Here is a 144,179-nt window from a genome sequence, read left to right as displayed (position 1 = left end):
GTGGGCTGACATTCGACACACTCGATCCTTGTGAATCCACCTTTAAGGGGAGGTCTCCCCTAAGTCTCTGGACGGTTGTGGGGCCGAGCGGCGACCGTCAAAGCATTCAGTTTCGCTCCAGTAGTAGGCCTTTATTGACTAAATTGTAACATGACGACCTATGTGATTTCGGCAGACCTTTTGAACCCTTAAGTTTGAGTTAGTGGGCTGACGTTCGACACACTTAATCGTTGCGAATCCACCTTTCAGATGAGGTCTCTTCCAAGCCTCACGGAGGTCGTGCGGTAGAAAGGCGAGTGTCAAAGCATTCCGTTTCGCTCCAGTAGTAGGCGTTTATAGACTAAATTGTAACATGACGACCTATGTGATTTCGGCAGAACCTTTGAACCCTTAGGTTTGAGCTAGTGGGCTGACATTCGACATACTCGATTGTTGTGAATCCACCTTTCAGGGGAGGCTTCTTCCAAGCCTCTTGGAGGTCGTTGGGCCGAGCGGCGTGCGTCGAAGCATTCCGTTTCGCTCCAGTCGTAGGCTATTATTGACTAAATTATAACGTGACGACCTATGTGATTTCGGCAGAACTTTTGAACCCTTAAGTTTGAGCTAGTGGGCTGACGTTCGACACACTCAATCGTTGTAAATCAACCTTTCAGGGTCGGTCTCCCCCAAGTCTCTGGACGGTTGTGGGGCTGAGCGGCGACCGTCAAAGCATTCAGTTTCGCTCCAGTCGTAGGCCTTTATTGACTAAATTGTAACGTGACGACCTAAGTGATTTCAGCTAAACTTTTGAACCCTTAAGTTTGAGCTAGTGAGCTGACGTTCCAAACACTCGAACGTTGTGAATCCACCTTTCAGGGTCGGTCTCCCCCAAGTCTCAGGATGGGTGTGGGGCCGAGCGGCGACCGTCAACGCATTCAGTTTCACTCTAGTAGTATGCGTTGAATGATTAAATTGTAACATGACGACGTATGTAATTTTCGCGGGACCTTTGGGTGCCTAATCTCAATCTAGTGGTCTGAAACTTGGCACAAACCATTATTTGGAATCCAGCTTTCAGGGGAGGTCTACCCGAAGTCTCTGGACGGTCGTGCGGCCGAAAGGCGAGTGTCAAAGCATTCCGTTTGAGTGTGTCGAACGTCTGCCCACTAGCTCAAACTTAAGGGTTCAAAGGTTTTGCCGAAATCACATAGGTCGTCATATTACAATTTAGTCAATAAAGGCCTACTACTGGAGCGAAACGGAATGCTTTGAAACACGCCGCTCGGCCCAACGACCCCCAAGAGGCTTGGGAGAGATCTCCCCTGAAAGGTGGATTCACAACGATCGAGTGTGTCGAATGTCAGCCCACGAGCTCACACTTAAGGTTTCAAAAGTTCTGCAGAAATCACATAGGTTGTCACGTTACAATTTAGTCAATAAAGGCCTACTACTGGAGCGAAACTGAATGCTTTGACGGTTGCCCCTCGGCCCCACAACCGTCCAGATACTAAAGGTTGACCTCCCCTGAAAGGTGGACTCACAACGATCGAGTGTGTCGAACGTCAGCCCACTAGCTCACACTTAAGGGTTCAAAAGTTCTGCCGAAATCACATAGGTCGTCACATTACAATTTAGTCAGTAAAGGCCTACGACTGGAGCGAAACGGAATGCTTTGACGCTGGCCGCTCGGCCCCACAACCGTCCAGAGACTTGGGGGAGACCGACCCTGAAAGGTGGATTTACAATGATTGAGTGTGTTGAACGTCAGCCCACTAGCTCAAACTTAAGGGTTCAAAAGTTCTGTCGAAATCACATAGGTCGTCCAGTTATAATTTAGTCAATAAAGGCCTACTACTGGAGCGAAACGGAATGCTTTGACGCACGCCGCTCAGCCGCACGACCTCCAAGAGGCTTGGAAGAGACCTCCCATGAAAGGTGGGTTCACAACGATCGAGTGTGTCGAACGTCAGCCCACTCGCTCAAACTTAAGGGTTCAAAGGTTTTGCTGAAATCACATAGGTCGTCATGTTACAATTTAGTCAATAAAGGAGTACTACTGGAGTGAAATTGAATGCTTTGACGCTGGTCGCTCGGCCCAAAGACCTCCAAGAGCCTTGGGAGAGGCCTCCCTTGAAAGGTGGATTCACAACGATGGAGTGTGTCGAATGTCAGCCCACCAGCTCAAACTTAAGGGTTCAAAAGTTCTGCCGAAATCACATAGGTCGTCACGTTTCAATTTAGTCAATAAAGGCGTACTACTGGAGCAAAACTGAATGCTTTGATGGTCGCCGCTCGGCCCCACAACGTCCAGAGACTTGACAACCCTGAAAGGTTGATTCACAACGATCGAGTGTGTCGAATGTGAGCCCACGAGCTTAAACTTAAGGGTTCAAAAGTTCTGCCAAAATCGTATAGGTCGTCACGTTACAATTTAGTCAATAAAGGCCTACTACTGGAGCGAAACGGAATGTTTTGACGGTTGCCGCTCGGCCCCACAACAGTCCAGAGACTTGGGGGAGACCTCCACTTAAATGTGGATTCACATCGATTGAGTGTGTCGAACGACAGCCCACTAGCTCCAACATAAGGGTTCAAAACTTCTGCCGAAATCACATAGGTCGTCATGTTACAATTTAGTCAATAAAGGCCTACTACTGGAGCAAAACGGAATGCTTTGACGCTCGCATTTCGGCCGCACGACTTCTGAGAGGCTTGGAAGAGACCCCCCCTGAAAGGTGGATTCATAACAATCGAGTGTCGAACGTCAGCCCACTAGCACAAACTTAAGGGTTCAAAAGTTCTGCTGAAATCACATCGGTCGTCACGTTACAATTTAGTCAGTAAAGGCCTACTGCTGGAGCGAAACGGAATGCTTTGACGCTGGCCGCTCAGCCCAACGACCTCTAAGAGGCCTCCCCTGAAAGGTGGATTCACAACGATGGAGTGTGTCGAATGTCAGCCCACTCGCTCAAACTTAAGGGTTCAAAAGTGTTGCCGAAATCACATAGGTCGTCACGTTTCAATTTAGTCAATAAAGGCGTACTACTGGAGCGAAACTGAAAGCTTTGATGGTCGCCCCTCGGCCCCCACAACGTCCAGAGACTTGGGGGAGACCGACCCTGAAAGGTTGATTTACAACGATCGAGTGTGTCGAATGTGAGCCCAGTAGCTTAAACTTAAGGGTTCAAAAGTTCTGCCGAAATCGCAGAGGTCGTCACGTTACAATTTAGTCAATAATGGCCTACTACTGGAGCAAAACGGAATGCTTTGACGCACGCCGCTCGGCCCAACGACCTCCAAGAGGCTTGGAAGAAGCCTCCCCTGAAAGGTGGATTCACAACGATCGAGTGTGTCGAATGTCAGCCCAGTAGCTTGAACTTAAGGGTTCAAAGGTTCTGCCGAAATTACATAGGTTGTCACGTTACAAATTAGTCAGTAAAGGCCTATTACTGGAGCGAAACGGAATGCTTTGACGCTCGCCTTACGGCCGCATGACCTCGGAGAGGCTTGGAAGAGACCTCATCTGAAAGGTGGATTCAAAACGATCGAGTGTGTCGAATGTCAGCCCACTAGCTAAAACTTAAGGGTTCAAAAGTTCTGCCGAAATCAGATAGGTCGTCATGTTAAAATTTTGTCAATATAGACCGACGACTGGAGCGAAACGGAATGCTTTGACGCACGCCGCTCGGCCCAACGACCTCCAAGAGGCTTGGAAGAAGCCTCCCCTGAAAGGTGGATTCACAACGATCGAGTGTGTCGAATGTCAGCCCAGTAGCTTGAACTTAAGGGTTCAAAGGTTCTGCCGAAATTACATAGGTTGTCACGTTACAAATTAGTCAATAAAGGCCTATTACTGGAGCGAAACGGAATGCTTTGTCACACGCCTTTCGGCCGCACGACCTCCAAGAGGCTTGGAAGAGACCTCCCATGAAAGGTGGGTTCTAACCGATCGAGTGTGTCGAACGTCAACCCACTAGCTCAAACTTAAGGGTTCAAAAGTTCTGCCAAAATCACATAGGTCGTCATGTTACAATTTCGTCAATAAAGGCCTCCTACTGGAGCGAAACGGAATAGCTTTGACGGTCGGCCGCTCGGCCCCACAACCGTCCAGAGACTTGGGGGAGACCGACCCTGAAAGGTGGATTCACAATGATTGAGTGTGTCGAACGTCAGCCCACTAGCTCAAACTTAAGGGTTCAAAAGTTCTGCGAAATCACATAGGTCGTCACGTTATAATTTAGTCAATAAAGGCCTACTACTGGAGCGAAACTGAATGCTTTGACGGTTGCCCCTCGGCCCCACAGACCTCCAGAGAGCTTGGAAGAGACCTCCCCTGAAAGGTGGGTTCACAACGATCGAGTGTGTCGAACGTCAGCCCACTCGCTCAAACTTAAGGGTTCAAAGGTTCTGCCTGAAATCACATAGGTCGTCATGTTACAATTTAGTCAGTAAAGGCCTACGACTGGAGCGAAAGGGAATGCTTTGACGCTGGCCGCTCGGCCCCACAACCGTCCAGAGACTTGGGGGAGACCGACCCTGAAAGGTGGATTTACAATGATTGAGTGTGTCGAACGTCAGCCCACTAGCTCAAACTTAAGGGTTCAAAAGTTCCGTCGAAATCACATAGGTCGTCACGTTATAATTTAGTCAATAATGGCCTACTACTGGAGCGAAACGGAATGCTTTGACGCACGCTGCTCAGCCGCAAGACCTCCAAGAGGCTTGGAAGAGACCTCCCATGAAAGGTGGGTTCACAACGATCGAGTGTGTCGAACGTCAGCCCACTCGCTCAAACTTAAGGGTTCAAAGGTTTTGCTGAAATCACATAGGTCGTCATGTTACAATTTAGTCAATAAAGGCCTACTACTGGAGTGAAACTGAATGCTTTGACGGTCGCCGCTCGGCCCCACAACCATCCAGAGACTTGGGGGAGACCTCTCCTGAAAGGTGTATTCACAACAATCGAGGGTGTCGAATGTCAGCCCACGAGCTCAAAGTTAAGGGTTCAAAAGTTCTGCCGAAATCACATAGGTCGTCATGTTACAATTTAGTCAATAAAGGCCTACTACTGGAGTGAAACTGAATGCTTTGACGGTCGCCGCTCGGCCCCACAACCATGCAGAGACTTGGGGGAGACCTCTCCTGAAAGGTGTATTCACAACAATCGAGGGTGTCGAATGTCAGCCCACGAGGTCAAAGTTAAGAGTTCAAAAGTTCTGCCGAAATCACATTCGTCGTCACGTTACAATTTAGTCAATAAAGGCTTACGAATGGAGCGAAACTGAATGCTTTGACGCACGCCGCTAGGCCAAACGACCCCCAAACGACTTGGGAGAGGCATCCCCTGAAAGGTGGATTCACAACGATCGAGTGTGTCGAATGTCAGCCCACGAGCTCACACTTAAAGTTTCAAAAGTTCTGCAGAAATCACATAGGTTGTCACGTTACAATTTAGTCAATAAAGGCCTACTACTGGAGCGAAACTGAATGCTTTGACGGTTGCCCCTCGGCCCCACAACCGTCCAGAGACTACAGGTTGACCTCCCCTGAAAGGTGTACTCACAATGATCGAGTGTGTCGAACGTCAGCCCACTAGATCACACTTAAGGGTTCAAAAGTTCTGCCGAAATCACATAGGTCGTCACATTACAATTTAGTCAGTAAAGGCCTACGACTGGAGCAAAACTGAATGCTTGGACGGTTGCCCCTCGGCCCCACAACCGTCCAGAGACTTGGGGGAGACCGACCCTGAAAGGTGGATTTACCTTGATAGAGTGTGTCGAACGTCAGCCCACTAGCTCAAACTTAAGGGTTCAAAAGTTCTGTCGAAATCACATAGGTCGTCACGTTATAATTTAGTCAATAATGGCCTACTACTGGAGCGAAACGGAATGCTTTGACGCACGCCGCTCAGCCGCACAACCTCCAAGAGGCTTGGAAGAGACCTCCCATGAAAGGTGGGTTCACAACGATCGAGTGTGTCGAACGTCAGCCCACTCGCTCAAACTTAAGTGTTCAAAAGTTTTGCTGAAATCACATAGGTCGTCATGTTACAATTTAGTCAATAAAGGCGTACTACTGGAGCGAAACTGAATGCTTTGACGCTGGTCGCTCGGCCCAACGACCTCCAAGAGCCTTGGGAGAGGCCTCCCTTGAAAGGTGGATTCACAACGATGGAGTGTGTCGAATGTCAGCCCACCAGCTCAAACCTAAGGGTTCAAAAGTACTGCCGAAATCACAGAGGTCGTCACGTTTCAATTTAGTCAATAAAGGCGTACTACTGGAGCAAAACTGAATGCTTTAATGGTCGCCGCTCGGCCCCACAACGTCCACAGACTTGGGGGAGACCGACCCTGAAAGGTTGATTCACAACGATCGAGTGTGTCGAATGTGAACCCACGAGCTTAAACTTAAGGGTTCAAAAGTTCTGCCAAAATCGTATAGGTCGTCACGTTACAATTTATTCAGTAAAGGCCTACTACTGGAGCGAAACGGAATGCTTTGACGCTCGCTGCTCGGCCCAACGACCTTGAAGAGGCTTGGGATAGGCCTCCCCTGAAAGGTGGATTCAGAACGATCGAGTGTGTCGAACGTCAGTCCAGAAGCTCAAGCTTAAGGGTTCAAAAGTTCTGCCGAAATCACATAGGTCGTCATGTTACAATTTAGTCAATAAAGGCCTACTCCTGGAGCGAAACTGAATGCTTTGACGGTCGCCTTTCGGCCGCACAACCTCCGAGAGGCTTGCAAGAAACCTCATCTGAAAGGTAGATTCACAACGATTGAGTGTGTCGAACGTCAGCCCACTAGCTCAAACTTAAGGGTTCAAAAGTTCTGCTGAAATCACATTGGTCGTCACGTTACAATTTAGTCAGTAAAGGCCTACTGCTGGAGCGAAACGGAAAGCTTTGATGGTCGCCGCTCGGCCCCCACAACGTCCAGAGACTTGAGGGAGACCGACCCTGAAAGGTTGATTTACAACGATCGAGTGTGTCGAATGTGAGCCCAATAGCTTAAACTTAAGGGTTCAAAAGTTCTGCCGAAATCGCAGAGGTCGTCACGTTAAAATGTAATCAATAATGGCCTACTACTGGAGCAAAACGGAATGCTTTGACGCACGCCGCTCGGCCCAACGACCTCCAAAAGGCTTGGGAGAGGTCTCCACTGAAAGGTGGACTCACAACGATCGAGTGTGTCGAACGTCAGCTCAATAGCTCAAACTTAAGGGTACAAAGGTTCTGCCGAAATCACATAGGTCGTCACGTTACAATTTAGTCAGTAAAGGCCTACTACTGGAGCAAAACAGAATGCTTTGACGCATTCCGCTCGGCCCCACAACCGTCCAGAGACTTGGGGGAGACCGACCCTGAAAGGTGGATTCACAACGCACGACCTTGGAGAGGCTTGGAAGAGACCTCATCTGAAAGGTGGATTCAAAACGATTGAGTGTGTCGAATGTCAGCCCACGAGCTAAAAATTTAAGGGTTCAAAACTTCTGCCGAAATCAGATAGGTCGTCATGTTACAATTTTGTCAATATAGGCCGACAACTGGAGCGAAACGGAATGCTTTGACGCACACCGCTCGGCCCAACGACCGTCCAGAGACTTAGGGGAGACCTCCACTGAAAGGTGGATTCACATCGATCAAGTGTGTCAAACGTCAGTCCAGAAGCTCAAACTTAAGGGTTCAAAAGTTCTGTCGAAATCACATACGTCGTCATGTTACAATTTAGTCAATAAAGGCTTCTACTGGAGCGAAACTGAATGCTTTGACGGTCGGCGCTCGGCCCCACAACCGTCCAGAGACTTGGGGGAGACCTCCCCTGAAAGGTGGATTCACAACGATTGAGTGTGTTGAACGTCAGCCCACTAGCACAAACCTAAGGGTTCAAAAGTTCTGCCGAAATCACATAGATCGTCACGTTACAATTTATTCAGTAAAGGCCTACTACTGGAGCGAAACGGAATGCTTTGACGCTCGCTGCTCGGCCCAACGACCTTGAAGAGGCTTGGGAAAGGCCTCCCCTGAAAGGTGGATTCAGAATGATCGAGTGTGTCGAACGTCAGTCCAGAAGCTCAAGCTTAAGGGTTCAAAAGTTCTGCCGAAATCACATAGGTCGTCATGTTACAATTTAGTCAATAAAGGCCTACTCCTGGAGCGAAACTGAATGCTTTGACGGTCGCCTTTCGGCCGCACAACCTCCGAGAGGCTTGGAAGAAACCTCATCTGAAAGGTAGATTCACAACGATTGAGTGTGTTGAACGTCAGCCCACTAGCTCAAACTTAAGGGTTCAAAAGTTCTGCCGAAATCACATAGGTCGTCATGTTACAATTTAGTCAATAAAGGCCTACTACTGGAGTGAAACTGAATGCTTTGACGGTCGCCGCTCGGCCCCACAACCATCCAGAAACTTGGGGGAGACCTCTCCTGAAAGGTGTATTCACAACAATCGAGGGTGTCGAATGTCAGCCCACGAGGTCAAAGTTAAGGGTTCAAACGTTCTGCCGAAATCACATAGGTCGTCATGTTACAATTTAGTCAATAAAGGCCTACTCCTGGAGCGAAACTGAATGCTTTGACGGTCGCCTTTCGGCCGCACGACCTCCAAGAGGCTTGGAAGAAACCTCATCTGAAAGGCGGATGCACAACGATTGAGTGTATAGAACGTCAGCCCACTAGCTAAAACTTAAGGGTTCAAAAGTTCTGCCGAAATCACAAAGGTCGTCATGTTACAATTTAGTCAATAAAGGCCTACTACTGGAGTGAAACTGAATGCTTTGACGGTCGCCGCTCGGCCCCACAACCATCCAGAGACTTGGGGGAGACCTCTCCTGAAAGGTGTATTCACAACAATCGATGGTGTCGAATGTCAGCCCACGAGGTCAAAGTTAAGAGTTCAAAAGTCCTTCCGAAATCACATTCGTCGTCACGTTACAATTTAGTCAGTAAAGGCCTACGACTGGAGCGAAACGGAATGCTTTGACGCACGCCGCTAGGCCAAACGACCTCCAAGAGGCTTGGGAGAGGCCTCCCCTGAAAGGTGGATTCACAACGATGGAGTGTGTCGAATGTCAGCTCACTCGCTCAAACTTAAGGGTTCAAAAGTGTTGCCGAAATCACATACGTCGTCATGTTACAATTTAGTCAATAATGGCCGATTACTGGAGCGAAAATGAATGCTTTGACGGTCGCTGCTCGGTCCCAAAACCGTCCAGAGACTCGGGGGAGACCTCCCCTGAAAGGTAGATTCACAAGGATCGAGTGTGTTGAACGTCAGTCCAGAAGCTCAAACTTAAGGGTTGAAATGTTCTGTCGAAATCACATAGGTCGTCGTGTTACAATTTAGTCAATAAAGGCCTACTACTGGAGCAAAACTGAATGCTTGGACGGTTGCCCCTCGGCCCCACAACCGTCCAGAGACTTGGGGGAGACCGACCCTGAAAGGTGGATTTACCTTTATTGAGTGTGTCGAACGTCAGCCCACTAGCTCAAACTTAAGGGTTCAAAAGTTCTGTCGAAATCACATAGGTCGTCACGTTATAATTTAGTCAATAATGGCCTACTACTGGAGCGAAACGGAATGGTTTGACGCACGCCGCTCAGCCGCACGACCTCCAAGAGGCTTGCAAGAGACCTCCCATGAAAGGTGGGTTCACAACGATCGACTGTGTCGAACGTCAGCCCACTCGCTCAAACCTAAGGGTTCAAAAGTACTGCCGAAATCACATAGGTCGTCACGTTACAATTTAGTCAATAAAGGCCGTACTACTGGAGCAGAAACTGAATGCTTTAATGGTCGCCGCTTGGCCCCACAACGTCCAGAGACTTAGGGGAGACCGACCCTGAAAGGTTGATTCACAACGATCGAGTGTGTCGAATGTGAACCCACGAGCTTAAACTTAAGGGTTCAAAAGTTCTGCCAAAATCGTATAGGTCGTCACGTTACAATTTAGTCAATAAAGGCTACTATTGGAGCGAAACGGAATGCTTTGACGGTTGCCGCTCGGCCCCACAACAGTCCAGAGACTTGGGGGAGACCTCCACTTAAATGTGGATTCACAACGATTGAGTGTGTCGAACGTCAGCCCACGAGCTCCAACTTAAGGGTTAAAAACTTCTGCCGAAATCACATAGGTCGTCATGTTACAATTTAGTTAATAAAGACCCACTACTGGAGCGAAACGGAATGCTTTGACGCTCACATTTCGGGCGCACGACCTCCGAGAGGCTTGGAAGAGACCCCCCCTGAAAGGGGGATTCACAACAATCGCATGTCGAATGTCAGCCCACTATCTCAAACTGAAGGGTTCAAAAGTTCTGCTGAAATCACATTGGTCGTCAGGTTACAATTTAGTCAGTAACGGCCTACTGCTGGAGCGAAACGGAAAGCTTTGATGGTCGCCGCTCGGCCCCCACAACGTCCAGAGACTTGGGGGAGACCGACCCTGAAAGGTTGATTTACAACGATCGAGTGTGTCGAATGTGAGCCCAATAGCTTAAACGTAAGGGTTCAAAAGTTCTGCCAAAATCGTATAGGTCGTCACGTTACAATTTAGTCAATAAAGGCCTACTATTGGAGCGAAACGGAATGCTTTGACGGTTGCCGCTCGGCCCCACAACAGTCCAGAGACTTGGGGGAGACCTCCACTGAAAGGTGGACTCACAACAATCGAGTGTGTCGAACGTCAGCTCAATAGCTCAAACTTAAGGGTACAAAGGTTCTGCCGAAATCACATAGGTCGTCACGTTACAATTTAGTCAGTAAAGGCCTACTACTGGAGCAAAACAGAATGCTTTGACGCATTCCGCTCGGCCCCACAACCGTCCAGAGACTTGGGGGAGACCGACCCTGAAAGGTGGATTCACAACGCACGACCTTGGAGAGGCTTGGAAGAGACCTCATCTGAAAGGTGGATTCAAAACGATCGAGTGTGTCGAATGTCAGCCCACGAGCTAAAAACTTAAGGGTTCAAAAGTTCTGCCGAAATCAGATAGGTCGTCATGTTACAATTTTGTCAATATAGGCCGACGACTGGAGCGAAACGGAATGCTTTGACGCACGCCGCTCGGCCCAACGACCTCCAAGAGGCTTGGAAGAAGCCTCCCCTGAAAGGTGGATTCACAACGATCGAGTGTGTCGAACGTCACCCCACTAGCTCAAACTTAAGGGTTCAAAAGTTCTGCCGAAATCACGTAGGTCGTCATGTAACAATTTAGTCAATAATGGCTGACTACTGGAACGAAACTGAATGCTTTGACGGTCGCTGCTCGGTCCCACAACCGTCCAGAGACTTAGGGGAGACCTCCTCTGAAAGGTGGATACACAACGATCAAGTGTGTCGAACGTCAGTCCAGAAGCTCAAACTTAAGGGTTCAAAAGTTCTGTCGAAATCACATACGTCGTCATGTTACAATTTAGTCAATAAAGGCTTCTACTTGAGCGAAACTGAATGCTTTGACGGTCGGCGCTCGGCCCCACAACCGTCCAGAGACTTGGGGGAGACCTCCCCTGAAAGGTGGATTCACAACGATTGAGTGTGTCGAACGTCAGCCCACTAGCACAAACCTAAGGGTTCAAAAGTTCTGCCGAAATCACATAGATCGTCACGTTACAATTTATTCAGTAAAGGCCTACTACTGGAGCGAAACGGAATGCTTTGACGCTCGCTGCTCGGCCCAACGACCTTGAAGAGGCTTGGGAAAGGCCTCCCCTGAAAGGTGGATTCAGAACGATCGAGTGTGTCGAACGTCAGTCCAGAAGCTCAAACTTAAGGGTTCAAAAGTTCTGCCGAAATCACATAGGTCGTCATGTTACAATTTAGTCAATAAAGGCCTACTACTGGAGTGAAACTGAATGCTTTGACGGTCGCCGCTCGGCCCCACAACCATCCACAGACTTGGGGGAGACCTCTCCTGAAAGGTGTATTCACAACAATCGAGGGTGTCGAATGTCAGCCCACGAGCTCAAAGTTAAGGGTTCAAAAGTTCTGCCGAAATCACATAGGTCGTCATGTTACAATTTAGTCAATAAAGGCCTACTCCTGGAGCGAAACTGAATGCTTTGACGGTCGCCTTTCGGCCGCACGACCTCCGAGAGGCTTGGAAGAAACCTCATCTGAAAGGTGGATTCACAACGATTGAGTGTATCGAACGTCAGCCCACTAGCTAAAACTTAAGGGTTCAAAAGTTCTGCCGAAATCACAAAGGTCGTCATGTTACAATTTAGTCAAGAAAGGCCTACTACTGGAGCGAAACGGAATGCTTTGACGGTCGCCTTTCTGCTCAAACTCCGAGAGGCTTGGAAGAGACCTCATCTGAAAGCTGGATTGCCAAGGATTGTCTCTATGAATTCCTCGCCCGCGAGCCTGAAATTAAGGGACCTAAAGTCGTGCCAAAGTCATAGAGGTCGTCATGGTACAAGAACGGCATGAAAGCCTATGACTCGAGCGAAACTGAGGGCTTTGACGCTCGCCGCTCAGCCCCATGACTTCCAAGAGGCTTCAGAGAGGCCTCCCCTTAAAGGTGGATTTACAACAATCGAGTGTGTCGAACGTCAGCCCACGAGCTCAAACTTAAGGGTTCAAAAGTTCTGACGAAATCACATAGCTCGTCACGTTACAATTTAGTCAATAATGGCCTACTACTGGAGCGAAACGGAATGCTTTGACGGTCGCCTTTCTGCTCAACCTCCGAGAGGCTTGGAAGAGACCTCATCTGAAAGCTGGATTCCCAAGGATTGTCTCTGTGAATTCCTCGCCCGCGAGCCTGAAATTAAGGGACCTAAAGTCGTGCCAAAGTCATAGAGGTCGTCATGGTACAAGAACGGCATGAAAGCCTATGACTGGAGCGAAACTGAGGGCTTTGACGCTCGCCGCTCAGCCCCATGACTTCCAAGAGGCTTGAGAGAGGCCTCCCCTTAAAGGTGGATTCACAACAATCGAGTATGTCGAACGTCAGCCCACGAGCTCAAACTTAAGGGTTCAAAACTTCTGCCGAAATCACATAGGTCGTCATGTAATAATTTAGTCAATAATGGCCGACTACTGGAGTGAAACTGAATGCTTTGACGGTCGCTGCTCGGTCCCACAACCGTCCAGAGACTTGGGGGAGACCTCCCCTGAAAGGTGGATTCACAACGATCGAGTGTGTCGAACGTCAGCCCACTAGCACAAACCTAAGGGTTCAAAAGTTCTGCCGAAATCACATAGATCGTCACGTTACAATTTATTCAGTAAAGGCCGACTACTGGAGCAAAACGGAATGCTTTGACGCTCGCTGCTCGGCCCAACGACCTTGAAGAGGCTTGGGAAAGGCCTCCCCTGAAAGGTGGATTCACAAAGATCGAGTGTGTCGAAAGTCAGCCCACTAGCTCAAACTTAAGGGTTCAAATGTTCTACCGAAATCACGTAGGTCGTCATGTTACAATTTAGTCAATAATGGCCGACTACTGGAGCGAAACTGAATGTTTTGACGGTCGCTGCTCGGTCCCACAACCGTCCAGAGACTCGGAGGAGACCTCCCCTGAAAGGTAGATTCACAACGATCGAGTGTGTTGAACTTCAGTCCAGAAGCTCAAACTTAAGGGTTCAAAAGTTCTGTCGAAATCACATAGGTCGTCATGTTACAATTTAGTCAATAAAGGCCTACTACTGGAGCGAAACTGAATGCTTTGACGGTCGCCGCTCAGCCCCACAACCGTCCAGAGACTTGGGGGAGACCTCCCCTGAAAGGTGGATTCACAACGATTGAGTGTGTCGAACGTCAGCCCACTAGCACAAACCTAAGGGTTCAAAAGGTCTGCCGAAATCACATAGGTCGTCATGTTACAATTTAGTCAATAAAGGCCTACTACTGGAGTGAAACTGAATGCTTTGACGGTCGCCGCTCGGCCCCACAACCATCCAGAGACTTGGGGGAGACCTCTCCTGAAAGGTGTATTCACAACAATCGAGGGTGTCGAATGTCAGCCCACTAGCTCAAACTTAAGGGTTCAAAAGTTCTGCCGAAATCATATAGGTCGTCATGTTACAATTTAGTCAATAAAGGCCTACTACTGGAGTGAAACTGAATGCTTTGACGGTCGCCGCTCGGCCCCACAACCATCCAGAGACTTGGGGGAGACCTCTCCTGAAAAGTGTATTCACAACAATCGAGGCTGTCGAATGTCAGCCCACGAGGTCAAAGTTAAGGGTTCAAAGGTTCTGCCGAAATCACATAGGTCGTCATGTTACAATTTAGTCAATAAAGCCCTACTCCTGGAGCGAAACTAAATGCTTTGACGGTCGCCTTTCGGCCACACGACCTCCGAGAGGCTTGGAAGAAATCTCATCTGAAAGGTGGATTCACAACGATTGAGTGTATCGAACGTCAGCCCACTAGCTAAAACTTAAGGGTTCAAAAGTTCTGCCGAAATCACAAAGGTCGTCATGTTACAATTTAGTCAAGAAAGGCCTACTACTGGAGCGAAACGGAATGCTTTGACGGTCGCCGCTCAGCCCCACAACCGTCCAGAGACTTGGGGGAGACCTCCCCTGAAAGGTGGATTCACAACGATTGAGTGTGTCGAACGTCAGCCCACTAGCACAAACCTAAGGGTTCAAAAGGTCTGCCGAAATCACATAGGTCGTCATGTTACAATTTAGTCAATAAAGGCCTACTACTGGAGTGAAACTGAATGCTTTGACGGTCGCCGCTCGGCCCAATGACCTCCAAGAGGCTTGGAAGAAGCCTCCCCTGAAAGGTGGAATCACAACAATCGAGTGTGTCGAATGTCAGCCCACTAGCTCAAACTTAAGGGTTCAAAAGTTCTGACGAAATCACATAGCTCGTCACGTTACAATTTAGTAAATAATGGCCTACTACTGGAGCGAAACGGAATGCTTTGACGGTCGCCTTTCTGCTTAACCTCCGAGAGGCTTGGAAGAGACCTCATCTGAAAGCTGGATTCCCAAGGATTGTCTCTGTGAATTCCTCGCCCGCGAGCCTGAAATTAAGGGACCTAAAGTCGTGCCAAAGTCATAGAGGTCGTCATAGTACAAGAACGGCATGAAAGCCTATGACTGGAGCGAAACTGAGGGCTTTGACGCTCGCCGCTCAGCCCCATGACTTCCAAGAGGCTTGAGAGAGGCCTCCCCTTAAAGGTGGATTCACAACAATCGAGTGTGTCGAACGTCAGCCCACGAGCTCAAACTTAAGGGTTCAAAAGTTCTGACGAAATCACATAGCTCGTCACGTTACAATTTAGTCAATAATGGCCTACTACTGGAGCGAAACGGAATGCTTTGACGGTCGCCTTTCTGCTCAACCTCCGAGAGGCTTGGAAGAGACCTCATCTGAAAGCTGGATTCCCAAGGATTGTCTCTGTGAATTCCTCGCCCGCGAGCCTGAAATTAAGGGACCTAAAGTCGTGCCAAAGTCATAGAGGTCGTCATGGTACAAGAACAGCATGAAAGCCTATGACTGGAGCGAAACTGAGGGCTTTTTGTCGCTCGCCGCTCAGCCCCATGACTTCCAAGAGGCTTGAGAGAGGCCTCCTCTTAAAGGTGGATTCACAACAATCGAGTGTGTCGAACGTCAGCCCACGAGCTCAAACTTAAGGGTTCAAAACTTCTGCCGAAATCACATAGGTCGTCATGTAATAATTTAGTCAATAATGGCCGACTACTGGAGTGAAACTGAATGCTTTGACGGTCGCTGCTCGGTCCCACAACCGTCCAGAGACTTGGGGGAGACCTCCCCTGAAAGGTGGATTCACAACGATCGAGTGTGTCGAACGTCAGCCCACTAGCACAAACCTAAGGGTTCAAAAGTTCTGCCGAAATCACATAGATCGTCACGTTACAATTTATTCAGTAAAGGCCGACTACTGGAGCAAAACGGAATGCTTTGACGCTCGCTGCTCGGCCCAACGACCTTGAAGAGGCTTGGGAAAGGCCTCCCCTGAAAGGTGGATTCACAAAGATCGAGTGTGTCGAAAGTCAGCCCACTAGCTCAAACTTAAGGGTTCAAATGTTCTGCCGAAATCACGTAGGTCGTCATGTTACAATTTAGTCAATAATGGCCGACTACTGGAGCGAAACTGAATGTTTTGACGGTCGCTGCTCGGTCCCACAACCGTCCCGAGACTCGGAGGAGACCTCCCCTGAAAGGTAGATTCACAACGATCGAGTGTGTTGAACTTCAGTCCAGAAGCTAAAACTTAAGGGTTCAAAAGTTCTGTCGAAATCACATAGGTCGTCATGTAACAATTTAGTCAATAAAGGCCTACTACTGGAGCGAAACTGAATGCTTTGACGGTCGCCGCTCAGCCCCACAACCGTCCAGAGACTTGGGGGAGACCTCCCCTGAAAGGTGGATTCACAACGATTGAGTGTGTCGAACGTCAGCCCACTAGCACAAACCTAAGGGTTCAAAAGGTCTGCCAAATCACATAGGTCGTCATGTTACAATTTAGTCAATAAAGGCCTACTACTGGAGTGAAACTGAATGCTTTGACGGTCGCCGCTCGGCCCCACAACCATCCAGAGACTTGGGGGAGACCTCTCCTGAAAGGTGTATTCACAACAATCGAGGGTGTCGAATGTCAGCCCACGAGCTCAAAGTTAAGGGTTCAAAAGTTCTGCCGAAATCACATAGGTCGTCATGTTACAATTTAGTCAATAAAGGCCTCGTACTGGAGTGAAACTGAATGCTTTGACGGTCGCCGCTCGGCCCCACAACCATCCAGAGACTCGGAGGAGACCTCCCCTGAAAGGTAGATTCACAACGATCGAGTGTGTTGAACTTCAGTCCAGAAGCTCAAACTTAAGGGTTCAAAAGTTCTGTCGAAATCACATAGGTCGTCATGTTACAATTTAGTCAATAAAGGCCTACTACTGGAGTGAAACTGAATGCTTTGACGGTCGCCGCTCGGCCCCACAACCATCCAGAGACTTGGGGGAGACCTCTCCTGAAAGGTGTATTCACAACAATCGAGGGTGTCGAATGTCAGCCCACGAGCTCAAAGTTAAGGGTTCAAAAGTTCTGCCGAAATCACATAGGTCGTCATGTTACAATTTAGTCAATAAAGGCCTACTCCTGGAGCGAAACTGAATGCTTTGACGGTCGCCTTTCGTCCGAACGACCTCCGAGAGGCTTGGAAGAAACCTCATCTGAAGGGAAGATTCACAACGATTGAGGAGTGTCGAACGTCAGCCCACTAGCTCAAACTTAAGGGTTCAAAAGTTCTGCCGAAATCACATAGGTCGTCATGTTACAATTTAGTCAATAAAGGCCTAGTACTGGAGTGAAACTGAATGCTTTGACGGTCGCCGCTCGGCCCCACAACCATTCAGAGACTTGGGGGAGACCGACTCTGAAAGGTTGATTCACAACGATCGAGTGTATCGAACGTCAGCCCACTAGCTCAAACTTAAGGGTTCAAAAGTTCTGCCGAAATCACATAGGTCGTCATGTTACAATTTAGTCAATAAAGGCCCACTACTGGACCAAAACGGAATGCTTTGACGCTCGCTGCTCGGCCCAACGACCTTGAAGAGGCTTGAGAGAGGCCTCCCCTTAAAGGTGGATTCACAACAATCGAGTGTGTCGAACGTCAGCCCACGAGCTCAAACTTAAGGGTTCAAAAGGTCTGCCGAAATCACATAGCTCGTCACGTTACAATTTAGTCAATAATGGCCTACTACTGGAGCGAAACGGAATGCTTTGACGGTCGCCTTTCTGCTCAACCTCCGAGAGGCTTGGAAGAGACCTCATCTGAAAGCTGGATTCCCAAGGATTGTCTCTGTGAATTCCTCGCCCGCGAGCCTGAAATTAAGGGACCTAAAGTTGTGCCAAAGTCATAGAGGTCGTCATGGTACAAGAACGGCATGAAAGCCTATGACTGGAGCGAAACTGAGGGCTTTGACGCTCGCCGCTCAGCCCCATGACTTCCAAGAGGCTTGAGAGAGGCCTCCCCTTAAAGGTGGATTCACAACAATCGAGTGTGTCGAACGTCAGCCCACGAGCTCAAACTTAAGGGTTCAAAACTTCTGCCGAAATCACATAGGTCGTCATGTAATAATTTAGTCAATAATGGCCGACTACTGGAGCGAAACTGAATGCTTTGACGGTCGCTGCTCGGTCCCACAACCGTCCAGAGACTTGGGGGAGACCTCCCCTGAAAGGTGGATTCACAACGATCGAGTGTTTCGAACGTCAGTCCAGAAGCTCAAACTTAAGGGTTCAAAAGTTCTGTCGAAGTCACATACGTTGTCATGTTACAATTTAGTCAATAAAGGCCTACTACTGGAGGGAAACTGAATTCTTTGACGCTCGCTGCTCGGCCCAACGACCTTGAAGAGGCTTGGGAAAGGCCTCCCCTGAAAGGTGGATTCACAAAGATTGAGGGTGTCGAACGTCAGCCCACTAGCTCAAACTTAAGGGTTCAAAAGTTCTGCCGAAATCACATAGGTCGTCATGTTACAATTTAGTCAATAAAGGCCCACTACTGGAGCGAAACTGAATGCTTTGACGGTCGCCGCTCGGCCCAATGACCTCCAAAAGGCTTGGAAGAAGCCTCCCCGAAAGGTGGATTCACAACAATCGAGTGTGTCGAATGTCAGCCCACTAGCTCAAACTTAAGGGTTCAAAAGTTCTGACGAAATCACATAGCTCGTCACGTTACAATTTAGTCAATAATGGCCTACTACTGGAGCGAAATGGAATGCTTTGACGGTCGCCTTTCTGCTCAACCTCCGAGAGGCTTGGAAGAGACCTCATCTGAAAGTTGGATTCCCAAGGATTGTCTCTGTGAATAGGTCGTCATGTTACAATTTAGTCAATAAAGGCCGACTCCTGGAGCGAAACTGAATGCTTTGACGGTCGCCTTTCGGACGCACGACCTCCGAGAGGCTTGGAAGAAACCTCATCTGAAAGGTGGATTCACAACGATTGAGTGTGTCGAACGTCAGCCCACTAGCTAAAACTTAAGGGTTCAAAAGTTCTGCCGAAATCACATAGGTCGTCATGTTACAATTTAGTCAATAAAGGCCTACTACTGGAGTGAAACTGAATGCTTTGACGGTCGCCGCTCGGCCCCACAACCATCCTGAGATTTGGGGGAGACCTCTCCTGAAAGGTGTATTCACAACAATTGAGGGTGTCGAATGTCAGCCCACGAGCTCAAAGTTAAGGGTTCAAAAGTTCTGCCAAAATCACATAGGTCGTCATGTTACAATTTAGTCAATAAAGGCCTACTACTGGAGTGAAACTGAATGCTTTGACGGTCGCCGCTCGGCCCCACAACCATCCAGAGACTTGGGGGAGACCTCTCCTGAAAGGTGTATTCACAACAATCGAGGGTGTCGAATGTCAGCCCACGAGGTCACACTTAAAGTTTCAAAAGTTCTGCAGAAATCACATAGGTTGTCACGTTACAATTTAGTCAATAAAGGCCTACTACTGGAGCGAAACTGAATGCTTTGACGGTTGCCCCTCGTCCCCACAACCGTCCAGAGACTACAGGTTGACCTCCCCTGAAAGGTGTACTCACAATGATCGAGTGTGTCGAACGTCAGCCCACTAGATAACACCTAAGGGTTCAAAAGTTCTGCCGAAATCACATAGGTCGTCACATTACAATTTAGTCAGTAAAGGCCTACGACTGGAGCAAAACTGAATGCTTGGACGGTTGCCCCTCGGCCCCACAACCGTTCAGAGACTGGGGGGAGACCGACCGACCGACCCCCCGACATGAGGCCAAACTTAAGGGTTCAAAACTTCTGCCGAAATCACATAGATCGTCACTTTACAATTTATTCAGTAAAGTCCTACTACTGGAGCGAAACGGAATGCTTTGACGCTCGCTGCTCGGCCCAACAACCTTGAAGAGGCTTGGGAAAGGCCTCCCCTGAAAGGTGGATTCACAACGATCGAGTGTGTCGAACGTCAGCCCACTAGCTCAAACTTAAGGGTTCAAAAGTTCTGCCGAAATCACGTAGGTCGTCATGTTACAATTTAGTCAATAATGGCCGACTACTGGAGCGAAACTGAATGTTTTGACGGTCGCTGCTCGGTCCCACAACCGTCCCGAGACTCGGAGGAGACCTCCCCTGAAAGGTAGATTCACAACGATCGAGTGTGTTGAACTTCAGTCCAAAAGCTAAAACTTAAGGGTTCAAAAGTTCTGTCGAAATCACATAGGTCGTCATGTAACAATTTAGTCAATAAAGGCCTACTACTGCAGCGAAACTGAATGCTTTGACGGTCGCCGCTCAGCCCCACAACCGTCCAGAGACTTGGGGGAGACCTCCCCTGAAAGGTGGATTCACAACGATTGAGTGTGTCGAACGTCAGCCCACTAGCACAAACCTAAGGGTTCAAAAGGTCTGCCAAATCACATAGGTCGTCATGTTACAATTTAGTCAATAAAGGCCTACTACTGGAGCGAAACTGAATGCTTTGACGGTTGCCGCTCGGCCCAATGACCTCCAAGAGGCTTGGAAGAAGCCTCCCCTGAAAGGTGGATTCACAACAATCGAGTGTGTCGAATGTCAGCCCACTAGCTCAAACTTAAGGGTTCAAAAGTTCTGACGAAATCACATAGCTCGTCACGTTACAATTTAGTCAATAATGGCCTACTACTGGAGCGAAACGGAATGCTTTGACGGTCGCCTTTCTGCTCAACCTCCGAGAGGCTTGGAAGAGACCTCATCTGAAAGCTGGATTCCCAAGGATTGTCTCTGTGAATTCCTCGCCCGCGAGCCTGAAATTAAGGGACCTAAAGTCGTGCCAAAGTCATAGAGGTCGTCATAATACAAGAACGGCATGAAAGCCTATGACTGGAGCGAAACTGAGGGCTTTGACGCCCCATGACTTCCAAGAGGCTTGAGAGAGGCCTCCCCTTAAAGGTGGATTCACAACAATCGAGTGTGTCGAACGTCAGCCCACGAGCTCAAACTTAAGGGTTCAAAAGTTCTGCCGAAATCACATAGCTCGTCACGTTACAATTTAGTCAATAATGGCCTACTACTGGAGCGAAACGGAATGCTTTGACGGTCGCCTTTCTGCTCAACCTCCGAGAGGCTTGGAAGAGACCTCATCTGAAAGCTGGATTCCCAAGGATTGTCTCTGTGAATTCCTCGCCCGCGAGCCTGAAATTAAGGGACCTAAAGTTGTGCCAAAGTCATAGAGGTCGTCATGGTACAAGAACGGCATGAAAGCCTATGACTGGAGCGAAACTGAGGGCTTTGACGCTCGCCGCTCAGCCCCATGACTTCCAAGAGGCTTGAGAGAGGCCTCCCCTTAAAGGTGGATTCACAACAATCGAGTGTGTCGAACGTCAGCCCACGAGCTCAAACTTAAGGGTTCAAAACTTCTGCCGAAATCACATAGGTCGTCATGTAATAATTTAGTCAATAATGGCCGACTACTGGAGCGAAACTGAATGCTTTGACGGTCGCTGCTCGGTCCCACAACCGTCCAGAGACTTGGGGGAGACCTCCCCTGAAAGGTGGATTCACAACGATCGAGTGTTTCGAACGTCAGTCCAGAAGCTCAAACTTAAGGGTTCAAAAGTTCTGTCGAAATCACATACGTTGTCATGTTACAATTTAGTCAATAAAGGCCTACTACTGGAGGGAAACTGAATTCTTTGACGCTCGCTGCTCGGCCCAACGACCTTGAAGAGGCTTGGGAAAGGCCTCCCCTGAAAGGTGGATTCACAAAGATTGAGGGTGTCGAACGTCAGCCCACTAGCTCAAACTTAAGGGTTCAAAAGTTCTGCCGAAATCACATAGGTCGTCATGTTACAATTTAGTCAATAAAGGCCTACTCCTGGAGCGAAACTGAATGCTTTGACGGTCGCCTTTCGGCCGCACGACCTCCGAGATGCTTGGAAGAAACCTCATCTGAAAGGTGGATTCACAACGATTGAGTGTATCGAACGTCAGCCCACTAGCTAAAACTTAAGGCTTCAAAAGTTCTGCCGAAATCACAAAGGTCGTCATGTTACAATTTAGTCAAGAAAGGCCTACTACTGGAGCGAAACGGAATGCTTTGACGGTCGCCTTTCTGCTCAAACTCCGAGAGGCTTGGAAGAGACCTCATCTGAAAGCTGGATTGCCAAGGATTGTCTCTATGAATTCCTCGCCCGCGAGCCTGAAATTAAGGGACCTAAAGTCGTGCCAAAGTCATAGAGGTCGTCATGGTACAAGAACGGCATGAAAGCCTATGACTGGAGCGAAATTGAGGGCTTTGACGCTCGCCGCTCAGCCCCATGACTTCCAAGAGGCTTGAGAGAGGCCTCCCCTTAAAGGTGGATTCACAACAATCGAGTATGTCGAACGTCAGCCCACGAGCTCAAACTTAAGGGTTCAAAACTTCTGCCGAAATCACATAGGTCGTCATGTAATAATTTAGTCAATAATGGCCGACTACTGGAGTGAAACTGAATGCTTTGACGGTCGCTGCTCGGTCCCACAACCGTCCAGAGACTTGGGGGAGACCTCATCTGAAATTGTGGATTCACAACGATCGAGTGTGTCGAACGTCAGCCCACTAGTTCAAATTTAAGGGTTCAAAAGTTCTGCCGAAATCACATAGGTCGTCATGTTACAATTTAGTCAATAAAGGCCTACTACTGGAGCGAAACTGAATGCTTTGACGGTCGCCGCTCGGCCCCACAACCGTCCAGAGGCTCGGGGGATACCTCCCCTGAAAGGTGGATTCACATCGATCGAGTGTGGTGAATGTCAGCCCACTAGCTCAAACTTAAGGGTTCAAAAGTTCTGCCGAAATCACATAGGTCGTCATGTTACAATTTAGTCAATAAAGGCCTACTACTGGAGCGAAACGGAATGCTTTGACGTTCGCCTTTCGGTCGCACGACCTCCGAGAGGCTTGGAAGAGACCTCATCAGAAAGCTGGATGCCCAAGTATTGTCTGTGTGAATTCCTAGCCTGAAATTAAGCGACTTAAAGTCATGCCAAAGTCACTCGCTCGTTTTTCTGGTGGACTTCAATGCTCATGTGGGCAATGACAGTGAGACCTGGAAGGGCATGGAAGGAGTACAGCTTGGCCAAAGAGAATGACCTCCGGACGGCTTCAAGGAAATTCTGGTCCACGTCCGCCGTCTCATCTCAGGAGGGGATAGCAGTGCACCATCAACACTGTGTATTGTGGGGTTGGGGTCACCTTAACTTGGGACGTTGTAAGTTGGTGGGCCGAATACTTCGACGACCTCAATTCCACCAACATGTCTTCCTATGAGGAAGCAGAGTCTGGAGACTATGAGGCGGTTTCTCTCATCTCTAGGGTTGAAGTCACTGAGGTGGTTAAAATGCTCTTTAGTGGCAAGGGTGGATGAGATCCGCCTGGAATTCCTAAAGGTTATGGATGTTGTGGGAATGTCTTGGTTGACATGCCTCTACAACTTTGCCTGGACATCAGGGAAAGTGTCTCTGGATTGGCAGACTGTGGTGGTGGTCCCCCTTTTCAAGATGGTGGCCCGGGCTAACTATAGGGAGATCACACTCCTCAGCCTCCCTGGTAAGGTCTATTTCGTGGTTCAGGAGAGGAAGGTCCATCAGGAACTCGAATCTCAAAATCAGGAGGAGGATTGGAACAGTAACCAGCTCCACAACCTTAGCAGGGTCCTCGAGGGTGCATGGGAGTTTGCCCAACCAATCTACATCTGCTTTGTGGACTTGGAAAAGGCATTTGACCGTGTCCATCGGGAGATCCTGTGGGGGGTGCTCCGGGAATATGGAGTACCGGAATGCTCGATAAGGTACGACCGGTGTCAGAGTCTGGTTCGCATTGCTGGCAGTAAGTCAGATTGATTTACAGTGAGGGTTGGACTCCGCCAAGGCTGCCCTTTGTCACCGATTCTTTTCATTACTTTTATGGACAGAATTTCTCGGTGCAGCCCAGGTGTTAAAGGGAGCCTCAGCATTGTAAATTTGAAGCAGCTGGGAGGAAAATAAGCACCTCCAAATCTGACGCCTCAGTCGAAAAAGGGTGGCATGCCCTCTCCTTGTCGAGGAAGAGATCCTGCCCCAAATTCAAGTATCTCGGGGTCTTGATCACGAGTGAGGGAAGAATGGAGCAGGAGATTGACATGCGGATCCGTGCAGCATCTGCAATGATGTGAACTCTATGTCGTCTGTTGTGGTGAAGTAGGAGCTGAGCCGAAAGGCAAAGCTTTTAATTTACCAAGTCGATCTGCGTTCCTACCCTCATCTATGGTCATGAGCTGTGGGTCGTGACTGAAAGAACAACATCACGGATAGAAGCAGGCCAAATTTCCTCCGCAGGGTGTCCGGGCTTTCCCTTAGAGACAGGCTGAGAAGCTCGGTCATCCGAGAGGAGCTCCAACTCGAGCCATTGCTCCTCCGCATTGAGAGGAGCCAGATGAGGTGGCTCGGGTATCTGGTTAGGATGCGCCCTGGACACCTCCCTGGTGAGGTGTTATGGGCACGTTCCACCGGGAAGAGGCCACAGGGGCGACCCAGGACGCTGGAGAGACCATGTCTCTTTGGCTGGCCTGGGAACGCCTCGGGATCCCCCCGGAAGAGCTGGATGAAGTGGCTGGGGAGAGGTAAGTTTGGGCTTCAATGCTTAGACTTCTGCCCCCACAACCTGACTCTGGCTCAGCGGAAGAAAATGGATGGATGGATTGATGGAAGTAACAAAGTACTTATTTCGTTTACAGTACTTACTTGAATATTTTGCTGCAATTTTTTACTTTTACACATTTTTTAAACACACTTATCTGTACTTTCTACTCTTTGCATTTTAAAAATGTGCTTGTTACTTTTAAAACCTAAAGTTTGGACGACCTTACATAAAAAGTAAAACGCTCCCCCCCAAAAAATCAGAAGTAAGCGAGTCATGCACATTGATCATAGACATCGTAGATACAACACTCTCTTTTTTATTTGCTTGCCTACGGCAATGCAAAGCTGGGGGCAAATTGCCAGCACATTCCATGTAGCTAAGCTCGTGGGGAAAGTGTCAGCGCATTCCATCTTTGTGGAAGGCAGGCCGGAAACCAAAATAACAAGATGCCTGCACATTTTGCTGTGTATGGTTGCACACACGTCGTACAATCACAACAAGGGAACTCCGGATTGGGATTAACCTTTCATAGGTAAGAATATTATTATTATTATATATTGGCTCTTTTTTCAAAAGTGGCTGCAATGAACGAACCACATTAGTTCTTTAGAAAGCCAGCTTTTTGAAGTCTATCTCGCTGTCGGTAAATTATGTATAGTTTGAGCATTAAGATATTTCTAACACATTTACTATTATCCACTGTTAAAACCCAAACTGAAAATAGCCCTACTTTGCTCATTTTCGACTAGTTTCAGTCAATCTCCACAGAGAAAGCATGCCAATCATGTAGGGAGATACAAAAATCTCACTATATGTATTTTATTATTGGGTTGAAAAATGTTGATTTACTTTTTACTTTTTTACAGAAGTACATTTATAAGTGTATACTTTTGTACTTTTGCTTCAGTAAAGGAGTGGCTTGAGTACTTTTACGAGAGTTGTTTTTTGCAGAAGTTTCAGTTATTTTACTTAAGTATTGAATAACAGTACTTTTGACATCTATGGCTAATATACACCAATATAAAAAACAGCTGTTGAAACTCGCAGGGTAAATACATTCATACATACTGTACATACATGTACATACGTTTCTGTGTTTAAGCAAGCGAGACAGAGAATAGCCGCTGCGCCACCCCCAAGCCATTCAAACACATAAGCAAAGCAAAGCAAAGCAAATTTATTTATATAATACATTTCATACACAAGGTAACTCAATGTGCTTTACATGATTAAAAGCATTTAAAAACAAAGAAAAAAAACAGCTTATAAACATTTAAAACAAAAAGAGAAAAAAATAAAAATAAAAGTACAATTAAAACAGCGTACACTGCAAGAGAGTCACTCCAGGTATTTACTAACAGCAATCCTCTTTTTTTTATTGCCAAAAACAATTATCTCAGTTTTGTTGTGGTTTAAGTGAAGAACATTTTGGCTCATCCAGTTATTTATCTTATTTAGACAGTGACATAACACCTCAATTGAACTGTAGTCATCTGGAGACAGCTATAGATATAACTGTGTGTCATCTGCATAGCTATGCTAGTCAAAATTAAAGTTCTGAAGAATTTGACCCAAGGGTAGCATATACAGACTGAACAAGAGCGGTCCAAGAACTGACCTTTGAGTAACCCCATAGGTCATTTCCATTCGATGAGATTGAGCACTCCCAATGGTTACAAAATAACTCCTTTCCTCTAGGTAGGACCTGAACCATAGGACTGTTCCATTTTGTCCTACCCACGTTTGCAACCTGTTCAGCATTATATTAGGATCTACCATATCAAAAGCCGCACTGACGTCCAACAAGACCAGAATTGACACCTTTCCTGAGTCAGTGTTCAACGTTATATGATTTAGCACTTTGATAAGAGCAGATTATGTACTGTGATGAGTTGCAAACCACAGCAAACAAGAGTGTGAGTATTGTTGAAGTTCTTACAGATGATTTCAGAAAAGTGTTGCTGTCGAGCCCTGACTAACTCTTGGTTAAACTTAAAGACGTTGTCTGTACAGGTCTTAGTCAATTTAGAGTTTAGTTTTACTCCACTTACGTTCTGCTTCCCTACACTTTGATTTAGAGGTCTTTACTATCACAGTGCTCCTCCACGGTGTTCTAGGTAGCCTCAAGATTCTCTTAGTTTTAATAGGAGCGACAGCATTCATGACATTTGAGATTTTCCAGGTGAAATTATTCAAAAGTTCATCAACTGTCTCAGCATTCACAGTTTGTGGCACAGCTATGGTCTCCATAAAGTTAGTGGTGGTACTCTCATTTATGTAACTTTTCTTAATAGAGGTTGTCTGAACTTTTGGAAGAATCTGTAATTCAAAGAATACACAAAAATGGTCAGAAATAGCCATATCCTTAATGTCAATTGATAGAATTTCAACATCCTTAGAGATGACCAGGTCGAAGATGTGACCGTGAGTGTGGGTTGGACTCAATATGTTGAGAGATGTCAAATGTGTCTAGTATAGCAGAGAGTTCTTTCAATTTTGTCAACATGAATGTTAAAGTCTCCCGTTATGAAAAAATAGTTGTAGTCAGTACAAATAACTGACAGCAGTTCTGAAAAGTCCTCCATAAATTTTCTATTGTATCTTGGAGGCCTATAAATTATTAAAACAATAACCTTTGGGTCACATTTAACCAAAAAACAGATATTCTAAAAAGCTAAAATCACCCAGTATAATTTATTTACACTGAAATAATGACTTAAAAATAACAGCAATACCACCGCCTTTTTTCCCTATTCGACACTTGTTCATAAAATTATAATTTGCTGGTGTTGCCTCATTTAAAATGGTATTACAGCTACTTTCTGTCAACCATGTTTCATTTAGTAACAAAAAGTCCAGATCATAGGTTGTAATCATGTCTGTCATTAATCAACATTGATTTATTACCCAGTGACCTGATATGGAAAAGAGCTGTTCTCGCAGAGATAACTGGAGACAATGGTTTGATAGATTCACATTTTATCCTCACTAAGTTTGTAGTTCTACTTTTTTTGTGCCATATTTCTTTGACCAGCTTTCTGTCCCTTGTAATGACAGGGATGAGAAATGGCAAATCTCCATAGGGGTCTGACTTATTCTGGAAAAGACCCCGCAGATATCAGTCAGATTCGCAGATAAGATTCTTCATGGGTGGAGGAGGGGTCCTTCGAGGTGCGTGGTGTAGGCTGGACTACTATATTGACAATAGCCTTCACCCTGTCTGTCAGCCCTAACATGGCATTTAGGCTAGTAGAGAGTGAGTTTTGCGTTGGGCTAGGCTCCAATGGAGCAGGGAGGGGTGTGGGAGATTGAAAGTGCTGGCTCATCTCATTTGTCATTCGTGTCTCTGATTGTTTGGATGACGCTGATGAATCCGTCTGCGCCTCGTGTCACATTATCTCTTGTTCCTCCGATTGTTTGGGACAACTGCATGCTGTTGTCCTTCAGCCGTGTCAATAGGCCAGTGTTTTCTTTTTGGGCCACTGAATGACATACGCAGTAAAAAATGTTGGGAGCCAATAACTTAACCCCTTGTCTACTTAGACAGAAACCGTCTGCCATGTAAAGATGTCTGCGCTCCCAAAAAAAACGCAGAAATTGTCAATGAAACTCACAGACAGTGCAGTACACACTCTTTGAGCCACTTATTTAATTGACTGAGCGTAGAGAAATGTTCATCTCCAAATCGTACAAGTGGGAGAGATCCACTTATGAAAACCTCAGCATCCAAACATTGCACTTTTGTTAGGAGAGCAATGAAATCTCGCTTCAGTACCTCTGATTGCTGTTTGAGAACGTCCAGGACCCATGTTTGTATCATGACAAATTTCACAGTTGGGTGCTGATAAGTGATCTCCAGGATTTTTTTTGGAGATATCAGTACTTTGGTGTTAGCACAGTACTTTTACTTTTACTGTTAGCACAGTTCTTCTCACCATTTTGAGACATCGGTAGAGTGGTTTCATTCCCCGACTGTCAAGTTACATCCACATACACTTTAAGATGGTGGATTTTCGTTTCTAGGATTGACATCCTCTGCAGCAGTCCGTGATAGTTCTCAGTGGAAAAGGGAGGCATCTTGATTGCTGGTCTTGTTGCTAATACCAGGCTGGTGCTAATTAGCAGGCCACGCTCACGTAATGGTGAGAGGGTATCAGAAAATATTGGAACATGGCAACAACTGACTATCTACAAAAAAAAGTACAGTCCCACAGGTTTAAAAATATCTAGGAGTCGCTGCTTCTATTATTTTATAGAAGAAAAATAATCTCATCAGCAAGAAAAAAATTTAAACAGAGGCGAAGCAAGCAGAGCGAGCAAAAAAGCATCTGCACTGTACGAGAGCGAGAGAGAAGATATAGCACAATTTAACAAGTCCACGATAAAGTATACATCTTTTGTGTTTTACAACAATACTTAACTATATTAGTAATGTACCTGCGGATTTAAAAAGTGAAGCTTGTAGCCAAAATGTATGTGGCGGTACATACGTACCACACCGGCCGTTCAAATAAGCAAACCTCTTTTAAAATACTTTTTCACACCCCTACATTCTGTTTCTGTCGCAACTTGCTTCTCCCAAATATTAATCTATATTTTGGTTTAATAAATGTGATGAAGTACAATATATTGTTTATACTATATACAGCATCAAACGGCTATGCAAGCCAAGACCAGCAATCAAGATGCCTCCCTTTTCAACTGAGAACTATCACGGACTGGTGCAGAGGATGTCCAAAAACCCCTATGACGAGTACAATAAATGGATTCAGGTTTCCCTTGCCCGGATGCGGGTCACCGGGACCCCCCTCTGGAGCCAGGTCCGGAGGTGGGGTTCAAAGGCGAGTGCCTGGTGGCCGGGCCTGCACCCATGGGGCCCGGCCGGGCACAGCCCGAAAGGGTAACATGGGTCCCCCTTCCCATGGGCTCACCACCTGTGGGAGGGGCCATAGGGTCGGGTGCAGTGCGAGCTGGGCGGTGGCCGAAGGCGGGGACCTTGGCGATCCAATCCCCAGCTATAGAAGCTGGCTCTAGGGACATGGAATGTCACCTCTCTGGCAGGGAAGGAGCCCGAGCTGGTGTGTGAGGTCGAGAAGTTCCGACTAGATATAATCGGACTCGCCTCCACGAACAGCTTAGGCTCTGGTACCAGTCCTCTCGAGAGGGGTTGGACTCTCTTCCACTCTGGAGTTGCCCACGGTGAGAGGCGCCGAGCAGGTGTGGGTATACTTATTGCTCCCCGGCTTGGCGCCTGTACGTTGGGGTTCACCCCGGTGGACGAGAGGGTAGCCTCCCTCCGCCTTCGGGTGGGGGGACCGGTCCTTACTGTTGTTTGTGCCTCTGCACCAAACAGCAGTTCAGAGTACCCACCCTTTTTGGGGTCCTTGGAGGGGGTGCTGGAGAGCGCTCCCGCTGGGGACTCCATCGTTCTGCTGGGGGATTTCAATGCTCACGTGGGCAATGACAGTGAGACCTGGAAGGGGGTCATTGGGAGGAACCACGATCAGAACCCGAGCGGTGTTCTGTTATTGGACTCCTGTGCTCATCACGGATTGTCCATAATGAACACCATGTTCAAGCATAAGGGTGTCCACACGTGCACTTGGCACCAGGACACCCTAGGTCGCAGTTCGATGATCGACTTTGTGGTCGTGTCATCGGACTTGCGGCCGCATGTCTTGGACACTCGGGTAAAGAGAGTGAGTTGGCTCCGATGGTGGGGGAAGATGCCGGTCCGACATGCCAGGCCCAAATGTATTGTGAGGATCTGCTGGGAACGTCTGGCGGAATCCCCTGTCAGGAGTTTCAACTCCCACCTCCGACAGAACTTTGCTCATGTTCCAGGGGGGGGGGGGAGGGGGGGGGGCGGGGGACATCGAGTCCGAGTGGACCATGTTCCGCGCCTCCATTGCTGAGGTGGCCGACTGGAGCTGTGGCCGAAAGTTGGTCGGTGCCTGTCGTGGCGGCAATCCCCGAATCCGTTGGTGGACACCAACGGTGAGGGATGCCGTCAAGCTGAAGAAGGAGTCCTATCAGGCCTTTTTGGCATGTGGGACTCCTGAGGCAGCTGATGGGTACCGGCTGGCCAAGCAGAATGCAGCTTTGGTGGTTGCTGAAGCAAAACCTCGGGGCATGGGAGGAGTTCGGTGAGGCCATGGAGAAAGACTTCCGGACGGCTTCGAGGAAATTCTGGTCCACCATCCGGCGTCTCAGGAGGGGGAAGCAGTGCACCATCAACACTGTGTATAGTGGGGGTGGGGCGCTACTGACCTCGACTCGGGACGTTGTAAGCCGGAGAGGAGAATACTTCGAAGACCTCCTCAATTCCACCAACACGCCTTCCCATGAGGGAGCAGAGTCTGGGTTCTCTGAGGCGGGCTCTCCTATCTCTGGGGTTGAGGTCACTGAGGTGGCAAGGCCTCGGGGGTGGATGAGATTCGCCAGGAGTTCCTCAAGGCTCTGGATGTTTTAGGGCTGTCCTGGTTGACACGCCTCTGCAACATCGTGTGGAGATTAGGGACAGTGCCTCTGGATTGGCAGACTGGGGTGGTGGTCCCCCTTTTTAAGAAGGGGGACCGGAGGGTATGTTCCAACTACAGGGGGATCACAATCCTCAGCCTCCCTGGTAAGGTCTATTCAGGGGTGCTGGAGAGGAGGGTCCGTCGGGAAGTTGAATCTAAGATTCAGGAGGAGCAGTGTGGTTTTCGTCCTGGCCGTGGAACAGTGGACCAGCTCTACACCCTTGGCAGGTTCCTCGAGGGTGCATGGGAGTTCGCCCAACCAGTCTACATGTGTTTTGTGGACTTGGGGAAGGAATTCGACCGTGTCACTCGGGGGGTCCTGTGGGGGGTGCTTCGGGAGTATGGGATACCGAACCCCCTGATACAGTCCCTGTACGACCGGAGTCAGAGTTTGGTCCGCATATCCGGCAGTAAGTCGGACTCGTTTCCGGTGAGGGTTGGACTCCGCCAAGGCTGCCCTTTGTCACAGATTCTGTTCATAACTTTTATGGACAGAATTTCTAGGCGCAGCCGAGGCGTAGAGGGGGTCCGGTTTGGTGGCCTCAGTATTGCATCGCTGTTTTTTGCTGATGATGTGGTTCTGTTGGCTTCATCAAGCCGTGACCTCCAACTCTCACTGGAGCAGTTCGCAGCAGAGTGTGAAGCGGCTCGGATGAGAATCAGCACCTCCAAATCTGAAACCATGGTCCTCAGTCGAAAAAGGGTGGTGTGCCCTCTCCAGGTCGGGGATGAGACAAACGGTCCGTGTGGTATAATCGTAGTGAGCCTAAATTTGGACAGCGGTCAGAACAGCGGCAAAAACTAGTGAATATTCCGACACCCACACACTGTCACGGTGCCCCCTAAAAAGGCTGATGATTACAATGCATGACAGGTGTGTCACCGATGTCCACGCCCACCCAGACACTGCAACACAAAGAAAAACAACTTGAAACACAAGGCCATGACACCTATGGTCACGAGCTGAAAGAACAAGATCCAGGATACAAGCGGCCTAAATGAGTTTCCTCCGCAGGGTGTCCGGGCACTCCCTTAGAGATAGGGTGAGAAGCTCGGTCATCCGGGAGGATCTCAGAGTAGAGCCGCTGCTCCTTCACATCGAGAGGAGCCAGATGAGGTGGCTGGGGCATCTGAAAACCCAAAGGATGAAAGGGTCACTTTGAAATTTTTCAACTTATTAAACATGCTAAAACCACACATTATTCACCTTACCACACTATATACACCGCTACTCATGACATAGAACACGTGTCCAAGTTTTAATCACCACAGAGCAAGTACAAGTGTTATTATTAATCTTAGTGCGTCTGCCTAACAGTTGTGAGGACTGGGGTTCAATCCCCGGCCCCGCCTGTGTGGAGTTTGCATGTTGTCCCCGTGCCTGCGTGGGTTTTCTCAGGGCACTCCGATTTCCTCCCACATCCCCAAAACATGCGTGGTAGGTTGATTGAAGACTCTAAAATTACCCCTAGGTGTGAATGTGAGTGCAAATGTTTTTTACTTTATGTGTGCCCTGCGATTGGTTGGCAACCAGTTCAGGGTGTACCCCACCTCCTGCCCAAAGATAGCTGGGACCTATCCCAGCTAAGTGCTGGAGCCTACTCCAGCACTTCCGCGACCCTCGTGAGGATAAGCGGCTCAGAAAATGAATGAACGGATGGATGATATTCTGTAATATTTATTTTTCAATGCCTCTAACAAATGTGGCAGAATAAAGGAATGCATATCGTTGAGTTCAAATGTCTTTATTCTTTGACTTCCCACAAAAGCCAGAGTGAACAAAACAGTATTGCGCGTAAACCATCAGCACCAAGAGTCTCCCACACGCCCCCACCTGCCTGCCTGAGGCATGGTCCTAATGTCAGCTCGCCCACCCCAACCCCCCGGAACACCCATAGGGAGACTCGTAATGAAAGTCTTTCAGGGGGCTTCACCAGCCTGCCATAATGGCTATGTCGTCTCGGAGGCTTGGATGAAACCTACCTAGCAGATGTATCCTTTACTGGATGTTGATAATGATGACGATGATGATGTTGTTTTATCTGATTTGTTTCCTGATCCAGGTGATTACGATGTTTAAACTACAACAGTCATGTATGACAAGTTTACTCTGAGTGTAAATGTATTTGTTTCATAAAAATTATTCTACAGTTAAAAATCGAAATGAAGTGACTGTAAAATGATATGAGAATTTGTGCAAATACATAATAAACAGGAGGGAAATCCATCCATCCATCCATTTTCTGAGCCGCTTCTCCTCACTAGGTTCGCGGGCGTGCTGGAGCCTATCCAAGCTATCATCGGGTAGGAGGGAGGGTACACCCTCAACTGGTTGCCAGCCAATCGCAGGGCACATACAAACAAACAACCATTCGCACGCACAGTCACACCTACGGGCAATTTAGAGTCTTCAATTAATGCATGTTTTTTAGGATGTGGGAGGAAACCAGAGTGCCCAGAGAAAACCCACGCAGGCACGGGGAGAACATGCAAACTCCTCACAGGCGGGGGCGGGGATTGAACCCGGGTCCTCAGAACTGTGAGGCTGACGCTCTAAGCAGTCATCCACCGTGCCGCCACAGGAGAGAAATGTTAAATAAATTGTAGAAGTTATCATTTATTTGCTTAGCTTTCATTAGTATTATGGACGATTTTGATGGTTGCTTGCTGACCGTGAGAGAAAGGAAGATGTCTCGCCTTCAAGAAGATGACTCAGCAGGAATCGTCAGAGAAGGGCGCCTTGACCAAGGACGTGGCCGGGTGTTGGTCTCATGTCTTCACCTTGAAACCCTCCCCTTAGTGTCTTGTAATTTAGTGTATTATGTTTTGTAACTTAGATACCTCCCTATTTCAAATAAATACTGGAGCAGTGGGGTAGATTGTTTAGAGCGTGATGGGAGGCTGTAATCTGAACAATCTCCCATACATCCTCCTCATGAGCAAAAGAAACCAGCGTCTTCATTCCTTTTTGTGTCTATTTTTATAGGTGTTGGGTGAGATAGATCCAACAAGGATAAAGATGATTATTTTAGTACATACTGCGGGCCACCCGAAATGCACAGCGGGCCGCAAATGGCGACTTCCGTTGAATTTCGTGCTGAAGCGTCACATTATGGTGTATTTTCGCTTTTAGTTTGCTTTTTTTCTGCTTTTATTGGTTGCTACGTGCATTTATATACAACCCCAATTCCAATGACGTTGGGACGTTGTGTTAAACATAAATAAAAACAGAATACAATGATTTGCAAATCACGTTCAAGCTATATTTAATTGAATACACTACAAAGACAACATATTTAATGTTCAAACTGATAAACTTTATTGTTAACATAGAATTTTATGGCTGCAACATGTTCCAAAAAAGCTGGGACAGGGTCATGTTTACCACTGTGTACATCACCTTTGCTTTTAACAACATTCAATAAATGTTTGGGAACTGAGGACACTAATTGTTGAAGCTTTGTAGGTGGAATTATTTCCCATTCTTGCGTGATGTACAGCTTCAGCTGTTCAACAGTCCGGGGTCTCCGTTGTCATATTTTATGCTTCATAATCCGCCACACATTTTCAATGGGAGACAGGTCTGGACTGCAGGCAGACCAGTCTAGTACCCGCTCTCTTTTACTACGAAGCCATGCTGTTGTAACACATGCAGAATGTGGTTTGGCATTGTCTTGCTGAAATAAGCAGGGGCGTCCATGAAAAAGACATTGCTTGGATGGCAGCCAAGCCCTGTATGTACCTTTCAGCATTAATGGTGCCTTCACAGATGTGTAAGTTACCCATGCCGTTGGCACTAACACAGCCCCATTTCAACACAGATGCTGGCTTTTGAACTTTGCATCCAAAACAATCTGAATGGTTATTTTCCTCTGGCTCGGAGGACACGATGTCCACAATTTCCCAAAACAATTTGAAATGTTGACTCGTCGGACCACAGAACACGTTTCCATTTTGCATCAGTCCATCTTAGATGAGCTCGGGCCCAGAGAAGCCGGCGGCGTTTCTGGGTGTTGTTGATAAATGGCTTTTGCTTTGCATGGTAGAGTTTTAAGTTGCACTTACGGATGTAGCACCGAACTGTATTTACTGACATTGCGTTTCTGAAGTGTTCCTGAGCCCATGTGGTGATATCCTTTACACATTGATGTCGGTTTTTTATGCAGTGCCGCCTGAGGGATCGAAGGTCACGGGCATTCAATGTTGGTTTTCGGCCTTGCCGCTTTCATGCAGTGATTTCTCCAGATTCTCTGAACCTTTTGATGATATTATGGACCGTAGATGATGAAATCCCTAAATCCCTTGCAATAGTACGTTGAGGAACATTGTCCTTAAACTGTTCGACTATTTTCTCACGCACTTCTTCATAAAGAGGTGAACTTCGCCCCATCTTTGCTTGTGAATAACTGAGCAATTCAAGGAAGCTCCTTTTATACCCAATCATGGCACCCACCTGTTCCCAATTAGCCTGTTCACCTGTGGGATGTTCCAAACAGGTGTTTGATGAGCATTCCTCAACTTAGTCTGTTTTGCTACCTGTCCCAGCTTTTTTGGGAATGTGTTGCAGCCATAAAATTCTACGTTAATGATTATTTGCTAAAAATAATAAAGTTGATCAGTTTGAACATTAAATGTCTTTTCTTTGTAGTGTAGTCAATTAGATATAGGTTGAAAATGATTTGCAAATCAATGTATTCTGTTTTTATTTATGTTTAACACAACGTCCCAACTTCAGTGGAATTGGGGTTGTAAATAATTTAGGAAATGACTTCAAAGGCCAGGAATCCTCAGTTATTTTAACACTAATTTGGATGGGTGGTTCCCCGCTCGCTACGAATCGGTGAAAAAACAGCGACACACATTGTCTATTAATCGCTTATTTGCATACACTTTGGCTTAAATTTTACCTTTGGGCTGCTGGGACATGAGACTTTAAGGAAGGTATTTTTGGAGAATCTGGAAATCGAAAATATTCACTATCTGATCTATTTTTGTGTTTTACGCGAAACTATATCTTGCGACGTGGACTCTTTAGCCAGAGCGGGTCACATATGACAGCAGCATAGTGGAGGAGGTTTGCAGGGGTTGTCCAGCTTGCGGCATAGTGATTCCTGCTTTACGTATCACGTGTCTGGAGCTCACCTGGGATGTCCGCTGGTATGTCACCGCCGATTGATGTCCATAGGTATATGAGGAAGTCATGGCTGAGAGAAACTTCCCAGTCTGCATTCCTCCACACCATGACAGGTGGAAAAGTATGGTAGCAGCGTAACAACACTCAAAGTTTATAATCAAGTGGATAAAAGTTCTCTTCAACAACATCACTGGGTCACTAGCAAGTTAATTTACACCAAGGGTGGAATAATTTTTGTCGCGGCCCACATTGTTTCCCCCACAGAGCTGTTTATGACTGAAACCATATAAATGTTTCATCACCTCATCATAGTACTACATATTTAGAACAAATTGATGGGTAACTAATTTTGAAATCATAAGTCGAGGATAATAGTTTGTACAAATATAACGGCGTTTTCAAAGGCGTTTTTTTGGTAACAAAAATAAATAAATACTTGAAATGTCGCAACGTTATTTATTAGGGAAAACGGAGATTGAGATTAAGATTTTGATAGATATTTTAGCCCGGGCCTTGAGTTTGACACGTGATTTACACACATATTAAAAGAAATAATATAAGGATCAATAAAAGCAATAAATACAGATAAGTAAGGGCAAGAGAAGTGCTGGGTCGTATGCACTGCAAGGCCCACACAGCTGCTGGGCAGCCAATGGGTCAGCGATAAGAGGTACATATTCTTTCGGGGAAAATATTTGTATTATTATTGTTTTCGTTTACTCAGTAAGTATTATAAAATTATTATCTACAGAAACGCAAAATAATATGTTTAGTGAGCTTTTTACAAAAGACAATGGGCTGCGCTACACCCATTGCTTGGTAAAAGGCTTGTCAACATGCAGGCAAATTGCAGTCTCGCTTTTTTATGACTTATTTTCAACAGTGGTGTCCTCCTTGGTTGTTGCCCATGAAGTCCAGTGTGATCTGGCACTGATGTATCTTGACCTTGATGTTCACCTTTATTTGCTTTGGATTTTGTTCTGGGTTCCTTTGTTACCATTCATATTATCTGTCCCTTCAATTTGTCATTAATGTTCCTCCTGCGGTCAGGTATCGGGAGGTTGGCTCCAGTCCCGTGGATCTTAGATTTCTGAATAATATGTGCATCTGTAGTCACAGGAACATCAAGCTGCATGGAGATGATTTTATAGCCTTTACATTTAACATGCTTGTTGATAATTTTCTTTCTAATCGCCTGAGACAACACTCTCTTTTGCTTCCTCTGGTCCATATTTAGTGGACACACCATTGTCACCAAACAGCACAGTGATTACTTATCACCCTTAAAATAGACCGACTGACTTCTTAGAAGTTTGAAGACCCCTGTGATGCCAATTAGAGGACACACTTTGTTTGAACGTGTCCCGATGGTCAAATTGTTTTCAATCAATCAATCTAAGGGTACCATAATTTTTGTCAAAGCCTGTTTCATGATTTCCATCCATTCATCCATCCATTTTCTGAGCCGCTTCTCCTCACTAGGGTCGCGGGTGTGCTGGAGCCTATCCCAGCTATCATCGGGAAGGAGGCGGGGTACACCCTGAACTGGTTGCCAGCCAATCGCAGGGCACATATAAACAAACAACTATTTGCACTCACATTCACACCTACGGGCAATTTAGAGTTGTCAATTAACCTACTATGCATGTTTTTGGGATGTGGGAGGAAACCGGAGTGCCCGGAGAAAACCCACGCATGCACGGGGAGAACATGCAAACTCCACACAGGCGGGGCCGGGGATTGAACCCTGGTACTCAGAACTGTGAGGCAGACGCTCTAACCAGTCGGTCACCATGCCGCTTGTTTCATGATTTTGTTTTTAAAATATTTCTTTTGAACCACCATTCAAAACACCCACCCAATCACAGTTTCCGGAGTGCCACCCTTTATTTCAAATGAGAAAATAGAACATGAACTCAGAAGATTCTGGAAATTTGTTAGTGGTTTTCAGATGCTGAACTTGGGTTGCAAAGACACTGTAGTATATTTCAATAGTACCACAATCAGAGTTCCTTTGCAAGGGCCAAATGTTTGGAGATCTGTATTCAAGCCAACCATCTTTTCTTTGAAGTTCTACATCAAAGGACTGCCTTCAACCATTTGTACGTTTATTAGGGTTTCATTCATTTCATTCTCCGCCCAGACAGTAACATGTCTTGGGTTCACAGCAGGCGTCCCTGTCTGCAAAGAGGATTGTTTTGCATCTTATAAGATAAGGGAACCGGGTGTGAGCGTAGCTAGAAGGTGAGGCGCCAGCAGCCGGGTGTGATTCCAAATATGGTCATGAGGAACGGCCATCTGCCAGGTGCACCCAGGGAGGGGCTAATTTCCACCCCCAGAGAATTTAACCTTGATAAACTGAGATCCAGGGGTTTTCGGGGGCTCTTTCATTGTTCTGGCAATGGAAGCAGCTGTTATGACACCAAGGCTTGTTCAATAAATCGAATTAGCCCAAATGCCAAGTGTCTCGAAGTCTTCATTCATCCCTTCCCAACGGAAAGCCTTAGGTTTCCCGGGTGACCTCCGATTCGGAACCACGGGCGAAAAAATCCACCTCAAAGTGGGGTCACGAACAGGATTCTTTGCTGCACTGCCGGGCGACGGCGCCACGGAGCCGCTTCAGATTTCATGCCGGCGAGAAGGTGAGCGTTTTCTCACTGTTAGAATCTGACACCAGCGCGGCGCTCGCCCGAGTGGCTTGCGTGTGGCATTGAAACAGCTGGTGTGGGTATGCCTGTGTGTCTGTGTTGGCGGGGGTGTTTGAAGGCTTCGTCTAAATTTGTTGTTCTTTTTTGTTTTAAGAAAATGTGGATGGGATGGCCCTCTAGGATGAATGAGACACGCAATGATGTCAAATGAGAGTTTCAAAGTGTTAAAAGTAGGATGCTCGATTTGGGACGTGCGCTTGGCTTCAGAACGGATGCATTCATGCGAATGTCTGAGCTTGCATACCTGCGTGATGCCAGTCAGGCCGTATATTAGCAAGGCACGTCACCAGGTGACGTGTGTGGTGAATCCGACGCTTTGACTCCTGGTCGGTATTCAGTTACATGAATCTGAGACTGCGGTCAAGCCAGCCTCCACTCGAAAAGTAGCAGTCAAGCCAGCCGCCCCTAATTTCGTTCATACTCGGCATTACGGTAATAGGTCGCCAACTCGCGGAGAAGCCACCTTCAAAATAAAAGCTTCCCAATAATACGGATGTCAGTGTTCTTCGGTTAAGGAATGCAGCCAGCAAAGTTAATTACAATCTTGAGATACATTACATACATACATACATTAAAATAATTAATTTATTTGATATCTTGGGAAAAATAAATGGCAATGGACTGCACTTATATAGCGCTTTATCTCCATCATCACAGTGGCCAAAGCGCTTTACAAAGACTCATATTCACACACACAATCATAAACCAATGGGCGACTGCTGCCATGCGAGGGGCTGCCATGCCCACTGGGAGCAAATTAGGGTTCAGTGTCTTGCCCAAGGACACTTAGACATGCGGACAGTCGTAGCAGGGATTCGAACCTGTTCTACCTACTGAGCCAAAGCCACCCCAACATAATCCCATTGGTATCGCAAGACAAGTTCAGATCTGTGTGACAGACCACCAAGGACTCCGCGAAAAGAGGTTTGATGAACATCTGATATTGTATTTCAAAATAAAAATCTCTGAAAACTGCATATGTTGCTTTCATTATCCCTGATTGAAAATATCTGTGAAATCTTTTTAATGAGATATCGCAACACCAGACCAGTTCTGGGGGACACTACACCACCCCAGGTCTTCAACAAAAGAGGTCCCATCAAAATCTGATGTGGCATTTCAAAATAAAATACTCTTGAATTTGGTGTATTTCACTGCCATGATCACGGTTTTCAAAAATTCATAAAAAAAAAAACCTCCTAGTTATCACAACACCAGACCAGTTCTGGGGGACACTACAGACCCCCAGGTCTGCAACAAAAGAGGTCCCATCAAAATCTGATGTGGCATTTCAAAATAAAAGACTCTTGAATTTGGTGTATTTCACTGCCATGATCACGGATTTCAAAAATTCATTAAAAAAAAACTCCTAGTTATCACAACACCAGACCAGTTCTGGGGGACACTACACCCCCCCAGGTCTGCAACAAAAGAGGTCCCATCAAAATCTGATGTGGCATTTAAAAATAAAAGTCCACTGAAATTGGTATATTTCACTGTCATGATCACGGATTTCAAAAATTCATAAAAATTTTTTCCTAGTTATCACAACACCAGACCAGTTCTGGGGGACACTACACCACCCCAGGTCTGCAACGAAAGAGGTCCCATCAAAATCTGATGTGGCATTTCAAAATAAAAGTCCACTGAAATTGGTATATTTCACTGCCATGATCACGGATTTCAAAAATTCATAAAAAAAAACCTCCTAGTTATCACAACACCAGACCAGTTCTGGGGGACACTACACCACCCCAGGTCTGCAACAAAAGAGGTCCCATCAAAATCTGATGTGGCATTTCAAAATAAAAGACTCTTGAATTTGGTGTATTTCACTGCCATGGTCACGGATTTCAAAAATTCATAAAAAAATTTTTCCTAGTTATCACAACACCAGATCAGTTCTGGGGGACACTACACCACCCCAGGTCTCCAACAAAAGAGATCCCATCAAAATCTGATGTGGCATTTCAAAATAAAAGACTCTTGAATTTGGTGTATTTCACTGCCATGATCACGGATTTCAAAAATTCATAAAAAAATATTTCCTAGTTATCACAACACCAGATCATTTCTGAGGGACACTACACGACCCCAGGTCTCCAACAAAAGAGGTCCCATCAAAATCTGATGTGGCATTTCAAAATAAAAGTCCCCTGAAATTGGTGTATTTCACTGCCATGATCACGGAATTCAAAAATTCATTAAAAAAAAGAATTCCGAGTTATCACAACACCAGACTAGTTCTGGGGGACACTACACAACCCCAGGTCTCCAACAAAAGAGGTCCCATCAAAATCTGATGTGGCATTTCAAAATAAAAGTCCACTGAAATTGGTATATTTCACTGTCATGATCACGGATTTCAAAAATTCATAAAAAAATATTTCCTAGTTATCACAACACCAGATCAGTTCTGAGGGACACCACACGACCCCAGGTCTCCAACAAAAGAGGTCCCATCAAAATCTGATGTGGCATTTCAAAATAAAAGTCCACTGAAATTGGTATATTTCACTGTCATGATCACGGATTTCAAAAAATCCTAAAAAAATATTTTCTAGTTATCACAACACCAGACCAGTTCTGGGGGAACACCACCCCAGGTCTGCAACAAAAGAGGTCCCATCAAAATCTGATGTGGCATTTCAAAATAAAATACTCTTGAATTTGGTGTATTTCACTGCCATGATCACGGTTTTCAAAAATTCATAAAAAAAAAACTCCTAGTTATCACAACACCAGACCAGTTCTGGGGGACACTACACACCCCCAGGTCTGCAACAAAAGAGGTCCCATCAAAATCTGATGTGGCATTTCAAAATAAAAGACTCTTGAATTTGGTGTATTTCACTGCCATGATCACGGATTTCAAAAATTCATGAAAAAAAACTCCTAGTTATCACAACACCACACCAGTTCTGGGGGACACTAAACCCCCCCCCCCCCCCCCCCCCCCCCAGGTCTGCAACAAAAGAGGTCCCATCAAAATCTGATGTGGCATTTCAAAATTAAAGTCCACTGAAATTGGTATATTTCACTGCCATATTCACGGATTTCAAAAATTCATAAATTTTTTTTCCTAGTTATCACAACACCAGACCAGTTCTGAGGGACACTACACCACCCAAGGTCTGCAACGAAAGAGGTCGCATCAAAATCTGATGTGGCATTTCAAAATAAAAGTCCACTGAAATTGGTATATTTCACTGCCATGATCACGGATTACAAAAATTCATAAAAAAAAAAATTCCTAGTTATCACAACACCAGACCAGTTCTGGGGGACACTACACCACCCCAGGTCTGCAAAAAAGAGGTCCCATCAAAATCTGAAGTGGCATTTCAAAATAAAAGTCCACTGAAATTGGTATATTTCACTGCCATGATCACGGATTTCAAAAATTCATAAATTTTTTTTCCCTAGTTATCACAACACCAGACCAGTTCTGGGGGACACTACACCACCCCAGGTCTGCAACAAAAGAGGTCCCATCAAAATCTGATATGGCATTTCAAAATAAAAGTCCACTGAAATTGGTATATTTCACTGTCATGATGACGGATTTCAAAAATTCATAAATTTTTTTTTCCTAGTTATCACAACACCAGACCAGTTCTGGGGGACACTAAACCACCCCAGGTCTGCAAGAAAAGAGGTCCCATCAAAATCTGATGTGGCATTTCAAAATAAAAGTCCACTGAAATTGGTATATTTCACTGCCATGATCACGGATTTAAAAAATTCATAAAAAAATATTTCCTAGTTATCACAACACCAGATCAGTTCTGAGGGACACTACACGACCCCAGGTCTGCAACAAAAGAGGTCCCATCAAAATCTGATGTGGCATTTCAAAATAAAAGACTTTTGAATTTGGTGTATTTCACTGCCATGATCACGAATTTCAAAAATTCGTAAAAAAAAAATTCCTAGTTATCACAACACCAGACCAGTTCTGGGGGACACTACACCACCCCAGGTCTGCAACAAAAGAGGCCCCATCAAAATCTGATGTGGCATTTCAAAATAAAAGTCCACTGAAATTGGTATATTTCACTGTCATGATCACGGATTTCAAAAATTCATAAAAAAAAATCTCTTAGTTATCACAACACCAGACCAGTTCTGGGGGACACTACACCACCCCAGGTATCCAACAAAAGTAGTCCCACCCAAATCTGATGTCCATCCATCCATCCATCCATTTTCTACCGCTTATCCGAGGTCAGGTCACGGGGGCATTAGCTTTAGCAGGGACGCCCAGACTTCCCTCTCCCCAGAAACTTCATCCAGCTCTTTCCTGGGGGGATCCCGATGCGTTCCCAGGCCAGCCGAAGGATGTAGTCTCTCCAGCGTGTCCTGGGTCGTCCCGTGGTCTCCTCCCGTTGGGACGTGCCCGGAACACCTCACCAGGGAGGCGTCCGGGAGGCATCCGAATCAGATGACCCAGCCACGTCATCTGGCTCCTCTCGATGTGAAGGAGCAGCGGCTCTACTCTGAGATCCTCTCGGATGACCGAGCTTCTCACCCTATCTCTAAGGGAGAGCCCGGACATCCTGCAGACGAAACTCATTTCGGCCGCTTGTATCCTGGATCTCGTTCTTTCGGTCACGACCCACAGCTCGTGACCATATGTGAGGGTAGGAACGTAGATCGACCGGTAAAGCGAGAGCTTCGCCTTTCGGCTTAGCTCCTTCTTTCCCACAACGGATCGATACAAAGTCTGCGTCACTGCAGACGCTGCACCGATCCGCCTGTTGATTTCCTGTTCCATTTTTCCCTCACTTGTGAACAAGACCCCAAGATACTTGAACTCCTCCACTTGGGGGAGGATCTCATCCAGTTCAGAGTACCCACCCTTTTTGTAGTCCTTGGAGGGTGTGCTGGAGAGCGCTCCTGCTGGGGACTCCTTCATTCTGCTGGGGGACTTCAATGCTCACGTGGGCAATGACACTGAGACCTGGAAGGGCGTGATTGGGAGGAATGGCCCCCTCAATCAGAACCTGAGCGGTGTTCTGTTATTGGACTTCTGTGCTCATCACGGATTGTCCATAACGAACACCATGTTCAAGTACAAGGGTGCCTACACATGCACTTGGCACCAGGACACCCTAGGTCACAGTTCGATGATCGACCTTGGGGTCGTGTCATCGGACTTGCGGCCGGATGTCTTGGACTCTCTGGTGAAGAGAGGGGCAGAGCTGTCAACTGATCACCACCTGGTGGTGATATTGGCTCCGATGGTGGGGGAAGATGCCGGTCCGACGTGGCAGGCCCAAACGTATTGTGAGGGTCTGCTGGGAACGTCTGGCAGAATCCCCTGCCAGAAGGAGTTTCAACTCCCACCTCCGACAGAACTTTGCTCATGTTCCGGGGGAGGTGGGGGAAATCGAGGCCGAGTGGACCATGTTCCGCGCCTACATTGCTGAGGCGACCGATCGGAGCTGTGGCCGTAAGGTGTTCGTTGCCTGTCGTGACGGAAATCCCCGAACTCGTTGGTGGACACCAACGGTGAGGGATGCCGTCAAGCTGAAGAAGGAGTCCTATCGGGTCTTTTTGGCCTGTGGGACTCCTGAGGCAGCTGATGGCTACCGGCTGGCCAAGCGGAATGAAGCTTTGGTGGTCACTGAAGCAAAAACTCTGACATGGGAGGAGTTCGGTGCTGCCATGGAGAAAGACTTCCGGACGGCTTCGAGGAAATTCTGTTCCACCATCCGCCGTCTCAGGAGGGGGAAGCAGCACACCATCAACGCTGTGTATAGTGGGGATGGGTCGCTGTTGACCTCAACTCGGGACGTTGTGAGTCGGTGGGGAGAACACTTCGAAGACCTCCTCACGCGCCTTCCCATGAGGAAGCAGAGTCTGGGTTCTCTGAGGCGGGCTCTCCTATCTCTGGGGTTGAGGTCACCGAGGTGGTGAAAAAGCTCATCGGTGGCAAGGCCCCAGGGGTGGATGAGATTCGCCCGGAGTTCCCAAAGGCTCTGGATGTTGTGGGGCTGTCCTGGTTGACACACCTCTGCAACATCGCGTGGACATCGGGAACAGTGCCTCTGGATTGGCAGACTGGGTTGGTGGTCCCCCTTTTTAAGAAGGGGGACCAGAGGGTGTGTTCCAACTACAGGGGGATCACATTCCTCAGCCTCCCTAGTAAGGTCTATTAGATGGTGCTGGAGAGGAGGGTTCATCGTGAAGTTGAATCCCAGATTCCGGAGGAGCAGTGTGGTTGTCGTCCTGGCCGTGGAACAGTGGACCAGCTCTACACCCTTGGCAGGGTCCTCGAGGGTGCATGGGAGTTCGCCCAACCAGTCTACATGTGTTTTGTGGACTTGGAGAAGGCGTTCGACCGTGTCCCTCGAGGGGTCCTGTGGGGGGTGCATCGGGAGTATGGGGTACCGAACCCCCTGATATGGGCAGTTCGGTCCCTGTACGATCGGAGTCAGAGTTTGTTCCGCATTGGCGGCAGTAAGTCAGACTCATTTCCTGTGGGGGTTGGACTCCACTAAGGCTGCTCTTTGTCATCGATTCTGTTCATAACTTTCATGGACAGTATTTCTAGGCGGAGCCGAGGCGTAGAGGGGGTCTGTTTTGGTGGCCTCAGTATTGCAGCTCTGCTTTTTGCAGAGCATGTGGTTCTGTTGGCTTCATCAAACCGTGATCTCCAACTCTGTGAAGCTGTTAGGATGAGAATCAGCACCTCCAAATATGAGAACATGGTCCTCAGTCGGAAAAGGGTGGCGTGCCCTCTCCAGGTCGGGGATGAGATCCTGCCCCAAGGGGAGGAGTTCAAGTACCTTGGGGTCTTGTTCAAGAGTGAGGAAAGAATGGAAATGGAAATCAACAGGCGGATCGGTGCAGCGTCTGCAGTGATGCGCATTTTGTATCGGTCCGTTGTGGGAAAGAAGGAGCTAAGCCGAAAGGCGAAGCTCTCGATTTACCGGTCGATCTACGTTCCTACCCTCAACTATGGTCACGAGCTGTGGATCCTGGATGCAAGCGGCCGAAATGAGTTTCCTCCGCAGGGTATTCTGGCTCTCCCTTAGAGAGTTCGGTAATCCGGGAAGAGCTCAAAGTAGAGCTGATGCTCCTCCGCATTGAGAGGAGCCAGATGAGGTGACTGGGGCATCTGATTCGGATGCCTCCCGGACGTCTCCCTGGTGAGGTGTTCCGGGAACGTCCCACCAGAAGGAGACCCCGGAGACGTCCCAGGACACGGTGGAGAGACTACGTCTCTCACCTGGCCTGGGAACGCATCGGGATACCCCCGGAAGAGCTGGATGAAGTAGCTGGGGAGAGGGAAGTCTGGGCGTCCCTGCTAAAGCTACTGACCCCGCGACCCGAGCTCGGATAAGTGGTAGAAAATGGATGGATGGATGGATGGACATCAGATTTGGGTGGGACCACTTTTGTTGGATACCTGGGATGGTGTAGTGTCCCCCAGAACTGGTCTGGTGTTGTGATAACTAGGAATTTTTTTTTATGAATTTTTGAAATCCGTGATCATGGCAGTGAAATACACAAAATTCAAGAGTCTTTTATTTTGAAATGCCACATCAGATTTTGATGGGATCTCTTTTGTTGGAGACCTGGGGTGGTGTAGTGTCCCCCAGAACTGATCTGGTGTTGTGATAAGTAGGAAAATTTTTTTTATGAATTTTTGAAATCCGTGATCATGGCAGTGAAATATACCAATTTCAGTGGACTTTTATTTTGAAATGCCACATCAGATTTTGATGGGACCTCTTTTGTTGGAGACCTGGGTTGGTGTCGTGTCCCCCAGAACTGATCTGGTGTTGTGATAACTAGGAGTTTTTTTTAATGAATTTTTGAAATCCGTGATCATGGCAGTGAAATATACCAATTTCAGTGGACTTTTATTTTGAAATGCCACATCAGATTTTGATGGGACCTCTTTTGTTGCAGACCTGGGGTGGTGTAGTGTCCCCCAGAACTGGTCTGGTGTTGTGATAACTAGGAGTTTTTTTTTTATGAATTTTTGAAATCCGTGATCATGGCAGTGAAATATACCAATTTCAGTGGACTTTTATTTTGAAATGCCACATCAGATTTTGATGGGACCTCTTTTGTTGCAGACCTGGGGGGGTGTAGTGTCCCCCAGAACTGGTCTGGTGTTGTGATAACTAGGAGGTTTTTTTTTTAATGAATTTTTGAAATCCGTGATCATGGCAGTGAAATATACCAATTTCAGTGGACTTCTATTTTGAAATGCCACATCAGATTTTGATGGGACCTCTTTTTTTGCAGACCTGGGGTGGTGTAGTGTCCCCCAGAACTGGTCTGGTGTTGTGATAACTAGGAATTTTTTTTTATGAATTTTTGAAATCCGTGATCATGGCAGTGAAATATACCAATTTCAGTGGACTTTTATTTTGAAATGCCACATCAGATTTTGATGGGACCTCTTTCGTTGCAGACCTGGGGTGGTGTAGTGTCCCCCAGAACTGGTCTGGTGTTGTGATAACTAGGAGTTTTTTTTAATGAATTTTTGAAATCCGTGATCATGGCAGTGAAATATACCAATTTCAGTGGACTTTTATTTTGAAATGCCACATCAGATTTTGATGGGACCTCTTTTGTTGCAGACCTGGGGGGGTGTAGTGTCCCCCAGAACTGGTCTGGTGTTGTGATAACTAGGAACATTTTTTTTATGAGTTTTTGAAATCCGTGATCATGGCAGTGAAATATACCAATTTCAGTGGACGTTTATTTTGAAATGCCACATCAGATTTTGATGGGACCTCTTTTGTTGCAGACCTGGGGTGGTGTAGTGTCCCCCAGAACTGGTCTGGTGTTGTGATAACTAGGAGTTTTTTTTAATGAAGTTTTGAAATCCGTGATCATGGCAGTGAAATATACCAATTTCAGTGGACTTTTATTTTGAAATGCCACATCAGATTTTGATGGGACCTCTTTTTTGCAGACCTGGGGTGGTGTAGTGTCCCCCAGAACTGGTCTGGTGTTGTGATAACTAGGAATTTTTTTTTAATGAATTTTTGAAAACCGTGATCATGGCAGTGAAATACACCAAATTCAAGAGTCTTTTATTTTGAAATGCCACATCAGATTTTGATGGGACCTCTTTTGTTGCAGACCTGGGGGGGTGTAGTGTCCCCCAGAACTGGTCTGGTGTTGTGATAAGTAGGAAAAAAAAATTTATGAATTTTTGAAATCCGTGATCATGGCAGTGAAATATACCAATTTCAGTGGACTTTTATTTTGAAATGCCACATCAGATTTTGATGGGACCTCTTTTGTTGGAGACCTGGGTTGGTGTAGTGTCCCCCAGAACTGATCTGGTGTTGTGATAACTAGGAGTTTTTTTTAATGAATTTTTGAAATCCGTGATAATGGCAGTGAAATATACCAATTTCAGTGGACTTTTATTTTGAAATGCCACATCAGATTTTGATGGGACCTCTTTTGTTGCAGACCTGGGGTGGTGTAGTGTCTCCCAGAACTGGTCTGGTGTTGTGATAACTAGGAGGTTTTTTTTAATGAATTTTTGAAATCCGTGATCATGGCAGTGAAATATACCAATTTCAGTGGACTTTTATTTAGAAATGCCAAATCAGATTTTGATGGGACCTCTTTTGTTGCAGACCTGGGGTCGTTTAGTGTCCCTCAGAACTGGTCTGGTGTTGTGATAACTAGGAAAAAAAAATTTATGAATTTTTGAAATCCGTGATCATGGCAGTGAAATATACCAATTTCAGTGGACTTTTATTTTGAAATGCCACATCAGATTTTGATGGGACCTCTTTTGTTGCAGACCTGGGGTGGTGTAGTGTCCCCCAGAACTGGTCTGGTGTTGTGATAACTAGGAGTTTTTTTTTAATGAATTTTTGAAAACCGTGATCATGGCAGTGAAATACACCAAATTCAAGAGTCTTTTATTTTGAAATGCCACATCAGATTTTGATGGGACCTCTTTTGTTGCAGACCTGGGGGGGTGTAGTGACCCCCAGAACTGGTCTGGTGTTGTGATAACTAGGAAAAAATTTTTTATGAATTTTTGAAATCCGTGATCATGGCAGTGAAATATACCAATTTCAGTGGACTTTTATTTTGAAATGCCACATCAGATTTTGATGGGACCTCTTTTGTTGCAGACGTGGGGTGGTGTAGTGTCCCCCAGAACTGGTCTGGTGTTGTGATAACTAGGAAAAAAATGTTTATGAATTTTTGAAATCCGTGCTCATGGCAGTGAAATATACCAATTTCAGTGGACTTTTATTTTGAAATGCCACATCAGATTTTGATGGGACCTCTTTTGTTGCAGACCTGGGGTGGTGTAGTGTCCCCCAGAACTGGTCTGGTGTTGTGATAACTAGGAATTTTTTTTTTATGAATTTTTGAAAACCGTGATCATGGCAGTGAAATACACCAAATTCAAGAGTCTTTTATTTTGAAATGCCACATCAGATTTTGATGGGACCTCTTTTGTTGCAGACCTGGGGGGGTGTAGTGTCCCCCAGAACTGGTCTGGTGTTGTGATAAGTAGGAAATTTTTTTTTATGAATTTTTGAAATCCGTGATCATGGCAGTGAAATATACCAATTTCAGTGGACTTTTATTTTGAAATGCCACATCAGATTTTGATGGGACCTCTTTTGTTGGAGACCTGGGTTGGTGTAGTGTCCCCCAGAACTGATCTGGTGTTGTGATAACTAGGAGTTTTTTTTAATGAATTTTTGAAATCCGTGATCATGGCAGTGAAATATACCAATTTCAGTGGACTTTTATTTTGAAATGCCACATCAGATTTTAATGGGACCTCTTTTGTTGCAGACCTGGGGTGGTGTAGTGTCTCCCAGAACTGGTCTGGTGTTGTGATAACTAGGAGGTTTTTTTTAATGAATTTTTGAAATCCGTGATCATGGCAGTGAAATATACCAATTTCAGTGGACTTTTATTTAGAAATGCCAAATCAGATTTTGATGGGACCTCTTTTGTTGCAGACCTGGGGTCGTGTAGTGTCCCTCAGAACTGATCTGGTGTTGTGATAACTAGGAGTTTTTTTTTTAGGAATTTTTGAAATCCGTGATCATGGCAGTGAAATATACCAAATTCGGTGGACTTTTATTTTGAAATGCCACATCAGATTTTGATGGGACCTCTTTTGTTGCAGACCTGGGGTGGTGTAGTGTCCCCCAGAACTGGTCTGGTGTTGTGATAACTAGGAGTTTTTTTTTTAGGAATTTTTGAAATCCGTGATCATGGCAGTGAAATATACCAATTTCAGTGGACTTTTATTTTGAAATGCCACATCAGATTTTGATGGGACCTCTTTTGTTGCAGACCTGGGGTGGTGTAGTGTCCCCCAGAACTGGTCTGGTGTTGTGATAACTAGGAGTTTTTTTTTTATGAATTTTTGAAATCCGTGATCATGGCAGTGAAATATACCAATTTCAGTGGACTTTTATTTTGAAATGCCACATCAGATTTTGATGGGACCTCTTTTTTTGCAGACCTGGGGGGGGGGGGGGGGGGGGGGGTGTAGTGTCCCCCAGAACTGGTCTGGTGTTGTGATAACTAGGAGTTTTTTTTTAATGAATTTTTGAAAACCGTGATCATGGCAGTGAAATACACCAAATTCAAGAGTCTTTTTTTTTGAAATGCCACATCAGATTTTGATGGGACCTCTTTTGTTGCAGACCTGGGGGGAGTGTAGTGTCCCCCAGAACTGGTCTGGTGTTGTGATTACTAGGAAAAAAAATTTATGAATTTTTGAAATCCGTGATCATGGCAGTGAAATATACCAATTTCAGTGGACTTTTATTTTGAAATGCCACATCAGATTTTGATGGGACCTCTTTTGTTGCAGACGTGGGGTGGTGTAGTGTCCCCCAGAACTGGTCTGGTGTTGTGATAACTAGGAAAAAAATTTTTATGAATTTTTGAAATCCGTGCTCATGGCAGTGAAATATACCAATTTCAGTGGACTTTTATTTTGAAATGCCACATCAGATTTTGATGGGACCTCTTTTGTTGCAGACCTGGGGTGGTGTAGTGTCCCCCAGAACTGGTCTGGTGTTGTGATAACTAGGAAAAAAATTTTTATGAATTTTTGAAATCCGTGATCATGGCAGTGAAATATACCAATTTCAGTGGACTTTTATTTTGAAATGCCACATCAGATTTTGATGGGACCTCTTTTTTGCAGACCTGGGGTGGTGTAGTGTCCCCCAGAACTGGTCTGGTGTTGTGATAACTAGGAATTTTTTTTTATGAATTTTTGAAAACCGTGATCATGGCAGTGAAATACACCAAATTCAAGAGTCTTTTATTTTGAAATGCCACATCAGATTTTGATGGGACCTCTTTTGTTGCAGACCTGGGGGGGTGTAGTGTCCCCCAGAACTGGTCTGGTGTTGTGATAACTAGGAACATTTTTTTTATGAGTTTTTGAAATCCGTGATCATGGCAGTGAAATATACCAATTTCAGTGGACGTTTATTTTGAAATGCCACATCAGATTTTGATGGGACCTCTTTTGTTGCAGACCTGGGCTGGTGTAGTGTCCCCCAGAACTGGTCTGGTGTTGTGATAACTAGGAGTTTTTTTTTTATGAATTTTTGAAATCCGTGATCATGGCAGTGAAATATACCAAATTCGGTGGACTTTTATTTTGAAATGCCACATCAGATTTTGATGGGACCTCTTTTGTTGCAGACCTGGGGTGGTGTAGTGTCCCCCAGAACTGGTCTGGTGTTGTGATAACTAGGAGGTTTTTTTTTAGGAATTTTTGAAATCCGTGATCATGGCAGTGAAATATACCAATTTCAGTGGACTTTTATTTTGAAATGCCACATCAGATTTTGATGGGACCTCTTTTGTTGCAGACCTGGGGTGGTGTAGTGTCCCCCAGAACTGGTCTGGTGTTGTGATAACTAGGAGTTTTTTTTTAATGAATTTTTGAAATCCGTGATCATGGCAGTGAAATATACCAATTTCAGTGGACTTTTATTTTGAAATGCCACATCAGATTTTGATGGGACCTCTTTTGTTGCAGACCTGAGGTGGTGTAGGGTCCCCCAGAACTGGTCTGGTGTTGTGATAACTAGGAGTTTTTTTTAAATGAATTTTTGAAATCCGTGATCATGGCAGTGAAATATACCAATTTCAGTGGACTTTTATTTTGAAATGCCACATCAGATTTTGATGGGAACTCTTTTGTTGCAGACGTGGGGTGGTGTAGTGTCCCCCAGAACTGGTCTGGTGTTGTGATAACTAGGGAAAAATTTTTTATGAATTTTTGAAATCCGTGCTCATGGCAGTGAAATATACCAATTTCAGTGGACTTTTATTTTGAAATGCCACATCAGATTTTGATGGGACCTCTTTTGTTGCAGACCTGGGGTGGTATAGTATCCCCCAGAACTGGTCTGGTGTTGTGATAACTAGGAAAAAAATTTTTATGAATTTTTGAAATCCGTGATCATGGCAGTGAAATATACCAATTTCAGTGGACTTTTATTTTGAAATGCCACATCAGATTTTGATGGGACCTCTTTTGTTGCAGACGTGGGGTGGTGTAGTGTCCCCCAGAACTGGTCTGGTGTTGTGATAACTAGGAAAAAATGTTTTATGAATTTTTGAAATCCGTGCTCATGGCAGTGAAATATACCAATTTCAGTGGACTTTTATTTTGAAATGCCACATCAGATTTTGATGGGACCTCTTTTGTTGCAGACCTGGGGTGGTGTAGTGTCCCCCAGAACTGGTCTGGTGTTGTGATAACTAGGAAAAAATTTTTATGAATTTTTGAAATCCGTGATCATGGCAGTGAAATATACCAATTTCAGTGGACTTTTATTTTGAAATGCCACATCAGATTTTGATGGGACCTCTTTTTTGCAGACCTGGGGTGGTGTAGTGTCCCCCAGAACTGGTCTGGTGTTGTGATAACTAGGAATTTTTTTTTTATGAATTTTTGAAAACCGTGATCATGGCAGTGAAATACACCAAATTCAAGAGTCTTTTATTTTGAAATGCCACATCAGATTTTGATGGGACCTCTTTTGTTGCAGACCTGGGGGGGTGTAGTGTCCCCCAGAACTGGTCTGGTGTTGTGATAACTAGGAACATTTTTTTTATGAGTTTTTGAAATCCGTGATCATGGCAGTGAAATATACCAATTTCAGTGGACGTTTATTTTGAAATGCCACATCAGATTTTGATGGGACCTCTTTTGTTGCAGACCTGGGGTGGTGTAGTGTCCCCCAGAACTGGTCTGGTGTTGTGATAACTAGGAGTTTTTTTTTAATGAATTTCTGAATACCGTGATCATGGCAGTGTAATACACCAAATTCAAGAGTCTTTTATTTTGAAATGCCACATCAGATTTTGATGGGACCTCTTTTGTTGCAGACCTGGGGGGGTGTAGTGTCCCCCAGAACTGGTCTGGTGTTGTGATAACTAGGAAAAAAATTTTTATGAATTTTTGAAATCCGTGATCATGGCAGTGAAATATACCAATTTCAGTGGACTTTTATTTTGAAATGCCACATCAGATTTTGATGGGACCTCTTTTGTTGCAGACCTGAGGTGGTGTAGGGTCCCCCAGAACTGGTCTGGTGTTGTGATAACTAGGAGTTTTTTTTTTATGAATTTTTGAAATCCGTGATCATGGCAGTGAAATATACCAATTTCAGTGGACTATTATTTTGAAATGCCACATCAGATTTTGATGGGAACTCTTTTTTTGCAGACCTGGGGGGGGCGGGGGGGGGGGGGTGTAATGTCCCCCAGAACTGGTCTGGTGTTGTGATAACTAGGAGTTTTTTTTTAATGAATTTTTGAAAACCGTGATCATGGCAGTGAAATACACCAAATTCAAGAGTCTTTTATTTTGAAATGCCACATCAGATTTTGATGGGACCTCTTTTGTTGCAGACCTGGGGGGGTGTAGTGTCCCCCAGAACTGGTCTGGTGTTGTGATAACTAGGAAATTTTTTTTATGAATTTTTGAAATCCGTGATCATGGCAGTGAAATATACCAATTTCAGTGGACTTTTATTTTGAAATGCCACATCAGATTTTGATGGGACCTCTTTTGTTGCAGACGTGGGGTGGTGTAGTGTCCCCCAGAACTGGTCTGGTGTTGTGATAACTAGGAGTTTTGTTTTAATGAATTTTTGAAATCCGTGCTCATGGCAGTGAAATATACCAATTTCAGTGGACTTTTATTTTGAAATGCCACATCAGATTTTGATGGGACCTCTTTTGTTGCAGACCTGGGGTGGTTTAGTGTCCCCCAGAACTGGTCTGGTGTTGTGATAACTAGGAAAAAAAATTTCTATGAATTTTTGAAATCCGTGATCATGGCAGTGAAATATAGCAATTTCAGTGGACTTTTATTTTGAAATGCCACATCAGATTTTGATGGGATGTCTTTTGTTGCAGACCTGGGGTGGTGTAGTGTCCCCCAGAACTGGTCTGGTGTTGTGATAACTAGGAACTTTTTTTTTATGAATTTTTGAAATCCGTGATCATGGCAGTGAAATATACCAATTTCAGTGGACTTTTATTTTGAAATGCCACATCAGATTTTGATGGGACCTCTTTTGTTGCAGACCTGGGGTGGTGTAGTGTCCCCCAGAACTGGTCTGGTGTTGTGATAACTAGGAGTTTTTTTTTAATGAATTTTTGAAATCCGTGATCATGGCAGTGAAATATACCAATTTCAGTGGACTTTTATTTTGAAATGCCACATCAGATTTTGATGGGACCTCTTTTGTTGCAGACCTGGGGTGGTGTAGTGTCCCCCAGAACTGGTCTGGTGTTGTGATAACTAGGAGTTTTTTTTTATGAATTTTTGAAATCCGTGATCATGGCAGTGAAATATACCAATTTCAGTGGACTTTTATTTTGAAATGCCACATCAGATTTTGATGGGACCTCTTTTGTTGCAGACCTGGGGTGGTGTAGTGTCCCCCAGAACTGGTCTGGTGTTGTGATAACTAGGAATTTTTTTTTTTATGAATTTTTGAAATCCGTGATCATGGCAGTGAAATACACCAAATTCAGTGGACTTTTATTTTGAAATGCCACATCAGATTTTGATGGGACCTCTTTTGTTGCAGACCTGGCGTGGTGTAGTGTCCCCCAGAACTGGTCTGGTGTTGTGATAACTAGGAGTTTTTTTTTAATGAATTTTTGAAATCCGTGATCATGGCAGTGAAATATACCAATTTCAGTGGACTTTTATTTTGAAATGCCACATCAGATTTTGATGGGACCTCTTTTGTTGCAGACCTGGGGTGGTGTAGTGTCCCCCAGAACTGGTCTGGTGTTGTGATAACTAGGAAAAAAAAATTATGAATTTTTGAAATCCGTGATCATGGCAGTGAAATATACCAATTTCAGTGGACTTTTATTTTGAAATGCCACATCAGATTTTGATGGGACCTCTTTTGTTGCAGACGTGGGGTGGTGTAGTGTCCCCCAGAACTGGTCTGGTGTTGTGATAACTAGGAGTTTTTTTTTTAATGAATTTTTGAAATCCGTGATCATGGCAGTGAAATATACCAATTTCAGTGGACTTTTATTTTGAAATGCCACATCAGATTTTGATGGGACCTCATTTGTTGCAGACCTGGGGGGGTGTAGTGTCCCCCAGAACTGGTCTGGTGTTGTGATAACTAGGAGTTTTTTTTTAATGAATTTTTGAAATCCGTCATCATGGCAGTGAAACACCAAATTCAAGAGTCTTTTATTTTGAAAAGCCACATCAGATTTTGATGGGATCTCTTTTGTTGGAGACCTGGGGTGGTGTAGTGTCCCCCAGAATTGATCTGGTGTTGTGATAACTAGGAAAAAAAATTTTATGAATTTTTGAAATCCGTGACCATGGCAGTGAAATACACCAAATTCAAGAGTCTTTTATTTTGAAATGCCACATCAGATTTTGATGGGACCTCTTTTGTTGCAGACCTGGGGTGGTGTAGTGTCCCCCAGAACTGGTCTGGTTTTGTGATAACTAGGAATTTTTTTTTATGAATTTTTGAAATCCGTGATCATGGCAGTGAAATACACCAATTTCAGTGGACTTTTATTTTGAAATGCCACATCAGATTTTGATGGGACCTCTTTTGTTGCAGACCTGGGGTGGTGTAGTGTCCCCCAGAACTGGTCTGGTGTTGTGATAACTAGGAAAAACTTTTTTATGAATTTTTGAAATCCGTGATCATGGCAGTGAAATATACCAATTTCAGTGGACTTTTATTTTGAAATGCCACATCAGATTTTGATGGGACCTCTTTTGTTGCAGACCTGGGGTGGTGTAGTGTCCCCCAGAACTGGTCTGGTGTTGTGATAACTAGGAGTTTTTTTTAATGAATTTTTGAAATCCGTGATCATGGCAGTGAAATATACCAATTTCAGTGGACTTTTATTTTGAAATGCCACATCAGATTTTGATGGGATCTCTTTTTTTGCAGACCTGGGGGGGGGGGGTGTAGTGTTCCCCAGAACTGGTCTGGTGTTGTGATAACTAGGAGTTTTTTTTTATGAATTTTTGAAAACCGTGATCATGGCAGTGAAATACACCAAATTCAAGAGTCTTTTATTTTGAAATGCCACATCAGATTTTGATGGGACCTCTTTTGTTGCAGACCTGGGGGGGTGTAGTGTCCCCCAGAACTGGTCTGGTGTTGTGATAACTAGGAGGTTTTTTTTAATGAATTTTTGAAATCCGTGATCATAGCAGTGAAATATACCAATTTCAGTGGACTTTTATTTTGAAATGCCACATCAGATTTTGATGTGACCTCTTTTGTTGAAGACCTGGGGTGGTGTAGTGTCCCCCAGAATTGGTCTGGTGTTGTGATAACTAGGAAAACAATTTTTATGAATTTTTGAAATCCGTGATCATGACAGTGAAATATACCAATTTCAGTGGACTTTTATTTTGAAATGCCACATCAGATTTTGATGGGACCTCTTTTGTTGCAGACCTGGGGGTGTGTAGTGTCCCCCAGAACTGGTCTGGTGTTGTGATAACTAGGAGTTTTTTTTTTATGAATTTTTGAAATCCGTGATCAAGGCAGTGAAACACACCAAATTCAAGAGTCTTTTATTTTAAAATGCCACATCAGATTTTGATGGGACCTCTTTTGTTGCAGACCTGGGGTGGTGTAGTGTTCCCCAGAACTGTTCTGGTGTTGTGATAACTAGGAAAATGTTTTTTATGAATTTTTGAAATCCGTGATCATGGCAGTGAAATACACCAATTCAAGAGGACTTTTATTTTGAAATGCCACATCAGATTTTGATGGGACCTCTTTTGTTGCAGACCTGGGGGGGTGTAGTGTCCCCCAGAACTGGTCTGGTGTTGTGATAACTAGGAGTTTTTTTTATGAATTTTTGAAATCCGTGATCATGCCAGTGAAATACACCAAATTCAAGAGTCTTTTATTTTGAAATGCCACATCACATTTTAATGGGACCTCTTTTGTTGCAGACCTGGGGGGGTGTAGTGTCCCCCAGAACTGGTCTGGTGTTGTGATAACTAGGAGTTTTTTTTTAATGAATTTTTGAAATCCGTGATCATGGCAGTGAAACACACCAAATTCAAGAGTCTTTTATTTTGAAATGCCACATCAGATTTTGATGGGACCTCTTTTGTTGCAGACCTGGGGTGGTGTAGTGTTCCCCAGAACTGTTCTGGTGTTGTGATAACTAGGAAAATGTTTTTTATGAATTTTTGAAATCCGTGATCATGGCAGTGAAATACACCAAATTCAAGAGTCTTTTATTTTGAAATGCCACATCAGATTTTGATGGGACCTCTTTTGTTGCAGACCTGGGGTGGTGTAGTGTTCCCCAGAACTGTTCTGGTGTTGTGATAACTAGGAAAATGTTTTTTATGAATTTTTGAAATCCGTGATCATGGCAGTGAAATACACCAAATTCAAGAGTCTTTTATTTTGAAATGCCACATCAGATTTTGATGGGACCTCTTTTGTTGCAGACCTGGGGGGGGGGGGGGGGGGGTGTAGTGTCCCCCAGAACTGGTCTGGTGTTGTGATAACTAGGAGTTTTTTTTTATGAATTTTTGAAATCCGTGATCATGCCAGTGAAATACACCAAATTCAAGAGTCTTTTATTTTGAAATGCCACATCAGATTTTAATGGGACCTCTTTTGTTGCAGACCTGGGGGGGGGGGGGGGGTGTAGTGTCCCCCAGAACTGGTCTGGTGTTGTGATAACTAGGAGTTTTTTTTAAATGAATTTTTGAAAACCGTGATCATGGCAGTGAAATACAGCAAATTCAAGAGTCTTTTATTTTGAAATGCCACATCAGATTTTGATGCGTCCTCTTTTGTTGCAGACCTGGGGTTGTGTAGTGTCCCCCAGAACTGGTCTGGTGTTGTGATAACCTGGAATTTTTTTTTTAATGAATTTTTGAAATCCGTGATCATGGCAGTGAAACACACCAAATTCAAGAGTCTTTTATTTTGAAATGCCACATCAGATTTTGATGGGACCTCTTTTGTTGCAGACCTGGGGTGGTGTAGTGTCCCCCAGAACTGGTCTGGTGTTGTGATAACTAGGAAAAATTTTTATGAATTTTTGAAATCCGTGATCATGGCAGTGAAATATACCAATTTCAGTGGACTTTTATTTTGAAATGCCACATCAGATTTTGATGGGACCTCTTTTGTTGCAGACCTGGGGTGGTGTAGTGTCCCCCAGAACTGGTCTGGTGTTGTGATAACTTGGAATTTTTTTTTTTATGAATTTTTGAAATCCGTGATCATGACAGTGAAATATACCAATTTCAGTGGACTTTTATTTTGAAATGCCTCATCAGATTTTGATGGGACCTCTTTTGTTGCAGACCTGGGGGGGGTGTAGTGTCCCCCAGAACTGGTCTGGTGTTGTGATAACTAGGAGTTTTATTTTAATGAATTTTTGAAATCCGTGATCATGGCAGTGAAACACACCAAATTCAAGTGTCTTTTATTTTGAAATGCCACATCAGATTTTGATGGGATCTCTTTTGTTGGAGACCTGGCATGGTGTAGTGTCCCCCAGAACTCATCTGGTGTTGTGATAACTAGGAAAAAAAAATTTATGAATTTTTGAAATCCGTGACCATGGCAGTGAAATACACCAAATTCAAGAGTCTTTTGTTTTGAAATGCCACATCAGATTTTGATGGGACCTCTTTTGTTGCAGACCTGGGGTGGTGTAGTGTCCCCCAGAACTGGTCTGGTGTTGTGATAACTAGGAGTCTTTTTTTATGAATTTTTGAAATTCGTGATCATGGCAGTGAAATATACCAATTTCAGTGGACTTTTATTTTGAAATGCCACATCAGATTTTGATGGGACCTCTTTCGTTACAGACCTGGGGTGGTGTAGTGTCCCCCAGACCTGGTCTGGTGTTGTGATAACTAGGAATTTTTTTTTTTATGAATTTTTGAAATCCGTGATCATGGCAGTGAAATATACCAATTTCAGTGGACTTTTATTTTGAAATGCCACATCAGATTTTGATGGGACCTCTTTTGTTGCAGACCTGGGGTGGTGTAGTGTCCCCCAGAACTGGTCTGGTGTTGTGATAACTAGGAGTTTTTTTTTAATGAATTTTTGAAATCCGTGATCATGGCAGTGAAACACACCAAATTCAAGAGTCTTTTATTTTGAAATGCCACATCAGATTTTGATGGGACCTCTTTTGTTGAAGACCTGGGGTGGTGTAGTGTCCCCCAGAACTGGTCTGGTGTTGTGATAACTAGGAAATTTTTTTTATGAATTTTTGAAATCCGTGATCATGGCAGTGAAATATACCAATTTCAGTGGACTTTTATTTTGAAATGCCACATCAGATTTTGATGGGACCTCTTTTGTTGCAGACCTGGGGTGGTGTAGTGTCCCCCAGAACTGGTCTGGTGTTGTGATAACTAGGAATTTTTTTTTTATGAATTTTTGAAATCCGTGATCATGGCAGTGAAATATACCAATTTCAGTGGACTTTTATTTTGAAATGCCACATCAGATTTTGATGGGACCTCTTTTGTTGCAGACCTGGGGGGGGTGTAGTGTCCCCCAGAACTGGTCTGGTGTTGTGATAACTAGGAGTTTTATTTTATGAATTTTTGAAATCCGTGATCATGGCAGTGAAATATACCAATTTCAGTGGACTTTTATTTTGAAATGCCACATCAGATTTTGATGGGACCTCTTTTGTTGAGACCTGGGTGGTGTAGTGTCCCCCAGAACTGGTCTGGTGTTGTGATAACTAGGAAAATTTTTTTTATGAATTTTTGAAATCCGTGATCATGGCAGTGAAATACACCAAATTCAGAGGTCTTTTATTTTGAAATGCCACATCAGATTTTGATGGGACCTCTTTTGTTGCAGACCTGGGGTGGTGTAGTGTCCCCCAGAACTGGTCTGGTGTTGTGATAACTAGGAGTCTTTTTTTATGAATTTTTGAAATTCGTGATCATGGCAGTGAAATATACCAATTTCAGTGGACTTTTATTTTGAAATGCCACATCAGATTTTGATGGGACCTCTTTTGTTACAGACCTGGGGTGGTGTAGTGTCCCCCAGACCTGGTCTGGTGTTGTGATAACTAGGATTTTTTTTTTTTATGAATTTTTGAAATCCGTGATCATGGCAGTGAAATATACCAATTTCAGTGGACTTTTATTTTGAAATGCCACATCAGATTTTGATGGGACCTCTTTTGTTGAAGACCTGGGGTGGTGTAGTGTCCCCCAGAACTGGTCTGGTGTTGTGATAACTAGGAAAAAAATTTTTATGAATTTTTGAAATCCGTGATCATGACAGTGAAATATACCAATTTCAGTGGACTTTTATTTTGAAATGCCACATCAGATTTTGATGGGACCTCTTTTGTTGCAGACCTGGGGGGGTGTAGTGTCCCCCAGAACTGGTCTGGTGTTGTGATAACTAGGAGGTTTTTTTTAATGAATTTTTGAAATCCGTGATCATGGCAGTGAAATACACCAAATTCAAGAGTCTTTTATTTTGAAATGCCACATCAGATTTTGATGGGACCTCTTTTGTTGCAGACCTGGGGTGGTGTAGTGTCCCCCAGAACTGGTCTGGTGTTGTGATAACTAGGAATTTTTTTTTTATGAATTTTTGAAATCCGTGATCATGGCAGTGAAATACACCAAATTCAAGAGTCTTTTATTTTGAAATGCCACATCAGATTTTGATGGGACCTCTTTTGTTGCAGACCTGGGGTGGTGTAGTGTCCCCCAGAACTGGTCTGGTGTTGTGATAACTAGGAATTTTTTTTTATGAATTTTTGAAATCCGTGATCATGGCAGTGAAATATACCAATTTCAGTGGACTTTTATTTTGAAATGCCACATCAGATTTTGATGGGACCTCTTTTGTTGCAGACCTGGGGGGTGTAGTGTCCCCCAGAACTGGTCTGGTGTTGTGATAACTAGGAGTTTTTTTTTAATGAATTTTTGAAATCCGTGATCATGGCAGTGAAATACACCAAATTCAAGAGTCTTTTATTTTGAAATGCCACATAAGATTTTGATGGGTCCTCTTTTGTTGCAGACCTGGGGTTGTGTAGTGTCCCCCAGAACTGGTCTGGTGTTGTGATAACTAGGAATTTTTTTTTTATGAATTTTTGAAATCCGTGATCATGGCAGTGAAATACACCAAATTCAAGAGTCTTTTATTTTGAAATGCCACATCAGATTTTGATGGGACCTCTTTTGTTGCAGACCTGGGTTGGTGTAGTGTACCCCAGAACTGGTCTGGTGTTGTGATAACTAGGAAAAAAAATTTATGAAGTTTTGAAATCCGTGATCATGGCAGTGAAATATACCAATTTCAGTGGACTTTTATTTTGAAATGCCACATCAGATTTTGATGGGACCTCTTTTGTTGCAGACCTGGGGGGGTGTAGTGTCCCCTAGAACTGGTCTGGCTGTTGTGATAACTAGAAGTTTTTTTTAAATGAATTTTTGAAATCCGTGATCATGGCAGTGAAATACACCAAATTCAAGAGTCTTTTATTTTGAAATGCCACATCAGATTTTGATGGGACCTCTTTTGTAGTGTCCCCCAGAACTGGTCTGGTGTTGTGATAACTAGGAAAATTTTTTTATGAATTTTTGAAATCCGTACAACATATGCAGTTTTCAGAGATTTTTATTTTGAAATACAATATCAGATGTTCATCAAACCTCTTTTCGCGGTGTCCTTGGTGGTCTGTCACACAAATCTGGACTTGTCTTGCGATACCAATGGGATTATGTTGGGGTGGCTTTGGCTCAGTAGGTAGAACAGGTTCGAATCCCTGCTACGACTGTCCGCATGTCTAAGTGTCCTTGGGCAAGACACTGAACCCTAATTTGCTCCCAGTGGGCATGGCAGCCCCTCGCATGGCAGCAGTCGCCCATTGGTTTATGATTGTGTGTGTGAATATGAGTCTTTGTAAAGCGCTTTGGCCACTGTGATGATGGAGATAAAGCGCTATATAAGTGCAGTCCATTGCCATTTATTTTTCCCAAGATATCAAATAAATTAATTATTTTAATGTATCTATGTATGTAATGTATCTCAAGATTCTAATTAACTTTGCTGGCTGCATTCCTTAACCGAAGAACACTGACATCCGTATTATTGGGAAGCTTTTATTTTGAAGGTGGCTTCGCCGCGAGTTGGCGACCTGTTACCGTAATGCCGATTATGAACTAAATTAGGGGCGGCTGGCTTGACTGCTACTTTTCGAGTGGAGGCTGGCTTGACCGCAGTAATCTGAGGGCGGGCGTCATCAAGTGTGAGCAAATTAAGTAACAGACCAGGTGAGCTCTAATCAGGAACAGATGAGACTCGCATGAGATCTGGAAATATACCCGTGGACTAAGTGTGTATGATACGAATATTCTGTGTGATACGACCTATTAATTGTGTACACAATATAAAGAAAACCCTAGAACTATAATAAATATAATTATATTAATATATATGTAAATAACTATAATGCGCTCTAAAGGGTACCCATTATCTTGATAACCTTTATAAATCAGGTATACGTATTATGTGTATACATAGGTAGGCACGCGATATTCCGGAAGATAAATTTAAATAATAGACAACGCGTGTGCCGGGCGGACGTGATCACGTCTGGGTTGCGTCGTGACGTTCTACTTCCGGGTTAACGGAGCATGCCAGTGTCCCCGGAGAAGCAGCCTGGAAACTATACCGGATGTTTTTGTTGGCATAAAACGCTTCACTATGAATAAAGGAAATATGTTTACTGGTGCCAGCAGTTTGCTAGCTTGATGGAAAGAATACTTTGAGGAGTTGATGAATGAGGAAAATGAGAGAGAAGGGAGAGTAGAAGAGGCAAGTGTGGTGGACCAGGAAGTGGCAATGATTAGTAAGGAGGAAGTTAGAAAGGTATTAAAGAGGATGAAAAATGGAAAGGCAGTTGGTCCTGATGACATTCCTGTGGAGGTATGGAAGCATCTAGGAGAGGTGGCTGTGGAGTGTTCAATAGAATTCTAGTGCGTGAGAAGATGCCTGAGGAATGGAGGAAAAGTGTACTGGTGCCCATTTTTAAGAACAAAGGTGATGTGCAGAGCTGTGCCAACTATAGAGGAATAAAGTTGATGAGCCACAAAATGAAGTTATGGGAAAGAGTAGTGGAGGCTAGACTCAGGACAGAAGTGAGTATTTGCGAGCTACAGTATGGTTTCATGCCTAGAAAGAGTACCACAGATGCATTATTTGCCTTGAGGATGTTGATGGGAAAGCACAGAGAAGGTCAGAAGGAGCTACATTGTGTCTTTGTAGATCTAGAGAAAGCCTATGACAGAGTACCCAGAGAGGAACTGTGGTACTGTGGTACTACTGGGAGACATTTTTCGTGTTACGGATGACACACGAGTAAGCGGCTGGAAGACGGTCATGAAGGATAATAAAGCAAGGTAATGAAGGATAATAAAGCAAGGTAATGAGGGAAGACCGTGTGGAAATATAAGAGCACCTTCGGGATTATATTAGGCTGTCTACCAGTCTATGCTACATGAAAATTTGGGAATATAAAGAAAGTCGGTAATCATCGTCAGTAGATATACATAAATACGGAAGCGTATTGCATTCACTTGGATAAAAAAAAAAAAACTCCTGTTTTTCTGAGTAATTTTTTGGAGGTCTTTGTTTTTCTGACTATTTTTTTCAGTTTTTCGGACAAATTTTTTTTCCGCCTGTTTTTCTGACTATTTTTTTCTGTTTTTCTGACTAATTTTTTTTCCGCCTGTTTTTCTGACTATTTTTTTCAGTTTTTCGGACAAATTTTTCTTACACCTGTTTTTCTGACTATTTTTTTTCTGTTTTTCGGACTAATTTCTTTGCACCTGTTTTTCTGACTAATTTTTTTTCTGAGTTATCGGGACACATCGAACTCACGCGAGAACCTGCGAACTACAAGTGACTCTTTGCGGAATCCGTAGTAAGCAACATGACCGGCTTATTCAGTTTGATCAAGTTTTATTTTGATATGGGTTTAAGACACTGGGAGATACTCCTGTCTTTGAGTCACATAGATGGTATTGTTATTAGTTTGTCGACATTACGCAGGCACCTGCGGACTTTGCGTTTGTTCAGGAGGAAAGCCCATTCAGATCTGCTCGATACAGCAATGTTTGTCCAGAATCAGTTGGACAGATATGGTATGCTCCATGGATACAAGATGATGCATTTAAAATGCATTCAGGCTGGCTACGTGGTGACTCAAGAGACGATCAGGAGACTGATGAAAATACTGGACCCGCACGGTGTGCAACTGAGGCGGCGGAATCGGCTTCGCCGGCGTATGTACCACAATCCCGGCCCAAACTTTTTGTGGCATGTAGACTCTTATGACAAACTCAAACCATATGGGATCTGTATCAATGGTGCAATAGATGGTTTTTCACGAATGGTGATATGGCTACATGCTTACTCGACAAACAGTGATCCTAAGATAATTGCTGGATACTTTATTAATGAGGTGTCATCAAGGAATGGGACTTCTGCCCGAATTCGTTCGGACCTTGGCACCGAGAACTGCTTTATTGAGCAAATGCAGATGTTCTTGAGGCACGACCATCTGGACAACTTTTCGCACAGATGTTATCTGTATGGATCGAGCAATCACAACCAAAGAATAGAGAACTGGTGGGGCTTTTTAAGGAGGCAACATGCACAGTTTTGGATGAACCTGTTCCATGATTTAAAAGACTCAGACTTCTTTTCTGGTGACTTCCTGGACAAAAGTATCATTCAGTTCACATGTCTTGAAATAATAGAGGTAAGAACTGCAACCCCCCTCCTGCCAATTGTCTACCTAGTTCCATATTGTACTTCACAAAAAGAAGTAGAATACCACCCTGTGGGTTAGTTTTGGTGTGGTACTAATACTTAGAAATGAGTGTCAAGAGTTCACTCTTTGTAGGCTATATTCAAAACCTTAATCAGACAGTATTGTCAGCATAATATATTATAATTACTTAAATGGAAATTGTAAAATGGAATAAAATGGTTATGTCGGTATCTTGATGTTTTAATTAAGACTACTATTGCGCAGATGTTTAAATTGGAGCTGATTTGTACTACACATTGGCTAGTTAAGTGCAACATATGTACTGCAGTTGGTATATAAAATGTGCAAACTGATTTTATCACGATTTTTCTTTAGCGAGAACTACAGGAAGTTGTTCACCTCTGGAACACTCACAGAATTCGCCCATGCAGAAATGCTGCATCTCCAGGTGGGCGCCCAGTGATGATGTACACCCTACCTGAACTTTTTGGAGCCAGAGAGTACTTGAAAGAGGTATCTCGAGAAAAGATAGAGATCTGCAGAGGAGAATGCCTTCAGAGAGGACCGTACCCCTGTGATGATACAGTGTTTGACATTTGTTGTCTCGCCATGGCAGAAAACAGTCTTCATCCACCCACCTCTCCAGAGGAAGCCATCGAGCTTTACATGTTCTTACGTGCTTACATACGAGCGCAGATTTCATGAACACAACCTGCTCTACAGGATCAAATGACAGGATCATGTAACCCTCCAAAAATGGTAGACCTTACGCACCATGAATTTAACTGTAAAGGGTATTAAAACAGTAAATTACTGTGAATTTGCTCCAAATGGACATCTCCACAATGTGCCTCGTATATCTTCTTTCTATTCCAGAAAAGCAAACGTCCAATGTATGCATGAAAAAACATGGGGAATCTTGGGTTCATTGTGTTCATCATTTATAAATAAAGGTTTCTAATACATTGTGTCTATAATGGTGTGTATGCTTAATGTCAAATGTAGCTCTTACACAATATCTGCTGATACTGAGCAGTGAAACCTTTTTCTTTTTTTATACTTAGTTTTTGTTTATTATAGCACTAAGGAATGATACATTCCTGATTTTTTTTTTGGGGGGGGGGTGTTCTCGTAAATTGGCTGTCTGTGTAATCTGCAGCAAAACAATTAGACGTAACACAATTTGGTGACTATTAGTATTTGCTTATTATGTCATCTTTCAAACATATAAACAGATCAGATCAACTACTGTATTTTTAGGTATTTGAATGCCATGTCACTCTACATTTATGTTAAAATGCAGTTGTCATTAAACTTTCAGCAAATAAAGCATACTTATGAATATATTTTAATATAGCAAGTTCTTTACTTGAGTTTGCACATATTTAATACCCGTAACATTTAACAATGCAAGCATGGAAAAGAAACATGTCCAATTTAAAGATTGCAGGTTGAAACATATCATGTCTCACAGAGCAGGACTCTTGAACTACATAAAATCCCAAACCACCTTGTACCAGACTCACAAACACTGTCGTACTAACATTTGACATGAGGTAGAGATTAAAATTCTATTATAACAGCAAAAATACAATGATGTTTCTAACGTGCAAACATTCCCATCCATCCTAGACTGATAACAAAAGTGAATTGTTGAAAGGGTAGAAAGAACATTTTCAATCAATCTGTGCTTGTGTGAGTTATTGTTTCTTGCATTACTTACACAGACCCTAAGCTAACAAAATATTCTTCTTATATGCTATAGCCCACATTCACAGTCTAAACAATCATAGCTGGCTGAATGGGGAACAGAAAAATGTGTATGTGAACATCAGTCACTTACTCTTATGCTATGTCCATTGCATGAGTGTTGCTGGACAATATTGCCTCCATTTCAGCTCGAAGCTCAGGATAGCTACTGTAAGTTGATGGCAGCTCCACTGTTGGGCCACAAGTATGGGCAATTGGCCGCCGTGCTAGCCCTTCCAAAGAGGTGAAAGTGATTTGAATTTCTTTTACACAGATAACATCCGACCCAGTCAGAAATCTCATCAGCTTCCGGAGACTTATTTCATCCAATCCCCTTATGTACTGATGTAAAAATCGCAAACTTTGGTTCTCTGCTGAAGTAGCTGGAAAAGCTGTTATCATTTTAATCACCTTTTGTGTTGTCGGTTTAATGTCCTCATACAGCTTCTTCATATCCTCTACATTAGGGAAAAACTTCCTGAGTGTTGGTCCTGCAACCTCTGCAATATTATCCAATGCATATTTTGGATGCTGGATGATTTGCTTGTGGGCAACCTGGATAAGCACAGCTCTCAAGTTATCTTGTGTCGGTACTGTTCTTACTCCCATGCGATCCATAAGATCAAGAAACTCTTCCTCATCATCGCCGATAACCGCTTCTTGCAAAGCAGTGGACAAAAGATGACGCTCAGATTGACTAAGATACAACATCAAGGAGTCAAACAGTAAATCAGATGAAACGGAGTGTTCACCAAATATGATGGCTGCCGTAAAGGCTTGTGCCAGCCGAAATGGAAAATACCCATGGTCGTTCAGTCCCTTGGCCAATATCCTGCCAACAGATTTCCATTCTTCCTCTTGCCATTTCGGGGAGAGCGATGGCACCCTCACATCTGCACCTTCTGCTGCACAGTCTAGGAATTCTGTCCAGAAGGCAGCGTATACATCCCTAGACACACCATCAGCATCTGCCCCCATTTCATCGATGAAGCTGTATTTCACAGAGTTTGTCATCACTGCTTCATCCTTGAATTGGGTAATAAGTTCATCTAAGAGAGTTACTCGGTGAAGTTTCACAGTCACATGTAAAAGTTCAAAGGAAGGACTTGGTGGTCTACCAAAAGCTGTCTCAGCATCATTAGGAGTTGAGGTGTAAGTGAGGATGTTTAGTTGTTCGTCTTCTATTGCAAGGTTTGGATCATGTAAGAGTGTATCATCAAGATCACCTAAAAATGGACCCCCTGTCAAAGGACCAAAACTGACCTCTGATGTATTACACAAAGACGTAAGATCAATAATCTGAACAGCTGCAGTGCTCAGCTCATCATCTTCCGTTGTGTGTATTTGACTTATTTCACTGCTATGTCTTTTCCACGTCAGCTGCTCCACCTTTTCCATTGTTTGTTTCTTTTGTCCACATTCTGTTGAGTTTTCATGTTGCTCATCTGTCGGTATGTCAGCTCCTTCCTCTTGGTCATCTCCACCGGCAAGGGTCTTTGTGAACAAATAAAATCTTAACAAAGCTAATTTGTGTGTGTCATAACACTCCCGCACACTTACGTCCTCATCAACTTGTGCTTCCTGAAAGTTAACGATGTCATGACTGAACTCTTCCCACTTTCCCATTGTTGACTTCTCATTTGGGAAAAACAGTTGTTTTGCTTGAGACAGGATCTCAGTTTTAGTGGCATTCTTGTTAATATCCAGAACTCTGGTTCCTCCACCGCTGCGTTTTCTGACTTGTTTGTTGTTATGTATCCACCCTAATTCTATTTTTCTGGTTGTCTTCCAGGCTCGCTTATTATTTTTTAGGTACACATTTGTTGGTTTCACTGTATTCTCTCTCTCTCCCTCAAAACCATGATCACAGACTTTGTTACCCATTGTGCCCATTTTCTTACTAAGTTTTTGGAATAAGGAAAGTCTTTTTGTATCATCTCCACCTCTTCTCTGTTTTTCCACTGAGAAACGCCTTGTAGCAATCCTATCACCATAGGCTGGAATGTAAGAGGCCAAAGCAGCATCATCTATTTCTCCAATTATCGAGCTGTCAATCTATATTAAAAAAAAAAAGAAAACATTAGACATGATGACACAAACTATTATCTCCAAGAATATTTACTTCTGTGTTTAATTCTCGGACAACAAATTACAAATGCTTAATGCAGATGATAACACAATGGACAGTGTAAGACAATAAAAACAGATTTGGAAGCTGGCAATAATGTGAGTACGCTTATATAACATCAGACATTTAAGTTTACAGCTAAGTTTCTAATAGAGAATGCTCAGACCATATCTTAGAGAACCTGATGACCCTCCATGTGAAACATCTTGTTCACTCCAGATAAAGAGTCAAGTCTACAACAGTTTGCAGAGGTTCACCTTTTTTTGCAAGTTTAAAAAAAAGATTTTGCAGCTATAAGACACAGATATTTGGAACTGAAAAATACAGTATAGTATTTCAGTTTTAAGATAAATCAACTACTGAAGAGCTAGGAATTATTACAACTCCTTTTTTAGATGAGCATAATAATTCTCAAAATTATACTTAGTCCCCACCGCCACAATGTCGTCTGTATTTTTTCATTTTAAAATTCACGCTGCGGACCCAATTGTAGCCCCCCAGCGGTCAAGTTTTGGCCTGCGGGCTGAATGTTTGACACCCCTGGTCTAAAATGTATTGGTAAAAGTATATTCATAAATTAATTTGAATGTAAAATATAGTTGAGAAAATCATTTAAAAATTCATATTTACCAGCAGGAACAAATTTCCTGTGACTTACATGATCTTGTTTAATTTTCTGAATACTCTCCTCATGAACACCTCTGTTGCGTAGAAATTCCCACAGACCATCATCATCTTGTGGGAGGCCAGGGGTTGAGGATGTAGCCATTGCAATGCTGGCAATGAAAAAATGTAGGAAAAGGGCATCATCTATATGTGTAATCATTTGCAAACATTTTAATGTGCTTACTCAAATCACCACCAAAACTGATTTGTGTTGTGTCCTTGTGTAATGAAAGCCTTGACTGGTTATTCAAAAATAATAACATTACGGCACTCTAATAGTGCAAAAGACTAAACTCAGCAGATCAATATGGGCTTTTATCAGTTTTGTTGTTGTTGTTAATAGTATTTCAATAGTCTACTGGCAACGTTCTGTGTTGTTTACATGCTTACGTGCCCCATGTTAAACAATTAACACTGTTACTATGCCTCTGGAGTGTTAGTGTATACTTAGTATATAAACTAACATTACAACGAATGTCTCGTTCTACTTACGGAAGCGTAATGTTATTGTATACTAACGTTATGATGAAAAGCACGTTGTCAAGTCAAGGACGAGCAATGAACAGCATCAGCTAAACATGTAGTAACTGTTACCTTACTGAAATCATGCCGAGGAGACGTTCGACTTCGTCTATTACTTACTTGCTACATAAAACCATATAGTAAATATTGGCTTACATTAGAATAGTATGCAGTCTAAAACTAAAGTATTAAGAGTATTATACAACGTGTGTTACTCATTATGTGACTTACCTTAATTGAAGCGGTAATGTAAACGCGTATGGGCAGGTTGAAGGTGTGCGAGCAGTAATCCGCCATTAGTGAGTCCGCAAAGAGTCACTTGCAGTTCGCAGGTTCTCGCGTGAGTTCGTGTGTCCCGATAACTCAGAAAAAAAATTAGTCAGAAAAACAGGTGCAAAAAAATTAGTCCGACAAACAGAAAAATAAATAATCAGAAAAACAGGTGTAAAAAAAATTAGTCCGAAAAACAGAAAAAAAATAGTCAGAAAAACAGGTGGAAAAAATTAGTCCGAAAAACAGAAAAAAAAATAGTCAGAAAAACAGGCGGAAAAAAAATTAGTCAGAAAAACAGAAAAAAATAGTCAGAAAAACAGGCGGAAAAAAAATTAGTCCGAAAAACAGAAAAAAATAGTCAGAAAAACAAAGCCCTCCAAAAAATTACTCAGAAAAACAGGAGTTTTTTTTTTTTTTATCCAAGTGAATGCAATACGCTTCCGTACATAAAAGTTCCTGTTTGTGGCAAACCGGATTAAGAAATTTACGCAAGGGACACCAATCGACTAAAGACCCCCTTACAATATTAAATTGATACAGTGTAATCAATTTTAATACAGTATAGTGAGTGCAATCCTTTCCATTCACAAAAGTGGGCGGATGTGTCAAATTGAGTTGCTATTTACTTAATAGAGGGAGTTAGGGTGTTTATAATGACCAGCTACATACGACATGAGACCGTGTCTAATTTGCATCCTGTACAAGGGAAATTATGTGGAATACATGTCTTTGAGAAGGACTACGTTATTTGGTATGAGGGTTAATCTGTTTGATTGTCACCCCAGATTCAGCGTTAGAGCAGGGAGGACAAAGAGGATTTTTCCATTTGTCTGGCAAGTAAATTTTACAGAGGTTTATTTATTTGCATTGGCTGACACTAAATCAGGCTGACACCATAATTTGGGGACAAGCGGAGAGCTACTTTTTGAGCAAAAGGGACAAATTTATCAGAGTTCGTATTCTTAGATATAAAAAAACTTAAGTCGGTAGGGTTGGGCATGGCCTGTACTTGACCAAACCCGATTCGGTTAGGAGGTTGTGGAGGAAAATATATTTGTAGGGATTAGATAGTCTCCAAATTCTGAACATCCATTTGTCTAGCAGTCCACTGCTTAGACGAGCCTGAACATTTGACTCTGGGTTCTTTATAACCAGTGTCACTGTCAAACTAGTGAACTCAAAGGCAATGTGTGTGAACCTAGCCCAGTTGACTTCATAATCATTAGTTAAGGTGTTGGCTCGAGGTTAAAATAACATTGTTGCTACAGTTATTTGGGACTGGTTCACTCCAGCGGTTGGGGAGGCTTCGTCAAGGCGTTCATCATGTGGGACATGAAGTTATAATACACTGAAGGGTAATAGTAAAGACCAATATATAGATTAATAATTACTAGTTAGGCTTCTTGAAGAAATAGCTGACAGAATAATCTGGGAAGTCCTGCTGTGCCCCAGAGCCCTAAAATCGCTGGGAACGAGCACCAAATTGTTTATGACAGGACACAGGCATCCCAGCAAGGGGGCCAGCTTTATGACTGGGCGCATGTGCGAGGTTTACGAGGGGAGGCCCGGTAGTGTTAGCTTGAATTTATTGACAAGAGGAAAACCCATTGTGTCCCCTCTCATATTCTGTTACAGCCGATGGTCTGTCGGCGGTGTCGGCTTTGCCATGCGAGGGAAGAACATCCGCGACAGTATAACAGAGACTAAAGCAATGCTGTGCAGCCAGGAAGGGGGGCGCAACTGTTAATATTTGTCATGAGTGACTGAGAGAGACTCTTCAACCTGATGACTGTATCTATATGAAGGATGTTTCTCATGACAGAAAGAGAGCCAATGAAAGGACTTTGTGGTGGAGACCGTGAAAGCTGGAAAGAAAAAAAGAGGATCTGTGTCTCAACGTTTACGAAGCGGATTGGAATGATGTGATGAAAGTCTGTTTCAGTGGGGGACAAAGTGGACATGACTAGAAGCCATCAAGGATGCTGTGTGGCTGAGGTCGGAGTCGGTCGGTGCTCAGTGGCTCGTCGGAAAATGGTGGGGACATACTTGAGGTAATTTGGTAATAAGAATATTAAGCAGGTCACCTGCCCTTGAACAGAAATAAATGGTAAAGGCTATGCAGTACATATATTTAGGAGTTTTCAGTATAAAGATGGTTAAGTTTTACTGAGTCAGACGTCTCCCTAGTCAGCGGGGTTGGCAGAGTCACTAGAAATTATGGCAAGAAATATTCTTGCCATTATGGGAGTATGAGGTCATGCAGTCCTCAGATAGGCTTCTTCTTCAAAATTTGTATTAAACTTCGGTAGGGGTTGGAAGAGAGACGTCAGAAAGGAGCAAACCTCCTACATGATTTCACCTACCATTTGTCAAAGATTCTGCTAGTAGTTTTGTTATAAAATGCCACACTAAGCATCCCACGTTGCACATGTAAATATCGATGGACCAAGACCATCTACTATACCTCTATTGCTGGCTGACTAGATGAACTAAAATACAGAAGTTGTCGAGTTATGTGGAGGTGTGATAATAGGGCCTTTTTAGGGTCAACCCTCCTGACTTTGTGCTGGAGTAATAAAAAGTGGGACACAAGGGGGGGTGGTATTGCGAAGGCCAGGGAGAGATTTACAATAGGATCGATTAATTAATGCAAGGGATAGAGGCCTGGTCTGTAGTGGTAGAGGGTGATTTGATTTTAGAATTTGCCAGATGTAATATGGGGAATTAGGGGACATAGGCAAACAGTTAGTTATGGCATATTAGCGAAAGCAATGAAGGACACCTGTAGACTTGTAAAGGTACCTGGGGAAAATTATGCGCAGTGACGTGTGGGTAGTTGGGCGACATGCAAGCAAGCCGCTTCTTTTGGATAGTAATAATAAGGATTCATTCGGTACCAGAGCTATTTTTAAATCGTCAATCTAGGAGGAATATCGCGTTACTGAGGAGGATGACCGAGTGTAGTGATTGTACTAGTTATTTCAAATCTATCAACTTTCAAATACTAGTTACGTGATTGCAGGGGATGAGTCGACTGTTTGCCTAAACAGGAACGAGGGAAGTTGGATATTAATTGCATTAAAGAAGCCTCAGGAGGCTGCGCAAGTTTCATAACTCGCAAATTACACATTTAGATCCGCTAATTGGGTAAGCACACAAATGCTTCCAAATAGGTTGGTTGGAAGTTGCGAGTCAACCAATATGTATTCTGTTTTCAGTGTTATCTGTGGGGTGTGTAAGTGGGAGTGGACGTCTACTCCTGGATCCAGGTCAATGTTATTGTCTGAGAAGTCTCTCTTGTCATGTCGTGTTAAATGTTTATGTTTTGTGTTAAATGTTTATGGTTTGTTTTAAATGTTTATGGTTTGTGTTAAATGTTTGTCTCGTGTTAAGTAAAAGCAGAAATGGAGCACCAATGGAGCCGGCCAACAGAAGTGATTGTGGGGATGTGATCAAATCAATCAAATATCAAATATAGCATCCCAAGATGTTGGGAGCCGGAGGTCAAATTAAGTACTCTCGTGCCATGACCCTATATTAGGAATTCGAACCTTTAGTTCTGGCGTGATTGAAGCACCACTGGGTCAAATTCACTCAGGTGGAAAAGGCTTCTATGCACTTTGTGGGGTCATGGGAGATGACGTTGTCATCAGATATGTTTATGAGGTTATAATTCTTCAAGTGGCGGATATATGGAAGTTGGCATTAACAATAAATATAGAGTAACTATGGTATAATGAGCTATTAGAGTCTGGGGTCTAATATGGACTAGATGACGCATTCGGGTCCGAACTAGGGTCTATAACATGTACGGGACTAAAAGGGGAATGGTGTGAAAATTAAGGCAAATTTAAGTTACAGTACGACTGAGGGGTAAAACATTACAAGTAGCTGCGGGTTTTTAGGGGAGCGTGCCAAGACTCCACTGGATTGGGGAGAAATCAGGAGGGTCTCATAGTGGCACCCCCGGACCTTTTTGGGCCAGCTAATTCAGGAGGCGCATGGGCGAGCCCATGACGCAAGGAGGGTGTAAAGCAAAAAAATATGAAATAATATGGGTTTGGGCACCATATGGGCTGGAACAAATTGACCTTATTACAGGCAGATGGCGGCACGGTGGACGAATGGTTAGAGCGTCTGCCGCACAGGCTGAGGACCGGGGTTCAATCCCCAGCCACGACTGTGTGGAGTTTGCATGTTCTCCCCGTGCCTGCATGGGTTTTCTCCGGGCACTCCGGTTTCCTCCCACATCCCAAAAAACATACATGGTAGGTTAATTGAAGACTCTAAAGTGCCCGTAGGTGTGAATGTGAGTGCGAATGGTTGTGTGTTTCTATGTGCCCTGCGATTGGCTGGCAACAAGTTCAGGGTGTACCCCGCCTCCTGCCCGATGATAGCTGGGACAGGCTCCAGCACTCCCGCGACCCTTGTGAGGATAAGCGGGTCAGAAAATGGATGGATGGCGAGGTAGACACCCCATAGGTCTGAAGGACAATGTCAGGAGAGGGTGATGACTGACACCTCCAGGTTACATTCCAACACCCAATGGGCAAATGCGGGAACTAGTCGTGGACTTTTGTTGATAGGGTAAAACCAATTGAAGGGTCTCCATTTCACTACCATGTGGGTGTCCGCAATATGATCCTGATCTTTGTAAACAAGGTGCTGAGTGGAAAAATAATCATGGGAAAAACGTTATCTGCCAAGGTTAACTTTAGATGATAATTAATTGGTGTTTAATACTGTGAGGAGAGTTGTGCTCAAAGGTGACTGTGCACTATTCATACAGCGTGTCCAAACCACAGACTGGGGACCATATACAGGTTCTTGTATCAGACCGTTATCGAATAGTCGAGGTGACCTTACTAAATGGGTAAAGCTAACCTAGAATACCCATTTAGTCGACCTGGTAGAAGACAAAGGACGAGTTAGGGCCCCTTCTAAAGGGATAACTATTAAAGGAAGTATCGTTTCCTCTAAAGGCAGCAGACGGAAAAAAGATCCCGTATAGTCTGATGTCAAAAGGAAAACTGCTGTTCTGACCTCTGAAGGTGAACACACAGCCGGCATGAGATCTGAGACCAGGCTAGTCGCGAGTGAAAGGGACAAGGACTATTTTTTCGGGCCAGCGGGGTCACAAGAAGGAGTAAAGTGATTTAGGGGATTTTAAAAGAACCATCAAGCTAAATGGAAGGCATTGGAGTTTTCCATGCTATGGAGTGACATTTTTGGCTGTTCACACTGATAATATAACGTACACTTTGCAGGGTTTTGCTAATGAAATGATTAAGGGATTCAAGCTTTTGTCGAATACACAGAGAAGCCATCAAATAACTTTGCTCAGACACGCCATATCGTGTCTGGACTACATTTTGGCCAGGCAGGGTGGTTTGTGTGTCTCTCTGACTTTGACAGGAGATGGTTGTTACACTTTGATACCAGACAACTCAGATAATATCCCCAGCGTATAGTAGAATGACTAAAGGTCATTAGAGATGCTTTTGGCACTTCGGCTGAAGCAGGCTGCTCAGCCAATACCTGGTTACAGGATAGGTTTGGGCCTATGGGTGCAGTATTAGTACAAATTTTAGCAGCCTTGCTTCTGCACCTTGCTGCTCACGTTTGCAAAGGACATGATTCTTAGGTGGGTTGGCGTTGTAATGCCGGGAGACAAAGTACAATTACCAGTATTAAAGGGGGGTGAGACCGAATGGTGACGTGGTATCAATGGAGTCCATGGTACTAGATGCATATCTAATGGCAACTTTTGTGGATGTTTTTTAAGTGACTCAGATTCCTTCATGCTATTTTTTTTCAAAAAATAATAATCAGCGGTGGTACGCACAGGAGTCATGTCCACAGTGGTTTGGAGGCATAAAGCGATGCAAGGGGGGTATTATTAGCACTTACGGATTAAACGACTCTCCCAAATGTGTCTGCTCCAGGTGTGTGGACATGACTGCCCTCTATATGTTGTACTGTTAGATATCCATTTGACAATATGTTGTATTTTGTTTGATTTTGTTGCAAAATACTGGCAGATGTTTTTGTTTTTCCAGGAGTGTCCTGGAGCTGTTTTGGGTCCCGCTTGTATAAACCTGGATTCTGGGACTTGTTCATGGACTGTGATTGTGGACAGCGGGCCCTGGGCGGAAGGGTTCTGAATTTCTTCATTGATGTCACAAACTGTAGTCCATATGGAGGAAGACCACCGTTAGGATTTTTTCTATTTTCATTTGTGTATTTTGATATGTTTGCTTCCACAGTTCTTTTTTGTGGTTTACTCTTTTTTTCCTCATTTATTTCGATGATTGTATTATTCTGTTATATATGTTTTGTCGTCAGGGTCCCCTTGGGCGATTTGCTAAAAGGGGCTCTGAAGGAGGCGTGATATGGCTCTCTCTCTTTTCCTCGTCTCTTAAGAGAAAGGTTTTTCGACTGAGAGCCGCGAATCCCTGGCGCTCCCACGAGGCTGCACGTACAAATGCATAAATTTAGGATTGGCGAGTGTCGTGTCGTTATTGTTCGCGGGAAGGAGATTTGGTTTATTTGGCTGTTTGGTACTCACGTGTGACCTCAGGAGGCGACGAGGGCACGCAGGGAGTGATTCGGCCTTATTAGGTTAATTGTTTTTCCTTGTTAATGGTTAACCTTAAGTAGATTCCTTGGAGCATGATAGACTTTCTTGACCAAGTAGATTCTTCCAAATTGTAGATAAAAGGTTACCTTTTTGGGCTAACGCTGGTTTGTTGTTTCTTGCCAGGTGTCAGTTGCTGCCTCTAGGTCTTGTATTGAGTTTGCGGATCTCATTAAAGGGGGGTTATGTAGTATATTTCAATAGTACCACAATCAGAGTTCCTTTGCAAGGGCCAAATGTTTGGAGATCTGTAGTCAAGCCAACCATCTTTTCTTTGAAGTTCGACATCAAAGGACTTCCTTCAACCATTTGTACGTTTATTATAATTTTATTATAATTTTCATTCTCCGCCCAGACAGTAACATGTCTTGGGTCCACAACAGGCGTCCCGGTCTGCAAAGAGGACTGGTTTGCATCTTATAAGATAAGGGCACCGGGTGTGAGTGTAGCTAGAATGTGAGGCGCCAGCAGGCGGGGATGATTCCAAATATGGTCATGAGGAACGGCCATCTTCCGGGTGCACCCAGGGAGGGGCTAATTCCACGCCCAGAGAAATAAACCTTGATAAACTGAGGTCCAGAGGTCTTCGGTGGCCTTTTCGTTGTTCTGGCAATGTAAGCAACTGTTATAACACTAAGGCTTGTTCAATAAATCGAATTAGCCCAAACGCCAAGTGTCTCGAAGTCTTCATTCATCCCTGCCCAACGAAAAGCCGCAGGTCTCCCGGGTGACCTCCGACTCGGAACCACAGGCGAAAAAAAATCCACCTCACACCGTTCCCACTTCTATGTGTTCAGCTCGTTCAAGCCAACCTGTGAACATCTCCCGTTTCCCAAAATTTCAAAATAAAAGCCCGAAATTCAAAATGTTTCCAAATGTTGCTATAATTTCCTTATTTCTCAACCGATTCACACCGTTTCAGAATAAAAACCCGAAATTCAAATTTATTATTATTTTTTTTTTACAAATTTAGCTTCAGTTTCCTTATTTCGCAACCAATCAAACCGTTTCTACTTTTTGTTCAGCTCATTCAAGCCATCTTGGGAACCACTGCCATTCACAAAATTTCACAAATGTATAATAAAAGCATGACATTGAAAACTTTTAATTATCTACAGTGCACTACAACTTTGTGTTAAGCTCATTCATACCATCCCATGAACTCTCCCAAATTGGTCAAATTTCCTCTGACAATGGATTTGTTTCTCGACCAGTGACTTGCAATCTCACTCTAAATGTTGCAATGTACATAAGCACACAGAAGATGAGGTTTTTTTGTATAATTTAAAGTTTATTAACAATGTTTACAGCACAATGTACACACTAACACAACTTCAACAACTTTTCAATAATTACACTTTTACCCACTTACATACTGACAGATACTCACACACTGATTATTATACAGTTGCTAACTGCAGCTAACTACTACGTTTCAGGTAAGTAGACCTACCACTGGGTCCTCTTGGACCAGCAAAAGCAGTGCTGGACACAGTTGGCTCCAGGTCTGGCTCTTCTGGTGCAACAACATCCTTGTCAGAATCAGAGCCCTCTGTGTCCTCTTTGGATGGAACTACATGGTATAAAAACATTAATATTAAAAATTCAACCACCATGGAAAAAACACATCAGTAACCAAAATTTCTAAATATCTTAAAGTACACTTAATTACTGAAATGAGCATGTGACTGCTTCTGTCTATGCTCTGACTTGGTGATGATAGGGTGTGTTGTGTCTCACATTCTCTATCTTGACTAGTCCCAGGACGGGAGCTGCCAGGACATGTCTTGTCATTGTCAATGGACCCTACAAAAAAAATTGGCCAATTTTGTTACTTCGAGCATCACTTACAATAGCACAATGTTATCAAATCCCCACTTCAAGCATGAAAAATGCCAGGGGAAATCCACCACTGTCGATCTAAGTTTGATATTCTAATTTTCAGCTACTCAGTGATTCCCAACTGGTTTTGCCTCAGGATCCAAATTTCACTTATTTATTAAGTCACAATTCAAATTTTTGACATTTTTTAGCTACTCAAATTTATTTCACAAAAAATAGCCCAGTAATACAAAAGCCTTTATGCACTGTCATAAAACATGAAAACAGATGTATATATTTATCAAGTCAGCATGTCAAGTCTCAAGAATCTATTAAACCATATGAAATAAAAAGGCAGACTTCCTTTTGTTGTTTCATCTGTATTTAAAGGAAGACTTCTTGAATTTAATAATAAAATATAAAAGACAAAATATTAAAATAAAAATGCAGAATTCACTTGAATGAATTAATGCTTTTTTAAAACAATTTAGACTTGTGATGTTCATTAACAGCACTTTTGTGATGCCCTCAGCTCCTGACGTTTTCTTTGAAAGCACGCCACAAGATTGTCTTCAAAGTGTTTGTAGCTAGCCTGTTGCGCAGTACATTATGCATGCAGTAAGATAGAAGCGAGAACATGCAACAGCAACACTTTTGACACTAGCTTTTAAGCTTTTAAACAAACATATCACTATACCGGCGGCACGGTGGACAACTGGTTAGAGCGTCAGCCTCACAGTTCTGAGGACCCGGGTTCAATCCCCGGCCCCGCCTGTGTGGAGTTTGCATGTTCTCCTCATGCCTGCGTGGGTTTTCTCCGGACACTCCGGTTTCCTCCCACATCCCAAAAACATGCATTAATTGGAGACTCTAAATTGCCCGTAGGCATGATTGTGAGTGCGAATGGTTGTTTGTTTCTATGTGCCCTGCGATTGGCTGGCAACCAGTTCAGGGTGTACCCCGATGACAGCTCGGATAGGCTCCAGCACGCCCGCGACCCTAGTGAGGAGAAGCGACTCAGAAAATGGATGGATGGATGGATATCACTATACGATGCGGCACGGTGAGCGACTGGTTAGAGCGTCTGCCTCACAGTTATGAGGACCGGGGTTCAATCCCCGGCCCCGCCTGTGTGGTTTCCTCCCACATTCCCAAAACATGCATGGTAGGTTAATTGAAGACTTGAAATTGCCCGTAGGTGTGAATGTGAGTGTGAGTGGTTGTTTGTTTATATGTGCCCTGCGATTGGCTGTCAACCAGTTCATGGTGTACCCCGCCTCCTGCCCGATGATAGCTGGGATGATAGCTTGTGAGGATAAGCAGCTCACAAAATGGATGGATATCACTATGCCAACAGTTTAGAGACGTAAAATAGGGCAAAACGTAAAGGATAACCGCCCCCCTTCACGTTATATTTCATTTAAGCCAACAGAGCATTAAACAGCTAGCCGGCCGATTGTCTGCTAGTTTCATTCTTTCAAAATCATTGGAGAAACACGAATTAAATGTAAACTTTCATGTGGAGTGGCTGTTGGAACCTGACACTGGTCATGTGTAGACGCCATGAGGTGTAACTTGTCCATGTGCCTGTGTTTGTGTGTGCTAGCGGGCGAGAGAGACTGGCACACTGCACTGGCTGCTTATTGAAACGCTGCATGCGATGGGTGATAAGTTTTCGTTTTTATCGCCCTGAAATGTAACTTAATGTTAACTTTCGGTTGATATCCGTGGCTTCTAGCAAAACGATGTTCTATCTCAACACAACAGTGATTTTAAACAGCGACTCATTAGGAAACCACCGTAAAACTTACTTTGGGACGTGGTCGTAGACTGACTCCGGGTCAAATCATCCTCTTCTTCTGTGGCGACTCTTCTCCTCCTCCTAATGAATGCGGATTATAATTATTTGTGGTACATAGCGCCAACTACTGTAGAGAAGGGACTTAGCAGTCAATACTCACTGATTTCAAAATGCAACTGGCTCCTTTCGACAAGACGTTCGGTGCCGTGATATGTCTATCATCTGGCCCAGTCATTTTTGGTAATTGTATATAACGTTTGGAGACGTATAATAAATGTAGAAAAACGACTGGTTATTTGATTTTCGTTTTAAAATAACAAAAAATACAATTGAAATACAGGTTGATTGTCTTTTTTTGTTGTCTGGAACGAGTAAGGAAAAGTTGAATAACGGTTTGATTTTCAGTTTTCCTTTGTAAAACTAAAAAAGAATATAGCACGGGACACAAATAGAAAAATGGTAGGTATATTTGTTTTGGATTGGCACCGACAAGAACAGTGCTCAAACTGGCCAGTAGAGGGCGAAAGCGTTGTGCCTGCACATGCCAACCGTTGATTAATAACGAAGAAGAACAAGAGGGTGCAATTTTTTGCCTACAATTGTGAAATGAATCAAATTCGTGGTAGGCAGTGTTGAAGGATGGTTTTCTCTCCGCCAGTCCTTCGCGTCTTCGTTGAATTTCGGATGATGAGAATGTTGGGGTCCGAATCAGAGACTGGAAATGAACTTCTTTAAGATCTTTATTGCAGAATATTCTGGGTACAAATGTTCTACAGGCAAAGGCTGCAGCTGCACAAATGTGCTCAAATGTGCGCTTTCTCAGCGTTCAGTGCGAGATTATATACAGTGTTCAGGGCGGTGTTTAAAGCTTGAGGAGGGTGGATCCAAGGTCACAGCATTATCTCTTCTTGGGACAAAACATCCTGTTTTGCGGCTGACATGTAGTTTTCACAGTTACGTGATTATCAGAACATTTTAATACTGAGGTTAGGTTACACAACATAACAGTGCACAAATAAGTCTATGTATGATCATGACATCAGTATATCACGTGCGAGGGCCTTCAGCAGTAAGCACTTTTGAGATGCAGATGGAGATGGAACATTATATTGTCTTCATTTGACTTATCTCCTTCTCACACCAGCAGCCTACGAATCTCATTTATTGCTCCCCCTCGTTCCTCTTCTGTTTTCCGACGGTTGGCATGTATAGGTACTACGCTGTCGCCTTCTACTGGCCACGGAGCACTGTTCTTGTCAGTGACAACTTCCAAAACAAATATAGAGGCTATTTTTCGATTTTCGTTTTAGAAATGACAATTCAAAATCAAACCATGATTCAAAGTTTCCTTACTTGTTCCAGACAGTTTTTTCCTCTTTTAAAACGAAAATCAAATAACCAGTCGTTTTCCTATTTTTTATATCTGTCTCAAAACGTTATATCCAATTTCCAAAAGACTGACGCAAAAAAAGCAACGTATCACACACGCACACACACACACGCACGCACACATTATGGTGAAGATACAGCTGGCTGTGATTATACACATGGCCCGCAGGTGGTGTCGTGCGTGCACATTAAGCATGAATAAATGAACCAATACTTGAACCAATTGGCTTAAGTGTTGCGATGCTTGACGAAGCTTGATCTCGCCGTCACTACTAAATGGGACTGGACTTGTGTCAATAATCTGATTGTGTGTAGAGGATGAAGGTAATGCAACGCAACGGACACAAACCGCCGACAAATATCATCGAAGAAGAAGAAGAAGAAGAAGAAGAAGAAGATTGACATCCGGGTTCCCGCGAAGTTGCTGCGTTACAGCCTTTCGGTCTCCCGCCTTGGTAAGTCGCGCCACAACGTCGTCGGAATTATTAAGACGGCTAAATGTTCTGTATAATGCTCTAACCTACCACAAACCATCACCTTTACATCCATTTGGTGTTTCCTTGTCAGCCTGTGTAAGCAACACCAAATCGAAGGGGGTTAAAATTAATGTACTACATGTGTCTGCATGCTAACGTTATCACGCTAACCGTGTTAGCATGTTACATTAACGCATTACATAAGTTTAATGACGTATTTCGACATGAAAAGTTATGACTGCTGTACAACTCGAGCTCACTCTACTCCCGTATATATGCACTCTAGCTTTAGTAGCTCCAACATTGTTGTTTTAACCTGCTTTGTTCTGTGTTCAAGTAACAAACTGTATATATATATATATATATATATATATATATATATATATATAATATAAATAAAGCAGCCCCAGCCATGCGTGTGTGTATGTGAGACGGACAATGGTTGCCACCGTTTTAACTCTGTGATTTTCGCCATGGAGTTCTTAAAAATTATGGTGTTACAATTAGTCACGTAAGCCTCCAAAAGTTGATTAACCTGTTTGTCTGATGAGGGATAATTTTGCTTGGTGATAGCTGTTTAACGTCAATGAAGATTGAGGGCATGTTATATGAAATGTTAAATACACGCATTTTAGCATATTGTGTAAATTAATCACAATATAAGTAATCTACTGAAAAGTGCAGGTATCCTCAGAGGCATATTTTAAAGTGTATCCAATTACCACCATGGCAGCAAACAGCTTATTGCCTTTATAAATCTTTATTCCATCATTGTTGTTTGTTTTTGGGAGATATTTTGTTATAATATAGTTACTAGTTTCTATTTTATCTCACACTTCAAATATAGTGTTATTGTAAAAATGACCATGTCTTGACATTTTAGCTCAATTTCAAGTTATTGTCAATCATATCAAAATAAGATTTTAGATAATCATTAAGCAGAATACATTCTATAAATGAGAAATTAATCAGATTTCATTGTGTCCACTTTGTGGATGATGTCTAAGGTGTATGTATATAAGTGAAATGCAAAATTATAATTTGTAAGTTTGACTTAAATGTATGTACAAGTGCAATAATTTTGATTTTTCTCTCTCGCTCGCTCTTTTTTTTTCTCTCTCCTAAAAGGAAAATCTATTCGATCCAAACGTGAGGTGTGGACAACCTTCTGGAAAAAGTGTCATTATCGTGATAAATTTGTTTAACTGCAACAAAGATATTTGGTCTCCTTTATGCAACCCTGCAGTACGGTGATTCCCAACCTTTTTTGAACCGAGGGACACATTTAATATTTGGAAGATCTTGTGGCACACCAGTAAAACAAAAGTGGATACACAAGTCAATGATGTACTTTCTACCATATAATATAAGAGCATTTGTTTGTTCTTTCACTGTATGTCACTTGCATAGACAGACAAAGATACATTTGTTGTAAATAATTTTCTGACCACTGCAGTGAAATTTGATAATTTTAACAGCACACCTGAAGAGCTCTCACGGTACACTAATGTGCCACGGCACACTGGTTGGGAATCACTGCTGTAGAACGATGGCAAGACACTATGATGTCCAATAAATGTGTGTAATTATGCTTTTATACATTTAAAACTCAAACGCAGTTATTTGGAATGTTAAAATATTCTCTCTTGATTTGTCTTTTAACATTTAATGTCAGGTATTTTATCATGATCACTTTTTAAAATGTGGCCACATGTTAAACTAAGTTCATTTCAGGCTGATTAACTGCATATGGGTGCTAAAATGCAGACTCGCGATGTTTTATTATAAACTCATGCTAAATGGTACTTTTCAGACTAACATTACTTAAAATCAACTTTTAAGGGTGGGTCAAAATTCACAGGAAATATAACTAGGATGCAGTGTCACAATACTTTTTTAATGATCTTTACCTTAGATCAGTGGTCCCCAACCACCGGTCCGCGAGGCATTTGTTATTGGGCCGCAGCGAAAGAATGACCAATTTATATAATTTCTGTTGTATTGCAATTCGTGTGTCAATGTTTTATTTTGAAAATTGACCAGATCTTCTCCACCACACCAGCTGCGTGTCTTAATTGACATGTCGAGACTACACGGAACACTTCTGTTTCCGGTCCCAGCCGGCTCAAACGCTTCTGTTTCCGGTCCGAGCGGGCTGGCTAACGGCGGAAAAGCTCAAAGAACTAAATCATTTCATAAACTAATTCAGCTCATTACATTTACTGAAAAGATTTTTTCTTTTTAATGAAACGTTCGTGAACGAAACAACACTATATCAGGAGTCCAACTTAAAATACAGGTTTATTGCAACAGTTAACTCTCACGCACCAAATCCACTATGGTACAGATACAGTCATAGGTTGCTGCTTGACTACTGCAGAACTACTTTTACGGAGTTAAAAGTCTACTTTCATTGAGGAGCTACGGAACTACAGTGGTCTGGCTGCCTATAACAACGCCGACGCCCACTCCTGCATCGCGCCCACAGTTGACGCGCCACGAACGGCGAAAGAGGAAGCTGAAGCGAGGCAAGGGTGCATATATATAATATATATATTATTTATATAAAATATGCACGCCACAGCCGGTCCGTGAGAAAAATGCCTACTCCAAACCGGTCCGCGGTGCAAAGAAGGTTGGGGAACATTGCCTTAGATGATGTACCATTGCTTGGGAGACTGCAGAAAAGTTGTCAGAACTTTTAATAGTATGAGACTATTTTTATTTTATTTATTTGCAGAAGACCACCTGTACCTGACCCCCACCGTCTTTCTCTGCTGCTTCACTTTTTGTCTGTCTTTTTTCACTCGCTGTCAAAGGATATTTGTGATCCATATAGACTACGCTGACGGACGACGCTTTTCATCCCTTTGGGATTTTGTGAAACAGAATTCTCCCTTTTGGGATTGTGACAAACTGAATTATCCCTTTGGGGATTTGTGAAAGAGAGAATTATCCCTTGTGATTCTGGGATACGTGACAGTCTGAGACGAGCCATGCCACGTAAAGGTAAGAAGTCGCAAGCTGCAAAGTTGCGCTGGGAGCAGTGTGCAGGTATATCTCTACCCACCGAAGAGCTGATGGCTGTTGAACCTGGAAACCCTGTGGCGGTCATGGCTTCTGTGCATCACGATCCGGTGACGTATGTGTTGGGGTCCTACAACCAAGACCATCCCAAATATGCAGATTCTAGAAACCGTCAGTGTACTGTGAATTCTGCTAGATTTCTAGCTTTCATGCAGGAGATAAATGACGTGACCAGACCCCATCTGGACCAGGTGCTTGACCGAGGAAATTAACTCTACGTGGCTACTGTGGCTGTTTTGAAAGTAGAAGGGTGCTTTGCACACGATTTCCAGTACTTGTGAATGATTTTATGAAGCAATATGTGTTAATAAAGTGTCAACCAATGTATGGTTTGTTTACTTCTTCATTTGGATCCCCGAATCTCCCTGACAGATTTCAGTGCCTGGCTTCAGATGTAAGTTATGCTTTCGTGATCATGAATTTAATGTGCATTGCTGTTTTCCGAGACCGCCAGGGAAGATATGGCTTTTTTGACCCCCACTCCAGAGGGCGCGATGGGCTTCCGGTTTACAACGGTACACCTGTCATGTTGCTTTTCACACGTTTGAATGACCTAGTAGATAAGCTCATGGAGGTTTTCACTAGTCTGAGCACACGTCCGTCTGAACAGTATGACTTTATGCCTGTTCGTTTTGAACCTGTTGATGTCGCTACTGATGAAAAGCCAGCCCTATGGGGGGCACAAGTCAGTGCAAACTGTAGGCCGGTCCCAAGCCCGGGTTAACAACGTCCGCCAGCGGCGCCGTCAACCTGCGGGGTGCCGTTGGAAATTCATCTACTGTGGGTCGAAGTCAAAGAAGAAGAAGAGGTGGAAAGCGGGTTCTTTGTCAGAAAAAGAAGATGAACGCACAAAGCCTAGAACTGAATGTGGGGACTTTGAATGTTGGGACTATGACAGGAAAATCTCGGGAGTTGGTTGACATGATGATCAGGAGAAAGGTTGATATATTGTGTGTCCAGGAGACCAGGTGGAAAGGCAGTAAAGCTAGAAGTTTAGGGGCAGGGTTTAAATAATTTTACCATGGTGTAGATGGGAAGAGAAATGGAGTCGGGGTTATTTTAAAAGAAGAGTTGGCTAAGAATGTCTTGGAGGTGAAGAGAGTATCAAGAGGCTGAAATTTGAAATTGAAGGTGTTATGTGTAATGTGATTAGTGGCTATGCCCCACAGGTAGGATGTGACCTAGAGGTGAAAGAGAAATTCTGGAAGGAGCTAGACGAAGTAGTTCTGAGCATCCCAGACAGAGAGAGAGTTGTAATTGGTGCAGATTGTAATGGTAATAGGGGTGATGAAGAAGTGATGGGTAAGTACGGCATCCAGGAAAGGAACTTGGAGGGACAGATGGTGGTAGACTTTGCGACAAGTATGCAAATGGATGTAGTGAACACTTTTTTCCAGAAGAGGCACGAAAATAGGGTGACCTCCAAGAACGGAGGTAGAAGCACGCAGGTGGATTACATTTTGTGCAGACGATGTAATCTGAAGGAGGTTACCAACTGTAAGGTAGTGGTAGGGGAGAGTGTGGCTAGACAGCATAGGATGGTGGTGGATCTATATAGGCTGGCCAGACAGAGGGATAGAGTTGGGAAGGATGTGCAGCAGGTTAGGGTGATGAAGGATAGAGATGGAAATATGTTGACTGGTGCCAGCAGTGTGCTAGCTAGATGGAAAGAATACTTCGAGAAGTTGATGAATGAGGAAAATGAGAGAGAAGGGAGAGTAGAAGAGGCAAGTGTGGTGGACCAGGAAGTGGCAATGATTAGTAAGGTGGAAGTTAGAAAGGCATTAAAGAGGATGAAAAATGGAAAGGCAGTTGGTCCTGATGACATTCCTGTGGAGGTATGGAAGCATCTAGGAGAGGTGGCTGTGGAGTTTTTGACCAGCTTGTTCAATAGAATTCTAGTCCGTGAGAAGATGCCTGAGGAATGGAGGAAAAGTGTACTGGTGCCCATTTTTAAGAACAAAGGTGATGTGCAGAGCTGTGGCAACTATAGAGCAATAAAGTTGATGAGCCACACAATGAAGTTATGGGAAAGAGTAGTGGAGGCTAGACTCAGGACAAAAGTGAGTATTTGCGAGCAACAGTATGGTTTCATGCAGAAAAAGAGTACCACAGATGCATTATTTGCCTTGAGGATGTTGATGGAAAAGTACAGAGAACGTCAGAAGGAGCAACATTGTGTCTTTGTAGATCTAGAGAAAGCCTATGACAGAGTACCCAGAGAGGAAATGTGGTACTGCATGCGGAAGTCTGCCTTCATTCATCCCACTGCCTGTAACTAGTATAAAGGGGAGAGTTCTACTCTAAATAGCAAGAGATTTTGCTGGGAAAGCATCCTTTGTGAACTTATGAGTCAAAATAAAAAAAGTGTACAGCAGGCGCTGGGAAGCATTTTTAAGCAATAAAAAACGGCAAATGTGTGTAAAACTCCAACCAAAGCTTTGGGATTCAAACCACTGCCTGTAATTAGTATAAAGGGGAGAGTTCTTCTCGAAATAGCAAGAGATTTTACTGGGAAAGTATCCTTTGTGAAGTTATGAGTGAAAATAGAAAAAGTGTACAGCAGGCGCTGGGAAGCGTTTTTAAGCAATAAAAAATGGCAAATGTGTGTAAAACTCCAACCAAAGCTTTGGGATTCAAACCACTGCCTGTAACAAGTATAAAGGGGAGAGTTATACTCTAAAATGCAAGAGATATTACTGGGAAAGTATCCTTTGTGAAGTTATGAGTCAAAATAAAAAAAGTGTACAGCAGGCGCTGGGAAGCATTTTTAAGCAATAAAAAACTGCAGATGTGTGTAAAACTCACATTTTCTATTTGGACTCATAACTTCACAAAGGATGCTTTTCCAACCAAAGCTTTGGGATTCAAACCACTGCCTGTAACTAGTATAAAGGGGAGAGTTCTACTCTAAATAGCAAGCGATTTTACTGGGAAAGCATCTTTTGTGAAGTTATGAGTCAAAATAAAAAAAAAAAGTGAAGAGCAGGCGCTGGGAAGCGTTTTTAAGCAATAAAAAACTGCAAATGTGTGTAAAACTCCAACCAAAGCTTTGGGATTCAAACAACTGCCTGTAACTAGTATAAAGGGGAGAGTTATACTCTAAAATGCAAGAGATATTACTGGGAAAGTATCCTTTGTGAAGTTATGAGTGAAAATAGAAAAAGTTTACAGCAGGCGCTGGAAGCGTTTTTAAGCAATAAAAAACTGCAAATGTGTGTAAAACTCCAACCAAAGCTTTGGGATTCAGACCACTGCCTGTAACTAGTATAAAGGGGAGAGTTCTACTCTAAATAGCCATAGATTTTATTGGGAAAGCATCCTTTGTGAAGTTATGAGTCAAAATAAAAAAAGTGTACAGCAGGCGCTGGGAAGCATTTTTCAGCAATAAAAAACAGCAAATGTGTGTAAAACTCCAACCAAAGCTTTGGGATTCAAACCACTGCCTGTAATTAGTATAGAGGGGAGATTTCTACTCTATTAAACAAGAGATTTTACTGGGAAAGCATCATTTGTGAAGTTATGAGTCAAAATAAAAAAAAGTGTACAGCAGGCGCTGGGAAGCATTTTAAGCCAATAAAAAACTGCAAATGTGTGTAAAACTCACATTTTCTATTTTGACTCATAACTTCACAAAAGATGCTTTTCCAACCAAAGCTTTGGGATTCAAACCACTGCCTGTAACTAGTATAAAGGGCAGAGTTCTACTCTAAATAGCAAGCGATTTTACTGGGAAAGCATCTTTTGTGAAGTTATGAGTCAAAATAAAAAAAAAGTGCACAGCAGGCGCTGGGAAGCGTTTTTAAGCAATAAAAAACTGCAAATGTGTGTAAAACTCCAACCAAAGCTTTGGGATTAAAACCACTGCCTGTAACTATTATAAAGGGGAGAGTTCTACTCTAAATAGCAAGAGATTTTACTGGGAAAGCATCTTTTGTGAAGTTATGAGTCAAAATAGAAAACGTGTACAGCAGGCGCTGGGAAGCGTTTTTAAGCAATAAAAAACTGCAAATGTGTGTAAAACTCCAACCAAAGCTTTGGGATTCAAACCACTGCCTGTAACAAGTATAAAGGGGAGAGTTATACTCTAAAATGCAAGAGATATTACTGGGAAAGTATCCTTTGTGAAGTTATGAGTGAAAATAGAAACAGTTTACAGCAGGCGCTCGAAGCGTTTTTAAGCAATAAAAAACTGCAAATGTGTGTAAAACTCCAACCAAAGCTTTGGGATTCAAACCACTGCCTGTAACTAGTATAAAGGGGAGAGTTCTACTCTAAATAGCCAGATATTTTATTGGGAAAGCATCCTTTGTGAAGTTATGAGTCAAAATAAAAAAAGTGTACAGCAGGCGCTGGGAAGCATTTTTCAGCAATAAAAAACTGCAAATGTGTGTAAAACTCCAACCAAAGCTTTGGGATTCAAACCACTGCCTGTAATTAGTATAGAGGGGAGATTTCTACTCTAATAAACGAGAGATTTTACTGGGAAAGCATCATTTGTGAAGTTATGAGTCAAAATAAAAAAAAGTGTACAGCAGGCGCTGGGAAGCATTTTTAAGCAATAAAAAACTGCAGATGTGTGTAAAACTCACATTTTCTATTTGGACTCATAACTTCACAAAGGATGCTTTTCCAACCAAAGCTTTGGGATTCAAACCACTGCCTGTAACTAGTATAAAGGGGAGAGTTCTACTCTAAATAGCAAGCGATTTTACTGGGAAAGCATCTTTTGTGAAGTTATGAGTCAAAAAAAAAAAAAAAGTGAAGAGCAGGCGCTGGGAAGCGTTTTTAAGCAATAAAAAACTGCAAATGTGTGTAAAACTCCAACCAAAGCTTTGGGATTCAAACAACTGCCTGTAACTAGTATAAAGGGGAGAGTTATACTCTAAAATGCAAGAGATATTACTGGGAAAGTATCCTTTGTGAAGTTATGAGTGAAAATAGAAAAAGTTTACAGCAGGCGCTGGAAGCGTTTTTAAGCAATAAAAAACTGCAAATGTGTGTAAAACTCCAACCAAAGCTTTGGGATTCAGACCACTGCCTGTAACTAGTATAAAGGGGAGAGTTCAACTCTAAATAGCCAGAGATTTTATTGGGAAAGCATCCTTTGTGAAGTTATGAGTCAAAATAAAAAAAGTGTACAGCAGGCGCTGGGAAGCATTTTTCAGCAATAAAAAACAGCAAATGTGTGTAAAACTCCAACCAAAGCTTTGGGATTCAAACCACTGCCTGTAATTAGTATAGAGGGGAGATTTCTACTCTATTAAACAAGAGATTTTACTGGGAAAGCATCATTTGTGAAGTTATGAGTCAAAATAAAAAAAAGTGTACAGCAGGCGCTGGGAAGCATTTTAACCAATAAAAAACTGCAAATGTGTGTAAAACTCACATTTTCTATTTTGACTCATAACTTCACAAAAGATGCTTTTCCAACCAAAGCTTTGGGATTCAAACCACTGCCTGTAACTAGTATAAAGGGCAGAGTTCTACTCTAAATAGCAAGCGATTTTACTGGGAAAGCATCTTTTGTGAAGTTATGAGTCAAAATAAAAAAAAAGTGCACAGCAGGCGCTGGGAAGCGTTTTTAAGCAATAAAAAACTGCAAATGTGTGTAAAACTCCAACCAAAGCTTTGGGATTAAAACCACTGCCTGTAACTATTATAAAGGGGAGAGTTCTACTCTAAATAGCAAGAGATTTTACTGGGAAAGCATCTTTTGTGAAGTTATGAGTCAAAATAGAAAACGTGTACAGCAGGCGCTGGGAAGCGTTTTTAAGCAATAAAAAACTGCAAATGTGTGTAAAACTCCAACCAAAGCTTTGGGATTCAAACCACTGCCTGTAACAAGTATAAAGGGGAGAGTTATACTCTAAAATGCAAGAGATATTACTGGGAAAGTATCCTTTGTGAAGTTATGAGTGAAAATAGAAACAGTTTACAGCAGGCGCTCGAAGCGTTTTTAAGCAATAAAAAACTGCAAATGTGTGTAAAACTCCAACCAAAGCTTTGGGATTCAAACCACTGCCTGTAACTAGTATAAAGGGGAGAGTTCTACTCTAAATAGCCAGATATTTTATTGGGAAAGCATCCTTTGTGAAGTTATGAGTCAAAATAAAAAAAGTGTACAGCAGGCGCTGGGAAGCATTTTTCAGCAATAAAAAACTGCAAATGTGTGTAAAACTCCAACCAAAGCTTTGGGATTCAAACCACTGCCTGTAATTAGTATAGAGGGGAGATTTCTACTCTAATAAACGAGAGATTTTACTGGGAAAGCATCATTTGTGAAGTTATGAGTCAAAATAAAAAAAAGTGTACAGCAGGCGCTGGGAAGCATTTTTAAGCAATAAAAAACTGCAGATGTGTGTAAAACTCACATTTTCTATTTGGACTCATAACTTCACAAAGGATGCTTTTCCAACCAAAGCTTTGGGATTAAAACCATTGCCTGTAACTAGTATAAAGGGATGAGTTCTACTCTAAATAGCAAGCGATTTTACTGGGAAAGCAGCTTTTGTGAAGTTATGAGTCAAAATAAAAAAAAAGTGAACAGCAGGCGCTGGGAAGCGTTTTTAAGCAATAAAAAACTGAAAATGTGTGTAAAACTCCAACCAAAGCTTTGGGATTCAAAAAACTCCCTGTAACTAGTATAAAGGTGAGAGTTATACTCTAAAATGCAAGAGATATTACTGGGAAAGTATCCTTTGTGAAGTTATGAGTGAAAATAGAAAAAGTTTACAGCAGGCGCTGGAAGCGTTTTTAAGCAATAAAAAACTGCAAATGTGTGTAAAACTCCAACCAAAGCTTTGGGATTCAGACCACTGCCTGTAACTAGTATAAAGGGGAGAGTTCTACTCTAAATAGCCAGAGATTTTATTGGGAAAGCATCCTTTGTGAAGTTATGAGTCAAAATAAAAAAAGTGTACAGCAGGCGCTGGGAAGCATTTTTCAGCAATAAAAAACAGCAAATGTGTGTAAAACTCCAACCAAAGCTTTGGGATTCAAACCACTGCCTGTAATTAGTATAGAGGGGAGATTTCTACTCTAATAAACAAGAGATTTTACTGGGAAAGCATCATTTGTGAAGTTATGAGTCAAAATAAAAAAAAGTGTACAGCAGGCGCTGGGAAGCATTTTAAGCAATAAAAAACTGCAAATGTGTGTAAAACTCACATTTTCTATTTTGACTCATAACTTCACAAAAGATGCTTTTCCAACCAAAGCTTTGGGATTCAAACCACTGCCTGTAACTAGTATAAAGGGCAGAGTTCTACTCTAAATAGCAAGCGATTTTACTGGGAAAGCATCTTTTGTGAAGTTATGAGTCAAAATAAAAAAAAAGTGCACAGCAGGCGCTGGGAAGCGTTTTTAAGCAATAAAAAACTGCAAATGTGTGTAAAACTCCAACCAAAGCTTTGGGATTAAAACCACTGCCTGTAACTATTATAAAGGGGAGAGTTATACTCTAAAATGCAAGAGATATTACTGGGAAAGTATCCTTTGTGAAGTTATGAGTGAAAATAGAAACAGTTTACAGCAGGCGCTCGAAGCGTTTTTAAGCAATAAAAAACTGCAAATGTGTGTAAAACTCCAACCAAAGCTTTGGGATTCAAACCACTGCCTGTAACTAGTATAAAGGGGAGAGTTCTACTCTAAATAGCCAGATATTTTATTGGGAAAGCATCCTTTGTGAAGTTATGAGTCAAAATAAAAAAAGTGTACAGCAGGCGCTGGGAAGCATTTTTCAGCAATAAAAAACAGCAAATGTGTGTAAAACTCCAACCAAAGCTTTGGGATTCAAACCACTGCCTGTAATTAGTATAGAGGGGAGATTTCTACTCTAATAAACGAGAGATTTTACTGGGAAAGCATCATTTGTGAAGTTATGAGTCAAAATTAAAAAAAAGTGTACAGCAGGCGCTGGGAAACATTTTAAGCAATAAAAAACTGCAAATGTGTGTAAAACTCACATTTTCTATTTTGACTCATAACTTCACAAAGGATGCTTTTCGAACCAAAGCTTTGGGATTCAAACCACTGCCTGTAACTAGTATATGGGGAGAGTTCTACTCTAAATAGCAAGCGATTTTACTGGGAAAGCAGCTTTTGTGAAGTTATGAGTCAAAATAAAAAAAAGTGCACAGCAGGCGCTGGGAAGCGTTTTTAAGCAATAAAAAACTGCAAATGTGTGTAAAACTCCAACCAAAGCTTTGGGATTCAAACCACTGCCTGTAACTAGTATAAAGGGGAGAGTTCTTCTCGAAATAGCAAGAGATTTTACTGGGAAAGCATCCTTTGTGAAGTTATGAGTCAAAATAGAAAACGTGTACAGCAGGCGCTGGGAAGCGTTTTTAAGCAATAAAAAACTGCAAATGTGTGTAAAACTCCAACCAAAGCTTTGGGATTCAAACCACTGCCTGTAATTAGTATAGAGGGGAGATTTCTACTCTAATAAACAAGAGATTTTACTGGGAAAGCATCTTTTGTGAAGTTATGAGTCCAAATAAAAAAAAAGTGCACAGCAGGCGCTGGGAAGCGCTTTTAAGCAATACAAAACTGCAAATGTGTGTAAAACTCCAACCAAAGCTTTGGGATTCAAACCACTGCCTGTAACTAGTATAAAGGTGAGAGTTCTACTCTAAATAGCCAGAGATTTTACTGGGAAAGCATCCTTTGTGAAGTTATTGGTCAAAATAGAAAACGTGTACAGCAGGCGCTGAAAAGCGTTTTTAAGCAATAAAAAACTGCAAATGTGTGTAAAACTCCAACCAAAGCTTTGGGATTCAAAAAACTGCCTGTAACTAGTATAAAGGTGAGAGTTCTACTCTAAATAGCCAGAGATTTTACTGGGAAAGCATCCTTTGTGAAGTTATTGGTCAAAATAGAAAACGTGTACAGCAGGCGCTGAAAGCGTTTTTAAGCAATAAAAAACTGCAAATGTGTGTAAAACTCCAACCAAAGCTTTGGGATTCAAAAAACTGCCTGTAACTAGTATAAAGGTGAGAGTTCTACTCTAAATAGCCAGAGATTTTACTGGGAAAGCATCCTTTGTGAAGTTATTGGTCAAAATAGAAAACGTGTACAGCAGGCGCTGAAAAGCGTTTTTAAGCAATAAAAAACTGCAAATGTGTGTAAAACTCCAACCAAAGCTTTGGGATTCAAACCACTGCCTGTAACAAGTATAAAGGGGAGAGTTATACTCTAAAATGCAAGAGATATTACTGGGAAAGTATCCTTTGTGAAGTTATGAGTGAAAATAGAAACAGTTTACAGCAGGCGCTCGAAGCGTTTTTAAGCAATAAAAAACTGCAAATGTGTGTAAAACTCCAACCAAAGCTTTGGGATTCAAACCACTGCCTGTAACTAGTATAAAGGGGAGAGTTCTACTCTAAATAGCCAGATATTTTATTGGGAAAGCATCCTTTGTGAAGTTATGAGTCAAAATAAAAAAAGTGTACAGCAGGCCCTGGGAAGCATTTTTAAGCAATAAAAAACTGCAAATGTGTGTAAAACTCCAACCAAAGCTTTGGGATTCAAACCACTGCCTGTAATTAGTATAGAGGGGAGATTTCTTCTCTAATAAGCAAGAGATTTTACTGGGAAAGAATCCTTTGTGAAGTTATTGGTCAAAATAGAAAACGTGTACAGCAGGCGCTGAAAAGCGTTTTTAAGCAATAAAAAACTGCAAATGTGTGTAAAACTCCAACCAAAGCTTTGGGATTCAAAAAACTGCCTGTAACTAGTATAAAGGTGAGAGTTCTACTCTAAATAGCCAGAGATTTTACTGGGAAAGCATCCTTTGTGAAGTTATTGGTCAAAATAGAAAACGTGTACAGCAGGCGCTGAAAGCGTTTTTAAGCAATAAAAAACTGCAAATGTGTGTAAAACTCCAACCAAAGCTTTGGGATTCAAAAAACTGCCTGTAACTAGTATAAAGGTGAGAGTTCTACTCTAAATAGCCAGAGATTTTACTGGGAAAGCATCCTTTGTGAAGTTATTGGTCAAAATAGAAAACGTGTACAGCAGGCGCTGAAAAGCGTTTTTAAGCAATAAAAAACTGCAAATGTGTGTAAAACTCCAACCAAAGCTTTGGGATTCAAACCACTTCCTGTAACTAGTATAAAGGGGAGAGTTCTACTATAAAGAGCAAGAGATTTTACTGGGAAAGCATCTATTGTGACGTTATGAGTCAAAATAAAAAAAAGTGTGCAGCAGGCGCTGGGAAGCGTTTTTAAGCCATAAAAAACTGCAAATGTGTGTAAAACTCCAACCAAAGCTTTGGGATTCAAACCACAGCCTGCAACTAGTATAAATGGGAGAGTTCTTCTCTAAATAGCAAGCGATTTTACTGGGAAAGCATCTTTTGTGAAGTTATGAGTCAAAATAAAAAAAAGTGTACAGCAGGCGCTGGGAAGAGTTTTTAAACAATAAAAAACTGCAAATGTGTGTAAAACTCCAACCAAAGCTTTGGGATTCAAACCATTGCCTGCAACTAGTATAAATGGGAGAGTTCTTCTCTAAATAGCAAGCGATTTTACTGGGAAAGCATCTTTTGTGTAGTTATGAGTCAAAATTATAAAAAAGTATACAGCAGGCGCTGGGAAACGTTTTTAAGCAATTAAAAACTGCAAATGTGTGTAAAACTCGAACCAAAGCTTTGGGATTCAAACCACTGCCTGTAACTAGTATAAAGGGGAGAGTTCTACTCTAAATAGCAAGAGATTCTACTGGGAAAGTCTCCTTTGTGAAGTTATGAGTCAAAATAGAAAACGTGTACAGCAGGCGCTGGGAAGCGTTTTTAAGCAATAAAAAACTGCAAATGTGTGTAAAACTCCAACCAAAGCTTTGGGATACAAAACACTGCCTGTAACTAGTATAAAGGGAAGAGTTCTACTCTAAATAGCAAAGATTTTACTGGGAAAGCATCCTTTGTGAAGTTATGAGTCAAAATAGAAAACGTGTACAGCAGGCGCTGGGAAGCGTTTTTAAGCAATAAAAAACTGCAAATGTGTGTAAAACTCCAACCAAAGCTTTGGGATTCAAACCACAGCCTGCAACTAGTTTAAATGGGAGAGTTCTTCTCTAAATAGCAAGCGATTTTACTGGGAAAGCATCTTTTGTGACGTTATGAGTCAAAATAAAAAAAAAGTGTACAGCAGGCGCTGGGAAGCGTTTTTAAGCAATAAATAACTGCAAATGTGTGTAAAACTCCAACCAAAGCTTTGGGATTCAAACCACAGCCTGCAACTAGTATAAATGGGAGAGTTCTTCTCTAAATAGCAAGCGATTTTACTGGGAAAGCATCTTTTGTGTAGTTATGAGTCAAAATAAAAAAAAAGTGTACAGCAGGCGCTGGGAAACGTTTTTAAGCAATTAAAAAGTGCAAATGTGGGTAAAACTCGAACCAAAGCTTTGGGATTCAAACCACTGCCTGTAACTAGTATAAAGGGGAGAGTTCTACTCTAAATAGCAAGAGATTCTACTGGGAAAGTCTCCTTTGTGAAGTTATGAGTCAAAATAGAAAACATGTACAGCAGGCGCTGGGAAGCGTTTTTAAGCAATAAAAAACTGCAAATGTGTGTAAAACTCCAACCAAAGCTTTGGGATTCAAAAAACTGCCTGTAACTAGTATAAAGGTGAGAGTTCTACTCTAAATAGCCAGAGATTTTACTGGGAAAGCATCCTTTGTGAAGTTATTGGTCAAAATAGAAAACGTGTACAGCAGGCGCTGGAAAAGCGTTTTTAAGCAATAAAAAACTGCAAATGTGTGTAAAACTCCAACCAAAGCTTTGGGATTCAAAAAACTGCCTGTAACTAGTATAAAGGTGAGAGTTCTACTCTAAATAGCCAGAGATTTTACTGGGAAAGCATCCTTTGTGAAGTTATTGGTCAAAATAGAAAACGTGTACAGCAGGCGCTGAAAAGCGTTTTTAAGCAATAAAAAACTGCAAATGTGTGTAAAACTCCAACCAAAGCTTTGGGATTCAAAAAACTGCCTGTAACTAGTATAAAGGTGAGAGTTCTACTCTAAATAGCCAGAGATTTTACTGGGAAAGCATCCTTTGTGAAGTTATTGGTCAAAATAGAAAACGTGTACAGCAGGCGCTGGAAAGCGTTTTTAAGCAATAAAAAACTGCAAATGTGTGTAAAACTCCAACCAAAGCTTTGGGATTCAAAAAACTGCCTGTAACTAGTATAAAGGTGAGAGTTCTACTCTAAATAGCAAGAGATTTTACTGGGAAAGCATCCTTTTGTGAAGTTATTGGTCAAAATAGAAAACGTGTACAGCAGGTGCTGAAAGCGTATTTAAGCAATAAAAAACTGCAAATGTGTGTAAAACTCCAACCAAAGCTTTGGGATTCAAAAAACTGCCTGTAACTAGTATAAAGGTGAGAGTTCTACTCTAAATAGCCAGAGATTTTACTGGGAAAGCATCCTTTGTGAAGTTATTGGTCAAAATAGAAAACGTGTACAGCAGGCGCTGGAAAAGCGTTTTTAAGCAATAAAAAACTGCAAATGTGTGTAAAACTCCAACCAAAGCTTTGGGATTCAAAAAACTGCCTGTAACTAGTATAAAGGTGAGAGTTCTACTCTAAATAGCCAGAGATTTTACTGGGAAAGCATCCTTTTTGAAGTTATTGGTCAAAATAGAAAACGTGTACAGCAGGCGCTGAAAAGCGTTTTTAAGCAATAAAAAACTGCAAATGTGTGTAAAACTCCAACCAAAGCTTTGGGACTCAAAAAACTGCCTGTAACTAGTATAAAGGTGAGAGTTCTACTCTAAATAGCCAGAGATTTTACTGGGAAAGCATCCTTTTTGAAGTTATTGGTCAAAATAGAAAACGTGTACAGCAGGCGCTGAAAAGCGTTTTTAAGCAATAAAAAACTGCAAATGTGTGTAAAACTCCAACCAAAGCTTTGGGACTCAAAAAACTGCCTGTAACTAGTATAAAGGTGAGAGTTCTACTCTAAATAGCCAGAGATTTTACTGGGAAAGCATCCTTTTGAAGTTATTGGTCAAAATAGAAAACGTGTACAGCAGGCGCTGGGAAGCGTTTTTAAGCAATAAAAAACTGCAAATGTGTGTAAAACTCCAACCAAAGCTTTGGGATTCAAACAACTACCTGTAACTAGTATAAAGGGGAGAGTTCTACTATAAAGAGCAAGAGATTTTACTGGGAAAGCATCTATTGTGACGTTATGAGTCAAAATAAAAAAAAAGTGTGCAGCAGGCGCTGGGAAGCGTTTTTAAGCAATAAAAAACTGCAAATGTGTGTAAAACTCCAACCAAAGCTTTGGGATTCAAACCACAGCCTGCAACTAGTATAAATGGGAGAGTTCTTCTCTAAATAGCAAGCGATTTTACTGGGAAAGCATCTTTTGTGAAGTTATGAGTCAAAATAAAAAAAAAGTGTACAGCAGGCGCTGGGAAGAGTTTTTAAACAATAAAAAACTGCAAATGTGTGTAAAACTCCAACCAAAGCTTTGGGATTCAAACCATTGCCTGCAACTAGTATAAATGGGAGAGTTCTTCTCTAAATAGCAAGCGATTTTACTGGGAAAGCATCTTTTGTGTAGTTATGAGTCAAAATTATAAAAAGTGTACAGCAGGCGCTGGGAAGCGTTTTTAAGCAATAAAAAACTGCAAATGTGTGTAAAACTCCAACCAAAGCTTTGGGATTCAAAAAACTGCCTGTAACTAGTATAAAGGGGAGAGTTTTACTCTAAAATGCAAGAAACTTTACTGGGAAAGCATCCTTCGTGAAGTTATGAGTCAAAATAAAAAAAAGTGTACCGCAGACGCTGAAAAGCGTTTTTAAGCAATAAAAAACTGCAAATGTGTGTAAAACTCCAACCAAAGCTTTGGGATTCAAAAAACTGCCTGTAACTAGTATAAAGGTGAGAGTTCTACTCTAAATAGCCAGAGATTTTACTGGGAAAGCATCCTTTGTGAAGTTATTGGTCAAAATAGAAAACGTGTACAGCAGGCGTGGAAGCGTTTTTAAGCAATAAAAAACTGCAAATGTGTGTAAAACTCCAACCAAAGCTTTGGGATTCAAAAAACTGCCTGTAACTAGTATAAAGGTGAGAGTTCTACTCTAAATAGCAAGAGATTTTACTGGGAAAGCATCTTTTGTGACGTTATGAGTCAAAATAAAAAAAAAGTGTACAGCAGGCGCTGGGAAGCGTTTTTAAGCAATAAATAACTGCAAATGTGTGTAAAACTCCAACCAAAGCTTTGGGATTCAAACCACAGCCTGCAACTAGTATAAATGGGAGAGTTCTTCTCTAAATAGCAAGCGATTTTACTGGGAAAGCATCTTTTGTGTAGTTATGAGTCAAAATAAAAAAAAAGTGTACAGCAGGCGCTGGGAAACGTTTTTAAGCAATTAAAAAGTGCAAATGTGTGTAAAACTCGAACCAAAGCTTTGGGATTCAAACCACTGCCTGTAACTAGTATAAAGGGGAGAGTTCTACTCTAAATAGCAAGAGATTCTACTGGGAAAGTCTCCTTTGTGAAGTTATGAGTCAAAATAGAAAACATGTACAGCAGGCGCTGGGAAGCGTTTTTAAGCAATAAAAAACTGCAAATGTGTGTAAAACTCCAACCAAAGCTTTGGGATTCAAAAAACTGCCTGTAACTAGTATAAAGGTGAGAGTTCTACTCTAAATAGCCAGAGATTTTACTGGGAAAGCATCCTTTGTGAAGTTATTGGTCAAAATAGAAAACGTGTACAGCAGGCGCTGAAAAGCGTTTTTAAGCAATAAAAAACTGCAAATGTGTGTAAAACTCCAACCAAAGCTTTGGGATTCAAAAAACTGCCTGTAACTAGTATAAAGGTGAGAGTTCTACTCTAAATAGCCAGAGATTTTACTGGGAAAGCATCCTTTGTGAAGTTATTGGTCAAAATAGAAAACGTGTACAGCAGGCGCTGAAAAGCGTTTTTAAGCAATAAAAAACTGCAAATGTGTGTAAAACTCCAACCAAAGCTTTGGGATTCAAAAAACTGCCTGTAACTAGTATAAAGGTGAGAGTTCTACTCTAAATAGCCAGAGATTTTACTGGGAAAGCATCCTTTGTGAAGTTATTGGTCAAAATAGAAAACGTGTACAGCAGGCGCTGAAAAGCGTTTTTAAGCAATAAAAAACTGCAAATGTGTGTAAAACTCCAACCAAAGCTTTGGGATTCAAAAAACTGCCTGTAACTAGTATAAAGGTGAGAGTTCTACTCTAAATAGCCAGAGATTTTACTGGGAAAGCATCCTTTGTGAAGTTATTGGTCAAAATAGAAAACGTGTACAGCAGGCGCTGAAAAGCGTTTTTAAGCAATAAAAAACTGCAAATGTGTGTAAAACTCCAACCAAAGCTTTGGGATTCAAAAAACTGCCTGTAACTAGTATAAAGGTGAGAGTTCTACTCTAAATAGCCAGAGATTTTACTGGGAAAGCATCCTTTGTGAAGTTATTGGTCAAAATAGAAAACGTGTACAGCAGGCGCTGAAAAGCGTTTTTAAGCAATAAAAAACTGCAAATGTGTGTAAAACTCCAACCAAAGCTTTGGGATTCAAAAAACTGCCTGTAACTAGTATAAAGGGGAGAGTTCTACTCTAAATAGCAAAAGATTTTACTGGGTAAGCATCCTTTGTGAATTTATGAGTCAAAATAGAAAACCTGTACAGCAGGCGCTGGGAAGCGTTTTTAAGCAATAAAAAACTGCAAATGTGTGTAAAACTCCAACCAAAGGTTTGGGATTCAAACCACTGCCTGTAACTAGTATAAAGGGGAGAGTTCTACTCTAAATAGCAAGAGATTTTACTGGGAAAGCATCTTTTGTGAAGTTATGAGTCAAAATAAAAAAAAAGTGAACAGCAGGCGCTGGGAAGCGTTTGTAAGCAATAAAAAACTGCAAATGTGTGTAAAACTCCAAACAAAGCTTTGGGATTCAAACCACTGCCTGTAACTAGTATAAAGGGGAGAGTTCTACTCTAAATAGCAAGAGATTCTACTGGGAAAGTCTCCTTTGTGAAGTTATGAGTCAAAATAGAAAACATGTACAGCAGGCGCTGGGAAGCGTTTTTAAGCAATAAAAAACTGCAAATGTGTGTAAAACTCCAACCAAAGCTTTGGGATTCAAAAAACTGCCTGTAACTAGTATAAAGGTGAGAGTTCTACTCTAAATAGCCAGAGATTTTACTGGGAAAGCATCTTTTGTGAAGTTATTGGTCAAAATAGAAAACGTGTACAGCAGGCGCTGAAAAGCGTTTTTAAGCAATAAAAAACTGCAAATGTGTGTAAAACTCCAACCAAAGCTTTGGGATTCAAAAAACTGCCTGTAACTAGTATAAAGGTGAGAGTTCTACTCTAAATAGCCAGAGATTTTACTGGGAAAGCATCCTTTGTGAAGTTATTGGTCAAAATAGAAAACGTGTACAGCAGGCGCGGAAAAGCGTTTTTAAGCAATAAAAAACTGCAAATGTGTGTAAAACTCCAACCAAAGCTTTGGGATTCAAAAAACTGCCTGTAACTAGTATAAAGGTGAGAGTTCTACTCTAAATAGCCAGAGATTTTACTGGGAAAGCATCCTTTGTGAAGTTATTGGTCAAAATAGAAAACGTGTACAGCAGGCGCTGGAAAGCGTTTTTAAGCAATAAAAAACTGCAAATGTGTGTAAAACTCCAACCAAAGCTTTGGGATTCAAAAAACTGCCTGTAACTAGTATAAAGGTGAGAGTTCTACTCTAAATAGCCAGAGATTTTACTGGGAAAGCATCCTTTGTGAAGTTATTGGTCAAAATAGAAAACGTGTACAGCAGGCGCTGGAAAGCGTTTTTAAGCAATAAAAAACTGCAAATGTGTGTAAAACTCCAACCAAAGCTTTGGGATTCAAAAAACTGCCTGTAACTAGTATAAAGGTGAGAGTTCTACTCTAAATAGCCAGAGATTTTACTGGGAAAGCATCCTTTGTGAAGTTATTGGTCAAAATAGAAAACGTGTACAGCAGGCGCTGGAAAGCGTTTTTAAGCAATAAAAAACTGCAAATGTGTGTAAAACTCCAACCAAAGCTTTGGGATTCAAAAAACTGCCTGTAACTAGTATAAAGGTGAGAGTTCTACTCTAAATAGCCAGAGATTTTACTGGGAAAGCATCCTTTGTGAAGTTATTGGTCAAAATAGAAAACGTGTACAGCAGGCGCTGAAAAGCGTTTTTAAGCAATAAAAAACTGCAAATGTGTGTAAAACTCCAACCAAAGCTTTGGGATTCAAAAAACTGCCTGTAACTAGTATAAAGGTGAGAGTTCTACTCTAAATAGCCAGAGATTTTACTGGGAAAGCATCCTTTTTGAAGTTATTGGTCAAAATAGAAAACGTGTACAGCAGGCGCTGAAAAGCGTTTTTAAGCAATAAAAAACTGCAAATGTGTGTAAAACTCCAACCAAAGCTTTGGGATTCAAAAAACTGCCTGTAACTAGTATAAAGGTGAGAGTTCTACTCTAAATAGCCAGAGATTTTACTGGGAAAGCATCCTTTTGAAGTTATTGGTCAAAATAGAAAACGTGTACAGCAGGCGCTGAAAAGCGTTTTTAAGCAATAAAAAACTGCAAATGTGTGTAAAACTCCAACCAAAGCTTTGGGATTCAAAAAACTGCCTGTAACTAGTATAAAGGTGAGAGTTCTACTCTAAATAGCCAGAGATTTTACTGGGAAAGCATCCTTTGTGAAGTTATTGGTCAAAATAGAAAACGTGTACAGCAGGCGCTGAAAAGCGTTTTTAAGCAATAAAAAACTGCAAATGTGTGTAAAACTCCAACCAAAGCTTTGGGATTCAAAAAACTGCCTGTAACTAGTATAAAGGTGAGAGTTCTACTCTAAATAGCCAGAGATTTTACTGGGAAAGCATCCTTTTTGAAGTTATTGGTCAAAATAGAAAACGTGTACAGCAGGCGCTGAAAAGCGTTTTTAAGCAATAAAAAACTGCAAATGTGTGTAAAACTCCAACCAAAGCTTTGGGACTCAAAAAACTGCCTGTAACTAGTATAAAGGTGAGAGTTCTACTCTAAATAGCCAGAGATTTTACTGGGAAAGCATCCTTTTTGAAGTTATTGGTCAAAATAGAAAACGTGTACAGCAGGCGCTGAAAAGCGTTTTTAAGCAATAAAAAACTGCAAATGTGTGTAAAACTCCAACCAAAGCTTTGGGACTCAAAAAACTGCCTGTAACTAGTATAAAGGTGAGAGTTCTACTCTAAATAGCCAGAGATTTTACTGGGAAAGCATCCTTTTGAAGTTATTGGTCAAAATAGAAAACGTGTACAGCAGGCGCTGAAAAGCGTTTTTAAGCAATAAAAAACTGCAAATGTGTGTAAAACTCCAACCAAAGCTTTGGGACTCAAAAAACTGCCTGTAACTAGTATAAAGGTGAGAGTTCTACTCTAAATAGCCAGAGATTTTACTGGGAAAGCATCCTTTTGAAGTTATTGGTCAAAATAGAAAACGTGTACAGCAGGCGCTGAAAAGCGTTTTTAAGCAATAAAAAACTGCAAATGTGTGTAAAACTCCAACCAAAGCTTTGGGACTCAAAAAACTGCCTGTAACTAGTATAAAGGTGAGAGTTCTACTCTAAATAGCCAGAGATTTTACTGGGAAAGCATCCTTTGTGAAGTTATTGGTCAAAATAGAAAACGTGTACAGCAGGCGCTGGAAAGCGTTTTTAAGCAATAAAAAACTGCAAATGTGTGTAAAACTCCAACCAAAGCTTTGGGATTCAAAAAACTGCCTGTAACTAGTATAAAGGTGAGAGTTCTACTCTAAATAGCCAGAGATTTTACTGGGAAAGCATCCTTTGTGAAGTTATTGGTCAAAATAGAAAACGTGTACAGCAGGCGCTGGAAAGCGTTTTTAAGCAATAAAAAACTGCAAATGTGTGTAAAACTCCAACCAAAGCTTTGGGATTCAAAAAACTGCCTGTAACTAGTATAAAGGTGAGAGTTCTACTCTAAATAGCCAGAGATTTTACTGGGAAAGCATCCTTTGTGAAGTTATTGGTCAAAATAGAAAACGTGTACAGCAGGCGCTGGAAAGCGTTTTTAAGCAATAAAAAACTGCAAATGTGTGTAAAACTCCAACCAAAGCTTTGGGACTCAAAAAACTGCCTGTAACTAGTATAAAGGTGAGAGTTCTACTCTAAATAGCCAGAGATTTTACTGGGAAAGCATCCTTTGTGAAGTTATTGGTCAAAATAGAAAACGTGTACAGCAGGCGCTGAAAAGCGTTTTTAAGCAATAAAAAACTGCAAATGTGTGTAAAACTCCAACCAAAGCTTTGGGACTCAAAAAACTGCCTGTAACTAGTATAAAGGTGAGAGTTCTACTCTAAATAGCCAGAGATTTTACTGGGAAAGCATCCTTTGTGAAGTTATTGGTCAAAATAGAAAACGTGTACAGCAGGCGCTGAAAAGCGTTTTTAAGCAATAAAAAACTGCAAATGTGTGTAAAACTCCAACCAAAGCTTTGGGACTCAAAAAACTGCCTGTAACTAGTATAAAGGTGAGAGTTCTACTCTAAATAGCCAGAGATTTTACTGGGAAAGCATCCTTTTTGAAGTTATTGGTCAAAATAGAAAACGTGTACAGCAGGCGCTGAAAGCGTTTTTAAGCAATAAAAAACTGCAAATGTGTGTAAAACTCCAACCAAAGCTTTGGGATTCAAAAAACTGCCTGTAACTAGTATAAAGGTGAGAGTTCTACTCTAAATAGCCAGAGATTTTACTGGGAAAGCATCCTTTGTGAAGTTATTGGTCAAAATAGAAAACGTGTACAGCAGGCGCTGGAAAAGCGTTTTTAAGCAATAAAAAACTGCAAATGTGTGTAAAACTCCAACCAAAGCTTTGGGACTCAAAAAACTGCCTGTAACTAGTATAAAGGTGAGAGTTCTACTCTAAATAGCCAGAGATTTTACTGGGAAAGCATCCTTTTTGAAGTTATTGGTCAAAATAGAAAACGTGTACAGCAGGCGCTGAAAAGCGTTTTTAAGCAATAAAAAACTGCAAATGTGTGTAAAACTCCAACCAAAGCTTTGGGACTCAAAAAACTGCCTGTAACTAGTATAAAGGTGAGAGTTCTACTCTAAATAGCCAGAGATTTTACTGGGAAAGCATCCTTTTTGAAGTTATTGGTCAAAATAGAAAACGTGTACAGCAGGCGCTGAAAAGCGTTTTTAAGCAATAAAAAACTGCAAATGTGTGTAAAACTCCAACCAAAGCTTTGGGACTCAAAAAACTGCCTGTAACTAGTATAAAGGTGAGAGTTCTACTCTAAATAGCCAGAGATTTTACTGGGAAAGCATCCTTTTTGAAGTTATTGGTCAAAATAGAAAACGTGTACAGCAGGCGCTGAAAAGCGTTTTTAAGCAATAAAAAACTGCAAATGTGTGTAAAACTCCAACCAAAGCTTTGGGACTCAAAAAACTGCCTGTAACTAGTATAAAGGTGAGAGTTCTACTCTAAATAGCCAGAGATTTTACTGGGAAAGCATCCTTTTTGAAGTTATTGGTCAAAATAGAAAACGTGTACAGCAGGCGCTGAAAAGCGTTTTTAAGCAATAAAAAACTGCAAATGTGTGTAAAACTCCAACCAAAGCTTTGGGACTCAAAAAACTGCCTGTAACTAGTATAAAGGTGAGAGTTCTACTCTAAATAGCCAGAGATTTTACTGGGAAAGCATCCTTTTTGAAGTTATTGGTCAAAATAGAAAACGTGTACAGCAGGCGCTGAAAAGCGTTTTTAAGCAATAAAAAACTGCAAATGTGTGTAAAACTCCAACCAAAGCTTTGGGACTCAAAAAACTGCCTGTAACTAGTATAAAGGTGAGAGTTCTACTCTAAATAGCCAGAGATTTTACTGGGAAAGCATCCTTTTTGAAGTTATTGGTCAAAATAGAAAACGTGTACAGCAGGCGCTGAAAAGCGTTTTTAAGCAATAAAAAACTGCAAATGTGTGTAAAACTCCAACCAAAGCTTTGGGACTCAAAAAACTGCCTGTAACTAGTATAAAGGTGAGAGTTCTACTCTAAATAGCAAGAGATTTTACTGGGAAAGCATCCTTTCTGAAGTTATTGGTCAAAATAGAAAACGTGTACAGCAGGCGCTGAAAAGCGTTTTTAAGCAATAAAAAACTGCAAATGTGTGTAAAACTCCAACCAAAGCTTTGGGACTCAAAAAACTGCCTGTAACTAGTATAAAGGTGAGAGTTCTACTCTAAATAGCCAGAGATTTTACTGGGAAAGCATCCTTTCTGAAGTTATTGGTCAAAATAGAAAACGTGTACAGCAGGTGCTGAAAAGCGTTTTTAAGCAATAAAAAACTGCAAATGTGTGTAAAACTCCAACCAAAGCTTTGGGACTCAAAAAACTGCCTGTAACTAGTATAAAGGTGAGAGTTCTACTCTAAATAGCCAGAGATTTTACTGGGAAAGCATCCTTTTTGAAGTTATTGGTCAAAATAGAAAACGTGTACAGCAGGCGCTGAAAAGCGTTTTTAAGCAATAAAAAACTGCAAATGTGTGTAAAACTCCAACCAAAGCTTTGGGACTCAAAAAACTGCCTGTAACTAGTATAAAGGTGAGAGTTCTACTCTAAATAGCCAGAGATTTTACTGGGAAAGCATCCTTTTTGAAGTTATTGGTCAAAATAGAAAACGTGTACAGCAGGCGCTGAAAAGCGTTTTTAAGCAATAAAAAACTGCAAATGTGTGTAAAACTCCAACCAAAGCTTTGGGACTCAAAAAACTGCCTGTAACTAGTATAAAGGTGAGAGTTCTACTCTAAATAGCCAGAGATTTTACTGGGAAAGCATCCTTTTTGAAGTTATTGGTCAAAATAGAAAACGTGTACAGCAGGCGCTGAAAAGCGTTTTTAAGCAATAAAAAACTGCAAATGTGTGTAAAACTCCAACCAAAGCTTTGGGACTCAAAAAACTGCCTGTAACTAGTATAAAGGTGAGAGTTCTACTCTAAATAGCCAGAGATTTTACTGGGAAAGCATCCTTTTTGAAGTTATTGGTCAAAATAGAAAACGTGTACAGCAGGCGCTGAAAAGCGTTTTTAAGCAATAAAAAACTGCAAATGTGTGTAAAACTCCAACCAAAGCTTTGGGACTCAAAAAACTGCCTGTAACTAGTATAAAGGTGAGAGTTCTACTCTAAATAGCCAGAGATTTACTGGGAAAGCATCCTTTTTGAAGTTATTGGTCAAAATAGAAAACGTGTACAGCAGGCGCTGAAAAGCGTTTTTAAGCAATAAAAAACTGCAAATGTGTGTAAAACTCCAACCAAAGCTTTGGGACTCAAAAAACTGCCTGTAACTAGTATAAAGGTGAGAGTTCTACTCTAAATAGCCAGAGATTTTACTGGGAAAGCATCCTTTTTGAAGTTATTGGTCAAAATAGAAAACGTGTACAGCAGGCGCTGAAAAGCGTTTTTAAGCAATAAAAAACTGCAAATGTGTGTAAAACTCCAACCAAAGCTTTGGGACTCAAAAAACTGCCTGTAACTAGTATAAAGGTGAGAGTTCTACTCTAAATAGCAAGAGATTTTACTGGGAAAGCATCCTTTCTGAAGTTATTGGTCAAAATAGAAAACGTGTACAGCAGGCGCTGAAAAGCGTTTTTAAGCAATAAAAAACTGCAAATGTGTGTAAAACTCCAACCAAAGCTTTGGGACTCAAAAAACTGCCTGTAACTAGTATAAAGGTGAGAGTTCTACTCTAAATAGCCAGAGATTTTACTGGGAAAGCATCCTTTCTGAAGTTATTGGTCAAAATAGAAAACGTGTACAGCAGGCGCTGAAAAGCGTTTTTAAGCAATAAAAAACTGCAAATGTGTGTAAAACTCCAACCAAAGCTTTGGGACTCAAAAAACTGCCTGTAACTAGTATAAAGGTGAGAGTTCTACTCTAAATAGCCAGAGATTTTACTGGGAAAGCATCCTTTCTGAAGTTATTGGTCAAAATAGAAAACGTGTACAGCAGGCGCTGAAAAGCGTTTTTAAGCAATAAAAAACTGCAAATGTGTGTAAAACTCCAACCAAAGCTTTGGGACTCAAAAAACTGCCTGTAACTAGTATAAAGGTGAGAGTTCTACTCTAAATAGCCAGAGATTTTACTGGGAAAGCATCCTTTTTGAAGTTATTGGTCAAAATAGAAAACGTGTACAGCAGGCGCTGAAAAGCGTTTTTAAGCAATAAAAAACTGCAAATGTGTGTAAAACTCCAACCAAAGCTTTGGGACTCAAAAAACTGCCTGTAACTAGTATAAAGGTGAGAGTTCTACTCTAAATAGCCAGAGATTTTACTGGGAAAGCATCCTTTTTGAAGTTATTGGTCAAAATAGAAAACGTGTACAGCAGGCGCTGAAAAGCGTTTTTAAGCAATAAAAAACTGCAAATGTGTGTAAAACTCCAACCAAAGCTTTGGGACTCAAAAAACTGCCTGTAACTAGTATAAAGGTGAGAGTTCTACTCTAAATAGCCAGAGATTTTACTGGGAAAGCATCCTTTTTGAAGTTATTGGTCAAAATAGAAAACGTGTACAGCAGGCGCTGAAAAGCGTTTTTAAGCAATAAAAAACTGCAAATGTGTGTAAAACTCCAACCAAAGCTTTGGGACTCAAAAAACTGCCTGTAACTAGTATAAAGGTGAGAGTTCTACTCTAAATAGCCAGAGATTTTACTGGGAAAGCATCCTTTTTGAAGTTATTGGTCAAAATAGAAAACGTGTACAGCAGGCGCTGAAAAGCGTTTTTAAGCAATAAAAAACTGCAAATGTGTGTAAAACTCCAACCAAAGCTTTGGGACTCAAAAAACTGCCTGTAACTAGTATAAAGGTGAGAGTTCTACTCTAAATAGCCAGAGATTTTACTGGGAAAGCATCCTTTTTGAAGTTATTGGTCAAAATAGAAAACGTGTACAGCAGGCGCTGAAAAGCGTTTTTAAGCAATAAAAAACTGCAAATGTGTGTAAAACTCCAACCAAAGCTTTGGGACTCAAAAAACTGCCTGTAACTAGTATAAAGGTGAGAGTTCTACTCTAAATAGCCAGAGATTTTACTGGGAAAGCATCCTTTTTGAAGTTATTGGTCAAAATAGAAAACGTGTACAGCAGGCGCTGAAAAGCGTTTTTAAGCAATAAAAAACTGCAAATGTGTGTAAAACTCCAACCAAAGCTTTGGGACTCAAAAAACTGCCTGTAACTAGTATAAAGGTGAGAGTTCTACTCTAAATAGCCAGAGATTTTACTGGGAAAGCATCCTTTTTGAAGTTATTGGTCAAAATAGAAAACGTGTACAGCAGGCGCTGAAAAGCGTTTTTAAGCAATAAAAAACTGCAAATGTGTGTAAAACTCCAACCAAAGCTTTGGGACTCAAAAAACTGCCTGTAACTAGTATAAAGGTGAGAGTTCTACTCTAAATAGCCAGAGATTTTACTGGGAAAGCATCCTTTTTGAAGTTATTGGTCAAAATAGAAAACGTGTACAGCAGGCGCTGAAAAGCGTTTTTAAGCAATAAAAAACTGCAAATGTGTGTAAAACTCCAACCAAAGCTTTGGGACTCAAAAAACTGCCTGTAACTAGTATAAAGGTGAGAGTTCTACTCTAAATAGCCAGAGATTTTACTGGGAAAGCATCCTTTTTGAAGTTATTGGTCAAAATAGAAAACGTGTACAGCAGGCGCTGAAAAGCGTTTTTAAGCAATAAAAAACTGCAAATGTGTGTAAAACTCCAACCAAAGCTTTGGGACTCAAAAAACTGCCTGTAACTAGTATAAAGGTGAGAGTTCTACTCTAAATAGCCAGAGATTTTACTGGGAAAGCATCCTTTTTGAAGTTATTGGTCAAAATAGAAAACGTGTACAGCAGGCGCTGAAAAGCGTTTTTAAGCAATAAAAAACTGCAAATGTGTGTAAAACTCCAACCAAAGCTTTGGGACTCAAAAAACTGCCTGTAACTAGTATAAAGGTGAGAGTTCTACTCTAAATAGCCAGAGATTTTACTGGGAAAGCATCCTTTTTGAAGTTATTGGTCAAAATAGAAAACGTGTACAGCAGGCGCTGAAAAGCGTTTTTAAGCAATAAAAAACTGCAAATGTGTGTAAAACTCCAACCAAAGCTTTGGGACTCAAAAAACTGCCTGTAACTAGTATAAAGGTGAGAGTTCTACTCTAAATAGCCAGAGATTTTACTGGGAAAGCATCCTTTCTGAAGTTATTGGTCAAAATAGAAAACGTGTACAGCAGGTGCTGAAAAGCGTTTTTAAGCAATAAAAAACTGCAAATGTGTGTAAAACTCCAACCAAAGCTTTGGGACTCAAAAAACTGCCTGTAACTAGTATAAAGGTGAGAGTTCTACTCTAAATAGCCAGAGATTTTACTGGGAAAGCATCCTTTTTGAAGTTATTGGTCAAAATAGAAAACGTGTACAGCAGGCGCTGAAAAGCGTTTTTAAGCAATAAAAAACTGCAAATGTGTGTAAAACTCCAACCAAAGCTTTGGGACTCAAAAAACTGCCTGTAACTAGTATAAAGGTGAGAGTTCTACTCTAAATAGCCAGAGATTTTACTGGGAAAGCATCCTTTTTGAAGTTATTGGTCAAAATAGAAAACGTGTACAGCAGGCGCTGAAAAGCGTTTTTAAGCAATAAAAAACTGCAAATGTGTGTAAAACTCCAACCAAAGCTTTGGGACTCAAAAAACTGCCTGTAACTAGTATAAAGGTGAGAGTTCTACTCTAAATAGCCAGAGATTTTACTGGGAAAGCATCCTTTTTGAAGTTATTGGTCAAAATAGAAAACGTGTACAGCAGGCGCTGAAAAGCGTTTTTAAGCAATAAAAAACTGCAAATGTGTGTAAAACTCCAACCAAAGCTTTGGGACTCAAAAAACTGCCTGTAACTAGTATAAAGGTGAGAGTTCTACTCTAAATAGCCAGAGATTTTACTGGGAAAGCATCCTTTTTGAAGTTATTGGTCAAAATAGAAAACGTGTACAGCAGGCGCTGAAAAGCGTTTTTAAGCAATAAAAAACTGCAAATGTGTGTAAAACTCCAACCAAAGCTTTGGGACTCAAAAAACTGCCTGTAACTAGTATAAAGGTGAGAGTTCTACTCTAAATAGCCAGAGATTTTACTGGGAAAGCATCCTTTTTGAAGTTATTGGTCAAAATAGAAAACGTGTACAGCAGGCGCTGAAAAGCGTTTTTAAGCAATAAAAAACTGCAAATGTGTGTAAAACTCCAACCAAAGCTTTGGGACTCAAAAAACTGCCTGTAACTAGTATAAAGGTGAGAGTTCTACTCTAAATAGCCAGAGATTTTACTGGGAAAGCATCCTTTTTGAAGTTATTGGTCAAAATAGAAAACGTGTACAGCAGGCGCTGAAAAGCGTTTTTAAGCAATAAAAAACTGCAAATGTGTGTAAAACTCCAACCAAAGCTTTGGGACTCAAAAAACTGCCTGTAACTAGTATAAAGGTGAGAGTTCTACTCTAAATAGCAAGAGATTTTACTGGGAAAGCATCCTTTCTGAAGTTATTGGTCAAAATAGAAAACGTGTACAGCAGGTGCTGAAAAGCGTTTTTAAGCAATAAAAAACTGCAAATGTGTGTAAAACTCCAACCAAAGCTTTGGGACTCAAAAAACTGCCTGTAACTAGTATAAAGGTGAGAGTTCTACTCTAAATAGCCAGAGATTTTACTGGGAAAGCATCCTTTCTGAAGTTATTGGTCAAAATAGAAAACGTGTACAGCAGGCGCTGAAAAGCGTTTTTAAGCAATAAAAAACTGCAAATGTGTGTAAAACTCCAACCAAAGCTTTGGGACTCAAAAAACTGCCTGTAACTAGTATAAAGGTGAGAGTTCTACTCTAAATAGCCAGAGATTTTACTGGGAAAGCATCCTTTCTGAAGTTATTGGTCAAAATAGAAAACGTGTACAGCAGGCGCTGAAAAGCGTTTTTAAGCAATAAAAAACTGCAAATGTGTGTAAAACTCCAACCAAAGCTTTGGGACTCAAAAAACTGCCTGTAACTAGTATAAAGGTGAGAGTTCTACTCTAAATAGCCAGAGATTTTACTGGGAAAGCATCCTTTTTGAAGTTATTGGTCAAAATAGAAAACGTGTACAGCAGGCGCTGAAAAGCGTTTTTAAGCAATAAAAAACTGCAAATGTGTGTAAAACTCCAACCAAAGCTTTGGGACTCAAAAAACTGCCTGTAACTAGTATAAAGGTGAGAGTTCTACTCTAAATAGCCAGAGATTTTACTGGGAAAGCATCCTTTTTGAAGTTATTGGTCAAAATAGAAAACGTGTACAGCAGGCGCTGAAAAGCGTTTTTAAGCAATAAAAAACTGCAAATGTGTGTAAAACTCCAACCAAAGCTTTGGGACTCAAAAAACTGCCTGTAACTAGTATAAAGGTGAGAGTTCTACTCTAAATAGCCAGAGATTTTACTGGGAAAGCATCCTTTTTGAAGTTATTGGTCAAAATAGAAAACGTGTACAGCAGGCGCTGAAAAGCGTTTTTAAGCAATAAAAAACTGCAAATGTGTGTAAAACTCCAACCAAAGCTTTGGGACTCAAAAAACTGCCTGTAACTAGTATAAAGGTGAGAGTTCTACTCTAAATAGCCAGAGATTTTACTGGGAAAGCATCCTTTTTGAAGTTATTGGTCAAAATAGAAAACGTGTACAGCAGGCGCTGAAAAGCGTTTTTAAGCAATAAAAAACTGCAAATGTGTGTAAAACTCCAACCAAAGCTTTGGGACTCAAAAAACTGCCTGTAACTAGTATAAAGGTGAGAGTTCTACTCTAAATAGCCAGAGATTTTACTGGGAAAGCATCCTTTTTGAAGTTATTGGTCAAAATAGAAAACGTGTACAGCAGGCGCTGAAAAGCGTTTTTAAGCAATAAAAAACTGCAAATGTGTGTAAAACTCCAACCAAAGCTTTGGGACTCAAAAAACTGCCTGTAACTAGTATAAAGGTGAGAGTTCTACTCTAAATAGCCAGAGATTTTACTGGGAAAGCATCCTTTTTGAAGTTATTGGTCAAAATAGAAAACGTGTACAGCAGGCGCTGAAAAGCGTTTTTAAGCAATAAAAAACTGCAAATGTGTGTAAAACTCCAACCAAAGCTTTGGGACTCAAAAAACTGCCTGTAACTAGTATAAAGGTGAGAGTTCTACTCTAAATAGCAAGAGATTTTACTGGGAAAGCATCCTTTTTGAAGTTATTGGTCAAAATAGAAAACGTGTACAGCAGGCGCTGAAAAGCGTTTTTAAGCAATAAAAAACTGCAAATGTGTGTAAAACTCCAACCAAAGCTTTGGGACTCAAAAAACTGCCTGTAACTAGTATAAAGGTGAGAGTTCTACTCTAAATAGCCAGAGATTTTACTGGGAAAGCATCCTTTTTGAAGTTATTGGTCAAAATAGAAAACGTGTACAGCAGGCGCTGAAAAGCGTTTTTAAGCAATAAAAAACTGCAAATGTGTGTAAAACTCCAACCAAAGCTTTGGGACTCAAAAAACTGCCTGTAACTAGTATAAAGGTGAGAGTTCTACTCTAAATAGCCAGAGATTTTACTGGGAAAGCATCCTTTTTGAAGTTATTGGTCAAAATAGAAAACGTGTACAGCAGGCGCTGAAAAGCGTTTTTAAGCAATAAAAAACTGCAAATGTGTGTAAAACTCCAACCAAAGCTTTGGGACTCAAAAAACTGCCTGTAACTAGTATAAAGGTGAGAGTTCTACTCTAAATAGCCAGAGATTTTACTGGGAAAGCATCCTTTTTGAAGTTATTGGTCAAAATAGAAAACGTGTACAGCAGGCGCTGAAAAGCGTTTTTAAGCAATAAAAAACTGCAAATGTGTGTAAAACTCCAACCAAAGCTTTGGGACTCAAAAAACTGCCTGTAACTAGTATAAAGGTGAGAGTTCTACTCTAAATAGCCAGAGATTTTACTGGGAAAGCATCCTTTTGAAGTTATTGGTCAAAATAGAAAACGTGTACAGCAGGCGCTGAAAAGCGTTTTTAAGCAATAAAAAACTGCAAATGTGTGTAAAACTCCAACCAAAGCTTTGGGACTCAAAAAACTGCCTGTAACTAGTATAAAGGTGAGAGTTCTACTCTAAATAGCCAGAGATTTTACTGGGAAAGCATCCTTTTGAAGTTATTGGTCAAAATAGAAAACGTGTACAGCAGGCGCTGAAAAGCGTTTTTAAGCAATAAAAAACTGCAAATGTGTGTAAAACTCCAACCAAAGCTTTGGGACTCAAAAAACTGCCTGTAACTAGTATAAAGGTGAGAGTTCTACTCTAAATAGCCAGAGATTTTACTGGGAAAGCATCCTTTTTGAAGTTATTGGTCAAAATAGAAAACGTGTACAGCAGGCGCTGAAAAGCGTTTTTAAGCAATAAAAAACTGCAAATGTGTGTAAAACTCCAACCAAAGCTTTGGGACTCAAAAAACTGCCTGTAACTAGTATAAAGGTGAGAGTTCTACTCTAAATAGCCAGAGATTTTACTGGGAAAGCATCCTTTTTGAAGTTATTGGTCAAAATAGAAAACGTGTACAGCAGGCGCTGAAAAGCGTTTTTAAGCAATAAAAAACTGCAAATGTGTGTAAAACTCCAACCAAAGCTTTGGGACTCAAAAAACTGCCTGTAACTAGTATAAAGGTGAGAGTTCTACTCTAAATAGCCAGAGATTTTACTGGGAAAGCATCCTTTTTGAAGTTATTGGTCAAAATAGAAAACGTGTACAGCAGGCGCTGAAAAGCGTTTTTAAGCAATAAAAAACTGCAAATGTGTGTAAAACTCCAACCAAAGCTTTGGGACTCAAAAAACTGCCTGTAACTAGTATAAAGGTGAGAGTTCTACTCTAAATAGCCAGAGATTTTACTGGGAAAGCATCCTTTTTGAAGTTATTGGTCAAAATAGAAAACGTGTACAGCAGGCGCTGAAAAGCGTTTTTAAGCAATAAAAAACTGCAAATGTGTGTAAAACTCCAACCAAAGCTTTGGGACTCAAAAAACTGCCTGTAACTAGTATAAAGGTGAGAGTTCTACTCTAAATAGCCAGAGATTTTACTGGGAAAGCATCCTTTTTGAAGTTATTGGTCAAAATAGAAAACGTGTACAGCAGGCGCTGAAAAGCGTTTTTAAGCAATAAAAAACTGCAAATGTGTGTAAAACTCCAACCAAAGCTTTGGGACTCAAAAAACTGCCTGTAACTAGTATAAAGGTGAGAGTTCTACTCTAAATAGCAAGAGATTTTACTGGGAAAGCATCCGTTTGAAGTTATTGGTCAAAATAGAAAACGTGTACAGCAGGCGCTGAAAAGCGTTTTTAAGCAATAAAAAACTGCAAATGTGTGTAAAACTCCAACCAAAGCTTTGGGACTCAAAAACTGCCTGTAACTAGTATAAAGGTGAGAGTTCTACTCTAAATAGCCAGAGATTTTACTGGGAAAGCATCCTTTTGAAGTTATTGGTCAAAATAGAAAACGTGTACAGCAGGCGCTGAAAAGCGTTTTTAAGCAATAAAAAACTGCAAATGTGTGTAAAACTCCAACCAAAGCTTTGGGACTCAAAAAACTGCCTGTAACTAGTATAAAGGTGAGAGTTCTACTCTAAATAGCCAGAGATTTTACTGGGAAAGCATCCTTTTGAAGTTATTGGTCAAAATAGAAAACGTGTACAGCAGGCTGCTGAAAAGCGTTTTTAAGCAATAAAAAACTGCAAATGTGTGTAAAACTCCAACCAAAGCTTTGGGACTCAAAAAACTGCCTGTAACTAGTATAAAGGTGAGAGTTCTACTCTAAATAGCCAGAGATTTTACTGGGAAAGCATCCTTTTTGAAGTTATTGGTCAAAATAGAAAACGTGTACAGCAGGCGCTGAAAAGCGTTTTTAAGCAATAAAAAACTGCAAATGTGTGTAAAACTCCAACCAAAGCTTTGGGACTCAAAAAACTGCCTGTAACTAGTATAAAGGTGAGAGTTCTACTCTAAATAGCCAGAGATTTTACTGGGAAAGCATCCTTTTTGAAGTTATTGGTCAAAATAGAAAACGTGTACAGCAGGCGCTGAAAAGCGTTTTTAAGCAATAAAAAACTGCAAATGTGTGTAAAACTCCAACCAAAGCTTTGGGACTCAAAAAACTGCCTGTAACTAGTATAAAGGTGAGAGTTCTACTCTAAATAGCAAGAGATTTTACTGGGAAAGCATCCTTTTTGAAGTTATTGGTCAAAATAGAAAACGTGTACAGCAGGCGCTGAAAAGCGTTTTTAAGCAATAAAAAACTGCAAATGTGTGTAAAACTCCAACCAAAGCTTTGGGACTCAAAAAACTGCCTGTAACTAGTATAAAGGTGAGAGTTCTACTCTAAATAGCCAGAGATTTTACTGGGAAAGCATCCTTTTTGAAGTTATTGGTCAAAATAGAAAACGTGTACAGCAGGCGCTGAAAAGCGTTTTTAAGCAATAAAAAACTGCAAATGTGTGTAAAACTCCAACCAAAGCTTTGGGACTCAAAAAACTGCCTGTAACTAGTATAAAGGTGAGAGTTCTACTCTAAATAGCCAGAGATTTTACTGGGAAAGCATCCTTTTTGAAGTTATTGGTCAAAATAGAAAACGTGTACAGCAGGCGCTGAAAAGCGTTTTTAAGCAATAAAAAACTGCAAATGTGTGTAAAACTCCAACCAAAGCTTTGGGACTCAAAAAACTGCCTGTAACTAGTATAAAGGTGAGAGTTCTACTCTAAATAGCCAGAGATTTTACTGGGAAAGCATCCTTTTTGAAGTTATTGGTCAAAATAGAAAACGTGTACAGCAGGCGCTGAAAAGCGTTTTTAAGCAATAAAAAACTGCAAATGTGTGTAAAACTCCAACCAAAGCTTTGGGATTCAAAAAACTGCCTGTAGCTAGTATAAAGGTGAGAGTTCTACTCTAAATAGCCAGAGGTTTTACTGGGAAAGCATCCTTTGTGAAGTTATTGGTCAAAATAGAAAACGTGTACAGCAGGCGCTGAAAAGCGTTTTTAAGCAATAAAAAACTGCAAATGTGTGTAAAACTCCAACCAAAGCTTTGGGATTCAAAAAACTGCCTGTAACTAGTATAAAGGTGAGAGTTCTACTCTAAATAGCCAGAGATTTTACTGGGAAAGCATCCTTTCTGAAGTTATTGGTCAAAATAGAAAACGTGTACAGCAGGCGCTGAAAAGCGTTTTTAAGCAATAAAAAACTGCAAATGTGTGTAAAACTCCAACCAAAGCTTTGGGATTCAAAAAACTGCCTGTAACTAGTATAAAGGTGAGAGTTCTACTCTAAATAGCCAGAGATTTTACTGGGAAAGCATCCTTTTGAAGTTATTGGTCAAAATAGAAAACGTGTACAGCAGGCGCTGAAAAGCGTTTTTAAGCAATAAAAAACTGCAAATGTGTGTAAAACTCCAACCAAAGCTTTGGGATTCAAAAAACTGCCTGTAACTAGTATAAAGGTGAGAGTTCTACTCTAAATAGCCAGAGATTTTACTGGGAAAGCATCCTTTTGAAGTTATTGGTCAAAATAGAAAACGTGTACAGCAGGCGCTGAAAAGCGTTTTTAAGCAATAAAAAACTGCAAATGTGTGTAAAACTCCAACCAAAGCTTTGGGACTCAAAAAACTGCCTGTAACTAGTATAAAGGTGAGAGTTCTACTCTAAATAGCCAGAGATTTTACTGGGAAAGCATCCTTTGTGAAGTTATTGGTCAAAATAGAAAACGTGTACAGCAGGCGCTGAAAAGCGTTTTTAAGCAATAAAAAACTGCAAATGTGTGTAAAACTCCAACCAAAGCTTTGGGACTCAAAAAACTGCCTGTAACTAGTATAAAGGTGAGAGTTCTACTCTAAATAGCCAGAGATTTTACTGGGAAAGCATCCTTTTGAAGTTATTGGTCAAAATAGAAAACGTGTACAGCAGGCGCTGAAAAGCGTTTTTAAGCAATAAAAAACTGCAAATGTGTGTAAAACTCCAACCAAAGCTTTGGGACTCAAAAAACTGCCTGTAACTAGTATAAAGGTGAGAGTTCTACTCTAAATAGCCAGAGATTTTACTGGGAAAGCATCCTTTTGAAGTTATTGGTCAAAATAGAAAACGTGTACAGCAGGCGCTGAAAAGCGTTTTTAAGCAATAAAAAACTGCAAATGTGTGTAAAACTCCAACCAAAGCTTTGGGACTCAAAAAACTGCCTGTAACTAGTATAAAGGTGAGAGTTCTACTCTAAATAGCCAGAGATTTTACTGGGAAAGCATCCTTTGTGAAGTTATTGGTCAAAATAGAAAACGTGTACAGCAGGCGCTGAAAAGCGTTTTTAAGCAATAAAAAACTGCAAATGTGTGTAAAACTCCAACCAAAGCTTTGGGACTCAAAAAACTGCCTGTAACTAGTATAAAGGTGAGAGTTCTACTCTAAATAGCCAGAGATTTTACTGGGAAAGCATCCTTTTGTGAAGTTATTGGTCAAAATAGAAAACGTGTACAGCAGGCGCTGAAAAGCGTTTTTAAGCAATAAAAAACTGCAAATGTGTGTAAAACTCCAACCAAAGCTTTGGGACTCAAAAAACTGCCTGTAACTAGTATAAAGGTGAGAGTTCTACTCTAAATAGCCAGAGATTTTACTGGGAAAGCATCCTTTGTGAAGTTATTGGTCAAAATAGAAAACGTGTACAGCAGGCGCTGAAAAGCGTTTTTAAGCAATAAAAAACTGCAAATGTGTGTAAAACTCCAACCAAAGCTTTGGGACTCAAAAAACTGCCTGTAACTAGTATAAAGGTGAGAGTTCTACTCTAAATAGCCAGAGATTTTACTGGGAAAGCATCCTTTGTGAAGTTATTGGTCAAAATAGAAAACGTGTACAGCAGGCGCTGAAAAGCGTTTTTAAGCAATAAAAAACTGCAAATGTGTGTAAAACTCCAACCAAAGCTTTGGGATTCAAAAAACTGCCTGTAACTAGTATAAAGGTGAGAGTTCTACTCTAAATAGCCAGAGATTTTACTGGGAAAGCATCCTTTTGAAGTTATTGGTCAAAATAGAAAACGTGTACAGCAGGCGCTGAAAAGCGTTTTTAAGCAATAAAAAACTGCAAATGTGTGTAAAACTCCAACCAAAGCTTTGGGACTCAAAAAACTGCCTGTAACTAGTATAAAGGTGAGAGTTCTACTCTAAATAGCCAGAGATTTTACTGGGAAAGCATCCTTTGTGAAGTTATTGGTCAAAATAGAAAACGTGTACAGCAGGCGCTGAAAAGCGTTTTTAAGCAATAAAAAACTGCAAATGTGTGTAAAACTCCAACCAAAGCTTTGGGACTCAAAAAACTGCCTGTAACTAGTATAAAGGTGAGAGTTCTACTCTAAATAGCCAGAGATTTTACTGGGAAAGCATCCTTTTGTGAAGTTATTGGTCAAAATAGAAAACGTGTACAGCAGGCGCTGAAAAGCGTTTTTAAGCAATAAAAAACTGCAAATGTGTGTAAAACTCCAACCAAAGCTTTGGGACTCAAAAAACTGCCTGTAACTAGTATAAAGGTGAGAGTTCTACTCTAAATAGCCAGAGATTTTACTGGGAAAGCATCCTTTCTGAAGTTATTGGTCAAAATAGAAAACGTGTACAGCAGGCGCTGAAAAGCGTTTTTAAGCAATAAAAAACTGCAAATGTGTGTAAAACTCCAACCAAAGCTTTGGGACTCAAAAAACTGCCTGTAACTAGTATAAAGGTGAGAGTTCTACTCTAAATAGCCAGAGATTTTACTGGGAAAGCATCCTTTGTGAAGTTATTGGTCAAAATAGAAAACGTGTACAGCAGGCGCTGAAAAGCGTTTTTAAGCAATAAAAAACTGCAAATGTGTGTAAAACTCCAACCAAAGCTTTGGGACTCAAAAAACTGCCTGTAACTAGTATAAAGGTGAGAGTTCTACTCTAAATAGCCAGAGATTTTACTGGGAAAGCATCCTTTTGTGAAGTTATTGGTCAAAATAGAAAACGTGTACAGCAGGCGCTGAAAAGCGTTTTTAAGCAATAAAAAACTGCAAATGTGTGTAAAACTCCAACCAAAGCTTTGGGACTCAAAAAACTGCCTGTAACTAGTATAAAGGTGAGAGTTCTACTCTAAATAGCCAGAGATTTTACTGGGAAAGCATCCTTTTGAAGTTATTGGTCAAAATAGAAAACGTGTACAGCAGGCGCTGAAAAGCGTTTTTAAGCAATAAAAAACTGCAAATGTGTGTAAAACTCCAACCAAAGCTTTGGGATTCAAAAAACTGCCTGTAACTAGTATAAAGGTGAGAGTTCTACTCTAAATAGCCAGAGATTTTACTGGGAAAGCATCCTTTGTGAAGTTATTGGTCAAAATAGAAAACGTGTACAGCAGGCGCTGAAAAGCGTTTTTAAGCAATAAAAAACTGCAAATGTGTGTAAAACTCCAACCAAAGCTTTGGGATTCAAAAAACTGCCTGTAACTAGTATAAAGGTGAGAGTTCTACTCTAAATAGCCAGAGATTTTACTGGGAAAGCATCCTTTTGAAGTTATTGGTCAAAATAGAAAACGTGTACAGCAGGCGCTGAAAAGCGTTTTTAAGCAATAAAAAACTGCAAATGTGTGTAAAACTCCAACCAAAGCTTTGGGACTCAAAAAACTGCCTGTAACTAGTATAAAGGTGAGAGTTCTACTCTAAATAGCCAGAGATTTTACTGGGAAAGCATCCTTTGTGAAGTTATTGGTCAAAATAGAAAACGTGTACAGCAGGCGCTGAAAAGCGTTTTTAAGCAATAAAAAACTGCAAATGTGTGTAAAACTCCAACCAAAGCTTTGGGACTCAAAAAACTGCCTGTAACTAGTATAAAGGTGAGAGTTCTACTCTAAATAGCCAGAGATTTTACTGGGAAAGCATCCTTTGTGAAGTTATTGGTCAAAATAGAAAACGTGTACAGCAGGCGCTGAAAAGCGTTTTTAAGCAATAAAAAACTGCAAATGTGTGTAAAACTCCAACCAAAGCTTTGGGATTCAAAAAACTGCCTGTAACTAGTATAAAGGTGAGAGTTCTACTCTAAATAGCCAGAGATTTTACTGGGAAAGCATCCTTTTGTGAAGTTATTGGTCAAAATAGAAAACGTGTACAGCAGGCGCTGAAAAGCGTTTTTAAGCAATAAAAAACTGCAAATGTGTGTAAAACTCCAACCAAAGCTTTGGGATTCAAAAAACTGCCTGTAACTAGTATAAAGGTGAGAGTTCTACTCTAAATAGCCAGAGATTTTACTGGGAAAGCATCCTTTTGAAGTTATTGGTCAAAATAGAAAACGTGTACAGCAGGCGCTGAAAAGCGTTTTTAAGCAATAAAAAACTGCAAATGTGTGTAAAACTCCAACCAAAGCTTTGGGACTCAAAAAACTGCCTGTAACTAGTATAAAGGTGAGAGTTCTACTCTAAATAGCCAGAGATTTTACTGGGAAAGCATCCTTTTGAAGTTATTGGTCAAAATAGAAAACGTGTACAGCAGGCGCTGAAAAGCGTTTTTAAGCAATAAAAAACTGCAAATGTGTGTAAAACTCCAACCAAAGCTTTGGGATTCAAAAAACTGCCTGTAACTAGTATAAAGGTGAGAGTTCTACTCTAAATAGCCAGAGATTTTACTGGGAAAGCATCCTTTGTGAAGTTATTGGTCAAAATAGAAAACGTGTACAGCAGGCGCTGAAAAGCGTTTTTAAGCAATAAAAAACTGCAAATGTGTGTAAAACTCCAACCAAAGCTTTGGGACTCAAAAAACTGCCTGTAACTAGTATAAAGGTGAGAGTTCTACTCTAAATAGCCAGAGATTTTACTGGGAAAGCATCCTTTGTGAAGTTATTGGTCAAAATAGAAAACGTGTACAGCAGGCGCTGAAAAGCGTTTTTAAGCAATAAAAAACTGCAAATGTGTGTAAAACTCCAACCAAAGCTTTGGGATTCAAAAAACTGCCTGTAACTAGTATAAAGGTGAGAGTTCTACTCTAAATAGCCAGAGATTTTACTGGGAAAGCATCCTTTGTGAAGTTATTGGTCAAAATAGAAAACGTGTACAGCAGGCGCTGAAAAGCGTTTTTAAGCAATAAAAAACTGCAAATGTGTGTAAAACTCCAACCAAAGCTTTGGGATTCAAAAAACTGCCTGTAACTAGTATAAAGGTGAGAGTTCTACTCTAAATAGCCAGAGATTTTACTGGGAAAGCATCCTTTGTGAAGTTATTGGTCAAAATAGAAAACGTGTACAGCAGGCGCTGAAAAGCGTTTTTAAGCAATAAAAAACTGCAAATGTGTGTAAAACTCCAACCAAAGCTTTGGGATTCAAAAAACTGCCTGTAACTAGTATAAAGGTGAGAGTTCTACTCTAAATAGCCAGAGATTTTACTGGGAAAGCATCCTTTGTGAAGTTATTGGTCAAAATAGAAAACGTGTACAGCAGGCGCTGAAAAGCGTTTTTAAGCAATAAAAAACTGCAAATGTGTGTAAAACTCCAACCAAAGCTTTGGGACTCAAAAAACTGCCTGTAACTAGTATAAAGGTGAGAGTTCTACTCTAAATAGCCAGAGATTTTACTGGGAAAGCATCCTTTTGAAGTTATTGGTCAAAATAGAAAACGTGTACAGCAGGCGCTGAAAAGCGTTTTTAAGCAATAAAAAACTGCAAATGTGTGTAAAACTCCAACCAAAGCTTTGGGATTCAAAAAACTGCCTGTAACTAGTATAAAGGTGAGAGTTCTACTCTAAATAGCCAGAGATTTTACTGGGAAAGCATCCTTTGTGAAGTTATTGGTCAAAATAGAAAACGTGTACAGCAGGCGCTGAAAAGCGTTTTTAAGCAATAAAAAACTGCAAATGTGTGTAAAACTCCAACCAAAGCTTTGGGATTCAAAAAACTGCCTGTAACTAGTATAAAGGTGAGAGTTCTACTCTAAATAGCCAGAGATTTTACTGGGAAAGCATCCTTTTGTGAAGTTATTGGTCAAAATAGAAAACGTGTACAGCAGGCGCTGAAAAGCGTTTTTAAGCAATAAAAAACTGCAAATGTGTGTAAAACTCCAACCAAAGCTTTGGGATTCAAAAAACTGCCTGTAACTAGTATAAAGGTGAGAGTTCTACTCTAAATAGCCAGAGATTTTACTGGGAAAGCATCCTTTGTGAAGTTATTGGTCAAAATAGAAAACGTGTACAGCAGGCGCTGAAAAGCGTTTTTAAGCAATAAAAAACTGCAAATGTGTGTAAAACTCCAACCAAAGCTTTGGGATTCAAAAAACTGCCTGTAACTAGTATAAAGGTGAGAGTTCTACTCTAAATAGCCAGAGATTTTACTGGGAAAGCATCCTTTGTGAAGTTATTGGTCAAAATAGAAAACGTGTACAGCAGGCGCTGAAAAGCGTTTTTAAGCAATAAAAAACTGCAAATGTGTGTAAAACTCCAACCAAAGCTTTGGGATTCAAAAAACTGCCTGTAACTAGTATAAAGGTGAGAGTTCTACTCTAAATAGCCAGAGATTTTACTGGGAAAGCATCCTTTGTGAAGTTATTGGTCAAAATAGAAAACGTGTACAGCAGGCGCTGAAAAGCGTTTTTAAGCAATAAAAAACTGCAAATGTGTGTAAAACTCCAACCAAAGCTTTGGGATTCAAAAAACTGCCTGTAACTAGTATAAAGGTGAGAGTTCTACTCTAAATAGCCAGAGATTTTACTGGGAAAGCATCCTTTGTGAAGTTATTGGTCAAAATAGAAAACGTGTACAGCAGGCGCTGAAAAGCGTTTTTAAGCAATAAAAAACTGCAAATGTGTGTAAAACTCCAACCAAAGCTTTGGGATTCAAAAAACTGCCTGTAACTAGTATAAAGGTGAGAGTTCTACTCTAAATAGCCAGAGATTTTACTGGGAAAGCATCCTTTGTGAAGTTATTGGTCAAAATAGAAAACGTGTACAGCAGGCGCTGAAAAGCGTTTTTAAGCAATAAAAAACTGCAAATGTGTGTAAAACTCCAACCAAAGCTTTGGGATTCAAAAAACTGCCTGTAACTAGTATAAAGGTGAGAGTTCTACTCTAAATAGCCAGAGATTTTACTGGGAAAGCATCCTTTGTGAAGTTATTGGTCAAAATAGAAAACGTGTACAGCAGGCGCTGAAAAGCGTTTTTAAGCAATAAAAAACTGCAAATGTGTGTAAAACTCCAACCAAAGCTTTGGGATTCAAAAAACTGCCTGTAACTAGTATAAAGGTGAGAGTTCTACTCTAAATAGCCAGAGATTTTACTGGGAAAGCATCCTTTGTGAAGTTATTGGTCAAAATAGAAAACGTGTACAGCAGGCGCTGAAAAGCGTTTTTAAGCAATAAAAAACTGCAAATGTGTGTAAAACTCCAACCAAAGCTTTGGGACTCAAAAAACTGCCTGTAACTAGTATAAAGGTGAGAGTTCTACTCTAAATAGCCAGAGATTTTACTGGGAAAGCATCCTTTGTGAAGTTATTGGTCAAAATAGAAAACGTGTACAGCAGGCGCTGAAAAGCGTTTTTTAAGCAATAAAAAACTGCAAATGTGTGTAAAACTCCAACCAAAGCTTTGGGACTCAAAAAACTGCCTGTAACTAGTATAAAGGTGAGAGTTCTACTCTAAATAGCCAGAGATTTTACTGGGAAAGCATCCTTTTGTGAAGTTATTGGTCAAAATAGAAAACGTGTACAGCAGGCGCTGAAAAGCGTTTTTAAGCAATAAAAAACTGCAAATGTGTGTAAAACTCCAACCAAAGCTTTGGGATTCAAAAAACTGCCTGTAACTAGTATAAAGGTGAGAGTTCTACTCTAAATAGCCAGAGATTTTACTGGGAAAGCATCCTTTGTGAAGTTATTGGTCAAAATAGAAAACGTGTACAGCAGGCGCTGAAAAGCGTTTTTAAGCAATAAAAAACTGCAAATGTGTGTAAAACTCCAACCAAAGCTTTGGGATTCAAAAAACTGCCTGTAACTAGTATAAAGGTGAGAGTTCTACTCTAAATAGCCAGAGATTTTACTGGGAAAGCATCCTTTGTGAAGTTATTGGTCAAAATAGAAAACGTGTACAGCAGGCGCTGAAAAGCGTTTTTAAGCAATAAAAAACTGCAAATGTGTGTAAAACTCCAACCAAAGCTTTGGGATTCAAAAAACTGCCTGTAACTAGTATAAAGGTGAGAGTTCTACTCTAAATAGCCAGAGATTTTACTGGGAAAGCATCCTTTGTGAAGTTATTGGTCAAAATAGAAAACGTGTACAGCAGGCGCTGAAAAGCGTTTTTAAGCAATAAAAAACTGCAAATGTGTGTAAAACTCCAACCAAAGCTTTGGGATTCAAAAAACTGCCTGTAACTAGTATAAAGGTGAGAGTTCTACTCTAAATAGCCAGAGATTTTACTGGGAAAGCATCCTTTGTGAAGTTATTGGTCAAAATAGAAAACGTGTACAGCAGGCGCTGAAAAGCGTTTTTAAGCAATAAAAAACTGCAAATGTGTGTAAAACTCCAACCAAAGCTTTGGGATTCAAAAAACTGCCTGTAACTAGTATAAAGGTGAGAGTTCTACTCTAAATAGCCAGAGATTTTACTGGGAAAGCATCCTTTGTGAAGTTATTGGTCAAAATAGAAAACGTGTACAGCAGGCGCTGAAAAGCGTTTTTAAGCAATAAAAAACTGCAAATGTGTGTAAAACTCCAACCAAAGCTTTGGGATTCAAAAAACTGCCTGTAACTAGTATAAAGGTGAGAGTTCTACTCTAAATAGCCAGAGATTTTACTGGGAAAGCATCCTTTGTGAAGTTATTGGTCAAAATAGAAAACGTGTACAGCAGGCGCTGAAAAGCGTTTTTAAGCAATAAAAAACTGCAAATGTGTGTAAAACTCCAACCAAAGCTTTGGGATTCAAAAAACTGCCTGTAACTAGTATAAAGGTGAGAGTTCTACTCTAAATAGCCAGAGATTTTACTGGGAAAGCATCCTTTGTGAAGTTATTGGTCAAAATAGAAAACGTGTACAGCAGGCGCTGAAAAGCGTTTTTAAGCAATAAAAAACTGCAAATGTGTGTAAAACTCCAACCAAAGCTTTGGGATTCAAAAAACTGCCTGTAACTAGTATAAAGGTGAGAGTTCTACTCTAAATAGCCAGAGATTTTACTGGGAAAGCATCCTTTGTGAAGTTATTGGTCAAAATAGAAAACGTGTACAGCAGGCGCTGAAAAGCGTTTTTAAGCAATAAAAAACTGCAAATGTGTGTAAAACTCCAACCAAAGCTTTGGGATTCAAAAAACTGCCTGTAACTAGTATAAAGGTGAGAGTTCTACTCTAAATAGCCAGAGATTTTACTGGGAAAGCATCCTTTGTGAAGTTATTGGTCAAAATAGAAAACGTGTACAGCAGGCGCTGAAAAGCGTTTTTAAGCAATAAAAAACTGCAAATGTGTGTAAAACTCCAACCAAAGCTTTGGGATTCAAAAAACTGCCTGTAACTAGTATAAAGGTGAGAGTTCTACTCTAAATAGCCAGAGATTTTACTGGGAAAGCATCCTTTGTGAAGTTATTGGTCAAAATAGAAAACGTGTACAGCAGGCGCTGAAAAGCGTTTTTAAGCAATAAAAAACTGCAAATGTGTGTAAAACTCCAACCAAAGCTTTGGGATTCAAAAAACTGCCTGTAACTAGTATAAAGGTGAGAGTTCTACTCTAAATAGCCAGAGATTTTACTGGGAAAGCATCCTTTGTGAAGTTATTGGTCAAAATAGAAAACGTGTACAGCAGGCGCTGAAAAGCGTTTTTAAGCAATAAAAAACTGCAAATGTGTGTAAAACTCCAACCAAAGCTTTGGGATTCAAAAAACTGCCTGTAACTAGTATAAAGGTGAGAGTTCTACTCTAAATAGCCAGAGATTTTACTGGGAAAGCATCCTTTGTGAAGTTATTGGTCAAAATAGAAAACGTGTACAGCAGGCGCTGAAAAGCGTTTTTAAGCAATAAAAAACTGCAAATGTGTGTAAAACTCCAACCAAAGCTTTGGGATTCAAAAAACTGCCTGTAACTAGTATAAAGGTGAGAGTTCTACTCTAAATAGCCAGAGATTTTACTGGGAAAGCATCCTTTGTGAAGTTATTGGTCAAAATAGAAAACGTGTACAGCAGGCGCTGAAAAGCGTTTTTAAGCAATAAAAAACTGCAAATGTGTGTAAAACTCCAACCAAAGCTTTGGGATTCAAAAAACTGCCTGTAACTAGTATAAAGGTGAGAGTTCTACTCTAAATAGCCAGAGATTTTACTGGGAAAGCATCCTTTGTGAAGTTATTGGTCAAAATAGAAAACGTGTACAGCAGGCGCTGAAAAGCGTTTTTAAGCAATAAAAAACTGCAAATGTGTGTAAAACTCCAACCAAAGCTTTGGGACTCAAAAAACTGCCTGTAACTAGTATAAAGGTGAGAGTTCTACTCTAAATAGCCAGAGATTTTACTGGGAAAGCATCCTTTGTGAAGTTATTGGTCAAAATAGAAAACGTGTACAGCAGGCGCTGAAAAGCGTTTTTAAGCAATAAAAAACTGCAAATGTGTGTAAAACTCCAACCAAAGCTTTGGGACTCAAAAAACTGCCTGTAACTAGTATAAAGGTGAGAGTTCTACTCTAAATAGCCAGAGATTTTACTGGGAAAGCATCCTTTGTGAAGTTATTGGTCAAAATAGAAAACGTGTACAGCAGGCGCTGAAAAGCGTTTTTAAGCAATAAAAAACTGCAAATGTGTGTAAAACTCCAACCAAAGCTTTGGGATTCAAAAAACTGCCTGTAACTAGTATAAAGGTGAGAGTTCTACTCTAAATAGCCAGAGATTTTACTGGGAAAGCATCCTTTGTGAAGTTATTGGTCAAAATAGAAAACGTGTACAGCAGGCGCTGAAAAGCGTTTTTAAGCAATAAAAAACTGCAAATGTGTGTAAAACTCCAACCAAAGCTTTGGGATTCAAAAAACTGCCTGTAACTAGTATAAAGGTGAGAGTTCTACTCTAAATAGCCAGAGATTTTACTGGGAAAGCATCCTTTGTGAAGTTATTGGTCAAAATAGAAAACGTGTACAGCAGGCGCTGAAAAGCGTTTTTAAGCAATAAAAAACTGCAAATGTGTGTAAAACTCCAACCAAAGCTTTGGGACTCAAAAAACTGCCTGTAACTAGTATAAAGGTGAGAGTTCTACTCTAAATAGCCAGAGATTTTACTGGGAAAGCATCCTTTGTGAAGTTATTGGTCAAAATAGAAAACGTGTACAGCAGGCGCTGAAAAGCGTTTTTAAGCAATAAAAAACTGCAAATGTGTGTAAAACTCCAACCAAAGCTTTGGGATTCAAAAAACTGCCTGTAACTAGTATAAAGGTGAGAGTTCTACTCTAAATAGCCAGAGATTTTACTGGGAAAGCATCCTTTGTGAAGTTATTGGTCAAAATAGAAAACGTGTACAGCAGGCGCTGAAAAGCGTTTTTAAGCAATAAAAAACTGCAAATGTGTGTAAAACTCCAACCAAAGCTTTGGGATTCAAAAAACTGCCTGTAACTAGTATAAAGGTGAGAGTTCTACTCTAAATAGCCAGAGATTTTACTGGGAAAGCATCCTTTGTGAAGTTATTGGTCAAAATAGAAAACGTGTACAGCAGGCGCTGAAAAGCGTTTTTAAGCAATAAAAAACTGCAAATGTGTGTAAAACTCCAACCAAAGCTTTGGGATTCAAAAAACTGCCTGTAACTAGTATAAAGGTGAGAGTTCTACTCTAAATAGCCAGAGATTTTACTGGGAAAGCATCCTTTGTGAAGTTATTGGTCAAAATAGAAAACGTGTACAGCAGGCGCTGAAAAGCGTTTTTAAGCAATAAAAAACTGCAAATGTGTGTAAAACTCCAACCAAAGCTTTGGGATTCAAAAAACTGCCTGTAACTAGTATAAAGGTGAGAGTTCTACTCTAAATAGCCAGAGATTTTACTGGGAAAGCATCCTTTGTGAAGTTATTGGTCAAAATAGAAAACGTGTACAGCAGGCGCTGAAAAGCGTTTTTAAGCAATAAAAAACTGCAAATGTGTGTAAAACTCCAACCAAAGCTTTGGGATTCAAAAAACTGCCTGTAACTAGTATAAAGGTGAGAGTTCTACTCTAAATAGCCAGAGATTTTACTGGGAAAGCATCCTTTGTGAAGTTATTGGTCAAAATAGAAAACGTGTACAGCAGGCGCTGAAAAGCGTTTTTAAGCAATAAAAAACTGCAAATGTGTGTAAAACTCCAACCAAAGCTTTGGGATTCAAAAAACTGCCTGTAACTAGTATAAAGGTGAGAGTTCTACTCTAAATAGCCAGAGATTTTACTGGGAAAGCATCCTTTTGTGAAGTTATTGGTCAAAATAGAAAACGTGTACAGCAGGCGCTGAAAAGCGTTTTTAAGCAATAAAAAACTGCAAATGTGTGTAAAACTCCAACCAAAGCTTTGGGATTCAAAAAACTGCCTGTAACTAGTATAAAGGTGAGAGTTCTACTCTAAATAGCCAGAGATTTTACTGGGAAAGCATCCTTTGTGAAGTTATTGGTCAAAATAGAAAACGTGTACAGCAGGCGCTGAAAAGCGTTTTTAAGCAATAAAAAACTGCAAATGTGTGTAAAACTCCAACCAAAGCTTTGGGATTCAAAAAACTGCCTGTAACTAGTATAAAGGTGAGAGTTCTACTCTAAATAGCCAGAGATTTTACTGGGAAAGCATCCTTTGTGAAGTTATTGGTCAAAATAGAAAACGTGTACAGCAGGCGCTGAAAAGCGTTTTTAAGCAATAAAAAACTGCAAATGTGTGTAAAACTCCAACCAAAGCTTTGGGATTCAAAAAACTGCCTGTAACTAGTATAAAGGTGAGAGTTCTACTCTAAATAGCCAGAGATTTTACTGGGAAAGCATCCTTTGTGAAGTTATTGGTCAAAATAGAAAACGTGTACAGCAGGCGCTGAAAAGCGTTTTTAAGCAATAAAAAACTGCAAATGTGTGTAAAACTCCAACCAAAGCTTTGGGATTCAAAAAACTGCCTGTAACTAGTATAAAGGTGAGAGTTCTACTCTAAATAGCCAGAGATTTTACTGGGAAAGCATCCTTTGTGAAGTTATTGGTCAAAATAGAAAACGTGTACAGCAGGCGCTGAAAAGCGTTTTTAAGCAATAAAAAACTGCAAATGTGTGTAAAACTCCAACCAAAGCTTTGGGATTCAAAAAACTGCCTGTAACTAGTATAAAGGTGAGAGTTCTACTCTAAATAGCCAGAGATTTTACTGGGAAAGCATCCTTTTGTGAAGTTATTGGTCAAAATAGAAAACGTGTACAGCAGGCGCTGAAAAGCGTTTTTAAGCAATAAAAAACTGCAAATGTGTGTAAAACTCCAACCAAAGCTTTGGGACTCAAAAAACTGCCTGTAACTAGTATAAAGGTGAGAGTTCTACTCTAAATAGCCAGAGATTTTACTGGGAAAGCATCCTTTGTGAAGTTATTGGTCAAAATAGAAAACGTGTACAGCAGGCGCTGAAAAGCGTTTTTAAGCAATAAAAAACTGCAAATGTGTGTAAAACTCCAACCAAAGCTTTGGGATTCAAAAAACTGCCTGTAACTAGTATAAAGGTGAGAGTTCTACTCTAAATAGCCAGAGATTTTACTGGGAAAGCATCCTTTGTGAAGTTATTGGTCAAAATAGAAAACGTGTACAGCAGGCGCTGAAAAGCGTTTTTAAGCAATAAAAAACTGCAAATGTGTGTAAAACTCCAACCAAAGCTTTGGGATTCAAAAAACTGCCTGTAACTAGTATAAAGGTGAGAGTTCTACTCTAAATAGCCAGAGATTTTACTGGGAAAGCATCCTTTTGTGAAGTTATTGGTCAAAATAGAAAACGTGTACAGCAGGCGCTGAAAAGCGTTTTTAAGCAATAAAAAACTGCAAATGTGTGTAAAACTCCAACCAAAGCTTTGGGACTCAAAAAACTGCCTGTAACTAGTATAAAGGTGAGAGTTCTACTCTAAATAGCCAGAGATTTTACTGGGAAAGCATCCTTTGTGAAGTTATTGGTCAAAATAGAAAACGTGTACAGCAGGCGCTGAAAAGCGTTTTTAAGCAATAAAAAACTGCAAATGTGTGTAAAACTCCAACCAAAGCTTTGGGATTCAAAAAACTGCCTGTAACTAGTATAAAGGTGAGAGTTCTACTCTAAATAGCCAGAGATTTTACTGGGAAAGCATCCTTTTGTGAAGTTATTGGTCAAAATAGAAAACGTGTACAGCAGGCGCTGAAAAGCGTTTTTAAGCAATAAAAAACTGCAAATGTGTGTAAAACTCCAACCAAAGCTTTGGGATTCAAAAAACTGCCTGTAACTAGTATAAAGGTGAGAGTTCTACTCTAAATAGCCAGAGATTTTACTGGGAAAGCATCCTTTGTGAAGTTATTGGTCAAAATAGAAAACGTGTACAGCAGGCGCTGAAAAGCGTTTTTAAGCAATAAAAAACTGCAAATGTGTGTAAAACTCCAACCAAAGCTTTGGGACTCAAAAAACTGCCTGTAACTAGTATAAAGGTGAGAGTTCTACTCTAAATAGCCAGAGATTTTACTGGGAAAGCATCCTTTGTGAAGTTATTGGTCAAAATAGAAAACGTGTACAGCAGGCGCTGAAAAGCGTTTTTAAGCAATAAAAAACTGCAAATGTGTGTAAAACTCCAACCAAAGCTTTGGGATTCAAAAAACTGCCTGTAACTAGTATAAAGGTGAGAGTTCTACTCTAAATAGCCAGAGATTTTACTGGGAAAGCATCCTTTGTGAAGTTATTGGTCAAAATAGAAAACGTGTACAGCAGGCGCTGAAAAGCGTTTTTAAGCAATAAAAAACTGCAAATGTGTGTAAAACTCCAACCAAAGCTTTGGGACTCAAAAAACTGCCTGTAACTAGTATAAAGGTGAGAGTTCTACTCTAAATAGCCAGAGATTTTACTGGGAAAGCATCCTTTTGTGAAGTTATTGGTCAAAATAGAAAACGTGTACAGCAGGCGCTGAAAAGCGTTTTTAAGCAATAAAAAACTGCAAATGTGTGTAAAACTCCAACCAAAGCTTTGGGACTCAAAAAACTGCCTGTAACTAGTATAAAGGTGAGAGTTCTACTCTAAATAGCCAGAGATTTTACTGGGAAAGCATCCTTTGTGAAGTTATTGGTCAAAATAGAAAACGTGTACAGCAGGCGCTGAAAAGCGTTTTTAAGCAATAAAAAACTGCAAATGTGTGTAAAACTCCAACCAAAGCTTTGGGACTCAAAAAACTGCCTGTAACTAGTATAAAGGTGAGAGTTCTACTCTAAATAGCCAGAGATTTTACTGGGAAAGCATCCTTTTTGAAGTTATTGGTCAAAATAGAAAACGTGTACAGCAGGCGCTGAAAAGCGTTTTTAAGCAATAAAAAACTGCAAATGTGTGTAAAACTCCAACCAAAGCTTTGGGACTCAAAAAACTGCCTGTAACTAGTATAAAGGTGAGAGTTCTACTCTAAATAGCCAGAGATTTTACTGGGAAAGCATCCTTTGTGAAGTTATTGGTCAAAATAGAAAACGTGTACAGCAGGCGCTGAAAAGCGTTTTTAAGCAATAAAAAACTGCAAATGTGTGTAAAACTCCAACCAAAGCTTTGGGACTCAAAAAACTGCCTGTAACTAGTATAAAGGTGAGAGTTCTACTCTAAATAGCCAGAGATTTTACTGGGAAAGCATCCTTTTTGAAGTTATTGGTCAAAATAGAAAACGTGTACAGCAGGCGCTGAAAAGCGTTTTTAAGCAATAAAAAACTGCAAATGTGTGTAAAACTCCAACCAAAGCTTTGGGACTCAAAAAACTGCCTGTAACTAGTATAAAGGTGAGAGTTCTACTCTAAATAGCCAGAGATTTTACTGGGAAAGCATCCTTTTGAAGTTATTGGTCAAAATAGAAAACGTGTACAGCAGGCGCTGAAAAGCGTTTTTAAGCAATAAAAAACTGCAAATGTGTGTAAAACTCCAACCAAAGCTTTGGGACTCAAAAAACTGCCTGTAACTAGTATAAAGGTGAGAGTTCTACTCTAAATAGCCAGAGATTTTACTGGGAAAGCATCCTTTTTGAAGTTATTGGTCAAAATAGAAAACGTGTACAGCAGGCGCTGAAAAGCGTTTTTAAGCAATAAAAAACTGCAAATGTGTGTAAAACTCCAACCAAAGCTTTGGGACTCAAAAAACTGCCTGTAACTAGTATAAAGGTGAGAGTTCTACTCTAAATAGCCAGAGATTTTACTGGGAAAGCATCCTTTTGAAGTTATTGGTCAAAATAGAAAACGTGTACAGCAGGCGCTGAAAAGCGTTTTTAAGCAATAAAAAACTGCAAATGTGTGTAAAACTCCAACCAAAGCTTTGGGACTCAAAAAACTGCCTGTAACTAGTATAAAGGTGAGAGTTCTACTCTAAATAGCCAGAGATTTTACTGGGAAAGCATCCTTTTTGAAGTTATTGGTCAAAATAGAAAACGTGTACAGCAGGCGCTGAAAAGCGTTTTTAAGCAATAAAAAACTGCAAATGTGTGTAAAACTCCAACCAAAGCTTTGGGACTCAAAAAACTGCCTGTAACTAGTATAAAGGTGAGAGTTCTACTCTAAATAGCCAGAGATTTTACTGGGAAAGCATCCTTTTTGAAGTTATTGGTCAAAATAGAAAACGTGTACAGCAGGCGCTGAAAAGCGTTTTTAAGCAATAAAAAACTGCAAATGTGTGTAAAACTCCAACCAAAGCTTTGGGACTCAAAAAACTGCCTGTAACTAGTATAAAGGTGAGAGTTCTACTCTAAATAGCCAGAGATTTTACTGGGAAAGCATCCTTTTTGAAGTTATTGGTCAAAATAGAAAACGTGTACAGCAGGCGCTGAAAAGCGTTTTTAAGCAATAAAAAACTGCAAATGTGTGTAAAACTCCAACCAAAGCTTTGGGACTCAAAAAACTGCCTGTAACTAGTATAAAGGTGAGAGTTCTACTCTAAATAGCCAGAGATTTTACTGGGAAAGCATCCTTTTGAAGTTATTGGTCAAAATAGAAAACGTGTACAGCAGGCGCTGAAAAGCGTTTTTAAGCAATAAAAAACTGCAAATGTGTGTAAAACTCCAACCAAAGCTTTGGGACTCAAAAAACTGCCTGTAACTAGTATAAAGGTGAGAGTTCTACTCTAAATAGCCAGAGATTTTACTGGGAAAGCATCCTTTCTGAAGTTATTGGTCAAAATAGAAAACGTGTACAGCAGGCGCTGAAAAGCGTTTTTAAGCAATAAAAAACTGCAAATGTGTGTAAAACTCCAACCAAAGCTTTGGGACTCAAAAAACTGCCTGTAACTAGTATAAAGGTGAGAGTTCTACTCTAAATAGCCAGAGATTTTACTGGGAAAGCATCCTTTTTGAAGTTATTGGTCAAAATAGAAAACGTGTACAGCAGGCGCTGAAAAGCGTTTTTAAGCAATAAAAAACTGCAAATGTGTGTAAAACTCCAACCAAAGCTTTGGGACTCAAAAAACTGCCTGTAACTAGTATAAAGGTGAGAGTTCTACTCTAAATAGCCAGAGATTTTACTGGGAAAGCATCCTTTTTGAAGTTATTGGTCAAAATAGAAAACGTGTACAGCAGGCGCTGAAAAGCGTTTTTAAGCAATAAAAAACTGCAAATGTGTGTAAAACTCCAACCAAAGCTTTGGGACTCAAAAAACTGCCTGTAACTAGTATAAAGGTGAGAGTTCTACTCTAAATAGCCAGAGATTTTACTGGGAAAGCATCCTTTTTGAAGTTATTGGTCAAAATAGAAAACGTGTACAGCAGGCGCTGAAAAGCGTTTTTAAGCAATAAAAAACTGCAAATGTGTGTAAAACTCCAACCAAAGCTTTGGGACTCAAAAAACTGCCTGTAACTAGTATAAAGGTGAGAGTTCTACTCTAAATAGCCAGAGATTTTACTGGGAAAGCATCCTTTTGAAGTTATTGGTCAAAATAGAAAACGTGTACAGCAGGCGCTGAAAAGCGTTTTTAAGCAATAAAAAACTGCAAATGTGTGTAAAACTCCAACCAAAGCTTTGGGACTCAAAAAACTGCCTGTAACTAGTATAAAGGTGAGAGTTCTACTCTAAATAGCCAGAGATTTTACTGGGAAAGCATCCTTTTTGAAGTTATTGGTCAAAATAGAAAACGTGTACAGCAGGCGCTGAAAAGCGTTTTTAAGCAATAAAAAACTGCAAATGTGTGTAAAACTCCAACCAAAGCTTTGGGACTCAAAAAAACTGCCTGTAACTAGTATAAAGGTGAGAGTTCTACTCTAAATAGCCAGAGATTTTACTGGGAAAGCATCCTTTTGAAGTTATTGGTCAAAATAGAAAACGTGTACAGCAGGCGCTGAAAAGCGTTTTTAAGCAATAAAAAACTGCAAATGTGTGTAAAACTCCAACCAAAGCTTTGGGACTCAAAAAACTGCCTGTAACTAGTATAAAGGTGAGAGTTCTACTCTAAATAGCCAGAGATTTTACTGGGAAAGCATCCTTTTTGAAGTTATTGGTCAAAATAGAAAACGTGTACAGCAGGCGCTGAAAAGCGTTTTTAAGCAATAAAAAACTGCAAATGTGTGTAAAACTCCAACCAAAGCTTTGGGACTCAAAAAACTGCCTGTAACTAGTATAAAGGTGAGAGTTCTACTCTAAATAGCCAGAGATTTTACTGGGAAAGCATCCTTTTGAAGTTATTGGTCAAAATAGAAAACGTGTACAGCAGGCGCTGAAAAGCGTTTTTAAGCAATAAAAAACTGCAAATGTGTGTAAAACTCCAACCAAAGCTTTGGGACTCAAAAAACTGCCTGTAACTAGTATAAAGGTGAGAGTTCTACTCTAAATAGCCAGAGATTTTACTGGGAAAGCATCCTTTTTGAAGTTATTGGTCAAAATAGAAAACGTGTACAGCAGGCGCTGAAAAGCGTTTTTAAGCAATAAAAAACTGCAAATGTGTGTAAAACTCCAACCAAAGCTTTGGGACTCAAAAAACTGCCTGTAACTAGTATAAAGGTGAGAGTTCTACTCTAAATAGCCAGAGATTTTACTGGGAAAGCATCCTTTTTGAAGTTATTGGTCAAAATAGAAAACGTGTACAGCAGGCGCTGAAAAGCGTTTTTAAGCAATAAAAAACTGCAAATGTGTGTAAAACTCCAACCAAAGCTTTGGGACTCAAAAAACTGCCTGTAACTAGTATAAAGGTGAGAGTTCTACTCTAAATAGCCAGAGATTTTACTGGGAAAGCATCCTTTTTGAAGTTATTGGTCAAAATAGAAAACGTGTACAGCAGGCGCTGAAAAGCGTTTTTAAGCAATAAAAAACTGCAAATGTGTGTAAAACTCCAACCAAAGCTTTGGGACTCAAAAAACTGCCTGTAACTAGTATAAAGGTGAGAGTTCTACTCTAAATAGCCAGAGATTTTACTGGGAAAGCATCCTTTTTGAAGTTATTGGTCAAAATAGAAAACGTGTACAGCAGGCGCTGAAAAGCGTTTTTAAGCAATAAAAAACTGCAAATGTGTGTAAAACTCCAACCAAAGCTTTGGGACTCAAAAAACTGCCTGTAACTAGTATAAAGGTGAGAGTTCTACTCTAAATAGCCAGAGATTTTACTGGGAAAGCATCCTTTTTGAAGTTATTGGTCAAAATAGAAAACGTGTACAGCAGGCGCTGAAAAGCGTTTTTAAGCAATAAAAAACTGCAAATGTGTGTAAAACTCCAACCAAAGCTTTGGGACTCAAAAAACTGCCTGTAACTAGTATAAAGGTGAGAGTTCTACTCTAAATAGCCAGAGATTTTACTGGGAAAGCATCCTTTTTGAAGTTATTGGTCAAAATAGAAAACGTGTACAGCAGGCGCTGAAAAGCGTTTTTAAGCAATAAAAAACTGCAAATGTGTGTAAAACTCCAACCAAAGCTTTGGGACTCAAAAAACTGCCTGTAACTAGTATAAAGGTGAGAGTTCTACTCTAAATAGCCAGAGATTTTACTGGGAAAGCATCCTTTTTGAAGTTATTGGTCAAAATAGAAAACGTGTACAGCAGGCGCTGAAAAGCGTTTTTAAGCAATAAAAAACTGCAAATGTGTGTAAAACTCCAACCAAAGCTTTGGGACTCAAAAAACTGCCTGTAACTAGTATAAAGGTGAGAGTTCTACTCTAAATAGCCAGAGATTTTACTGGGAAAGCATCCTTTTTGAAGTTATTGGTCAAAATAGAAAACGTGTACAGCAGGCGCTGAAAAGCGTTTTTAAGCAATAAAAAACTGCAAATGTGTGTAAAACTCCAACCAAAGCTTTGGGACTCAAAAAACTGCCTGTAACTAGTATAAAGGTGAGAGTTCTACTCTAAATAGCCAGAGATTTTACTGGGAAAGCATCCTTTTTGAAGTTATTGGTCAAAATAGAAAACGTGTACAGCAGGCGCTGAAAAGCGTTTTTAAGCAATAAAAAACTGCAAATGTGTGTAAAACTCCAACCAAAGCTTTGGGACTCAAAAAACTGCCTGTAACTAGTATAAAGGTGAGAGTTCTACTCTAAATAGCCAGAGATTTTACTGGGAAAGCATCCTTTTTGAAGTTATTGGTCAAAATAGAAAACGTGTACAGCAGGCGCTGAAAAGCGTTTTTAAGCAATAAAAAACTGCAAATGTGTGTAAAACTCCAACCAAAGCTTTGGGACTCAAAAAACTGCCTGTAACTAGTATAAAGGTGAGAGTTCTACTCTAAATAGCCAGAGATTTTACTGGGAAAGCATCCTTTTTGAAGTTATTGGTCAAAATAGAAAACGTGTACAGCAGGCGCTGAAAAGCGTTTTTAAGCAATAAAAAACTGCAAATGTGTGTAAAACTCCAACCAAAGCTTTGGGACTCAAAAAACTGCCTGTAACTAGTATAAAGGTGAGAGTTCTACTCTAAATAGCCAGAGATTTTACTGGGAAAGCATCCTTTTTGAAGTTATTGGTCAAAATAGAAAACGTGTACAGCAGGCGCTGAAAAGCGTTTTTAAGCAATAAAAAACTGCAAATGTGTGTAAAACTCCAACCAAAGCTTTGGGACTCAAAAAACTGCCTGTAACTAGTATAAAGGTGAGAGTTCTACTCTAAATAGCCAGAGATTTTACTGGGAAAGCATCCTTTTTGAAGTTATTGGTCAAAATAGAAAACGTGTACAGCAGGCGCTGAAAAGCGTTTTTAAGCAATAAAAAACTGCAAATGTGTGTAAAACTCCAACCAAAGCTTTGGGACTCAAAAAACTGCCTGTAACTAGTATAAAGGTGAGAGTTCTACTCTAAATAGCCAGAGATTTTACTGGGAAAGCATCCTTTTTGAAGTTATTGGTCAAAATAGAAAACGTGTACAGCAGGCGCTGAAAAGCGTTTTTAAGCAATAAAAAACTGCAAATGTGTGTAAAACTCCAACCAAAGCTTTGGGACTCAAAAAACTGCCTGTAACTAGTATAAAGGTGAGAGTTCTACTCTAAATAGCCAGAGATTTTACTGGGAAAGCATCCTTTTTGAAGTTATTGGTCAAAATAGAAAACGTGTACAGCAGGCGCTGAAAAGCGTTTTTAAGCAATAAAAAACTGCAAATGTGTGTAAAACTCCAACCAAAGCTTTGGGACTCAAAAAACTGCCTGTAACTAGTATAAAGGTGAGAGTTCTACTCTAAATAGCCAGAGATTTTACTGGGAAAGCATCCTTTTTGAAGTTATTGGTCAAAATAGAAAACGTGTACAGCAGGCGCTGAAAAGCGTTTTTAAGCAATAAAAAACTGCAAATGTGTGTAAAACTCCAACCAAAGCTTTGGGACTCAAAAAACTGCCTGTAACTAGTATAAAGGTGAGAGTTCTACTCTAAATAGCCAGAGATTTTACTGGGAAAGCATCCTTTTTGAAGTTATTGGTCAAAATAGAAAACGTGTACAGCAGGCGCTGAAAAGCGTTTTTAAGCAATAAAAAACTGCAAATGTGTGTAAAACTCCAACCAAAGCTTTGGGACTCAAAAAACTGCCTGTAACTAGTATAAAGGTGAGAGTTCTACTCTAAATAGCCAGAGATTTTACTGGGAAAGCATCCTTTTTGAAGTTATTGGTCAAAATAGAAAACGTGTACAGCAGGCGCTGAAAAGCGTTTTTAAGCAATAAAAAACTGCAAATGTGTGTAAAACTCCAACCAAAGCTTTGGGACTCAAAAAACTGCCTGTAACTAGTATAAAGGTGAGAGTTCTACTCTAAATAGCCAGAGATTTTACTGGGAAAGCATCCTTTTTGAAGTTATTGGTCAAAATAGAAAACGTGTACAGCAGGCGCTGAAAAGCGTTTTTAAGCAATAAAAAACTGCAAATGTGTGTAAAACTCCAACCAAAGCTTTGGGACTCAAAAAACTGCCTGTAACTAGTATAAAGGTGAGAGTTCTACTCTAAATAGCCAGAGATTTTACTGGGAAAGCATCCTTTTTGAAGTTATTGGTCAAAATAGAAAACGTGTACAGCAGGCGCTGAAAAGCGTTTTTAAGCAATAAAAAACTGCAAATGTGTGTAAAACTCCAACCAAAGCTTTGGGACTCAAAAAACTGCCTGTAACTAGTATAAAGGTGAGAGTTCTACTCTAAATAGCCAGAGATTTTACTGGGAAAGCATCCTTTTTGAAGTTATTGGTCAAAATAGAAAACGTGTACAGCAGGCGCTGAAAAGCGTTTTTAAGCAATAAAAAACTGCAAATGTGTGTAAAACTCCAACCAAAGCTTTGGGACTCAAAAAACTGCCTGTAACTAGTATAAAGGTGAGAGTTCTACTCTAAATAGCCAGAGATTTTACTGGGAAAGCATCCTTTTGAAGTTATTGGTCAAAATAGAAAACGTGTACAGCAGGCGCTGAAAAGCGTTTTTAAGCAATAAAAAACTGCAAATGTGTGTAAAACTCCAACCAAAGCTTTGGGACTCAAAAAACTGCCTGTAACTAGTATAAAGGTGAGAGTTCTACTCTAAATAGCCAGAGATTTTACTGGGAAAGCATCCTTTTTGAAGTTATTGGTCAAAATAGAAAACGTGTACAGCAGGCGCTGAAAAGCGTTTTTAAGCAATAAAAAACTGCAAATGTGTGTAAAACTCCAACCAAAGCTTTGGGACTCAAAAAACTGCCTGTAACTAGTATAAAGGTGAGAGTTCTACTCTAAATAGCCAGAGATTTTACTGGGAAAGCATCCTTTTTGAAGTTATTGGTCAAAATAGAAAACGTGTACAGCAGGCGCTGAAAAGCGTTTTTAAGCAATAAAAAACTGCAAATGTGTGTAAAACTCCAACCAAAGCTTTGGGACTCAAAAAACTGCCTGTAACTAGTATAAAGGTGAGAGTTCTACTCTAAATAGCCAGAGATTTTACTGGGAAAGCATCCTTTTTGAAGTTATTGGTCAAAATAGAAAACGTGTACAGCAGGCGCTGAAAAGCGTTTTTAAGCAATAAAAAACTGCAAATGTGTGTAAAACTCCAACCAAAGCTTTGGGACTCAAAAAACTGCCTGTAACTAGTATAAAGGTGAGAGTTCTACTCTAAATAGCCAGAGATTTTACTGGGAAAGCATCCTTTTTGAAGTTATTGGTCAAAATAGAAAACGTGTACAGCAGGCGCTGAAAAGCGTTTTTAAGCAATAAAAAACTGCAAATGTGTGTAAAACTCCAACCAAAGCTTTGGGACTCAAAAAACTGCCTGTAACTAGTATAAAGGTGAGAGTTCTACTCTAAATAGCCAGAGATTTTACTGGGAAAGCATCCTTTTTGAAGTTATTGGTCAAAATAGAAAACGTGTACAGCAGGCGCTGAAAAGCGTTTTTAAGCAATAAAAAACTGCAAATGTGTGTAAAACTCCAACCAAAGCTTTGGGACTCAAAAAACTGCCTGTAACTAGTATAAAGGTGAGAGTTCTACTCTAAATAGCCAGAGATTTTACTGGGAAAGCATCCTTTTTGAAGTTATTGGTCAAAATAGAAAACGTGTACAGCAGGCGCTGAAAAGCGTTTTTAAGCAATAAAAAACTGCAAATGTGTGTAAAACTCCAACCAAAGCTTTGGGACTCAAAAAACTGCCTGTAACTAGTATAAAGGTGAGAGTTCTACTCTAAATAGCCAGAGATTTTACTGGGAAAGCATCCTTTTTGAAGTTATTGGTCAAAATAGAAAACGTGTACAGCAGGCGCTGAAAAGCGTTTTTAAGCAATAAAAAACTGCAAATGTGTGTAAAACTCCAACCAAAGCTTTGGGACTCAAAAAACTGCCTGTAACTAGTATAAAGGTGAGAGTTCTACTCTAAATAGCCAGAGATTTTACTGGGAAAGCATCCTTTTTGAAGTTATTGGTCAAAATAGAAAACGTGTACAGCAGGCGCTGAAAAGCGTTTTTAAGCAATAAAAAACTGCAAATGTGTGTAAAACTCCAACCAAAGCTTTGGGACTCAAAAAACTGCCTGTAACTAGTATAAAGGTGAGAGTTCTACTCTAAATAGCCAGAGATTTTACTGGGAAAGCATCCTTTTTGAAGTTATTGGTCAAAATAGAAAACGTGTACAGCAGGCGCTGAAAAGCGTTTTTAAGCAATAAAAAACTGCAAATGTGTGTAAAACTCCAACCAAAGCTTTGGGACTCAAAAAACTGCCTGTAACTAGTATAAAGGTGAGAGTTCTACTCTAAATAGCCAGAGATTTTACTGGGAAAGCATCCTTTTTGAAGTTATTGGTCAAAATAGAAAACGTGTACAGCAGGCGCTGAAAAGCGTTTTTAAGCAATAAAAAACTGCAAATGTGTGTAAAACTCCAACCAAAGCTTTGGGACTCAAAAAACTGCCTGTAACTAGTATAAAGGTGAGAGTTCTACTCTAAATAGCAGAGATTTTACTGGGAAAGCATCCTTTTTGAAGTTATTGGTCAAAATAGAAAACGTGTACAGCAGGCGCTGAAAAGCGTTTTTAAGCAATAAAAAACTGCAAATGTGTGTAAAACTCCAACCAAAGCTTTGGGACTCAAAAAACTGCCTGTAACTAGTATAAAGGTGAGAGTTCTACTCTAAATAGCCAGAGATTTTACTGGGAAAGCATCCTTTTTGAAGTTATTGGTCAAAATAGAAAACGTGTACAGCAGGCGCTGAAAAGCGTTTTTAAGCAATAAAAAACTGCAAATGTGTGTAAAACTCCAACCAAAGCTTTGGGACTCAAAAAACTGCCTGTAACTAGTATAAAGGTGAGAGTTCTACTCTAAATAGCCAGAGATTTTACTGGGGAAAGCATCCTTTTTGAAGTTATTGGTCAAAATAGAAAACGTGTACAGCAGGCGCTGAAAAGCGTTTTTAAGCAATAAAAAACTGCAAATGTGTGTAAAACTCCAACCAAAGCTTTGGGACTCAAAAAACTGCCTGTAACTAGTATAAAGGTGAGAGTTCTACTCTAAATAGCCAGAGATTTTACTGGGAAAGCATCCTTTTTGAAGTTATTGGTCAAAATAGAAAACGTGTACAGCAGGCGCTGAAAAGCGTTTTTAAGCAATAAAAAACTGCAAATGTGTGTAAAACTCCAACCAAAGCTTTGGGACTCAAAAAACTGCCTGTAACTAGTATAAAGGTGAGAGTTCTACTCTAAATAGCCAGAGATTTTACTGGGAAAGCATCCTTTTTGAAGTTATTGGTCAAAATAGAAAACGTGTACAGCAGGCGCTGAAAAGCGTTTTTAAGCAATAAAAAACTGCAAATGTGTGTAAAACTCCAACCAAAGCTTTGGGACTCAAAAAACTGCCTGTAACTAGTATAAAGGTGAGAGTTCTACTCTAAATAGCCAGAGATTTTACTGGGAAAGCATCCTTTTTGAAGTTATTGGTCAAAATAGAAAACGTGTACAGCAGGCGCTGAAAAGCGTTTTTAAGCAATAAAAAACTGCAAATGTGTGTAAAACTCCAACCAAAGCTTTGGGACTCAAAAAACTGCCTGTAACTAGTATAAAGGTGAGAGTTCTACTCTAAATAGCCAGAGATTTTACTGGGAAAGCATCCTTTTTGAAGTTATTGGTCAAAATAGAAAACGTGTACAGCAGGCGCTGAAAAGCGTTTTTAAGCAATAAAAAACTGCAAATGTGTGTAAAACTCCAACCAAAGCTTTGGGACTCAAAAAACTGCCTGTAACTAGTATAAAGGTGAGAGTTCTACTCTAAATAGCCAGAGATTTTACTGGGGAAAGCATCCTTTTTGAAGTTATTGGTCAAAATAGAAAACGTGTACAGCAGGCGCTG

At 41.2% G+C, this 144,179-nt stretch overlaps 2 protein-coding genes across 4 annotated transcripts; one reads left to right on the top strand and one right to left on the bottom strand.

Annotated features, from left to right (window-relative positions):
* The first annotated feature begins 24,969 nt into the window (after positions 1 to 24,969).
* On the top strand, positions 24,970 to 66,187 carry LOC133468427 (uncharacterized). 2 transcript variants are annotated; one of them, XR_009785497.1, is made up of 2 exons: positions 24,970 to 25,108; positions 65,655 to 66,187. XR_009785497.1 is itself a non-coding variant. In XM_061754318.1 (2 exons), the coding sequence occupies exons 1-2, from the start codon at positions 64,437 to 64,439 to the stop codon at positions 65,982 to 65,984; spliced, it is 1,161 nt and encodes a 386-aa protein (XP_061610302.1). In that variant the 5' UTR covers positions 64,343 to 64,436; the 3' UTR covers positions 65,985 to 66,187. The 2 variants fall into 2 exon arrangements, 1 of the variants encoding a protein (XP_061610302.1); XM_061754318.1 differs by lacking the exon at positions 24,970 to 25,108 and adding an exon at positions 64,343 to 65,267.
* A 419-nt stretch (positions 66,188 to 66,606) lies between these two features.
* Positions 66,607 to 70,734, bottom strand: LOC133468616 (uncharacterized). Of its 2 annotated transcripts, XM_061754720.1 has the most exons (3): positions 70,576 to 70,734; positions 69,815 to 69,932; positions 66,607 to 69,083 (listed from the first exon to the last, which is right to left on the bottom strand). In XM_061754720.1, the coding sequence occupies exons 2-3, from the start codon at positions 69,923 to 69,925 to the stop codon at positions 67,125 to 67,127; spliced, it is 2,070 nt and encodes a 689-aa protein (XP_061610704.1). In that variant the 5' UTR covers positions 69,926 to 69,932; positions 70,576 to 70,734; the 3' UTR covers positions 66,607 to 67,124. The 2 variants fall into 2 exon arrangements, with proteins under 2 accessions (XP_061610704.1, XP_061610703.1); XM_061754719.1 differs by lacking the exon at positions 70,576 to 70,734 and having other exon boundaries at positions 69,815 to 70,202.
* Positions 70,735 to 144,179: the final 73,445 nt, after the last annotated feature.

The sequence above is a fragment of the Phyllopteryx taeniolatus genome, chromosome 18, assembly GCF_024500385.1.
Source record: "Phyllopteryx taeniolatus isolate TA_2022b chromosome 18, UOR_Ptae_1.2, whole genome shotgun sequence".
Lineage (NCBI taxonomy): Eukaryota > Metazoa > Chordata > Actinopteri > Syngnathiformes > Syngnathidae > Phyllopteryx > Phyllopteryx taeniolatus.
This window is presented reverse-complemented; position numbering and strand designations above follow the sequence as displayed.

Bases quoted from the DNA above. Each gene is read 5' to 3' on its own strand.
- LOC133468427 (XM_061754318.1), top strand. From the start codon at position 64,437: ATGACCGGCTTATTCAGTTTGATCAAGTTTTATTTTGATATGGGTTTA. The intron at 65,268-65,654 runs GTAAGAACTGCA...ATTTTTCTTTAG, and splicing joins CATGTCTTGAAATAATAGAG to CGAGAACTACAGGAAGTTGT.
- LOC133468616 (XM_061754719.1), bottom strand. From the start codon at position 69,982: ATGATTACACATATAGATGATGCCCTTTTCCTACATTTTTTCATTGCC. The intron at 69,084-69,814 runs GTAAGTCACAGG...TTTTTAATATAG, and splicing joins AGAAAATTAAACAAGATCAT to ATTGACAGCTCGATAATTGG.